Source organism: Monodelphis domestica, chromosome 1 (genome assembly GCF_027887165.1).
Source record: "Monodelphis domestica isolate mMonDom1 chromosome 1, mMonDom1.pri, whole genome shotgun sequence".
In the NCBI taxonomy this organism is placed as follows: Eukaryota; Metazoa; Chordata; class Mammalia; order Didelphimorphia; family Didelphidae; genus Monodelphis; species Monodelphis domestica.
In genome coordinates this window covers 404,852,915-404,980,635 of record NC_077227.1, presented here as the reverse complement: position 1 = coordinate 404,980,635, position 127,721 = coordinate 404,852,915, and the positions used below count along the sequence as shown (strand labels likewise).

Genomic DNA, 127,721 nt, shown 5'->3' with positions numbered 1-127,721 from the left:
GTTTGAGGGGAACCTAAACAATAAAAGCTCCATGTTAAAAGTGGTGGTACATACCTATAATCCCAGCTATCAGGGAGGCGGAGGCTGGCGAGTCTTGAGTTGAGGAGTTCTGAACTCTAGAGGGCTGTGCTGGTCAGGTCTTTACATTGTTTGGCATTAATGTCATTAGCTCCATGGATGTGGGGCCACCACATTTTCTAACAAGGGTCAAACTTGTTCAGGTCAGAAAGGATCAAGTCAAAGCTCACATGTTAATTAGGATCAAGAAGCAAGATTAGGGCCATGAGTATACCCTGCACTTTCAATCTAAATGAATGAAGTTAGGAGACCCAGGCTTAAAAAATTCAAAACAACAAAAGATCCCAAAGTGAAGGAAGTGGGTTCTTCAACCACTGAAATTCTTAAAGAGGAGGCTGAACAACTACTTTTTCTTTGAAACCCTAATTTTCTGTCTTAGAATCCATATTAATATCAGTTCCAAGGCAGAATAATGGTAAGGTCTAGGCCAGTGGTGGTGAACCTTTTTATTTATTTAAAAAATATGTTTCCATGTTTCCATGATTCATTTTCTTTCCCTCCCCTCTTTAAATATCATTGTCTTAGCTTATAAGGAAGGATAGTACTGGTTCTGAGAACGAAGGGAGGGAAGGAAGGAGGGAGGGAAGGAAGGAAAGAAAGAAGGAAGGAAGGAAAGAAGGAAGGAGGGAAGGAAGAAGGAAGGAGGGAAGGAAGAAGGAAGGAGGGAAGGAAGAAGGAAGGAGGGAAAGAAGGAAGGAGGGAAGGAAGAAGGAAGGAGGGAAAGAAGGAAGGAGGGAAGGAAGAAGGAAGGAAGGAGGGAAGGAAGAAGGAAGGAAGGAAGGAAAGAAGGAAGGCCAAAATGTCTAACATATTTCAACCAATGAAAATGTTTATTTCAAATACCTAGGACCACTAAGTTGTAAGATACTACAGAATCTTTCAAGAGACTGCTGAGTCTTAGAGACCACTGAATTCAAATTCCCTTATTTCACAAAGGAGGAAATTGAGTCCTGGAAGGTGAAGTGACCCCACTGGAACAGTGGTAATCAAGACTAGCACCAAGAGGCAGTTGGGTAGCACAATGGATTGAGAGCTAGGCCTAGAGATGGGAGGTCCTAGGTTCAAATCTGGCCTCAGACACTTCCCAGCTGTGTGATCCTGGGCAAGTCACTTAACCCTCATTGCCTAGCCCTTACCACTCTTCTGCCTTGGAACCAATATATAGTATTGATTCCAAGATGGAAGTTAAGGGTTTTATAGATAGAAAGAAAGAAAGAAAGAAGGAAAGAAAGAAAGAAAGAAAGAAAGAAGGAAAGAAAGAAAGAAAGAAAGAAAGAAAGAAAGAAAGAAAGAAAGAAAGAAAGAAAGAAAGAAAGAAAGAAAGAAAGAAAGAGACTAGAACCAAGATATCCTGACTCCCAGAACCACTAGTTTTTTTTTTCTTTTTCCTACTTCCTCAGATAATAATAGACTATAGCAAAGTAATTTTAAGCAGTATTCCACCCATAGAAACTCCCCAATGTCATACTCCCTGCAAATCTCCTCTGACCTTTTTAGAGAAAGTTCAAATTGGTCCAATGATCTATTGGCCATAATCAATCTACATTTAAATTAAGAATCATGATGCAAAAATAAGGTTATTTAGAAACTTTGTTTTGGCCTGACATTTTCCATTTCACTTACACCCCCATACTCAATCTTTTTCCAAATCTGATACCTTGCCTAAGAAATACAGAATTAAGCCATAGATTCTCCAAGTGTGGTCTTGAAGAATAGGAGTCAAATTACATTTGGAAGTTGAATTCATGTGGCTGACAAAGAATTTTTTTTTAAAGAACCACTCAAAGGATCAAACTGGAAAGACCAATGACATGACATTAAAAACACCTTAATGTTCCACTTTTGGAAAGACATAAAGTTAAGAATTATAGGAGCAATAATGCTTTAGGTCACTCAGCAGTATCTTATGCCCAGGCCCTCCATGGCAACAGTGAAAACAAAAAGGGAGAACAATCATGAGATTGCACAAAATATATTGAAAGTAGTAGTCAATACATTTCTGGTTACTGAGCAAGAGAATTTTTTTTCATTTTTTAATTGTCATGCAAAACACATTTCCATATTGGTCATTATTGTAAAAGCAAACTTGCATATAACCAAACCCCAAATAAAACCAAAGATATACCAATGTGAAAGATGACTCCAACAGTTCCTTCTCTGTAGGTGAATAGTATTCCCTGTCATAAGTCTTTCAGGATTGTCCCACATTGTTGCATTGCTAAGAGTAGCCAAGTTTTCACAGATAGTCATTGTCCAATATTGTTATTGAGTACAATGTTCTCCTGGTTCTACTTATTTTGCTCTGCATCAGTTCCTGCACATCTTTCCAACTTTTTCTGAAATTATCTTACTTGTAGTTTCTGCATTAATCAAGCATGAATTGTAGATTGTTCAATTATCTACTCTGTGTGCTGAATCTGTAACATTCTATACTAGGCATTTGTGCCCATTCTGTTTTTTTAATTGCTTATATTGTCCTTAGAAATAATTAATTACCTTTAGTGGTCCTCCAATATACCATATCCCCTCCCGATGTTCCCACTCTGGAAGAGGAGCAAGGCCTCTCTCTGACAAATGATGACAAGGAATATGGAACCTGTGCACTGGGGACTCTGGCATTCCAGAAGAATCCCCCAATCTTGGACATGTTCCTTATTCCCTATGGCAACAAACCTGAAACATACCTCCACCCAAGTTTGGAAGGGGAGATGCTAAGCTACCAGACCCCAATAAATATGCCAACCCTGATCCATGGAGTGTGGTAGTGCTTCCCCTTGGAGGAAACTGTCACCCTATAATGGAGCTGCTACTCCATACTACCAACACCAAAGAGGCTACTCTACTAACCCCTGGGCTTATCCATTGGCTACCTGATTAAACACTAGCTATTGAACTATTATACTACCAAAAACCACCTCTACTTCAAATTAAATTCTTTTCTTCTGGATTGAATGGAGTTTCTCTGCTACAAACTTGGGTGTGTTTCTCCCACATCAAAACCATGAATTTATGTCTATAGTTTGTTTTTTGGGGGGTCTATATTAACACAGGAGTAACAAAATTGCCCAGCTTGTCAGGTCTCCTGTGTAAATATAATTTAAAATGTTCTCACTTTTCCAGTTTGAAAACCAGATTCTTGATACCAGACTCCTCCTTTGACTGGCCATGTTTTTTGTGTCTACCTGGCTTTCTGGTAGAGGGTGAGAATGGTGAAAGTCTGAGAGCTAAGGATAAGGAAATGCCTGTGGGTGACCTGTCTAGACTCAAAAACAGGGGATCCCACTAAGTTAAGCCTAGCCAATTAGAGATACAGGAGAAGTAATGCCATGGGCCTTATAAGAGAGGAGACTGAGATTAGCAGCACTGTCTTCCTTTTCTTCTGAGATCAGACCTTTCAGTAAAAACTGCCATCCTTATTTTATCTGGTCTAGCAATCTTTCCTGGCTTGGCGCAGGTTTTGGCCTATTTGGTAGCACAATCTCTAAGAATTGGCCACTTAGAGTTGAGCCAGGTCCTCACACCTAGAGCACCTGGTGCTTGACTGGGAAACTAGAGTTAAAGAGATGTAGCACAGCTTGGAGATTTTTTGTTACAGACTGCTCAGTTCCAAGGCAGAAGAGCAATAAGGGATAGGCAATTGGGGTTAAGTGACTCACCCAGGGTAATACAGGTAGGAAGTGTCTAGACCAAATTTGAACCCAGGACCAGTAATCTGCAGGTCTGGTTCTCAATCCACTACACCACCTAGCTGCCCCTCTTTCTTTTCTCTCTATTTTTTGCATCATTCTCACTATCCACCAACTGCCTTTCTCCCCAAAAACCCTTCCCTTCATAAGTATAGTGAAGAAAAACAAATTTGCAACTCTAGACTATCACCTCTCTACCAAGAAGTGGAGGAATGCTTCATCATTAGCCTAAGAAAATTTAAAGGGAAAAGCAAAGGAAATTGTAATGAAAAAAGGATAGTGATTTGGCATAACAATAATAAAGGAAGATCAATTTTCAGGAAAGTGTAACCTCAAGACCCAAGAAAATAGATTTCTAAGTTTACCTGCAAGTGTGTCCTTTTCCAGCTTACCATGGAATATCCATGCTTCCCTAATCCCCACACTCCACCATCCTACCCAGGTCTGCCATTCTCTAGTATTTCAAGTTTCAAAATACCTTTCATTAATCTCCTAAATCAAAATTTCCACTCTCAATATAATTGCTCTCAGTAGATGTTACGATGAAAGAGTTAATTACTGAAAAAAATTCACCGTTATGAATGACTTAATAGTCCAATTAATCCAAAGTTATTTGCCTTTTAAAAAATGACTCATTGAGTTAACTCATACAAATTCATTTAGGGAAGGATTCTTTTCTATTTTTAAAAAAAAAGAAACATATCTCATTTTTATTCTCTCTTTCTTTCTAAACATATCCCTCTATACCCCAAAGAGATAATAAGGAAAGACTTTTAACAAAATATTTATAGTCACACTCTTTGTGGTAGCAAAAAACTGGAAAATGAGGGGCTGCTCTTTGATTGGCGAATAGCTGAATAAATTGTGGTATATGTTGGTGAAGGAATACTATTGTGCTCAAAGAAACAATGAACTGGAGGAATTCCATGTGAACTTGAATGACCTCCAGGAATTGATGCAGAGTGAAAGGAGCAGAACCAGGAGAACATTGTACACAGAGACTGACACATGGTGGTACAATCGAAGGTAATGGACTTCTCTACTAGTAGCAATGCAATGATCCAGGACAATTCTGAGGGACTTATGAGAAAGAACACTATCCACATCCAGAGGAAGAACTGTGGGAGCAGAAACGCAGAAGAAAAACAACTGCTTGATCACATGGGTCTATGGGGATATGATTGGGGATATAGACTCTAAATGATCACACTAATGCAAATATTAATAATATGGAAGTAGGTCTTGATCAATGACACATGTAAAACGCAATGGAAATATGCATTGACTATGGGAGTGGGGATGGGAGGAGGGGACAGAAAGAACATGAATCATGTAATCATGGAAAAATACTCTAAATTAATTAATTAAACAAAAATCTTTGACCAAAAATAAACACACAAACATATCCCTCCCCCCTACTCAGCAAGTCATCCTTTAAAATCAAGGTTTTATAAGGTAGTTCAGCAAAAAAGACAACATAACAACTATGTCTGTCAGAAGATGCAGTATTCCATACCCATGATCTCCTACCTTTGTAGAAAGAGGACCTCAGTATACCTTTCTCAATTCAGCATTCAGTTTTTTTTAATATAATTTTATTTTAAAAATATTTTTCCATGGTTACATGATTCATGTTATCTCCCTCCCCTCTTCTGTCACCTCTTCCAGAGCTGACAAGCAATTCCACTGATAATACAGGTATTATCAATCAAAACTTATTTCCATATTACTTGTTTTTGTAATAATCTTTTAAAACCAAAACCCCAAATCATATATCCATATAAACAAATGATAAATCATGTTTTCCTTCTGCATTTCTATTCCCACAGTTCTTTCTCTAGATGTGAACGGCATTCTTTTCCCCCAAGTTTCTCCGAACTGTCCTGGACCAATGCATTGCTATTAGTAGCACAGTCTATTACATTTGATTGTCCCACAACGTTTCAGTTACTGTGTAGAATGTTCTCCTGATTCTGCTCATTTCTTGCCACATCAGTTCATGGAGGTCTTTCCAGTTCTTATAGAAATCAAGTGATTTACCAGTCCTAATAGCACAATAGTATTCTGTCACCATCACATGCAACAATTTGTTCAGCCATTCCCCAAATCAAGGCATATCCTCTCATTTTCCAATTTTTTGACACCACAAAAAGCATTGCCATAAATATTTTTGTATGAAGTAGTTTCTTTTTTATTGTTTCTATTGGTACTTTTGTGGTGTAGATTGTTTTGTTGTTTGTATCAGTTGTATCAGTTGATATAAGTCATAGGACAGCAGATTTTGAATTGGGAGGGTCTTTACAGGGCATCAAATTCAATCTTAAAACTTTCCAGAGAAGACACCCGAGGCACAAAGATTAAGTGACTTACTCAAGATCATAAAGCTATGATAAAGCCATCATACTGCACTGTCTTCCTTTACTTCTCTGATTTTTCCAAATTGTTTATTATAATAACCACAATTTGTTTAGCCATTCCCAAATCAATGGGCATTTCTTTAAATTCCAATTCTTTGCTATCACAAAGAAGTAAAATCCCATCAATATTTTAATGTAGCAGTGGTATCTCTGCATGAGCGGTTAGCATCTTAAGTCACTTTTAAACCATAATTCTAAGTTGCCTTTCAAAATGCATTAACTATGAATATTTAAATGTTGGAATTTCAGTAAAGATAACAGTGAAGAATTTTATGTCTTATGAAAGGGATGCTTTTTGGACAAAAGGGGTCTTGTCCAATACATATGAAATCACATCATATAGGAAGGAACCTACTCTGTTTACAGAGATGAAGCCAACCTTGCCCATAACTTCAAAATACCTATTCTTAGGAAACTGAATGCAATTGCAAAGTGTGGTCCAGTAGAAAGATCTTGAGATTTGGAATCAGTGATTGTAAATTCAAATTCTGTTACTCACCATCTATGTGACCTTGGCCAAAGGACAAGCCACATCCATTCCAGGCCTTTTGTTCTTTCTGTTGTAAAATGAAGAAGTTGGACTAGATGACTACTAAAGCCCTTTAAAACTCCAAATCCATGAGCCTGTGATGTCACTTCTAGCCATTAGAGCAGAAGTAGACCAAATTCATATAACTTTTCAGGACCCTGGACAGTACCTGCCCCATACATCTACTCACCCACCAATTAAACCATGCTAAAGAAAGTTATATACTAGACGCCCAGATACAGCCAACTTTCACTGAAAGAGGAGGACCACATTGAGTAAAAACAAAGGAAGGAAATTCTCTACTCAAGTATAAATGAGGGTTTATACGAGATTAAAAAAAGAATTCCCAAAATAATGCTCCAGAAAACTTACTTAGTTTTTCTGCCAAGGAAACAGACTTACATAACTATGTGATAGGTAGACTCTACCACACAAGAAATATGTGAATAAAACTCTCAGAGGTCTCTATTCCTCTCATCAGATTCTTTATTACAAATCACAATAATTATAGATTTCAAACATTCAAAAACTTAACGTCTGGGATTTTTAAGAAATCCATCACAGCCTCTTGATTGTTGATGGCCACAATTCCAAAGGAACTGAATATCCGGGCTCACAGAAAGTTGCTCAACAGGAGAGTGAAAAAACAAAAGACAAGCAAAAGTAAAACCATAAGATTCTGGACTTTTTGTTTGTTTTAAACAAAAATTGGTTCCATGTTCCACTCTCCAGGATGTAAATTGTTCCTTGGCTTCTATTCCAGGGAACATTCTTTTAAGTTTTTAGATTTTCCTTCTTCCTTCTGGTACTACTACTGTGTTGCTCTGAAAGAAAGAGAATTGCAAAAATTACCCCAGGTTTTAATTTGCAGGTCCAATTCCTACCTAACAACAACCAGGCGATCAAGTATCTCTGACACTGAAAGATCCTGGTTCTTAAGGTCATAAACACAGAAGATGAACAAATATGAAGAATGAGATGTGGAAATATGAAGAGACAAGATGCTGCTGGTGACACTACAACCAAAACAACCCCAAATACAGGGTGAATCTCAACCAAGGAAAAGTAAAATAGATGAAAAGGTTAAAGAAATTTGGCCTGGATCTTGCTGACTCCATTTACCAAACAATCTTACTTATGAAAAGTGTGAGGGTGTCAAAAACCCCTGCGAGTTGCCACTGGACCAACTATGCTTCCAAGCCGAGGAAAGCCTGGCTTATAGGAAGGGCAGCTGGCTCACTGGAATAAAAAGCTCATGGGAAAAACATTCAAAGTTTCATTATGAAATCACAATCCCTCTATCCCTGTGGGCACTTTTTCCAGTTTGCAAAAAGTTAACAGGAAAGTACAACAGGCAACAATTATAGTTCTGGCTATGGCCACATTACCAGTGGGGTATATAATCAGGTGATTAAATCAGTCCAGCTGTCAGGGGAGAAAGGAAAGCTCAGAAGAATGCTATCCTCCACTCTGTAGTTCTACAGAGCACTGAGGATTTGATGTTGTGAAGATTCATTGGAATCTAATGAAGGAACTAACTCCACAGGCAGGCACGAACACTTGGCAGTTTTTCCTTAGGATACCACAAGCAACCAAAGGGACAGCCAAATCCAACAGATCAGAGGACCCTCCAGTTTTGGTTTGGCTTCTAATCCATCTCTCCTGCCTAAGACAGAAGTACCAGAAGAGACAGAATGGATTCATGTGGAAACTGACATGCAGACAAAGAGCGGCATGAGCATGCAATGAAAGCACTTTTATTCAACCAAGCATTCTGTAAGCCCAATGTTTCTACCCAATTTATGGGAAAGTGGGGAGAGAATAGGATAGGCAATGAAGAAGGAGATCAATGAGAAGTGTGGGCATCAACAAAATGATTTCTTAGCTAAGAAGTTCTGCCTAGAAACTGCTGATGTCTCAAACTCAAATCAACATTTGCCCAAGAATCAAGGATTGATTTTCTACAGAATAACTGAGAAATGTGGCTGAGAGGGAGGGAGGGGAATAGAGAAAGGGAAAGGGGGAAGAAGGAAATGGAAGAAGAAAGGGAGAGCCCAAGGGGACAAAAAGTTAATATTCTTGAATCCTAGGCAGTTTCTTCCTCCTATTACCTCTCAGTGCATGTTAAAAGCCCTAGGGGAAGCAAATAGACCAAGAATACAGAGATGAGCTTTTTGAGCCAGGGTGAAGTAGAGAAGGCACCACTAGGTTCAGCCAGGTATTGAGGGCCTCTAGATACTCTCTATTTTGCTGATGAACTGAATTTCCCCCAACCCACAATCTGCAAGTTAAAATTCTACCCCTATGCTTCCCCTACCCCTCCTGACTATGATATCTGTTCCTAACCTTGGCTTAGCAACCTGACTCCGCTCTCCAGTGTTCCTGATGTTGCCTTGGCGACCTGATCCTGATCTCCTGTGCTCCTGTCCTCGCTTCCTGTTTGCTGCCTCTGCTTCACTCCAGATCCTGCTCTCCGGATCTCCGACCCCGGGCTGGTTACCTGACCCCGACTCCTGATTGTTCCCTTGGATTGACGATTTGCTTTGACGTTCTCGACCCTAACTCCAATCAATTAATTAACCAAGAAACATTTATTGAATGCCTACTATGTACAAAGCACTATAACCCTCCCAAAGTGGTTCAGCAGCCCCTCACCCTTTCAGTACATGAGGGGCAGTAAAGACAGGAAATGCACTGCCAATGCAGATTCAATATGACATAGACATAAAGAGAGGGGTTTTGCTTAAAATCCCAACCTCAGAAAATCCCCCAAGTTGAAATGATCAAGTTAACTTCTCTTTCCCTAAAGCTACCTGGGCTTAAATCTAAGTAATAGGTGAGAACTTAAAACTGATGCTTCATTTTAGAATTAAATATAATCAGTAGGTAGCAGGAAGAACAACAGTGACTTCAATACCAGTATTTTCCCAAGTAGGCCTCAGATAGAGAAAGCAGACTTTATGATAAAACCAAGAGTTCTGTCTTTTCTGCAGGGAGGGTGGAGGAAAAGTAGGTTAGGTTCATAAGTTAGCATGACATAAAATTCTATGTTGATTTCTCCTCTTTGGAGAGAATGATCAAAAACCATTTAGCTTGAGTCTGGCTGGGAGAACGGCTTTCAATACAAGCAACAATCAGAGACAGGCCTCAGGTCATTATCACTTTACGTCTAGCTACAAGACCTTTAGAACTGACTGATTTAGTGTCAAACAATCACTCCCAACACCTGGAAAGGGATCTCTTTAACAATCACCCAAAAATAAGGAAAGGATTTTAACTGGCTCTTTTAGAGCCATGGGAGGGCAAAGTAAAGTAGGCTACTCCTAGCTACTTTCTGAACTATAGGAACCTATTTTCTGATTCCAGTTTTGCTATCTAGTCAGTCACCTTGCTTTTGTGGTCATCAGTCCTTCTGGTGTCCACCTCATCTTATAATTTACTCAGACTCATGATCTAAGTCTGTAAAGTGGCCAAAAATCTATAACAAAGATGAAAGGCACTGCTTGGAGAAGGCCACCACAGCAGGTCCCACTAACTATATCTGGCCCTAATTAGCACTGACTGCTCTTTCTCATAAATGCTAGGCACAGAAAAGATTCATCTCAAATACCCTGGTTTCTCATTCTAACACAATCCTTGGGATTTACGAGAATAACTTTTGCTATTAAAGTGGTCTTAATACCACCTGTGGAAGTGGTCAAAGCTTGACCCTACTTATATTAAGCTGAATCCCACTATACTGTGATTAGTAAGGAACCCCTTAATAGGCACTGAACACCTCATAAAAATGAAAAGTGGGAGAGTCTTAGCATTCTTCACATAAGACAGGAGACATCTGGACCATTTTGGTATGGGTAATGTGGTGACCTCCAAAGAACAGGCATATTTGGGGTAGGGGTGAGGGTTATGTTCCAGAGTCCTAGACTTAACCAGCAGATTGGAAAGAAATTTCATACAATACTGCTTGGGCCCGGGGAGTGAGGGAGGTGAGAATTAGATGGAACAACCAACATGCGTGAGGCAGGTAAATTCAGAAAGGGCCCTTACTTCTGGGAAGAGCTGGTCATTAGTAAGACCCCCCCTTTGGGTTTACCGTAGTGTCCTATATTTTGCCAATCTACTGCTCTGTTCTGCAGCGATCCTGCCAAAGGAAAGAGGGTTTGAGAATCAAGAAAGGATAGTGAGGGGAGGAGAATTAAGCAGAAGAAAGAAAAGACACACACACCACCAGGGCTTCCATTAGTTTCACTCATTTTTCAGAGTCAGATTGTCTCTCCCAAGTCAGTATGGCAGCCCTCTCCCAAGATCAATCAGCAAGGGCAGGATGTGTAAATCCAAGTCAAGCACGTCTCTTCACATTCTTGCTCAATTTGCCAGAGTACCTTCAGAAGAGTGGTATTTTCACATAACAAAGCATCTCAGCTATCTCTGGGATTCTACACAGTAAGTCACAAGAGAATGTTAGACTGTTTCAAAAATTGCTTGGAGCACTTGGTTCCCATCAAAAGGCAATGCAAAGGTTAAGTGAAGATATTTGAAGGAGCTGGGAAGGTGAAAGAAAATGATCTTGCTGGAGTGTGGGAGCTAAGGGAAGCCCTGGTGGAGCTTGGACTACCATAGGAAGTAAAGATATATTTCTTTGCCCAGTGCTCCATAGTAAGACAATTGGAAGACTTACAACTTTCTGTTCTGTGTCCCACTGTTAGAGTCTGAGAGAGTGCCTTTGATTTGCTAAATTAGTGGCCAAATTAGATAAGATACTACTAAATCTAAGTATCAACCCTTCTCAGACCTACATGTATACAAACATACATCTAAGAATGCAAAGGGAAAGGGCACTCTATTGTACCCACAAAACACAATTTTTACCTTTATTTGACAGCCTTTGGTTGGCTGAAATAATCCAAGTTCTAACAGAGACAAAATATATAGAAAGAACTCTATGTAGTTATGTTTGCTTCTAATTCAATTTGGAAATCCAAGCTGTCATCTATCTGGAGTTACCATAAAAGTTGAATTTGAGTCTGGAATGCCCTTTTCCCCTTCTGGCAAAGAGATGGCATCCCCATGGTAGGAGGGAAGACCTAGAGTCAGTACTGTGGGGGGTTCCTGGGGATGAGGAACAGCTGGCTACTTCTGGGAAAGGGGCTTAATGAGGAAGTAATGAATATGGCCCTTATTTGGGAGAGGAAAAGTAATTTTCTATCACTTGTTTCAAGTTCTGAAGGGGCATTCTTACAAGGTTCCCTTGAGGTGAGGGTGGGTACATGGCCTATTGTAATTCAGTTGTATGCAGGATGGCCAAGAGGTCAGAGTAACTGGCATTAGACATACAAAGTTTCAGCAGAGGAAGGGAAGAGAATGTTTATATGTTGTAAATTAAAGCAAATCTCATGCCAGATGTTCTAAACCCTCTTAATCATCATAATTATTCCCCAATCTCATTCTAATCAGTAGAGGCTTAAAGTGTTGAGGCTTCAATATACTTAGTGCTGCTGATCATTAAATGACCCCTTTCTGACATAAAGCAATTATAGTCTCTATTTGCAGGTTAAAGCCAAGTGACAAGTACTCCCTAATGTATGGATAGATATATTTCTTTTTAGAATACATAGCACCTTTATACATCAAGCCACGAGATCAAAGCTAATTTTATTATGCCAATCTGAGGAGCAAATTACCACTAGTCATTTGTTTCACAACTGAATATTTCATCTTTTTTGTTTGCTGCTACCTTCTTCCTGCTCCCCACCTCCCAACCTGCAATGATACCAACAGTGATTCATCCTGATAATAGCTGACTGACTAGCTTCCTTTTTGGTCATAGAAAACAGAAGGCAAACTACTCTCTGCCTGAGATGTCAAAAGATATTGTACAGGTCCCAGTGGAAACCCCAAGTGCAAATGGACACTAAAGAGCCAAAGTAACTAAGAGTGTAAAACAAGATTATTTTCTAAAGAGATACCAATCCCCATTGTGGCCCTCATCCTCCTCAGAATGCTCCCAACTCCCCCCACTTTACCTCTTCACTGCTTTGTAGGCCAGCATTCTGTTGCCTGCCAGGAATGTGATGGTTCCCAAGATGGCCAAGTACTTCAGGGTCTGGAACATGTTGAGCTGAGTCCAGTAGACGTACATGAGACCAAGCATAGCTAAGAGAAGGGATAGGAATATCAGACACCAGAGGAAATCAAGAACTTGTTATGGTGATCATGGCTTTAAGAACAACACCCTCACCTGGACTGTAGCTGAAAAAGACCTGGAAAGAACAAAGGGCTTGGCAGCAGCCACCTGGGATCCACCACTTAGCAGTGTGACTTCAGACAACTCATTTAGCCTGTCTATACCTTAGTTCCCTCTGATGCAAAAAGAAGATAATTATCATAGCATTAACTAACCACCAGGAGACTTGTCAGAATCAAATGAAAAAATGAATGTGAAAGTGTTTTTAAAAGTCCAGAATATCTTATACAGATGAAAGGTTATTAACATATTTGGGCTCCTCACAGCCTGATATGGCATGGCTAAAGGTCTCTATTTTTTAAACATAGGTTAGACAATGATAATCTAGTCATTCTAGTCATTGGCCAGAAGGAAAAAGTATGTTGGATCCACTAAAGGACCACAATGACAGAGGGCATTAAGATGGAAGTGTGCATGGAGTTCTACAAGGGGCACAAAGAAAAAATCATAAAATTGGCTTTAAAATCCTTATAAGATAAAATGGGATTTTTATACTTGGTTTGGATGCCAAATTCCCACTGGAGAATCAGCTCATTTGGCTCTGAAATGGAGTTCTTTTGAATAAGTGGGCAGATACTACCTTCAGCAAATGTGCAGATTAGTGCAGTGTGGAGAGCCCCGGGGAACTCCATCAACACTCTTCATCCAAGAAGGTGGTTCAGTATAAAGATATAAAGTAATCTCTAGAAATGAGCATGGCTATTAAATGAAGGTAAATGGGCTGCCTGGAGAAGCCCACTATAGAATGATCGCTGCTATAAACTGACAGACCAAACAAGTTTATCACCATATTAACCATTCTAAAAGGCCAGGAGGAAGAAAGAAATGTTATCCTATTAAGTCATTATAGTTAATAGGTTGTGAGTTCATTTAACAGGGCTTTTGCAGTCTGAATGTCAGAAAGGTGAAGAAGAATTATCTGTCTGGGGCACTTACCAGCATGTCCCAGGTGAAAGATAATAGTGCTGGGAGCAAAGGTGAAGTTGGAAATGTTGGCCCCAAGCCGAATCCACTGTGAGATGGGAAAACACACATTAAAAAGACATTAAAATATAGGTAACACACAGTCAGTGCCATTACTAACGCATTCAACAACCTAATGGGCTTAAAAATCTGTGATCAATCTGGAAACAATGGTAGTTTCTTTCAGTGACAAAAAATGGTCATATAGTTAACATAACATAGACATGTCACGAGTTCTCTACATTTACTGGCATGACATCCTAATTTTCAGACAAAATTACTTGAGTTAAAAAGTTACTAAATTACAAAACCAAGAAGGCTAGAGCAGTAATTTACCACAGACATTGATTACAGCCTCTGTATTCTTCCAAATATTGATTAAAGGCAAATTCAGTATTGGGATTATTTGCTTAAAACCAAAACTGTTCTATTTGCTCCCCAGGATGTACAAGGTGGGCCATTAGTAAGTCTTTCACACTCAGGTTCAAGTTTCTGGAAATGCATAGAAGTATGTTATTTAGATTTTCCTTAACTATCTAGACTACATAATTTTGTAGAATGTAATGAACGTTAAATTACTTACAACTCTTCAAATTCTCTTGTAATCCATATCAGTGTAAATCAGTTTGATGTAGTTGTGATCAGTTTCTATGTATTACTTGGAATTCTGGGTTTTTTTTTATCTTTTATATAACTATTCAACCCATCAATATAGTTCACCTGCTATACTAAATAATTATACATTATTTCCCAATTTGCTTAGCTAATCTTTTTCAGCTGAATATTTGTTTTATTCTCCCCTAAACTAAAACCCAATCCAAATCTTTGTTCAAGTCTGTTAACCCCCAAAGCCAGTTATATTTTATTCTTTCATCAATCTCTCTGATTACTCATTCACTCGTAACCTCCTTTAATCACCAAATTCAATGGTCTTTCTTCATTTCTCATTTTCCTCAATTGTGCATTAGACCCTAACTTGGTTTCTAAAATCTCACACCTACCTGGCTCACTTAAGCTATTTTTATTTCTCTCACTTCCATTTTCTAAGTACTGGATTTGTCCCCAAAGCTCTACCTATGCTTGCCTCTCTCTCCCCACACTCCTTCCTTCTATCTATGGTACCACCCAGTCACTAAGGTTCAAAATTTAAGTCATCTTTGGTTCCTTTCTCTTGCCTTCAAGCTAACTGGTATTGTTGATTTTATTTCTGCACATCTCTTTCATCTACCCTCTACCTTCTTACTGTCAATATCCTCATCGATAACCTCATTATTTCTTGCTCAGACTATCATACTAGCTTCCTAATTAATCTACTTGGCTTCCTCTACTTAACCTTTCACACTGAAAGGAAGTAAGCCACACTCTGATCATGCCTCTCCTCTATTCAGAAACCTTTATGAATTCTCCTAGTACCTATTATATTTTTAAAAATCTCAATTCTCTACTCTTACATTTAAAGCCTGCATTAATCTCACTCTAACCTACCATTCCAACCATATGTCTTACCATATGTAGCATGGTCCATCTCTTGTCTCCTTACCTTCTCTTGTGTTTTCCTATCTACTGTGACAGAATTCACACCACTCTACCTCTTCCTACCACTGATGACATCACACAACTAGAATGGATCCCACTCTATACCCCTGCATAAAGTGTGGTATGTAAGCATGGATTATTTTGGTCTCTAATTACCCTCACTGGAAAGTGATTTCTCCCTCACAGCATTCCATACCTCCATTACCTCTTTACAACGGTCACATCCTATTTTGGGTTGGCCACAGTCATCTGTGTATGTCACATACATCCTATTATATTAAAAAAGCTCATTGAGGGCAGGAATTGAGTCATATTTCATCTCTATATGAATGGTACCCCACGAAGTAAATGTTTATTACAGACCTTATACTATATTCAGGATGCTATTTCTTAATGAGTCTGGATGTTTTCTCATTTATAAGTCACTGCTGCTGCCTTTAAACTATACCTTAAAAGAACACCAAGAACACCCTGGCAGACTGGCTGCTTTTGAGTCATCCTCTAAGCCCAAAGTGCTCTGTTAATGGTGTCTACTCACCAAAATGAAGAGCAAAAGTAAAGGAGAAAGGATCAAGGCAGTGAAAGTATTGGACACCACCGTGGGCGGTCTCTTCTCTGGCTCTCGAAACAAGTGCTGAGACAAGAAGACAGGAAAAACACTTCAGAACATACCCTTTCCCACAGTCATGGCTGCCTGACAATGCTTCTTGACTCCTTATTATAAGGGTCATATTAAGGAAGTAAATTCCCTTTTTCTAGGCCTCAGTTTATTCCTCTGGAAAATAAAGGGTTTGTGCTGGAAGACCTATGGGTCCCTATAATGTCACTATATATGGTCCTGAAGATGGTTATGGTTGTGCCAGGTCAGTGCTATGACAGTTAGGTGTCAAGCTACTGTGTAACTACAAAACAACCAGGCCCTGATTTCACTTAAGTTAAATTTCTAATAATATATCACCTTCTTCCTTAAGGAATTAAAAGTTCCTAAGCCACAATTCAGTATATCCCCTTCTCAGTGATCCTGCCAGAGGAAGCAAATAATCAATAGGACAGACATCTACAAACTGTGCAAAGCATGTGAGATGAGCACTCCTGGATCTCCAAGATGTGCTAGAACCTGCTGTGGCCAAATTTCTACTTGAGTGCCACTATTCCCTTTTCCTTTTTTCTGACTAAACTGGTCCTAAATGGTTCCATTAATATTAGTGAAGTTTCTAATCACAGCTGATTTCTTTGTTATGCCATGATATAAATCTGAGAAGACCTTTACCGTTAGTCTTAGCATCACCTTTAGACAAAAGAAAGGCATGGGTTAGGCAATTGGAGTTAAGTGATATGCCCAGGGTCATACGGCTAGGTAATGTCAGAGATCAAATTTGAAACCAGGGCTCCTGACTTAAACTTGCTGCTGTGAATTTCAAAACTATTCCACCCTAATCAGACCATTCTTTAGAAGATGTGATTTAGCTATTTCCTGATCAGTAACAATGGAGATACTTGGAATAACAGAATCAGATCTTGGAAACTCTGCATTTTCTACCCCCTACTCAGTTTAATAAGATTTTGAAGGTCTGCAGCAAACTCAAGATTTAATTATCTGAGGAGATGGCCTTCAACAGACATGTGCAAAAAAAAAAAGGACAGACCTCTAGGCTGTCCTAAGTCAAGCTAAATCCTCATTGGTACAGATGAGACGCAGAAAAGTGATGTAAAAACATCCACATAAGGCATGTCAGTTCCTGACCTTTTCCCTCTTTCCCTTGAGAGTCTACTCTAGCTGGCAGCGTGCTAAGCGTTCTGACATCTTGGAGTGTTGGGTGGTGAGTTTTGCCCTAGAGTTGATTTCAGGTTCGGGCATCTTAGCTGAGTCCCTTTGGAGGTCAGGCTGATTCCTTCCTCCTTCATACTCCAAACCCTTACTCCCTTATCTCCTGATCTCCCCGCCAGATACTAATCAGGCGGGGGGAGAGGGAGAGAAAAAAACCTTCTTCTTCTTCTTCCTTCTTCTTAATCTTCTCCACTGTCAATTAAATCACCATAAAATTTGGCAGCTGACTTGGGTATTTTATTATTTGGGATTTCCCTCAGAGACCACTTAAATTTAGATCTTTTCAGTCTCAACCATAATTTCACCCGTTACACTGTTATATTTCTATCTTTCCAGGCAACCCAGCTAAGGCTGCTATTGCTTATTTGTACCCCAAACCTTTCTTCTATTACATTCTGCTAAGGATCCTCTGCCTGTGCCACCATTAATGTTCATGGTTTTAATCTTTCCCCCATGTCTCAGCATCAATGTGAGATCTTATACTTATAAAGTGATTTTAACTTTTAAAAACATTGATATTCAATGTCTCATTTGATAATGAAAAGTAAACAGGGTGGGTGATATTCACTCCTATTTGATAGACGAGAAAACTGAGGCCCAAAGTTGTTAACTGAGTTGCAGGAAGTCACAGAGCTAGACATTAAGACCTCAGTCTCCTGACTTTTGTGCTACTAATGTATGCTTGTCTCCATTTGTAAGCCATTCCAACATTTCAATATAAGGGTATAAAAGGAGAACATCAAAAGCAGATCAACAGCATACAAGTACCACATGGTATTCTTAGGGATAGGGCTAGGATCTCTATAATAGTACCAATGTCTTACCAGCAAGGTCAGCCCCTAACTCAGTATTTCATTGCTTTTCTGCTCCTCAATCCCACTGACTAGAATTGGTTCTCTTCCTCAATGCTTGTTTAACAAGTTTAAGCCTTTTCTCTTTTAACACATACCTGAATTTCCTGTTTAGGAGTGAAAAGATTCTTGGAAAGGATAGTAGAGGGAGCGTCTTCCTCAGGGAATTTAATAATTACGTCAGCCTACAAATGAAATGCAGGAGATTACAAACAGACATAGGGATGAAGAAGAGAAGTTTTGCTAAAATTATCCTTACAGTTTGGGCATTTACAAGAGGGGCCTGGCCCTTTTGCCTGCTGAGGAACCCAAGATCACCTGACTTCCATTGGCCTAGTAGCTTATTTGGTAATGTAAATAGGATAGGTGATATTCATCCCTGTTTGACAGAAGAGAAAACCAAGGCCCAAAGTTTCCCCACCTCCTATAGGTACCATCAAGTTTCATTAGCATGGGAGGGCACCAGTACAAGGACAAGACTGATTTCTGTATTGTACCTCTAGCATTTAGCCTAGGCCATAGCATATTGCAAACCCTTCAAAAATTTTTTCCTATTTCATGAAACTTTCCCAGACAGCTTCCAATTAAAAAAAAGATATCTCTCCTCTGAATTCCTTGAAGAATTTGCACCACTTGGTACTTGCCATGTAATATTACCTAGTATTAAATAATTATTCATATTATTTTTGTTCCTCCTTCCCTAACCCCTAACTCATACAGCAAGTTCCTTAAGGACAAGTACTCTCTTATACATTTTTATATCCCCTAAAGTGCCTAGGCACAGTGCTTTATACAGAATTGGCCTCCAAAAAATACCTGTTGAGCAAATGAATGAATTTAACGAAAGTATTTGACTTAAAAGTCATCTGCTTTTTGGGCACACTGCAGGATAAAAATTCCTCTGCAGTCCTGTTCTTATCTACAGCCCAGGAGAGGACAAACTGATCTACCCAGAGTGATAACATCTGATTCTGTTAAAATGGTCTCATTGTAATTTCCTTGTGGCTGGGTCATCAGTATTGGATCTGTGGATACTGAGGTACATACCACATTCCAGAGGATTGGGTTCTCCAGGGTGGCATCTCCAATGATCAAGTAGAGGGTGTAAGTACCAGAGGCAGAGTCAAACTCATTCTTTCTTTCAGAGGTATCCAGTTCAAACTTGTAAATGTTCTTGCTATCTGGCTCAGCAACAAACACCACTTCTTGACCAGTTTTTTGGTTGTGGAGACGGACAAATGTCTGGGGAGAAAAACAAAGCCACCTTTTGTCAAGATTTTCCAAAATGCCCTTTAGTTTGACATCTAGTCAACAAGACTGAATTGTTGGCTCTGTTATCACAGGACGTGTGTCACAGACACTAACAGACTGGAGCAAGTGGGCAAATCATCTTGGTGCTGGTCTCACAGAGATTTGAAATATAATTATTATTCAAGCTCTTGACTACTACAGTTTTTCCTTCTAATTTTTTGGTTATTTTGTTGCACAATAAATTTCTCCACTGAGGGAAAGAAAAGGAAGGGAAACGAGGCAAGACTCACTAAGTTCATGTCCAATTATCTGGATTTGCTAGATTTAAAATGAATGTTTTTTACTGCTAGACACAATCATAATGTCACATTATTTTACTAATTTTTTTTTGTTCTAAGACCTCCACAAGAAGTAATATTTCATAAAATAAATAATTTTGAATATATTAAATTAAAAAAGGTTTTGTATAAATAAAACCAATGCAACCAAGATTAGAAGGGAAGCAACAAACTGGGAAAAAAGATTTATAAAAAATTTTATTTATAAAATTTATAAAAAATTTCTCCGTCAAATTTAAGAGAATTTGAGTCAAATTTTTCATAAATTTAAGTCAAATTTATGAGAATCCAAGTTATTCCCCAACTGATAAATGGTCCAAAAATATGAATAGGTAGTTTTTCAGATGAAGAAATCAAAGCTATTGAAAATCATATAAAAAATATTCTAAATCCCTCCTGATTAGAGAAATGCAAATTAAGACAACTCTGAGGTACCACCTTATACCTATCAGATTGACCAATATGACAATAAAGGAAAATAATACATGTTGGGAATGTGGCAAAATTGGGACACTAATGCATTGCTGATGGAGCTGTGAATTGATTCAACCATTCTGGAGGACAATTTGGAATTATGCCCAAAGGGCTATAAAAGAATATAGTCATCCCTCGCTATATCAAGGTTCACTTATCACAGCTTCACTGTATCAAGGGTTTAAAAAAAAATCTAATTCTGTACCACATAGTTACACTTATCAAGGCAAACAAGTGGTTGATGGAATTAAAAAACTACAGCACTGTGTTCTATATCCTGGGTACTGACTAGCTCAATGACTAGGTTAATAAGAGCGTGGAAAAGGTTTATAGGACAGTGGGAAGGGTTTATAAAGTCTTAAAAAATTTATAAATAATATAATAAATATAATGTCGATACTTCATGTATTTTCACCTTTCGCAGGGGTCTTTGGAACATAACTCCCAGGATAGGTCACTATAAACCTTTTGATCCAGCAATACCATTACTAGTCTATTCCAAAGAGAGGAAAAAATGGTAAAGGATTTGACTGTACAAAAATACTTATAGCTGTGCATTTTGTGACAAAGAATTGGAAATTAAAGGGATGTCCCTCAATCGGGGAATGACTGAACAAATTTGATGGGATATGATGGTGATGGAATGCTATTGTGTTATAAGAATTGATGAACAGGATGATTTTGGAAAGAGCTGGAAAGTAAAATTGTGCAGAATGAGATAAACTGGAATGTAAACTGGTGCAGAATGAGATAAGCAGAATCAAGAGAACATTATACTCAGGAACTGAAATATTGTGGAATGATGAAATGTGATATGCAGTGGGTTTTAAAGTGTTGGGGCATAGAGGCAGCAAAAGTTCATACCTCTGAAAACCCTTCCTTACTGATTAAAAACTAAATGCTCCTAGGGTACTGAAAAACCAAACATAACAACAGGACAAAGATAAGGAACCTTCCTGCTGGACTCAACTTAAAAGGCACAACTTCCAAATCCAAAATTTGAGAATACTCTGGTTTAAGGGGAAAGAGGAAGTAAGATCCCAATATCCCTCCCCAACCTAGAGCATTGAGCCTCCAGCGGGGGCTGGAACCTCTGGGCAGGCAAGGGTGCTAGTCTGGAGAAAGTACCTTGCGGACAAAGCTGTGCCAGGCTCAGAGCTTTGAACACAGGTGGTGGGGAATCAGATGGAGAAGAAGCACAGAATTGGCAACCCAGTCCCAGCAGAGGAGACAGTCCCTATTGCCCCCCACCCCCTTCCTGAAGTCTTGGCCAAGGGCACATCCAGCTCTGCAGGTTCAAAGCAACTGAGTGTAATCTCATCAAGCCTTCAGAGGGCAGGGAAACTCAAGCTCCAATATCCCTCCCCTACACACTGCTCTGAGGGATTTGCTGACTAAGCTCCAAGGGTGAAGGCTGATAGAAAAGCCCCAAACCACAGACCCAGCACATAATGACAGGAGCAAGAGAGCAGGCAACTACAGGGGGAAAAGAAGGGGCAAATATGAGCAAACAACAGAAAAAGAAAAAATAAATTACAAATTGACAGCTTCTATCTAGGCAATGAACAAAGAGCAAATGTAACAGAGGAGGAACAAGGAACACCAAGCAAAAACAAAGAAACTCCAGAGAACTGGACACAGACATTGGAAGAACTCAAAATACAATTCAAAACACAATTAAGAGAGGTTGAAGACAAATGGGAAAAGAACTTAAAAAACAAGATAAGTCAGCTGGAAACAGAAAATACTGTCTTAAAAGCCAAAATTAATTGGCTTGAAAATGAGGCAAAGGAGATGAAAGATGACGTCCAAAGAAAATCAGACCAGAAGGAAAAGGATGACCAAAAAGCCAGGAATGAAATCCAGTCTTTAAAAACCAGAATACAACAATTAGAAGCAAGTGACTTCATAAGGCAGCAGGAAACTATGAAACAAAATCAAAAGAATGAAAAAATTGAGGAAAATATGAAACACCTCATACACAAAACAGAAGACTTAGAAAATCATTCCAGGAGAGACAACTTAAGAATCATGGGTCTACCAGACATGACAAAAGAAAAAGCCTGGACATCATTATACAGGAAATTATCCAAGAAAACTGTCCCAACATTCTAGAACAAGAGGGAAAAGTAGAGATTGAAAGAACCCACAGATCACCTCCTGTACTTAATCCCCAACTGACAACACCCAGGAACGTTATAACCAAATTCAAGAACTATCATACCAAGGAAAAAATATTATAGGCTGCTAAGAAGAAGTCATTCAGATACCATGGAACTACAGAGAAGATAACACAGGATTCGGGCTGCATCTACACTGAAGGACCTAAAGGCATAGGATATGATATTCTGGAAAGCAAGGGAACTAGGTCTACAACCAAGAATCAACTACCCAGGAAAACTGACTATATTCTTACAGGGGAAAGTATGGTCATTTAACAAAATAGAGGAATTCCAAGAATTTGTAAAGAAAAGACCAGACCTGAACAGAAAATCTGATGTTCAAGCACAGAACTCAAGAAAACCATCAAAAAGTAATTTAAAAAGAGGGAAAAAAGAAACACAAAACCAAAAATCCCACAACTTTTTTTAAGAGACTCAATAAGTTCAAATGATATGTATCCCTATAAGAAAAGAGGTCATTGGTAACTCTTAAAAACGCTTGTTATCACCTGGGCAGCTAGAAGACTTACACTTAGAGGGAACAGTAACAAACTGTATAGGATGAAATAACAAGACATAAATAAGTATATAGATATATGTATGCATAAATACATATGCGTATATACACACACACACACACACACACACAACTAGAGCTAAAAAAAAAGAGGTTGATACTAAAAGAAAAGGGAAAAGAAACAAAAGGGGATAAATTTATATGTCACAAAGAAGCTCATGGAGGGAGGGAGAACATCAATACACTGGAAGGGTAAGAGGTTGGAGACAGGAAATACTCAACTCTTACGTGCATTGAAATTGACCGAAAGAGGGAAGAACAATCCACTCCATTGGGGCAGAGTATAGATTTGCGCCCTATAGGGGAGTAGAAGGGTAACAAATGGACTGGTGGGGAGGGAAGCAATATAAGGGAGGGAGAGGGTGGGGGGTAGATTTAAAAAGAATGCAAAGAAAATAAGGGGGGAAATAAGAAAGGAGGGGGGTAGAAAGGGAAGTAAAATAAGGGAGGGAACTAGGGGGACTGATTAAAAACAAACATTGGTGTAGAAAGAAATACTGAAAGAAGAAAAGGCAGGACTAGGAGTAGAAATCAAAATACTGAGAAATACACAGCAGGTAAATCCTAACTCTGAATGTGAATGGAATGAACTCATCCATAAAACGCAAGCAAATAGCAGAGTGGATTAGAATCCAAAACCCTACCATATGCTGTCTACAAGAAACACACATGAGGAAGGTAGACATGCATAGGGTCAAAGTAAAAGAATGGAGCCAAATCTACTGGTCATCAACTGATAAAGAAGGTAGGAGTCGCAATCATAATATCTGACAAAGCCAAAAAAAGACAAAGTAAAAATAGATCTAGTTAAAATAGATAGGGAAGGTAACTACAGTCTCATAAAAGGCAGCATAAACAATGAGGAAATATCAGTACTCAACATGTATGCACCAAATGGCATAGCATCCAAATTTCTAAAGGAGAAACTAGTGGAGCTCAAGGATGAAATAGATGAGAAAAAATATACTAATGGGAGACCTGAACCTTTCTCTATCAGAACTAGATAAATCAAACCAAAAAATAAATAAGAGGTAAGAGAAGTGAATGAAATCTTATAAAAATTAGTTAGTAGATATGTGGAGAAAAATACATAGGGACAAAAAGGAATACACCTTCTTTTCAGCAGAACATGGTACATTTACAAAAACTGACCATGTATTAGGGCATAAAAACATTGCAAACAAGCAAAAATAATAAATGCAAAAACACTAATTATAATTAGTAAGGGTACATGGAGAGGTAAAACAAAAATAAATTGGAAATTAAACAATACAATCCTCCAAAACCCGTTAGTCAAAGAACAAATCATAAAAACAATAATTTCATTGAAGAAAATGACAATGATGAGACATCCTTTCAAAACCTATGGGATGCAGTCAAAGCAGTACTCAGGGGGAAAGCAGAGGTCAATGAATTGGGCATGCAAATTAAAAAAATAGAAAGTGAACAAATTAAAAATCCTCAGATGAAGACTAAATTAGAGATCCTAAAAATCAATGGAGAAAATAATAAAATTGAAAGTCAAAGAACTATTGATTTAATAAAAATAACTAGAAGCTGGTACTTTGAAAAAACAAATAAAATAGACAATGTACTGGTCAGTCTAATTAAAAAAAGGAAAGAAGAAAACTTAATTGACTGTATCCAAGATGAAAAGGGAGACCTCACCTCTAATGAAGAGGAAATTAAGGCAATCATTAAAAACTATTATGCCCAACTACATGGCAACAAATATGGCAATCCAAGTGATATGGACGATTACTTACAAAAATATAAATTGCGTAGACTAATAGAGGAAGAAATAGATTACCTAAACAACCCCATATCAGAAAAAGAAATGTAACAAGCCATCAAAGAACTCCCTAAGAAAAAATCCCCAGGTCCAGATGGATTCACAAGTGAATTCTATCAAACATTCAAAGAACAACTAATCCCAATATTATACAAACTATTTGACAGAATAAGCAAAGAAGGAGTTCTACCAAATCCTTTTTAAGACACAAATATGGTACTGATCCTAAAAACAGACAGGTCAAAAACAGAGAAAGAAAGCTATAGACCAATATCCCTAATGAATATAGATGCAAAAATCTTAAATAGGATACTAGCAAATCCAGCAAGTCATCACAAGGGTTATTCACTATGATCAGGTGGGATTTATACCAGGAATGCAAGGACAATTCATTATTAGGAAAACCATTTGTAGCATACCAGGCATGTTAGCCCAAGATGCTAACATGCCTGGTAAGATACAACATTCACATAATTGACCATATTAACAAACTAACTAGCAAAAATCACATGATTATTTCAATAGATGTAGAAAAAGCCTTTGACAAAATACAACACTCATTCCTATTGAAAACACTAGAAAGTATAGGAATAGAAGGGCCTTTCCTAAAAATAATAAACAGTATATATCTAAAACCATCAGCAAACATCATATGCAATGGGGATAAACTAGAAGCCTTCCCAATATGATCAGGAGTGAAACAAGGATGCCCATTATCACCTCTATTATTGAACACTGTACTAGAACATTGTACTAGAAACACTAGCTGTAACAATTAGAGAAGAAAAAGAAATTGAAGGTATTAAAATAGGCAATGAAGAGACCTAACTATCACTCTTTGCAGATGATATGATGGTCTACACTAGAGAATCAACTAAAAAGCTAGTAGAAATGATCAACAACTTTAGCGAAGTTGCAGGATACAAAATAAACCCACATAAGTCATCAGCATTTCTATATATCTCCAACACATCTCAGCAGCAAGAATTAGAGAAATTCCATTTAAAATCACCCGAGACAATATAAAATATTTAGGAATCTATCTGCCGAGACAAAGACAGGAACTATATGAACAGAACTACAAAAAAAAAAAACTCTCGACACAATTAAAACTAGATATAAATGACTGGAAAAACATTGGCTTCTAATGGGTAGGCTGAGCTAACATAATAAAAATGACAATCCTGCCCAAATTAATTTACTTATTTAGGGCCATATCCATTGAACTACCAAAAAACTTTTTTACTGAATTAGAAAAAACATTACAAAGTTCATTTGAATAAACAAAAGATCAAGGATATCCAGGGAAATCATGGAAAAAAAAATGCGAAGGAAGGTGGCCTTCCAGTCACAGATCTCAAACTATACTATAAAGCAGTGGTCATCAAAACAATTTGTTACTGGCTAGGAGACAGAAAAAATAGACTTGGGGTAAGTGACCTCAGCAAGACAGTCTATGATAAGCCCAAAGAGCCCAGCTTTTGGGACCAAATTCACTATTTGACAAAAACTGCTGGGAAAATTGGAAGACAGTGTGGGAGAGATTAGGTTTGGATCAACACCTCACACCCGACACCAAGATAAATTCAGAATGGGTGAATGACTTGAATATAAAGGAGGAAACTATAAGTAAATTAGGTGAACGAAGAATAATATACATGTCAGATCCTTGGGAAAGGAAAGATTTTAAAACCAAGCAAGAGCTAGAAAAAAATCACAAAATGTAAAATAAATAATTTGTATTACATCAAATTAAAAAGTTTTTGTATAAACAAAACCAATACAACCAGAATTTGAAGGGAAGCAACAAATTGGGAAAATCTTCATAACAAATACCTCTGACAAAGGTCTAATTACTAAAATTTATAGAGCTAAATCAATTATACAAAAAAAAAATCAAGCCATTCTACAATTCATAAACGGGCAAGGGATATGAATAGGCAATTTTCAGTTAAAGAAATCAAAACTATTAATAAGCACATGAAAAAGTGTTCTAAATCTCTTATAATCAGAGAGATGCAAATCAAAACAACTCTGAGGTATCACCTCACACCTAGCAGATTGGCTAACATGACAGCAATAGAAAGTAATGAATGCTGAAGGGCATGTAGCAAAGTTGGGACATTAATGCATTGCTGATGGAATTGTGAACTGATCCAACCATTCTGGAGGGCAATTTGGAACTATGCCTAAAGGGTATTAAAAGACTGTTTGTCCTTTGATCCAGCCATAGCACTGTTGGGTTTGTACCCCAAAGAGATAATAAGGAAAAAGACTTGTACAAGAATATTCATAGCTGCGCTCTTTGTGGTGGCAAAAAATTGGAAAATGAGGGGATGCCCTTCAATCGGTGAATGGTTAAACAAACTGTGGTATATGTTGGTGATGGAATACTATTGTGCTGAAAGAAATAATAAAGTGGAAGAATTCCATGTGAACTGGAATGACGTCCAGAAATTGATGCAGAGTGAAAGGAGCAGAACCAGGAGAGCATTGTACACAGAGACTGATACAATATGGCACAACCGAATGTAATGGACTTCTCCATTAGTGGCAATGCAGTGATCCTGCACAACCCGGAGGGATTTATGTGAAAGAATACTATCCACATTCAGAGGAAAAACTGTGGGAGTAGAATGAACATCCTAGTGCAAACATCAACAACATGGAAATAGGTTCTGATCAAGGACACGAGTAACACCCAATGTAATTGCACCTTGGCTACAGGAAGGGGAGGGGGAGGGAAGAGAGGGAAAGAATATCATTCTTGTAACCAAGGAATAATGTTCTAAATTGACTAAAAAATAAATTAAAACTAAAATTAAATTTAAAAAAATAAAGCATTGTGGTGGGGAACTATATATTCTCCAGTGTGCCCTAGGGGTTCCTCCCTCCTACTTCCAGGTGTGGGATTGGTCTTGAATTGGACCAATCCCATGCTAAGGAGGGGTATCCCCCCCCCCTTCTGGGTGCTGGACTGGTCTCTATATAAGGACCAATCCTCCATCTAAGAGTTTAGCAGTTATATAGTTAATTTCAGCTGGGGGAAACTCCAGTTTTTCTTCTCATTAAAGTTAATCAAATAAAAGTTTTTATTTTAATGATTTTAATACTAACAGAAATATAAGGATCCAGGAAAATTCTGAGGGACTCAAGTAAAAGAATGCTATCCACTATGAATTTTAGATTCACTCCACCCTGCTTAGTCTTTAGAATTTTAGCAACCAGGAATGTATACACCCCCACTTAAGGATTAAGTGTGGGGGAGGAAGGTCTATGACAAAGGTATGCTAGTAAGTGACAAATTAGAAACAAGTGACTGATCCCCTGGATTGTCCAAAGCAAAGTTTAAACTACCATTGGTACATGTGAGACACAGGAAGTGATGTAAAGAACTGCCTTTATATTTCGAGTCACTTCCTGTGAGAGGGCTGGGCGGTGGAACTTGACAGTGGAGGAGCTCGAGTGTGAGACGTCAGACTGATTCCCTTAGACTGTCACAGGATGAGTGCAAGGCTTACTCCCCTTTCCTTGGCTTTTCTGGAGGCCCCAGCCTCCGAGAGGCCCCTCATCTTGAAGGAGCCCTGGTGGCTGGAAGGCGTGCTAGATTTAATGCTCTGATCCTTCTCCCCCCCCTTCCCCCCTGGCTTCTGAACTCCTGCCTGATATCCCTCTCCTTTTCCTCTCTTTCTTCCTTAGTATCTTTACTGTATTATAAATAAACCACCATAAAATTCCATTCTGACTTAAGTATTTCATTGGGATTTAGAATTTAAATCCCTGGTGACCAACTAAAAATACATTCAGTCCAACCATAAATTTTACCCCAACACCACCTCTAGAGAAAGAATTGTTAAAATATAAATGTGAATGAAAACATAAGATTTATCACTTGTTTATTTAGATATATGATTTGGAATTTTGGTTTTATGATTATTCACTTAAAAAAATGAATAATATGGAAACGTTTTGAGTGCTAATACATCAGATTGAATTGCTTGTCAACTGTGGTATGGGGAAGGAAAAAGGGAGGGAGACAACATGAATCATATATCTTGGGAAAACTTGTATGAAAATTTGTTATTAAAATAAAAGATAAAACTAAAAAAAGTAATTTCAGGAAATGATAATGATATAAAAATAAAAAGCATCAGTGACTTATTTTAAAACATAATATTTATCTAGGCTAATCCTGTTCTCTAATATTATGGAGAACTACATATGGTCACTGTAACCAATGTTCTTTCATAGAAACAGTAAATATTACCGATTAAAGGCATTTAAAGTTGAATCTTTCACAAAAATACATAATTTTATTACTTTTTACATCATATCCTTTTCCAAATAGTATCTTCCCCTTCTATTCAGTAAGTTATCCTTTGTTACAAATATTTTCAAGGAAAGAGAAAAATTTAGTACCAAAAAACTAAACAATACATCAACTATATTGCCGTAATGAAAGGGGAGAAGTGCATTTTTTTTTTAACCCTTACCTTCCGTAGCAATACTGTGTATTGGTTCCAAGACAGAAGAGTGGTTAAGGCTAGGCCATGGAGGTTAAGTGACTTGCCCAGGATCACATAGCTGAGAAGTGTCTGAGGCCAGATTTGAACCTAGGACCTCCCATCTCTAGGCCTGGCTCTCAATCCACTGAGCTACCCAGATACCCCCAAGAAGTGCATTTTCTTAGCTCTTCTCAATGCTTAACTTTGATGTTATAATTCCAGAACGTTTAATTTAATTTTGGTTCTTCCTATTTATATTAATTTCATCATCATATGTACTATTTCCCCAGTTCTGCTTATTTTATTCTGTATCAGTTTATGTAACTATTCCCATGCTTCTCTGAATTCTTGTCACTTCTTATGACCCAGTAATATTCCATTTCACTTCATGTAACAATTGTTTACTCTTATTTCAATTAATGGCTATCTACTTTTGCTTCTGGTTCTTTGCTACCATAGAAGTACTATAAATATTTTGATGTATGTGGGACCTTTCTCTCTTACCTGAGGTAAATGTTTATCAAAACTTATATTCTCTACAATTCTGAGTTAAGTGCAAAAAGGTTAAGATTGTAGTTCACTGTTGAATATTAATTACTATAGCATGCTTATTCCCTACTAAAACTGTCTTCAAGGATAAGCTTGATTCATGTAGAGGTGATTCAAAGAGATTCTATTTGGTTTGGAAATTAGGCAAAATGGTGTGTAGTTGCTAATGTTCTCTCAGTTGTCCTTTCTGGGTATTAATGAGGCTTATATTTTTTCAATGCCTTTGGCACCTGCACCAACTTAAGATACCTTAAATACCTACCCCTTGAACAATCTCAACACAACTGGTTGTGCTGCCCACTACTAACACAGATCTCATCAGTGTACATTCTTCTATTCTGTTCATACTCATAAGTATTTGCAAAAAGACCACCATGACAATAATTGCAATTTAGGCCCCATTCTCAGCTATAGCATATAAAGAGGTAAAGAAAGTCTGGGAACAACTTGATAAAATCCTCCAAATTAAATTAACTTACACTCTGATACTCAATGACCTTTGATGAAAAAAAAATGGGAAAAAGGTAGAAGTAGTGAGAAATACAAGGGAAAGCATGGTCCAGGACAAAGAAATAAGAAAAGACAAAGGCTTGTAAAATACACAAAAGTCTCATGTCTTTATATCACAAAATAACTTGATAAAGTAATTGATAGGTACTAGCTTTGATGAACACCAAATATCACCACAAAGAACAAAACTGAAATCTATTTTGACAGGAAAAGATTTTTTATTGATGTAGTTAGCAATTATTGCTGAATCATCTTTGCAAAGTCAGACCAATACTATTTAGAGCAAAGATTAGAATAAGTAAAAAGCAAGATGAATACATAGAAAAAGATATGGTACACAATAGAAACAACTCACTTCTTAACTATTCAAAGAGGTAATCATAAATTATGAAAAAATTTTCCTAGTTCTATAAAAAAAAATTATTTGGTAGTTGATTAGTATGGCACAGAATAAGTAAATTAATTTAAATAGGATTATAATTTTTATTATATCAGCTTGGCCCAACACTCCTGAGCAATATTTTTATTTTTATTTTATTTTTTATTTATATTTATTTATATTTATTTTTAATTTAAAAAATTAATATTTTTCTCAATTGCTTAGATCTGACTTTGTGTGAAAAATGTCTTGTAATTATGTTAAAAAAAATTCCTGGGTTTATTTGGCAAGAAGAATAATTATGAAAAACTGATCATGAGAAATAATACTACCAATAATTATATCAATTTTATATGGAAGTTTGGCCAATGTAAATCAAAAAGGTGACCAAGCAGAGCCCAAAACTACATGGGTCAACAAACACTTAACTCACCTTTTAAGTGGAAAGAATCTAAAATATACACATTAAAATTTTTAAGTCTTATATAAAGAAGAATGATTGATGATTATCAGTAAGACCATCTTATTAAGTAGAAAGAAGTAAAAAATAGTAAAGCCAATTTAAAGAAAGTTTGGCAAGAGATCCAACTAAGGAAAGCCACCCTAAGGACATTTTAAAACTTTATTTTTATGTAAAGTTTTAAAAATCATTTAAGAAACTAACCTTGAATAAAAGTATTTAAGTGGCTTCTTCCATGTTTTCTCCTCTATCTTGCCATATAAAATATTGTTTATAATGGTTCCTAAGAAGATACTTTTCCCTCTAGAGATCCCCAATGACAATTAAATCTCTTCTGCTCTTGACAGCTTGAAATATATCCAACAACTGACTCATTTTTCTGTTTTCAATTCTCTGTCAAATTTTCTGACTTCACCAAGGAGACAGACTCAATTAGGTGCTACTCTCTTTAATACCTAACAGTTTCCCCTTTAACAAGACAAGTATGTCCGAAGCAAAAGGTTTGATAGTTTTAGTAGAGAAAGTAATAACATAATACTGAGGAAAAAACAGTTCAATTCATAGTGGACTTTCAAGGATACTTAGTAAATATTTGAAACTAGGAAGCCTGAATCTTTGGATCTAAAGGAATTTTTTTTTTTTAATATTTTGTCAGATCTGATTTGCTCAAATTTAAACCTAAGAGTATTTTTCATGAATTTAAGCTGGAAAGTGACATCAGAAGAGTCAGTATGGGTTTTTACTGACCTGATGAGGGGTGAGCTCAGCACCAGTGTTTACATCAACCAGCTGGAAGGACAAAGCAAAGTTCTGGTGGCTATCAACGGTGAATGAGCCCTTTCCTTTAGCTGGGTAGGTCACCCTAAAAAAGAGAAAGACAAGGAATGAGTTTTCAGGGAATCTCTATCAAATATCTAAAGTGAGTACTAATACCTATTATTCACCTGGCAAAAAAATTCTGTAATAGAACTCACCAGGTCTTATAGTCCAGGGGTTCTTAATTTTGGGTTTGTGGGCTTGGGTTTTTTGTTTTGTTTTAAAAACCCTTACCTTCTGTCACAGAATTAATACCAAGTATTGGTTCCAAGACAGAAGGGTAGTAAGGGCAAGGCAATAGAGATTAAGTGACTTACCCAGGGTCACACAGCAAGAATATGTCTAAGGCCAAGACTGAACCCAGGACCTTCCATTTCTAGGCCTCTTTCTCTATCTGCTGAGCTACCTAGTTGCCTCTGATAGACTTGTTTTTAAAAAATTTTTTTGAAAATCACTTCAATATAATTTTGTACCCCCATTATTTTAGATCATGCTTTAAAAAACATTTATCTGAGAGCGAGGGCCTGTCCTTTTAACAGAAGTCAACCCTTTGATTTAGTTCAACTCTAATTTCTCAGACAAGGAATTTGGGGCCCAGAGAGGCAGCAGGAGGTGATAGAAATGAGTGCAGAGTCTAAGAAATAACAATCAAGTCTCACCTCAGAAATTTATTAAATTTGTAACTCTGCTTAAGACACTTAAACTTCTCAATGCCTTGTAAGATGAAGATAATAACACTTGTCCTATCTAACTTACAAATGAGGAGAAGAAACTGGTAAAAAGTGCCTATGGATATACTTGCCCGTTTCCTCCTGTGATGATGAAGTGCCTCACTAGATTTTCCATACTCTTGAATATGACCAGTGGAACTGTCATAAGCATAGATCCAAACTGGATCAAATCTGGAAAAATTTTATTTCTGCCCATCTGTCTCTTCAGGCAGGCCTTAGAGGCATTCTGTTATAGACCTAGAAGGTAGTCACAGTGCCATTTCCTACTTAGAAAAAATGACCACAGGACTTAACTTCAGAGCTATGTTGTGCTTGGTATATTTTCCTCCTTTCCTGGGCAAATTTTCCATTTTTTAATTATTTAATATTGGACTTAAAAATAATTTGTTCAGAAGTTGAAGTCAAATAGGAAAATTTATTCTTTTCACAACAAAGTTCATGGATTTCAGACTAATATCATTGAGCAATAAGTGTCAAATGCCAGCAGAGACTATTCTGGTTTTTACTTATAATTTTTACTTGCAAAAATAAGAACCTCTTACCCTAGTAAATAGCATTTTACTTTTCAGAGTGCTATGATGACATTCATTTGATCCTCAAACAATGTAATTATATCTTTAATGTCACAAAAAAGTAGCTCATTTGCAAGCCCAGAGATAAACTTTACTACTTACAACCCTTGTTGGGCTACTAGATTACAAAGCTTGACTCCAAAATGGCTTTGAGGATAACCAGAATAGCTAAATGGTCTCTGGAGCTACCTCTAGCAAACAGAAACTAGGCTTGAATTTAACTTAAAGACTGAAAATTCTCAATAGGATAGTTTCAGGGCCTCTTGCGGATTTTAAATTACTTGTGTAGACTATAGGGGCAACCAGACCAGAATGGAAACAGAAAACCAATTCAGCCCATCAAAAATGTGTCTCAGGCTGCCAGGAGGCCAGGACCCATAGGGCAGAGGTGTGGCATGTTCTGTGATGCAGGATGGAACTGAATGCAATCAACTATATTTTATAAGACTAATAATGCAGCAATGAAATCATGAGGGGTAGGATGATGACCCCCTCTGGATACTACCATGCAAGTTCAGCTCTGAGGGCCTTGTATATATCCCCATTGCATTTACCGTGTGGTTTTGGGTGCAATGCTCTGATCCTTATCCACAGTTGAGAGATCCACATTTGTGATGCCAACTTCAGTAGAGACCTTAACTTTGAGCTATATTGGAACATAAGAAATAAACAAAGTCTACCATTAGTTCAAATCTAGCACTTACAAGACATTTACTAGATGTGTGACCTTGGACAAGTCACTTAATCCTATTTGCCTCAGTTCCTCATCTAGAAAATGAGCTGAAGAAAGAAATGGCAAATCACTCAAGTATCTTTGCCAAGAAAATTCCAAAAGGGGCCATGAAGAGTTGGACATAACTGAAACCACTGAACAATAACTATTAGGTGTATCAGAAAGAACATTAATTTCTAAATTCTCACCCTTCTAATGGAAAAGAAAGCCACAAAATAGACTCCCACTGATTAGTTATCATAGCTGAGGTGATTAAATAAAGGGAACTTTCACCAGACCTCCTACCCAAACCAGGCAACAAACACTCTTTCCTAATCAAAGAATTTCTCAAACCCCAAAGAGAAAAACATGAAAACTGCATTACAAGCTTCTTAACCTCAATGTCATCTCCTCAACCAGAATACAAAGGAGACTATATCCTCAGAAGGCCAGGTCACTGGGGCTAAGGGAAACATTTTAGTAAAATCTTTGCAGAAAGTACAATGTAGGGATAATCCTTAAATCTCTATAGATAGAAATAAATATTTTTCTCACCACTGCTGTGGCAGAGAAATGGCAATTGTAAAAATACTCTTAAAAATCAAAGTCCTTTTTTGAAGTTTCTTGGGAGATTCCTCCCCAAAATGAGCAAGTTCTTCATGGTTAGAAATCTACCATTGCTTGTCAGCTCTGGGAGAGGGGAGGGAAGGGGGGAGGGAAATAATAAATCATGTAGCTGTGGAAAAATGTTCTAAATAAATATCTCCTAGGAAAAAAAAAATCCTAGCCCTTTTTAACCAAAGGAACACAGACTAATTTAATGATTTTCTCAACAAACATGTAGCATATAAAGGTGGGTTGGGGAGGGTGAGTTAGTTCTCTAGATTTCTACTTATCAATCTGATCTCATTCTCTTTTAAAAAAAACTTTTTTCCCATTGTTACCTTGATTTCAAATTCCCTAGAATTTCCTTTATACTAACCCCGCCACCTACAGTTATCCCTTATAACAAGGATTTTTTTTAAAGAGAAAAAAATTAGTAAAACAAATCATCACATTAAAGAAATCCGAACATTGTATGCAATGTTCCACACTTGCGAACTCCCAACCTCTGCAAAGGATGGAGAAGTCTTTTCATTTCTCTTCTTTGCTTTTTATGAACCTGGATACATTATAATGGAATACAATATCCATATATTATTTTTGTGGTACGAAGGAGAAATAATTCTAAATAAAAGTCACCCCCAACCACAACAAACTCAGTCTATCCTTTAAATACCATTAGGCTTTATTTAAAGATATTTCTAGTGTAGCCACCATTGCCAATAGAAAATGCTGATTTATATTAGAATTAGTACCAAATGAAGACTCCTAGCTATGTTTCTAAAACTTATCTAAACAGTTAACTGCAAATGCATTATGAATGTCACATTAACTCTAGCCTTACCACCAAAAAAAAAATCTCAAAAATTAAAAATCATCAAAATCATCTGTTGAAACTCATTTTAAGAAGAAATAAAAGCAGGTTTTCTGAATGTTAACTGCATCTTTTAAACAAACTCTATAAATATGTCCTTTCACAGTTTTAACAAGGAAAGAGGGATTTTTTTTTTCTCATTCAATAGGTGGTTAGGGGGTTGGTCCATGCTGGCCCTTTCTTTGACTATAGTGTATGTCATAAACATCACAAAAATATCTTAATGCCAGGAAATGTAGGCTTTCTGCTGGGAGTAATAACCATCCTGTTTAGTTCATTACTGTCAAAAATGATGGTACATTAGGGGCAATTAATGTTAATGACAGCTTCCAAAACCCATGGCTCCCCTGACAACTTGCCCAATAACAATGAGTACTATTAGGGGCCCTTCACGCAAAGCTGCCAGTGTTAATGCACTCCAGCCAGCTCAGGGCACCTCTGGAGAGATTATACAGAACCAGCCTGCTGGTTTTGATGCTCTAAGTACGATTATTATTGTAATTAGAAAGCAAATTTGACACGTGCAGTGGAGGTCAGCTCTTATAAAAAAGAATTAGCTCCACTCTGATGAATATAGCAGGCAGGACTCTCATATTAAATCCATCAGGTTAAAAAAGTGATGGCAATGATTTAAATGGAAGTCATTAGTATTTACATTAATAACAGCTATTGGCAATTATTGTTACTGTGCATTTATTTCTCAGTTTTTTAAACTACTACAAAAGCATTTTACAAATACTAGGCTTGATTCAACAATGAATAAACTATTCTCTGGAGAGACAAATACTCACCATTAGCAATTACAGAGGAATTTTGAGAGTGCTAAGGACTAGGTAAATGTCCTTGAAACAATTTTCTAAGTGATATTAAATGCAAGTTTCACTAAAGAAGAGAAACTGGGACAATGGAAACATGACATGCCTAAATCATACATAAAAAGAGAAACAGCATTGAGGGATTATCATTAAGACTCATTCTTCTTAAAATGGAAATGGTCACCTATCCTGACCACCAACCCCATCAGCTAGTAAAGACCTTAAGAAATCATTTGGTTTTCAACTTGAGGCAAGACAACCACTGTTTAATTCACTACTTCAAGAATTCAAGATTTCATTGCAAATCATGGCCTTAGTGTACCTTAATAGATGATCTTGGTGAATTGCTGTGGCAAAGCCCTCAGTATTGTATGTCAACTTTCTGATGATAGCCCTGACTATTCTGAAGTAGGCTGATCTTCAAGCAACAAACATATATAGTAATCTTCTTTCACATTTCCTTATTATTTAACCTTTATATCAGGGGTTTTAGTCAGAGATCTCAACTTTGAAAATATTTTGATAGCCATATTAATATTCCCAGCACTTGCGGGCAATATACTGGCAAACATCCAGAAAAAAGAATTTATTCAGGGTTTACTATTTATCATAATGATGGCACTGAGTATATGCACTGATAATAAAAAGCAAATAAAGGATTTTTATAAATAAACAAAATAAAGTGTTGATGCTTACTTAAATAAGGCATAAATTTCAGTTATCATCAAAATTCACAGATGGACTTCATATGATATGCCAAGATAAGATTAGAATGGGTACATGATTTACACAGAGGGTGCTATTATAAGCAAATTAGAGGAGCATGAAAAAGCTGCTTATTTCTGATTTATGAATTAGAGGGAGAGTTTATGGCTAAACAAGAGATAGAGGTTCACAGGAGATAAAATTGATAATTTTGATCACATAAAATGAAAATGTTTTTGCAGAAACAAAACCAATGCAGCCAAAATAAGAAGGAAAATAGGAAATTGAGAAAAACATTTTAAAATAAGTTTGTTTGATCAAAATTTTATTTCTCAAATAAATAGGAAATAGAGCCAAATTTATAAAAATAAGAGCTTTTTCCCAATTGACAAATGGTCAGGGGATATGAACAAGTTTTTTCAGAGCAAGAAATCAAAGCTATCAATAATAAAGTGGAAAAATGCTCTAAAATCATTAATAATTAGAGAAATGCAAAATAAAACAATCCTTAGGTACCACTTCATCAGCTAAGATGACAGAAAAGGACAATGACAAATGCTGGATGGGATATGGAAAAACAGGCAGACTGACTCACTGTGAACTAGTCCAACTTTTCTGGAGAACGACTGAAACTATGCCTAAAGGATGATAAAACTGTGTATAACCTTCTGACCAGTATTAGTGCAAAAATTTCAAAGAAAAAGGAGCCATATGTACAAAAATATTTATAGTAGCTCTTTTTTTGGTGGCAAAGAATTGAAAACTGAGGGATGTCTATCCATCGGGGAATGGCTGAACAAGCTGTGATATGTGATATGTGATAGTGATGGAATGCTACTGTGCTGTAAGAAAACAACAAGGGATGATTTCAGAAGTACCTATGAAGACTTAAATGAGCTGACAGCAAAATTAAGTAAGCAAAACTAGGGGATCATCAAACACTGACACCAATATTTTAATAATAACCAACTATAAAATGCAATGATTTGCCACAACATCAAAAGACTCATGATAAAAATACTATCCAATTCCAGAGATAACTGATGAATTCTGACCACAGATCAAAGCATATTTTTTCACTTTCTTAATTTTTTCCTGATAACCCCCCCACCCCCAAACATGGCTAATGGTGAAATACGCTTTGCATGACTTCATAGGTATAATAGGTATGGTATTTCTTTCCTTTTCAATGGAAAGGGGAAAGAGGCAGATCTGGGGGGAGAAAATAAGAATTTGGAACTGAAACAAATTAAAAATTTCAAAAATAAACCTTAAAAATTTTTTCCCTTCATATATCCTTGCAAAAGGATGGATTGTTAAATGAAAAGTTGACCAAAAAAATAAAATGAAATCAACCTCTACTCCCATTCACATAATGTATAGAGGACAGTTCATTACCCAATATCACCAGATAAATGAGATAATTTTTGCTTTTATAGCTCTAAATAAGAGTCTAACATATTTTCATCATAAAAGACTATAAGTTGCTTGTTATATGCAAATTCTCAATGTCTATCATATCATTTAGTACTTTCCTTGTTTAGCTAACAACAAGCATATAATCTGATATAAAAAGGCCCCTTCACCCACAACACTTTCCCCCCCTTTTTAAAAAATTTATTTATTTTTATTTGGAAATTTTTATTTAATGAATCAATTTAGAACATTATTCCTTGGTTACAAGAATCATATTCTTTTCCCCCCCTCCCCCCACCTCACCCCTTAACTGAAGCACCCACAACATCTGTAAAAGACATACCACTCAATTCTTTTACATAAAACAACAATGGCACAGACTGCCAAATGACAGTCCAAATATTTAATTTTCTTTAATAGGCTAGTTTTAGCTTGGTCAAAGGATGCAGTCAAATTGCCTAGATGAAAAATGATTTATTCCTGCTTACACATTGTTTCCAACACTGCATGGCAACAGAGATGACAAGAAAAGGACCTACCTCCACAACATTTGCAATGTAACGGCTATCACCTTCAATGTTGATAGAGAAGTCATAGTAGCCACTGGCAGGCTTGGCATTCATGAAGTTTAGATCAAAATGATCTCTGTGTGAATTGGAGCATGGTTGTTATTAAGGCTTTATTTAAGAGGGTCATTAATAATAACTTATAAACCTGGCTTGGTTATTTACAATTTTAAAATGCTTTATAATTATTTCTTAATCCCCTCAAAAAGTCTATAATAAGGTGAACAAAATAGATTTTTACCTCAATTATACAGAAGAGGAAATTTAGGTTTAGAGAGAGACTAAATTACTTTCCATAGAAAGCAGTAGAGCCAGAGATACCACTAAACCTTCTGATTTTGAGTCCCTCGTTCTTTCTACTACCTTATATTTCTTCATACAATAGTCAAGAATTTTAATAAGCAGAATGAGGGCCTTACTCTGATTTTTGGGCAACCCAAGTTAATCTCACTTCTTTTAACTACTTTCTATCCCATCTCCTCTATTCTTCTCAAATTTGCTTTTTCCAAATCTTCCAGGTTACACTCTATCTGGAATACACTATGCCCCTAGCTTGTGAAACATAATTTCTTTTTTCATAACATTCTTAAAAAGTTTACTTCCATGACTATGTAAAAAAAAACAAAAACCAATTCCTGAATCTATCAAAACATGTAACTCCTGTGAGCCTCTTTACTTTTGGGGACAGGCTATGTACTTTTCCTATATACAAATCAATTTGTCTTTCAAATCGGTCTATTTGTTTAATGTGTTTTCTGTTACCTATGCACATTTAATGTCTGTCTAATGAATACACTTAAACTTCATCTTAGATTCTAAACTCCTCAGGATGTGGGGAATGACTGCATGGTACTTAACATAATGCAAAGGCACAAATCTGATAATGATAAAGCTGGTTAGGGTTTTTTCTTTGTTCAGCCAATTGTATCATGTGTGTCATAGTCTGATGTTTTTCCTGTGGAGGTAGGCAAGTTTAACTTTTTTTTAAACCCCTACCTTCTATCTTAGAATCAATATTGCGTTCCAAAGCAGAAGAGTTAAAAGGGCTAGGCAATGGGGGTTACGTGACCTGCCCAAGGTCACACAGCTAGGAAGTATCTTGAGGCCAGGTTTGAACCCAGGACCTCCCATCTCTGAGCCTGGTTCTCAATCCACTGAGCCACACAGCTGCCTAAGATTAGGGTTTTAAAAGCTATTAGAACAATGTGGCCAAATGTAAATGAAACTAGCATTGGAAGGCAATGTAGTGTAGCAGAGAGAAATCTGGATTTGGAGTTAAAGGACCTGGATTCAAATTCTAGTTTTGCCACTTATTTCCTATGTGATATTGGTCAAGTAATTTAAACACTTTAGGCCTTGGTTACATCATCTGCAAAATGAAAGGTTTGAACTAGAGATCCCTCCCAGCTCTAAATACTATGATAAATATTTTTAATTTTGTAAGAAAATTAAAAAAAAATAATAAAGCCCAAGATTTCTACTTATAAACCAAGGATGAAAATAAGTCAGAATGAAGGCTTATTCAAAGAATTTCTATAGCCAAAAATAAGCCTGGATTTGGTTTTATGATCATATTAATAAAATTTATTTTATGTATTATATTTTATTAATAAAATTTTATTTATTAGTAAAATGGCTATGTTCATTAACCACAGCAATTCTCCACCTCCCAAGTTTTTGCTCAGATTCTTCTCTCTCCATGGACTGCAATACTCAGCTATTTATCATTACCAGACTTAAGAGTTTTTGTCCTACAATACATACCACATCCCAAGTAGCTTAGAATCTAAGACGGAACAGCATATTCATCAGATAGATGTAAAATGTACACATGTAATGGAAGAAAATATCAGTCATTGAAATCTTTTGCATTCTTCAATATCGTACTAAAAAATGCCCTATCCTCAAGTTAGTCCTGCCAACCAGGAAGCTATGGAAAGAGCAGGCCTGACAAATTGAGATGACTTATCTGCCCAGTAGAATGAGCAGTTTGTAGGCAAAGGAAGCAGTGTGATGCCAACAGAAGGGAAAGGATATTAAGACCCTGAAGAACTGTCAGCATGTTTTCACTGTGTATGTATTTCACTATCAATGAGTTTTATGTATATTCTTCCCACTGAAGCTTTGTGTATTTGTGGGAGAATGTATCCTAGGTTTAGAGAAGGGCTTATAGCTATTGTTCTTAGTACATCAGTGAGCACCTCTGCCTTTAGCTAAATGTGACTTCCAGCTATTATTAAAGGTAAGCACACCAATAAAATAAAATATAAAATGCCCTCTTCTCCCTGAATCATCCCCCATTCCCTAAACTCTCAGAAAAGAAACTAATATAATGAACAAATCTAAAGCACTTATATGGTAAGGACTAAAGTATTTTTTATTTCCCTCATATTCTATCACTATTTTCTATTGTAATTATTATGCAAATATCTTAGGTCTAGTAGACTATAGGATTCTTAAAAGCTGAGATCATGTCTTAGACTTTTATGTGCCTAGTGCTCATTATCAAACGCTGCACACAATGGATGCTCAACAATAAATGACAGAATTAAATTAAATTCGCCCCCACTCTCCCCTTTTTAAAGATGTGCTAAAAGGCCAGCAGAATGGTCTGGAGACTTACCCTGAAGGAGTGAATGCAGTCTGCTGTAGGACTGTATTTTTAGTAGAAGAAGATTTAGCACGTTCTAGCATGACAGAAGCCTGAGCCAGTGGCTGTGACATAACATTAGAAACTTGCAACTGGAAAATACAAAATTTTATGTAGTAGTAAAGAAAATGAACTAATAAAAAATGATTGCTTTTTATTGCTCATTCATACTAGTTGTGTGATACTGGGCAAGTCATTTAATTAACCTGTCTGCCCCAGTTTCCTCAACTAAAAAATGGGGATCATAAGGTTGTTGTGAGGATCTATGAGATAATATTTGTAAAGAACCTGGTATAGTGCCTGGCACACAGCCAATATTCAATAAAAATTTTTCCCTTTTCCTCTTCCAAATAATTATAGGAGAGATCTATTTAGGTAAATTTACTTGAAAAAAATCTTGACTATAGGTAGATATCAGAAATAAAATATAATCAATTTGGCCTGGATGATAAAATTTTATAATAAAAAGTGAACTGGATCACAGGATTTTGGAACTGGAAGGAACCTTTGAGACCACATAGTTCAACCCCTTCATCATATAGATGTGAGAAATGAGACCTAATGATCTGTCAAAAGACATCCAACAGATGGCAGAGCAAGGACCAGAAGACAGAATTTTTTACTCTGATAAACTAAGGCAGAAGCTAAATGACTTCTCTAGAATAGCAGAGCTAGTATCTAAGATTATATTTGAAATGAAAACTTCCTGATTCCAGACCTAGTGCTAGATCCATGGAACCAACTGTCACAATTTCTACCTGGCAAAGTTAACTTTTAGGATTATTCAATGATAGAATGCTGCAGGATCTCTTCGTGAATGAAAACTGAGGTTATGCAATGGATATGGAAGGGGAAAATGACCAGAATACCCTTACTACCCTGAATGAAAAGGACCCAATTATTTTAGCTCCAATAAATTCTGAATTCATATAAGAATTAACCTCGGAATAAAATTTCAAAGTAGAATATTTTACAATAGTTGTTGGAAAATACATTTTTTCCTCTTAAAATTAAAAAAAATTATGACTGAATATCAATCATGAACATTTCAATACATAAACCATATATATGAAACCATGAACTTTGATAGCATACACATTTTCAAAGTACACAGTAAATTTAACATGGCAGTAAAAAACTGCCCTGCTAGTCTATATTCTCCCTAGCATTTCCTTCTGCTTTTGAAGAGTGTATTCTTATAGATGGAAACTTCTTGGGCTATCATGGACATAGAAATGAAATGTATAAATGCTTAACTTACACAATTCTTTTTTAACATCCTTTGAAACTCAACCTTAACTACAAAGATTAAGCAGTTCTGTAGAGAAAGCAAGTCAAGGCATCATGTCTGTCCTTAATGAAATGAGTGGTCCTAAATAATATGTATGCCTTCATGAGGTAGTTTTTATAAAATAATCTAAGAATGTGCTACTGAAATAAAACTCAATGTGGACTCTAAATAAATTTGTGGAAATCATACCCGGAGAACAGGCTGCTGGTGAGACACTGAAGCTGAACCCTCAGCAACAATGACAAGAGGCAGATGATAGCGATTTTGAGAAAATGCAGCAGCAGCAGCAGCAACACTGAAGGCTTCAGAGAGAGAGTTAAAGTTCTTTTTGCTGAAAACTGCATTTACCAGCTGGATAACTTGATCCTGAAGGAAAAGGAGAACATCCCAAGATAATCAGTAGGAAAGAAAGAATATCTGAAATATACTTCCTTTGTTTTTGTCAGCTTCAAAGGAGGATTAGGTCAACTCCTTTTAAAGTCACTTTTCGAATTTCTAGGTAGTAGCATAAAAGTCTTTTGTTCATAAACTGAAATTTATAAATGTAGGGAAAAAAGTAGAAATTCTAGATCTATGTATGATGGCTTTGGTCCTATTTCTATCATGTACAAACTGAAATATTTCTGCAAATTTTTACTGTGATGACATGGGATTTAATTTGTGCTAGTGATGTGGATCTACTTATTAAACGCTTTGAAACCGACTCCCTAAAATTAAACATATCTATGTATAAACATATGATTGATAAAATGCCTGTTCTCCATGCCTGAAATTCTTTCCCTCCTCCTCTCCACTTTCATGGCTTCCTTTCAAGTTTTAGCTAAAATCTAGCCTTCTACAAAAGTCATTCTTGGTCTCCCTCAATGCTAGTGCTTTCCTTCTAAAATTAACTCCAATTTAGCCTTACACATACTTGTTTGCATATTATTTCCTCCATTAGACTATGAGCAGGGACTGTTTTGGCCTTTCTTGGTATCCCCAGTGCTCAGTATAGAATCAGACATATAGGAGATGCTTAACAAATGCTTGTTGACTTGAGTTATCATGCACAGTAGTACCATTTACAATGAAATGTATTGCTTACTAAATATTTATCCTATCAATTCCTATTTCTCCTATCTTTCTTCCCATTCCATCCTTTTAAGATGAACTAGGGTTAAATTTTTGTTTAAAAGAACTTTGGAAACTAGAGATTTATATTGGAAAGAAACCCAAAATGTTATCAATTAGAACAAATATGAAATGTAAAATCAATGCCAGATTGCTTACCATCTTAGCTGGTAGAAGGGCGGGGAGGAAGAGAATTTGAGACTCAAATTCTTTTTATAAATGTTAGAAAAGGCTTTTACATGTAATTGGGAGAAAATAAAGTCAAATAAAAAAAATTTAAAGAAATAATATGTAAGCCTACCAACAACAAAAAAACATTCCTGGAAATGATTTTCAAAAAGAAGCTTACGAAAGATATTTATAAAAATTATGGAGCTGGCCTGCTTAAGAATAAATTTATTCCCTTCCAGTGAACTGTAACATACACGCACACCTCACTAACAAAAGCCTTTTGTTCCTAAGAGTGAAATTCAGTCAACATTAAACCATGATCTGAATTTTACCAATTATATTTTTGTAGTACTTGCCCAGTGACACCTTAAAGTCTATGACTTCACTAAAGTTGCCCTATACAAAGTAATGACAGGATTGATTCCTCTAGTTATACACCTGTTTTGGAAAAACCAAGAAGTAAAAGTTGAATTATTGCAGATCTAATACATAGGCTATCTTCAATTCATTCTTTTTTTTCCATCCCAGCCAGTATTAAGTATTCTGAATTACCTCCATCACAGAAGCATATTTTCCTCCATTAATACTCATAGAAAAAAAATTTTTTTTAAATCTTTAAAGAGGATGGATACTTTAGCTTATTAATTTTTTCAGGAGGGGGAAAGCCCCATATAAATGAAACCATTATGACATAAGGCAGAAGCCTCAAACTGGAAGCAATGTGGAGAAATTTTACTAGTAGGGCTACGATCCAAATATCCTGGATATCTTATTGTTTACTATTTCCTAAAAAATCTCCAGAGAAAATCCCAATGTTTAACAATGCATCACAACAGGAAGTTTCATTATTTAATTCAATTCCCTCATCCAAAACACTGAACAACAGAAGCTTACTTTTACAAATACTCTAAGGCAGAGGTTGGCAAGCTTTCAAAGGTGAGGCTGGTTATAGATTCTTGCCCTGAGGGAGGAGACAAACTAAAATAGGCAAGAAGCACAAGGGCAGCCCAGCTCAAAAGTATCTCCTAAATATTGTCTACCAATGATAAGAAGCATCTAAATTATAATGTCCTTTTTAAAAAATGAAACATACCACCCCATCCCGCCCCCAGTAGGATTAAGACCATCTGTCATTTAGAGAAACTTTAAGAGGAACAATGGCAAGCTAGAATACATGAGATAAAAAAAAAAATTATATCATACAAGAATCTGTGGGAAGAATTTGATTTATATAGCAAGGAGAAAAGACCTATGAAAAGAATCTATGAGGTGATGATAGGAAGGGGGCAAGACTGAGGACAGGGAAATGGATAAACTCATATGAAATATGTCTACAAATAATGTTTGGTTTTTATCTTAACTACTTAATAGGCTGTCATATAGAAAAACTTCTGCACTTATTTTGAGTGGCTCCAGAAATCAAAACTAGGACTAATGCAAATTTGAGGTCAGGATAAGGAAGAAATATGTAAAAATTACAACTGCATGACAATAACTTTGTGATATAGTTTTTCTCCTTAATGGATATGTCCAAGTAGGGGCTGACTTCACTAGAACATTGCATTAGAGCAGGAGTCCCCAAACTTTTTATACAGAGGGCCAGTTCACTGTCCCTCAGACCATTGGAGGGCCGGATTATAAAAATCTAACCTAACCTTAACCAGGCAGCAATATATACAGTGCAGAATCCCCATGCTGACGTTGTCCATTGTGCAGCCAGATAATCCTTTGCATGGCACCTCCTTCTAAGCGCCACACAAAAGATTATGTCACCAGAAGTAGTACTGTAGGTGACACCACGCTTTGTGGTGCCACCACATACAGTGCTCCTCTCACCAATGAAAGAGGTGCCCCTTCCACAAGTGCAGTGGGGGCCAGATACATGGCCTTAGGGGGCAGCATGTGGCCTGTGGGCTATAGTTTGGGGACCCCTGCATTAGAGATTCATGCTTTTTGTAATGGTTATACTAAATGACATCTGAAATCCCATGTAACTAAAGAATTGTATGATTATCAGGAATTATTTTAACCAGATTGTCTTCTAACAGCTAACTCATATCCAAATCACGGGAAAGGGAATTTTACCAGGAAAGAGAAGTAATTCTGAAGCATGAGAAAGTTCCATGGAGGAGAGCAAAAGGAAGATCACAGAGTGATATGAATTAAGTAGGGATAGGGGAAATGAAGAAGATAAGCAAGTATGAACTTCATCTACTTCACAATTCTGACAAGAGTTCAAATGAATACATGTATTAGATTACTAACATGTGCTTGAAGTAACCACGTTTTTCTACTAGCTAGTTAACCTTTATTTGTAAAAAGTCTACCTAGCTCCAGTAGATAAAAGATTCTTTGTCTATACACTATTAACTATCTAATTAATACCTCCTTAAAGGGTGGCTCTGTTCCCACATGGTCTGAGAGCTGGTAGGTAGCAGCAACGAATAATGCTGTGGGCTCTAAGCCTTCTTCAAACTGCAGATACACTCCACCCAGGTCATCTAAACGAGCAACGAGGTCCTGCCATAAGACACAATCAAAATACAAGTCAAATAAAAACAGAGAAACTATCTGTGTAATGAAAACAGAAATGCTTTATCATCATTCTGGTACAACTATGGGATTGGCATATTTAATTCTAAGGATTCTCAGAGAAAGTTTCTGGTAAGTAGTGTGCTCCTTAAAAAAGAAAGCAATCATAAGATCATATGACATCTATCTGTTAATAAAGGCAGTCCCCACTCTTCACTGCAAGGCACATCTTAAAAGCAGCATCAGGAAACTGCGAGAGGCAATCTCTCTTGCGTTCATGCCCAGGCTTTTGCAAAGATATCCTCATAACCAAAGTGCTTTCCTTCTCTCTCCTCTAACTTCTCCCAAGGCTCAACATTGATGGCTTGATCCCCTCATTTGTTAGTATCCCTTTCTTTCTCAAACTAACTCATATTTCCTTGGGATGACAGATTAAATACAGAAAGGAGTTTAGGAGGTAATCTAGCCCAGTTCCCTCATTTTACAAATTAAGAAACTGAGGCCAGAGAAGTTACTATTGTCACAGAGGCAGTGGCATAAACAGAATTTGAACCCAGATCCACCGCCACTGGTTTTTCTTCTATTCCAGGTGTTATTTTTTTCTAACCACAGGTCCACAAATGATAAGCAAAATATCTAAGCCATAAAGAAAGAAGTTTATTATGGGAGGGTTGATCCCATAACAAAGCCGGGCCCCTGGTCATGACCAGATGACCCCAAGCACTGTGAGGGACCTTCCTTTATACTCCAAAAAATTAGACAACTTTTCTACCAGTACAAAAATAGTACAAAATAGTCATACCCCTCAAAGAATAGAGACACCCAGAAGCCATATTCATTGGTTAATAAATTAGATCTAGGAAGCACCCCTTATTTTATGAAAGAAATCTTTTGACCATGACTTAAGAATCACTTGATGGAAAGGGGGAAGCAGTGATGCCTGGGCTAGGTGGAGATGACTGGTACCAGGTTCTGAACTAAAGGTCAGGCTTCCTGACCTAAAATGGATCACAAGTTAGGGTGCCTGATATAGCAACATTGAAGGGTGGGGTTGGTACTAAGGCCTTGCAAAAGCAGTTATTCCCTTAATCAAAAACCTTAATACTTATACCAGAATATTCACCAAAGCCTGCTAAAATCATGACTTATGCTATCTTAGAATTACAATTATGATTATCTCAAGACTACTACTAACATTAAAAACTAATCTTCATAAGGAGCTAGGGAGATTTTTCTCTCACACATGTGTTTTCTGTCTCTGCCCAGTAGAATGCAAACTTATGGGCAGAAATTGTTTAGTTTTTGTCTTTGTGTCCCCAGCACCTAGTAGTGCCTTGTACACAGGAAGTACTGCATAAATGTTATTGAATATTGAGGGGGCATCTAGGTGGTTCAGCAGATTGAGAATTGGGACTAGAAATGGGAGGCCCCCAGGTCAAATCTGGCCTTAGACACTTTCTAGCTGTTTAACCCTGAGGCAACCCTCACTGCCTAGTTTTCACTACTCTTCTGCCTTGGAACCAATACATAGTATTGCTTCTAAGATGGAAAGTAAGGATTAAAAAAAAAGTAGCAGAGGGTAATAAAATAAATGTCTAAACCAAATAATTCTTTATACTAGGCTGGCTATCTGGAGAATTTTCAACAGGATTAGCCCTTTATTTCAGATGGAATGCTAATTTCTTACCTCAATCTCCTCTACAATGCCTCTTAGATCAGCTTGCTGAGATAAGTATGATGCTGTCTGTAAAGCTTGAATAGTTCTGTAAGAATGAAAAAAAAAAGACAAATCTGGAGTGAGCAAGTCTATTTTTATATATACTTATATTTTTGCTAGAAACAATTTTTCTAGACAAAGGCCAAATAGTAGTTGTGAATCTAATTAGAAAACAAAAGCTAGTATTTAGTTCATAATCACAAAATACTGAAGGAGACCCAGAGACCAAATGGTACAATTAAATAAGGAAACTAAGACTCAGAGAGGGGATGGTCACATAGCTAGTTGGTTCATGATGAGAGTCAGGACCAGAACTCCAGTTTCTTGACCCTAGTTCAGTGCTATTTCCAGTAAATCACATTGTTTCTCCATGTGAGAAGTCTAGTTTCAACATCTGTTATATTTTAGATAATCCTAGGTAAATATTTTCAAAATCATTCATCCAAAATGCAAACTAACAAATTGTTTTTCTGATGCCTGCTACCCTTGCACTCTTTCCCTTTCCTGACTGTAGTCAGTGATAGTCCTCTACTTTAGATATATTTGGTGTCACTATCTCCATCTGTTCCACTCTGTGATTAAGCAGAACAAGCCATAAGGGCAGTAGAAATGGCACCAAAAGGAAGCAGGAGACAGGAGAGCTCATCACAGATGGACTCATATAATAGTGGCTTCACTTCTTGGTGCCCGAGTCTCCTAAACAGTCAAACAAAGACAATGCCATTTGGATGATCCCAAACCCAGAGGTATTTTCTGATACCAAAGGAGCTACTAGTTATATGTAGCCAAAGGGAATATAAAATATCTGGAGGTATTTGGAAAAAAAGAGTAAAAACTGAAGAGCACTTTATCTTCCACTTCCTTTCCAATAGTGTACTTAAATCTTCCAGGCCATTAGGTGGATTCTCTAGGAAGAATTTAGATGGCAAGTGCAGCTCTGACCACATCACTCTTGCTCAAGAAGCATCAGGGGCTCTCAACCACCTTCATAGTATAAAGTATGAACTCTTCTATTTGGCATTTAAAGAATATCACAACCTAGTTCCAGGCTCTTTCTAGGCTGATCACACTTACCCCTGCCTCTTTGTTCAGGCTGTCTTTTTGGCCTGGAATGCCTTCTCTCCTCACCTTTTTCTCTTGGAACTAGCTCCTCATAGGTATATGAAAGTGCCAGTTCCTGCAAGGGACCTTTTTTCAGTTCCCCTAGTTGTTAGCAGCTTCCCTGTCAAATCACTTTGTATTTATTTTGCATATTTCTTGTATTTACTTATCTTCTATTTACTTTATCTTGTATTACTTATAATGCAGAATGTAAGTCTCCTGAAATCAGGGGCTCTACACTTTTAAACTTGTGACCCCATTGCCTACACATAGCAGGTACAATAAATGCTTGCTGACTGACTGAATTTAAGCAGTCAAACCAATGAAATCATGTATCTAATGTTAGATTCAATCCCTCCAGTTCATCTTCAATTATCCAAGTGAAATGGAGAGCCAGAGCATGTGCTAACAAACTGCAGACAATGCAAACTTTTCTTCTAATAATTCTTATCAGAGCTATCTATGAGAAGAGCATATGAAGGTTATATTTAAACTTGTTGTCTTTCCCCTTTGCCCTCAGAATATGCTAGAAAGGATAAAGTGGTGAACAGGCTAAAGGCAAGTTATAAATTTATTATATATAATAGTACATATTTTGTAATATATAAAATTCTATTCTTGGTAACAATATTCACACAGATCACTAGTTAGAAAACCTTCTATGGAAGAGATAGAGAACTCCCCCCAAATTTGGATAACTGTAAATGACCCCCAAATCACAGTAACTTCTCTTTCCCCTGAATTCACAGCATTGAGTCTTAATGGCATAGTATCTTAAGACCTCTCTAGTATGTTGTTTAAGTTTTCACATGTATGTCAAGCATCTTTAATTAGACTGCAAACTGACTGTGTCTTCTATTTTTCAATGCCACATAAATCCAAGCATGATGCTATGCCCAGAGTATGAACTCAATAAATATTTATTGCCTTTGTGAAGCAACCCAATGGATTACACTGACAGGAGACATGGTCCTAATCTTGGTTCTGTCATTCATTTGGGCAATTAGGTTATAATCTTCATGAACCTCAGTTTTCTCTTCTATAAAATAAAAAATTTGGATTAGATGTTCCCTAAGACAACCTACCTCTAAATGTCCATTTGTCTACTCTGAGAAGGCATAAACATTGAAAAATCTAAATGGTATTTCTCTGGATGAAACAGGAAAACTGGCCATCTGGTGGTTGAGTGAGCTTACTGTTTTCAGTTCATCAGTGATTGGAGATGGTACAGTCTGGCCTAGGGCTCAATCACCATTTATAAAATCAATATGCTAGAGAATGCAAAATAGATATTTTCTGTGTACGATGATGTCTATTAACTTCAGAGCAATTCCAACCTACTCCCTGAAAAACTTATTTCTCTGAAATGTTGTATTATAAAACAAGGAAGTGGTTCAGTAGATTTGAGAGCCAGGTCTGGAGATAGGAGATCCTGGGTTCAAATTTGGCCACAGACACATACTACCTGTGTGACCCTGGGCAAGTTACTTTATTCCCATTAACCCTTACCACTTCTGCCTCGGAACCAATACAAAGTATTGATTCTAAGATGGAAGTTAAGGGTTAAAAAAAAAAAGCATGAGAGTTCATGTGAAGTATGGTCCTTAAGGATCACTGTTACAGTGCAGTTGGAAAACAAAACTGAATTTTAAACATGACTAAGATCCTAGTGTTTGCCAGGAATAGATGCAAAACTAGGGAAAAATTAGAAAAGGTGAGAGAAAAGGATTTTCCAATTAAAATATGATTTCCCTCTTCTTAAGAACATATCATGCTGGTAAAGTTCTCAAAGGAAGTTCAAGAATGAAAATAAATCTGCTTAGCCACAGGGTGGCAGCTTTATCATAAGCCTTAAATACTTACTCCCCAGCCACCAATATCCTTCCCTTTTGAGAGCATTAAATAAATTAATACTAAACAATTCAATCCCCTTTAAACATACATCCCACTACTACTGAAGATACTCTCCCACCCCCACCCCCCAAGGTAGTAGCCTATTTGGTATAGGAAACCCCTCTCTCACTTCAGCCTTTCTTTCTCACCTGACCCTCACCGCTAACCATTTTTCTCTCTTTTGAAGAATTCCTATAACCTTGCCTTATTTCTTTTTGACATGTCCCCACTACAGCCATTTTAGACAAAGAACTAACTTCTACAGCAATCAGAGAGGCAATGTGATATTAGAAAGAATACTGGTCCTAAAGTAGGAAACCTGGGTTCAAAACCAAGTTTTAATACTTTGTGGCTGTGTGGTTTTGGATAAATTGATCTAACTCTCTGAGGCTCTTCTATAAAATGAAGATGATAACTGTTAACTTGTTTTACACCTAGCTCATGGGATTACTTTGAGGAAAACACTTTGTAAAACCTTAAAGTGCTCTAGAAATATGAATTACAATTATTTCATACTTGCTTTTATTTTTATTCTTTACTCCTAAGACTCAATTTTCCTTCTTTTCTATGTCCCTGACTCTATACCATACACCATACTGCCCAATCACGCTTTAGTTTAGTTTTTTTCTTCATCCAAAAAGGTAAAACGTGTCTAGAAACTCTCTAAGCACAGTGACAGTATTGAAGGTTATCAGGAGCTGAATAAATGCTTCTTAACAATGACTCACGCAAGTACAGTTTCCTCCTTACTAAGACGGGCAGTGAGAGCACCAAGTGCTTCTTGAGATGCCAAAGGGAGGCCAAAACCATTGAGGGCTCCAACTGCATGGTAGATCTGAGAGACTGACGAATCTTCACTCACAGCTGCATGGAGCAGATCTTTGGTCTCATTTGAAATAGAAATCTGTGAAAAAATTAGTAAAAACACAGAGGATTTCATATCAAGTGTTGGTAAGTAGCCAATCTAATGGCTTTTCCCTACGGCTGATGCAAAGTGATGATCGGAAGTCATCAAACTTGCCAGCACTTCCACACCAATGTTTTAATATTTCTGATCCCTAGTTTGGATAGTCATTTTTCTTTGCACAATGTTCTCATGCTTTCAAGAATATAAACATTCTAGCAATTTGGTGAGAAGGGAGTTTTCATATATATTATCCTTTCCTTTTGTTTCAAGAAAAAAATGCTAGGATAGAAAAAGAAATCAAAATTTCCCCCCAAAGCAGGGGGGAAATTGTTACAAAAAGGGCCATTCACTTTTCTAAAAAAAAAAAAAGACAAAATTAAAAAAAATTAAGCTTCATATTAAGAAAAAAGCAAAAACTAGACAGAATTGAACTCTCATCTATGCTATAAAAAAGAACTTCCAGGAAACAATGATACTTTTACTAAACCCAAACAACCCCCCCCCCCCATTCCCGGTAATACGAAAGATGACAAAAGAAGTTTTCATGCTAGGTCACAGACTGTAACATTAGATTCAGGCGATCTGACTTACCTCACACCCTGAAAGGACCTGGCTAGACTGTGCAGCATAGAAAAGGGAGTCAAGACTGTTGGGATCTAGGTTGGATTTGATGAAGGTACAGGCTTGCTAGAGAAAAAAAAAATCAAAATTAAGTCATGACTTTAAGAGAGATGGAAAAAATCTCAAGTACCTCATACAAAACATTCTCGCTATAATTGAAATCTAATATACGAATGCAACAGGACAGTTGTTAACCCCCATGACCCATACTAAGATGAAACTAGAAATATTAAGGTGGTGCTCTCGCCCAGAGATAACATCACTGAATATTTTGGTTTGTGGAGTTATAATATACATTCCAGTTATTTAAAAAAAAAATCTTAAAAATAGCTTAGCATTTAACAAGAGTAAAAAAAATCCTGAATTTCCATTAACATTCTCAATGAAGTATCTAGAAAGAATGCCACTTGTGGAAAAGAAGGGGAAAATTTTTTCAAAAGATTGTAAATTAAGCATTGGGAGAAAGAAACAAATTGCTTAATCCAACATGCAAATTTTTATATGCACAAGGTTTGCTATAAAAATGTAGGCTTTGTCTCCATCTTGTGGAAAAGCTGTAGCATAACACCTAGCTATTAAGAATAAAATGGATGAATGGGAGAAATACAATGCAATTTTTATGTGTAAATGGCAACACAAACAAGTACACGTTTTTGAGTCCTTTTCCCAAAGTTTAAGATACTATAGTTTGAACTGTTACTTATTGTGTCGTAAAAGAAACAGAAACCTGGAAGGAGGGCACAGAACAGATTTTACAAAAAAAACTTTGAAGTCCCAGTCAACTGATAGACAAGCAGTGAACTTAGTCTTCTTACATTGTGCTTTGAGTGAATTCTATAGGGCTCTTTACTCCCACAATGTCATTCCATTTTAATTCTTGTATCTGAGTCTTCTACCTAGCAATATTGCTAAAAACATCATTCAATAAATTTACTTCAAACTCTTGTGGTAGACATTTTTGTTGGAGCAGCATTTTCAAATTTTCAAAAAGCAAACAATATTCTGCTTGGGAATCTTCTCACCAGTTGAAAGAGCAAGAGATAAAAAAATGAGGCACATGACCCCCACACAATGAAGTAGAGGTAAACAGGATATAATCCTCAATTTGATGAATCCAGTCAAACAACCACCTAAACAGTAAATTCAATAACTTTAAGGCCTTGGTACTATTCCCTTTTATCATATTCATATACTTAGCATATGAAATTCAGGAAAGAACATTTTATTATAATCAGTTAAATCTCAAAAAAAATTTTAGGCTATTTTTTTAAGCCAACCTATAAATTCCGTAAGGACAATGAATAAAATATGAATGTCAAGAGCCTGAGGCGAAAGGTCTAACTCCATTTGTAAAATAGTGGCAATGTTTACTAGCACATGCAATTCTTTGTCCAGAACCAAACACAAGTATCCTGTATATATGCAACCAACTTAATCCTACTTTTTTTTTTTAAATAAAAACCCTTACCTTCCATCTTGGAGTATTGGCTCCAAGGCAGAGGAATGGTAAGGGCTAGGCAATGGGGGTCAAGTGACTTGCCCTGGGTCACACAGCTGGGAAGTGTCTGAGGCCAAATTTGAACCTAGGACCTCCCCTCTCTAGGCCTGACTCTCAATCCACTGAGCTACCCAGCTGCCCCATATCCTACATTTTCATATTGAATGCTGACTGCTCTCCTCCGCAACTCCCGAATCTCCATTTCAATATTTTGCCATCAAATTTAATTTAAAATGTCTAAAGTCAAACTTGTTTTTCAAAAAAAAATTCCTTATTTCTGACAATATTCTCTAAGTCACGTAGGTTTAAAATTTTGGATACATATTTTTATTTTCCCTCTCCCTTGAACAAAGAAGTAATTTCTCAAATCCCTATAAAATTCATCTTTTTTAACGTTTCTTGCTTCCATTTCTTCTTTTCTATTATCGTTTTTGCCATCAAGTGCTAAGAATACTAGTATAAAGAATGAAAGATTTTCACTGTCTAGATGAGTCCCTCTCATGTAGACACATGAAAACAGTATGCCTTGATTAGTTAGCAGAGGATTGGTGGGTTTTCTCCTATAGTTCTGAGGCTAAAATTCAATGCTATAGTTGTTCTCTGAATACAATATCCTGGCTTTGGAGCATGGCCATGGCAGCTATTGGCCCTCCATGATTCTTCTTCAGGCTCACTCTAAGTAAGAAATTTAATCTCTTAGAGGGACTGAGTATTACATCAATGGCTCAGACTACATGGCTTAACCGACCACATATTTCTGAGAAGGAATCCTCCCAGATGGTATGTGTTTGTCTGATGGGTTGAAGGCTGGACCTTGGTGGAGACATCACCCCAGTCTTAGAGATGACTTTGGGCTGGACTAGTTTTTACTCTCTGTACCCGATCTGCTGTATTTCTGGCTCAAAGGGATTTTGTTATTCTTATTGTAACTGTTAGAGCCTTGCCAGACTCTATGGGTATAACTGAGGTCCTCTACTCTTATGGTTCTGGTTCTATTAGACCGGTGAAGAAAACACAGGCTACCCCAGGAAAAGTTTCTATTGTCTGTTGATTTTTTTTAAAGTTAAGTTGTTTTAACTCCACAGGGTCCTTGTTGTCAAAATTTTGTCTACCTGTTTGGTTACTGCTGATTCATTCAAGTTATTGTAAGGCAGTTATGGGAAAGAGGACACAGGGTCCTGATGGTTGTCTTTCTTGACTGCAAGCCCTAACCCTTCCTGCCAACAACCCAATAGTATCTATTTTGTATGTGTTTTCCTATATGATCAAACTACAGTGCTATTGTTGACACTGCCTGCCTTCATTTTCACTATACGTTCAGGTTAAATGTGAGGTGAATAGGATCCAGTACAAAAGTAGGAAAGTTATTTAAATCCACTCTACCTCCCCTAGAAGCACCCCGACTTCCTGTCTGTATATACTGTAGAAGCCAGTTCTAGAAAAGTCTAAGTTTTATATCTGGGTTTAATCAAAGAAGAAAAAAATAGAAAGTTTAAACTGTAACAAAAAAACCCAAACCCTAATGATTAGGTTTATATTGAGAGCCTGACAAAGCAAAGCTGGAATAGTTTCTAGAAAAGGATGATATTATTTTTATGGTTGAATAACAGCCAAGAAATTGTTGGAGTTTTTTAAAACTTCTTTCAAGTCTACAAGGTTGAGCCTCATAGTGAAAAGAGATAAAAATTAAGACTAAGTTTAAAAAGAAAATGAGAATTTCCCCAATTTGAGTTGAGGTCTCTACCCTTCCTATGATCTGGTCAATCAAGTGGCACAGCATAAGAGATAACTTAGTTAAGTTATTGATACATTCATTGTTTTATATGTTATGTATGTATAATTTATGCATGTAATAATAATGTTGTAATCATAATAGAATTAATGATGAGGAATGGCATGAGAATCAGTCATCAATAATCATATTGTGAGTAAAAATCACAAAGAAAATCCTCTGAAATGATCTAGCAAGATATCCTTGCCAAAGGGAGCTATGCACATGTGTCCAGTATCCCAGAAGGTATCCAGATGGTATGAGATCTCAGTTGGCTTTAAAGCTACAAGGATGACCTTGACATTTACCATATACGGTATTGATCATTACTTTATAGAATATACCTTCTTAAAAAGTGACCCTCTCAGATCACCCCCTCTGAAAAGAGGTATTCAGAAGACCTCACCCTACTCAATAAACTCTTGAGAGTTCCTAAAAACCTTCACTGACTATGGTCTCAAGGAACAAACTTTATTTCAGTCAAATTTATTTACTTACTGTACCTCAGACATGTTTGTGGAAGTTTCCTTTGCTTACATCATCTCACTTGACTGGAATGCTCTCCCTCCAAAACCTCTGAATCTTATGTATCCTTCCAAGGCCAGTTCCAATCCCACCTCTTCTGTGAAGCCTTCCTATACCAGTTCTGCTATGACTTCTCTTCCTTCTCTCAGAACACTGAATCAAAAGCATTTACTTACCTGCTCATTTGGTAATTATCACATGTTGCCTTCTATTATATTAATTGTCTTAGCATTTTGTGTCTTGATTCTCCAACCATACTATAAGCTTTTAGAGGTATAACACCTAATATTTTTCATGTCTCACAGTGCATAATACCAAATAGGTAGTAGGCATTTAATATTTAACTATACTGAAAACAAAAAACAAATCTGTATTGAAAGAAATATTTGAACTGAATTGGTTCTTGCTGTCCTATGTAAAGGAAAAAGAAAACTCCAGTGAAAGAAATGGAGATGCCAATGAAGGCACTTTTAAAAACTGGTAGGAAACAGGGAAGCTAGGTAACTCAGTAGATAGAACGCCAGATCTGCAGATGGGAGGTCCTGGGTTCAAATTTGACCTCAGATACTTCCTGGCTGTATAACCCTAAGCAAGTCACTGAACCCCAACTGCCTAGGCCAGTGATAGTGAACTTTTTAGAAACCAAATGCCCAAACTGCAACTCTCATGTCAAATGTGAGCCCCACACCTTACCCCAGACAGGGGAGGGAGGAAGTGCTCCCACTGGGCTGCTGGACAGAGGGACAGGTGATAAAATGTCCTCAGGTCTGTGTGGAGAAGGGGAAGGGAACAGCCCACTCTGGCACACCACAGCACACATACCATAGGTTCACCAACACAGACCTAGCTCTTATTGTTCTTTTGCCTTGGAACTAAAGACTTAGTAGAAAAACCAAAGTCTTAACCTCACCTTTACATCAGGCACTTGTGCACCAAGTTTGCTGAGTCCCAAGATGGAGTAGAAAGCAGTTTCCAAATTTGAGAAGGGCTGATTCAAAGAAGATTTTAGTCGTTCAACATCACGCTGAGTGAGGTAATGGCTGGGTGTTAGGGCCTGGATGACTGTGATTGTTAGGGCCAAGAGTAAGATGGTGTTGGAACCTGGGGGAAAATGTGTTTATTTTAATAATGACTATTAAATAAATTTTATCCCATCCCAATGCCATTTAAAGTTACTAGTAACCCAGAAAGAGCTTCTTACATTTAGACTACTATGATTATAGATGACAAGAATGGGAAAACGTGTTGAGAGTATCTGTTTTTGTAGGGAAGGAAGTAACTTTTCCCAAATTTTTCACAGATTTTCCTAATGCTCTCTGATCATGTCAATTTCTGGTCAAAAATATTTAGGGCTTTTAAATGCCAGACTGGTATTCAAAGTCCTCCAGTGTGTTTCCATCTTAGATTTTCAGCATCATCTCTCACAAACTCCTTTTCCATATATCCTGAAGCTGGAACTAGTATGGCACCACGAAGTTTATCTGAGGGGTCTCTCACCTCCCTCCTGGCCTGGAGCTGCTAACAACTAGGGTCTCATAGCCATCACACCCTACTCTTAAGCTGCCTTCCCAATGGGGGAGAAAAAAGGCCCCAAAAAAATGCCCCTGTCATAACAGGAGAATTTAGCAATATAAGACACCTAGAGAATTATTAGAATCAACTAAAAAAGCATAGCCTCAGTCGGGATCTGAAGTGGCATAAGAACAACATTTAAATTACAGCTTTGAGATCAATCTATACTTGGTCTCACTGTGCACCACAGCTAGTAAATTCTTGCCTCCTGTTTCTTTCAGATCTCTGATTCAAAAATACCTTTTGTCTGGGTGAAATTCTTCTTTCTCCTAATATCTCTCAATCAACAAACACATTAAAGCTACTAATTATCTGCCATGAATAGTTACCATTCCCTTCCAGTTCAGCTCTCACCCTCCCTTTCCATTGTGTCCCATGGAAGTCTCCTCCATTGTTAAACTTTTTTCATGCTAGATCTCTTCCTCTCTTATCTTCCCATCTCAATTAAAGCTAGTTTTCTTCTAAAGATAGCACATCCTTTGGCAACCATCCAAGGCTGGCTGCTCCATTCTTATTTGAACATATCACATATTCAGGAGGCTTGGCATACACTCTCATTCCCTACTGCCACATTCAAATTCTTCCTCTGTTACTCTAACTCAGTAACCATCTCTCCTTTAAAATTCCCTTCATCCTGTCCAGATTCTTGTTATCCATGAACAGAAATGGAGGTTCTTCTCCCCAATAAGTGGAATATCTTATTCAGTTTCCCTTCTTCCTCCCAATCCCTGACTCCTCCTACTCTTCACTTTGGCCTCTCAACCTATTTCTAGACTACTTCAACTACTCCAAAAGTAGTTATGTCCTAGAACCCACTCCCAAAACAATTTGCCTTGGTTGTTAAAATTCCTAGTTCATCCACCTTGCACTAAGCACCATTCTTTGATTATGCCTGACTTCCTCATCTCTGTTCCTTTGCTTATGCTGATTCCTCTGGAATGTGGAATGTGGAAAAGGAATACCCTTTTCCACAGCTTCTTCCCCACCTCCTCCTGGCAGGCTGGAGTCCTGGCCCCATGATTTACTAGCTTTGTGATGTTAGGGAAGTTACTCAAACTCCCTGAGCCCTTTCCTTATCTGTAAAGCAGGGATAAAACTTACACCAATACCTACTACATGGAGTTGTGGAAAAAGTCAAATAAGATCAGAAGTGTAAAGTGTTTACAGATATAAAGTATAATTACTTTTGAAATTCTACAGATCCTTCAGGAATTAGCTTAACTGTTAGACTATCCTCCATAATTTCTCTACCAGAAAATACCATCTCCCTCTTTCCCCAACCAATTATTATCACCTATAGTATTGTTTGTTTCTCTCTCTGTTATTGGTATTCTTGTCTTCTCCCCATTACTAGATCATAAGTGCCCAAAGTGCAGGCATCAAGGCCTTACTCATCTCTGCTTTCCCCACAGCACCTACCACTAAGTCTTGCCCCTTGGATGGCCCGGAATAAATATTTGCTGAGCAAATTAAATGAAATAAAAATGGATTCAACAAATACCTGTAGAATATGTGCTATGTAGAAGATATTGTGCTAGTCATTTCACAAATGAACAAGTGAAAGGGAGTTATAGCCAGAACTACCTAACCTATTCCTTTTTTTTTTTTAAACTTTTACCTTCCATCTTGGAATCAACACTGTGTATTGGTTCCAAAGCAGAAGAGCTTGTAAGGGCTAGGCAATGAGGGTTAAGTGACTTGCCCAGGGTCACATACACATAGATAGGAAGTATCTGAGGCCAAATTTTAACTCCTATCTCTAGGGCTGGCTTTCAATCCATGGAGCCAACTAGTTGTCCCCCAAACCTATTACTATAAAGATCCCCTCTCTCATTTTTTCCCATCTAATTTATCCTATCACACTGCTACCAGACTAATTTTCTATGTTCACCTACCTACTTATAACCCATCCCTAATTCTATCTGCTTAGCAAATAAAACTGAAATTCCTTTGCCTGAAGTATAAGGCTCTCTAGAATCTGGTATTATTTTTATAGTACTCTCTTTTGAGTATTCTAGCATTAGCCAAAATGGACTATTCACTATCCCTATGCATTCCAGTCTCCATAATTTTTCCCTATGCCTGATATACCAACCTTCACTAAATTCCTACTCATCATTTAAAGTACAATTTAAATAATTAACCTACCAGGAGACTTTTCCTGACATTCCACTCCTCAGGGGTGAACAATTCCCTTCCCCATACCAAAATCTTCATTTAAGACTTTGCGTTATAATAGTGTGTATATTATCTGTGTATGAATCATATCCTAATAATAAACTAAGCTGCCAGGGATGAGGCTACATCATATACCTTTCCTAACTCCTAACATAGCGTTCTATATAGGGTAGCTGCTTAATAGATATTAATTTAAATTAAATTAAAATGAAGGCTTGGCTATGGAGCCATGTCAACATATATTTAAGATGAAAAGGTTTGCAATTTGCAAAGCTGTGCAAAAACTGAAAAATGCAAACTTGGGAATGATTGGCAGTGGCATGTCACCAAGGGTCACATGGGCATCTGAGCTGGAGGATCTGGGAAGTTCAGTGGACTGACCATAATGGGGTGATGCTGCAAGCAGACTAACCAGAAAGCTCCAGGTGTGAGATGATAAAAAGTGCACAAGTATCAGGAAACAAGGGATCATGTATGTATAGATGTTTTATAAAGAGAGAAATGATAAGCTTAGGCAATGGATTGGATATGGGAACTAAGAGACTTGCATTGAAGGTAATGGTTTGATTGTGAGCCTAGATGATTTGTAAAGACAGTTGTACCCTTGAAAGAAATAGGGAATTTGGAAGGGGGGGGGGGGTGGATTTGGAGAGAAAAATAAAGAGTTCAGTTTGTCTTCAGGGCATCAAGTTCCAAGATGTCCAATAAGCAGCTGGAGATGTGTCTGGAGGGTGGCAGGGAGAGTAGGCTGCCTGAGCCCTGGGTCCTCTCTCTCTCCTGGGGCCTAAGATTGAAGCCTGGCAGTATAGCAGGCCCTGAATTCTTCCTATTAGACTGTAAGCTCCTTGAGAGCAGAGTCTGTCATTTGAATCTTTTTTTTGTATCCTCAACCGCTTAGCACTGTGCCAGGTCCATTATAAATGTCGAACAAATGAATGAATGGAAAGGCGGCCTGTTGATGGAATGAATGAACTCACTCTTTTTAAGACAATCACCTCCTGGACACCTGAGCCTCCTACACTTCCTACTGGGCAAGTCACTTCACCTCCTTGGGTCTTAGTATCCTCAAACCGGGATAGCACTACTAACACTCCCTGTTCTCCACACTTGGCTACTGCGAGGAAGACCTTCTGCTAACCTTAGAAACTTGAATTCCCATACCTGCCAGTACCACGATACTACCTGAGGCCCTAAACACGTTTGCTAAACACGTCCCAAAAGCCAAAGCGTTCCCCTCTCTAACACCCCCAACCAGCCCAGCCTCGCAGCCGGGTCCTCCCCACCCCCACGCCCACGCGCACCCCCAGGCACAAGTCCCGCTGGGGATGGGCCGCTTGGGGACCCGTAAATTCCTCGCGAATCTTTCTCTCCCCTCCCCCGCGAAACCCGAACGTGCAGATGAGCCTGTTCTGCAGAGGAAGAACACGCCTCTCCAGCTCAAGAGCAGGGCGCATTCGGCTTTCGCCGTCTTCCTCTTGGGACCCAAGAATCTTGCGGGTGCCCTCCCCAAAACCAAGGCAGGCCCATGCCCAACGCCTCACCCGGGACCGCCATTTCTCCTAGCTCCTGCCCAGCTCCCGGCGCGCCACAGACTTCCGCCCAAGAAACTGGTTCCAAATAAACAGCGGTGGCGGACAGGCTATGCAAAAGTGTCTTCTCCCGAGAATGGACACCAACAGGTTGTTTATTCTAAATCAAAATCTCTTATCCACCTCCGCAAAGCTGTTGTGTGAATATTTCGAATAGAGTCCTGAAATTTCTGCACCGTCTGTGCGTAGAGGCCCGTCCACCCCTATGAACAGAACCTGCATGGAACAATCCGCGTAGCAACCGTTAAGCTCCTGGTGGTTCAGGAAAACGGCTAAAGGAGGAGGGGACCCGGCCCAGAAACGGGGCTTCTGCTGATTGGCCAATGGCCTTGTCATTCATTCGCCTCCTCCACCCCCACCCAGATGATTTTAAAGGGACAGTAGGCTTTGGGTGAGGAGAAATGAGGAGAGGAAAGAAGGAAGTATAGGTTATGGCATACTTATTTGCAAACATTAATTTGGGATAGGAGCTAAACCTTAACTCCTTTGTTCCTCAATCCTTGCAAACCTTAAATCTGTACAGACATGGAAACCATTATATAAGCTCTTCCCCTAGGACTCCACCTACTGGGAGGTAGCCAGTACAAAAACGAATCCATTTTATAGGTGAGAAAACTGAGTCTTTCAGGCCACGCAGCTAGTAAAAGCTCTTAGCAACTGCTGCTTCCAGCCTGCAAGATTTTTCCTATTGCATCGCACTGCTTGAAGAGAGCAGTCCTACGGAAAAGAGGGTTCTTTGGAAGACAATGGGATAAATAAATACTTGATTATTTGATCATACGTTTGGTGCTTTGTGGGATATTTGAGGGTAAATGTTAATTGCAGAATGAGTACATTACTTTGTCGCTTAGAAGGCTCCTAACTTGCTTTCTACCTCCAATTCCTTAAGATGTTTACAAATTAGTCCCAATTTAAAATAAGGAAAATGTGCTTTTAAAAGGCTTTCCTTGTGGAATACTTTTTTTCAGGCAACGTGCCCCAATTTTAAGATCGGGAAATATAGGAATTGATTTCTTTATCCAGGGTTTAAGCTAATCTCTTTGGATGCTTATTGAATATTGAACTTAGATTTAGAAAGATCTCCATATAAATCCCTTCCTCTAACATTTATTGGCTGTGCGACCCTGAGCAAATCACTTAACCTCTTTGAGGCTCAGTTTTCCCATTTCTAAAATGGGGAAAATTGATTTTCCTGGGTTATTTTGAAGCTTAAATAAATTATGTATATAAAATGCTTTGCAAAAAAAAGTGCTACAATAAACATCAGTTTTATACATATTAACATTTGTATACATTTATGAATGTATATATAATATTCAAATTTCCTTTTCACTGTATTTTTGAAATAATCCTAATCTATTGCAGAACTTTTTGTTTCTGAACTGAATTGTACAATTTAACAGCTCTGTGTCTTGGGAGTTTGAGTTATTGGGGTTTCTCTTCTGGAGGTGATCTATAAATTCTTTGAATTGGTATTTCATTTTCTCTGTTCAGAAGTTCTGGGCAATTTTCTTGTATTATTTCTTGCCATATGTTCTTTTGGGAGTACTATAATACTTAGGTTGTCTCTGGATCCTGTCTTCAGGATCAGCATGTTTGGGTTGAATAGAGAGCACATTTTCTTTTAATGTCTTTTTTCCTTCTAGATTGTCTTTCATTTCTGTATATTTGTATTCTCTATTGAATGGCTATCTCTTAGGTGAGTCTTGCTATCCCAGATTCAAATGTTTCTTTTCTGTCAATTATTTTTGCTATGCAGGCCATAATTTCTGCTCTCACAATTCTTATTTCTCTTTTAAACCTCTCAAGAACAGCATTTTCTGGTTGCATGTTCTCTTCAAATTCTACAGGGTCTTCTGCCTCTTCAAGTGTTGGCTAATTCCTTGGTTTTGCAATAGTATCCATATATGTCTGAACTGTTTTATTAGATCTGGAGCAAAGTTCCCAATTAGTTTACAAGGGTACACCTCTATCCAGTGGCTGATTTGCTCTTGCACACACTAAAATTTTCTTTTCAAAACATTACTGATTCTGTGTCACTATTTACATGTTTTTTGTTTTCCTTTCTGTGACACCCTGTGTCTTCTAAAAGACTTATCAACTGCCATTGGATTGGTTCAGTGTGATCTTGGCTGGCTAGTAGGCTTTTAAGAATAAAATGGTCAGACTTCTTTTTTTCAAAGAGATGGGAAAGTGATGATTGACTGGAATAATTACTTTACTGTCAAGAGCTAGTGGCAGAAACCTGAAGTTATGCAAGATATAGTCAAAACCATCAGATGTGATCATCGAGAAAGGAAAAAAAAAACATTCTACCATTTAATTGATAAATAAAATCAAAAGTACACAGATTTTCCATTTTCAGTAGAAATATTCATATGATATATATTACAAAACAAAACTTTTAAAAGTGATGCAGTCATCAAGTTGTACAATAATTTTCTAATCAGAATAATAGCATTATATGTAAAAAAAATAGAGAGAATGTTGATCTGGAGGCAATATTTCCATCTGCTTTTAATGTTCTCCCAATTGCTTTATCTGCTTATGTTTAAAATCTTTTGAGTTCTCTTCCTGAGATCTCCCTCCCCCTTTATTTTCCCCTGTTGCTCACTTTCTGATTCTTTCCACTCTAAGGTGATTTTCCTGAGAGTGAGATCTCAGAGCTTTCCTACCTCTTCCCATGCTGGGCAATTCTCCATTCACCAGCCTAGTTCTTTGCCTTAAGTGACTTTTAAAGTACAGAGACCCTATCTGGATGCTGGGCTCTTTCCTGCAGTCTTTGGGGAGTACATGGCATCCTGTCCCATTTCCTCTCTTCCTCTTCTCCCTGGCCCAACAGGTCAGAGTGTTGCCACCCTGGTGCTACTGTTACAGCAAGGGAGATTTCTCTTATTTCAGAGTTTAGATCTCTTGGGCTCTGGGAGTTCTTTTCAAGCCCAGATAAGTGTTTTGATGCTTTCCCAGTGTTTCTCCATTCTTCTTCAAAAATTTTTTGCAGTACAGAATGTTGCCATGGTGCTGGCTACTGAGGTCCCAGCAAATGAATTGCCACTGCACTAGAAAAAGGGAGGGGTGGGGGAGTATTGGGGAATAAGTTTGGGTTTTGTGTATGGCCATACATAGGTCTTTGGGTTGGTTTCTACAGCCTCATAGCTAGTAGTGTAGTAGATGGTAGGGAAGGGGTTATAAGTGAGTTCAAGGTTGTGATCAGTTTGTGGAGTTTGTTTTGTTTCTTAACCTTCTTTTGGGTTCCAGGTGACATAGAGTATGGAGATAGCTGAAATTGCTTCATCTTTGGCACATAAATTATGTTTTGGAGAGGTTTGAGAAATCATGAGGATCAGAGAAACTATCTAGTCCCTCATCTTGACACTTATGTGATGGAGAAGTCACCCATATGTATAATAAACATTTATTAAGCACTCACTATTCTAAGGCCCTAGGGGAAAAAAGGAACTATAATAAAATCCATATCCAACTGACTCTTTTTACAGATGAAGAAAATGAGGTCCAAGGTGGGGGGAAAAAGTATCTTAGGATGCCTAGAGCTAAAAGGATCCAACAAGATCATTTAATCTAACACCTTCATTTTTATAGATAAGGAAACTGAGACTAAAAGATGTTAAGGGACCTGTCCAAGGTCACAGAGGCAGAAAGTATCAGAGCTAGAATTTAAAGCAAGATCCTTTGGCTTGGAACAAGATTTGCCCACAATCATAAAGCCATTTTAGGTGCCTTTTCCACTATATCATGCAAAGATTGTTCCTGTTCACTCAAAAGGATATACCTATTCTCAGAATGTTATTTAAGGATGAATCAGACATGGATTTAGATCTGAATGGACATGAGATTATCTAGAAATTCGAGATCAACTCCACTGATCCCAGAAAAATGACTAATATTGGTATTAAAAAGCAGGATATGTTTTTCTGACTCTATACCCAAGATAAAAAAGGAATCAAAGTGCCCTGGAGCAGCTTTAAGCAGTCTCATAGGTCAGGAAAGGGAATTAAAAATTCCCAAAAGAAAGCCAACACCTTTCCCCCCCCCTTGATCACTGTATCTCTTTATCCAATTTGTTTATATCTTTCCACCAGCACAATGTTACTTAAGACAGGTAAATTCACTTCTGTGTTAACCAAATGATTTTTAAAAGTTAAGAAAGTAGATCTAGTGCTTAAAATGTAAGACCATTACAAAAATAATTATAATAATTTGAGGGTTTTCTGCCTTTTTCATATTACCTACTCTCTGTTGTAGTAATTAGTCAGGAATTATAGATGTATCTATGTTGAGCACAGACACTAAATAATTTTTAAAAATTAATAGTTTAAATTTTTTCAATTACATGTAAAAACAATTTTTAACAATTGCTTTCTGACATTTTCCAATTCAGATTCTCTCCTCACCACCCTTCTCCCCCAGGAGGTAAATAGTCCAGTTTAGGTTATATCAGTAGTGTGTTTGTTGATTTTTTAATGAGACGGGTAATGTAATGAAAAGTATCATAGGTGTTGAATGTGGTATCATGGACTGATGTTGGAGGCCTTACTTGCTATTGCTGACCTGTATATTCTTGGGTAGCCGCTTTACCTCTGATGGTTTCACCTTTCTTTATCTCTAAAATCTGAGATGAAGGAAACATTGGACTACATGATAGATAAGCTCTTTTCCAGGTCTGAATCTCTGGTTTTATGTTATAAACTCTTCAGAAAAGTGGTCTTAGCACAGCTGGACAGCTGTTAATTTGTTTAGACTTTATAAAGCAACAGGTACTTAAACATTTTTTTTAGCATGTGAATTCAAACAACAATATAGAAATTTCTTTTGTCAAGGGGAGAATGATTAAGATATCCTTTACTCACTGTAAAGTCAATAATTCTAAGACTTTGCCATGTCAATTAATTGCTAAAAGAACCAAAATACATCATTGTCCCAAACCATTTCAGCAGTTCTGTGCCATATGTACATCTTGCTTTCTTTTCATTAAAATAGAAGTTTATTACAAGCAAACCTTATGGATATCAGAGACCCCCCAAAACAGAGAGGCTTTTTTGACATACTCAGCCCAAGTGATCACTTCTCTCTACTAGTATTGTACCCTGAACTTCACTTCGTTTAGTATAGAAATTCCTTTTTCAGACTAACACTAGACAGGAACTTTAGTAGGGAATAAATAGTTCCTACCTCATTTTATTTCCTTTATGTTTACCAAATATTTATGTGTCTTTCCCTTGAAAGTGAGAGAGAAATGAATTAAGGGAAAGAGTTTTTGCTTATTAAATCCCTACTGTATGTGACTTGGCTACACAATTATTTTAGAAGCTTGATGGGAAATTAGAGAATCAATAAGAATCTGCTTGTTGTGTAGATGAAAAAGGCAGATAATTAGGATCATAGACTTAGTTTAAAGAGATTGTAGAGATCAGGTCTTTCCCTCTCCTTTTTCAATGAGGAAACTAAAGACAGCCCAAAGTCACACAGGTAATGACAGTATTTTTATAGCTCTTTAGGGTTTGCAAAGTAGATTACAACAATCATTTTATTCTCACAACAACCCTGGAAGATAGGTATTATTATTGTTATCCCTATTTTATAGATGAGAAAATTGAGGCAGAGTTAAGTGATTTGCCCAGGGTCAGATAGCTAGTAAGTTCCAGAGGGAAGATTTAAATCCAGGTTTTTCTGGCTCCAAGTCCAGAACTCTAACTAAAGTATCATCCTAAGATTTGACCCCATGTCTTCTACCTGTTTTGTTATATTCTGTTGCCTCTTTTCTCTGAGTTAATAGGAACAGATTTCATTATTTGGTTGGATGAATAACTCAGACTTGGCAAATCATTGATTTTTATTGAAGGGCTTGACTATCCTATGGAGGATAGTAAACTGCTCATTTTTAATACTATGTTAATTTCTAGATTCAGCCCTCTTGAAGAGATGGTATTTCCTTTTGTTCCAGAGAATGATTCGGGAAGTGTGGATTTACAGCTAAGCAAATTGGAGGGGATTAAGAAAGATGCAAATTCAATCGATTTCACAGGTAAAGAGGGGGTAAGGGAGGAGAACTCTTCAAAGCCAAGTTAAGAATTGCCTAAATGGGCATGAACACTATGTTAAACGCTTTAGAGATTGCAAATCTGGTCCCTGTCCTTTAGGATCTTATAACCAAGTTAGGTATACAAGAATGATATTCAGGAGTATAAAATTAAAATTTAGAGTTCCTTAAGCCTATGACATTCATCTTGTCCAGTCTCGTCATTTTCTAGCTAAGGAAACCAAGGTCCAGAGAAGTTGTGTCTTTCATGATGTCATATAGATAGTAAGTGACAGAAGCAGGATTAAAACTCAAGCCTTCAATTCAATGTTCTTGTGGTTCTGTTGCTAGATATAAATAAAAGAAAGAATGAAATATAATATATCTAGTATGTTTGATGATCATTCTTCAGACTAGAAAAGAACTGAATCTAGCCAGTGAAAGTTGTTAGTGATATAGTTTTCTGTGCTTAGATTGAAAAGGCCATTTGCAGAAACACAAAGCCAGGTACAAGACATGGGTTGGAAGCAATTTGTGTGAAGATTTTCATTAAATTCCCCTAACACTATTTGAATGACTACTACTTCCTATGATAGTCACCAGTGGAAAAAGTGAAAGAAAATGTAGTAGACTGTACACAGTCTTAATAGCGACAATTAACTGCAGACTTAAAATGATTCAGTAATGTGGTAAAAAAAAAAATCTAATGCAGCCCACTGTGTTCGGAGGCATTTCTGATCTCTGGTGTAGGTTCTTCCTGTTCTGTTTCAGACTATGACTGACCCATGGCTCCACTTTTGCATATGCTTCTTATCTATGTCCTTGCTTTAACTCTTCCAATAAATAGTACCATGCACCATGATGCCTTCCTCCATGTGCTTTAATATATTGTGGATCCCACTGCAGTGCAAAAACTTTTATCCCTTGCTTGTGTCAATGTGAAACTCTAGAAATCCCCAGTTTATTTAATTGGGAGGTAGAAACCTCCTTGTCACAGGAGAGTTTTCCCCCTGAGGGAAGTTCCCACTTCACCAGACACTCTTAATACATAATCCACCTGTCTCTTGTTGGCCTTCCATCTCTTGGATGTTATCTCTAATTCTATTTCATGTGTGCCAGTCAACATCAGCGATATGCATGTCTATTAATTCACCGTGTCTCTATTGCCCTATATTAGTAACCAACAGTTTTAATTCTTATAAAATTATGGTTTTCTCTTATTCTTGACCCTAGAGAATTCCTGAAACAAATTGGCATTAAGAAGATGGGCTAAAGGGGGCAGCTGAGTGACTCAGTAGATTGAGAGCCAGGTCTAGAGCTCAGACACTTCCCAGCTGTGTGACCCTGGGCAAGTCACCTAACCCCCATTGCCTAGCCTTTACCACTCTTCTGCCTTGGAACAAATATACAATATTGATTCTAAGACAGAAGATAAGGGTTTAAATAAAAAAAAAGAAGATGGGCTTAGATGGCACATTAGGCTGATAGAAGTTAAGCATCCAGGAAAAAAAGTGTGGAGGGGACTACATCTGTCTACTACTATCACTGTTAACACAAACCAGTCAAACCTTATCTGGAATATCTTGTTGAGTTCTAAGCACTGTGTTTAAGAGCAACATTGTCATGCTGAAGCAAATCTGGAAGAGGAAGAGGTTCTATGGTAAATGGACTCAAAATCCTGCCATATGAGAATTTGTTAAAGGAACTAACTAAGAATGTTTAGTCTATATAAAAAAGAAAGGTTTATAGGGGATATGACCACTGACTTGAGATATATGGAAGGCAATTGGCGAATAAGTATTAATGGATAGAAGAAGTAAAGTTCAATATAAAGCAGAATTTTTAAAGAGTGCTACAGCCCTCTCATATTTCCATCTACCATCTGGATGTCCTACTGGCTCCTCAAACCCTCAAAACCTCAAACCTCAAAAAAAAAATATGTTTAGAGCCGAGCTCATTTCCTTACCACCAAATTCTGTTTCCATTAATAATACCATCACTTTTTTTTAGACCCCTACCTTCCTTCTTAGAATCAGTGCTCTGTGTTGGTTCCAAGGCAGAAGAGCAGTAAGGGCTAGGCCATGAGGGTTGAGTGACTTGCCCAGAGTCAACAGCTAGAAAATGAAATGTCTGAGGCCAAATTTGAACCAAGGACATCCCATCTCTAGCCCTGACTTTCAATCCACTGAGATACCTAGCTGCACCCCCCCCCCCCATCATTCTTATAATCACCCAGACTTAAAACTTTGGAGTCATCCTTTAATTTTCTCTCTTCCTCATATTCCACCTCCAGTTAATAGGCATTGCTTATTTTTTTTAAACATTATTTTATTCGATCATTTCCAAACATTATTCACTGGAGACAAAGATCATTTTCTTTTCCTCCCTCCTTCCCCCACCTCTCCCATAGCCCACGCACAATTCCACTGGGTATCACATGTGTTCTTGATTCGAACCCATTTCCATGTTGTTGGTATTTGCATTAGAGTGTTCATTTAGAGTCTCTCCTCAGTCATATCCTCTCCACCCCTGTAGTCAAGCAGTTGCTTTTCATCGGTGTTTTTACTCCCACAGTTTATCCTCTGCTTGTGGATAGTGTTTTTTAGATCCCTGCAGATTGTTCAGAGACATTGCATTGTCCCTAGTGGAGAAGTCCATCACCTTCGATTGTACCACAGTGTATCAGTCTCTGTACAAAGTTTTTCCTGGTTCTGCTCCTTTCGCTCTGCATCACTTCCTGGAGGTTATTCCAGTCTCCATGGAATTCTTCCACTTTATTATTCCTTTTAGCACAATAGTATTCCATCACCAACATATACCACAATTTGCTCAGCCATTCCCCAATTGAAGGGCAGCCCCTCATTTTCCAGTTTTTGGCCACCACAAAGAGCGCAGCTATGAATATTCTTGTACATGTCTTTTTCCTTATTATCTCTTTGGGGTACAAACCCAGCAGTGCTATGGCTGGATAAAGGGCAGACAGTCTTTTAGTGCCCTTTGGGCATAGTTCCAAATTGCCCTCCAGAATGGTTGGATCAATTCACAACTGCACCAGCAATAAATTAGTGTCCCTACTTTGCCACATCCCCTCCAGCATTCACTGCTTTCCTCTGCTATCATGTTAGCCAATCTGATAGGTGTGAGGTGATACCTCAGAATTGTTTTGATTTGCATCTCTCTGATTATAAGAAATGTAGAACACTTTTTCATGTGTTTATTAATAGTTTTGATTTCTTTGGCTGAGAACTGCCTGTTCATGTCCCTTGCCCATTTAACAATTGGAGAATGGCTTGATTTTTTGTACAATTGATTTAGCTCTTTGTAAATTTGAGTAATTAAACTTTTGTCAGAGGATTTTATGAAGATTGTTTCCCAGTTTGTTGCTTCCCTTCTGATTTTAGTTACATTGGTTTTGTTTGTACAAAAACTTTTTAATTTGATGTAGTCAAAATTATTTATTTTACATTTTGTGACTATTTCTAAGTCTTGCTTGGTTTTAAAATCTTTCCCTTCCCAAAGGTCTGACATGTATACTATTCTGTGTTCGCCTAATTTTCTTATAGTTTCCTTCTTTATGTTCAAGTCATTCACCCATTCTGAATTTATCTTGGTGTAGGGTATGAGGTGTTGATCCAAACCTAATCTCTCCCATACTGTCTTCCAATTTTCCCAGCAATTTTTATCAAATAATGGATTTTTGTCCGAAAAGCTGGGATCTTTGGGTTTGTCATAAACTGTCTTGCTGAGATCATTTACGCCAAGTCTATTCCACTGATCCTCCTTTCTGTCTCTTAGTCAGTACCAAATTGTTTTGATGACCACTGCTTTAGAGTATAGTTTGAGATCTGGGACTGCAAGTCCTCCTTCCTTTGCATTTATTTTTCATGATTTCCCTGGCTAGCCTTGATCTTTTGTTCTTCCAAATGAACTTAGTTATGGTTTTTTTCTAATTCAGTAAAGTAGTTTTTTGGTAGTTCAATGGGTATGGCACTAAATAAATAAATTAATTTGGGTAGGATTGTCATTTTTATTATGTTAGCTCGTCCCACCCATGAGCAATCAATGTTTTTCCAATTGTTTAGATCTAGTTTTAACTGTGTGGAAAGTGTTTTGTAGTTGTGTTCATATAGTTCCTGTGTTTGTCTCGGCAGATAGATTCCTAAGTATTTTATATTGTCTAGGGTGATTTTAAATGGTATTTCTCTTTCTAATTCTTGCTGCTGAAATGGGTTAGAGATATATAGAAATGCTGATGACTTATACGGTTTATTTTGTACCCTGCAACTTTGCTAAAGTTGTTGATTATTTCGAGTAACTTTTTGGTTGATTCTCTGGGATTCCTTAAGTAAACCATCATATCATCTGCAAAGAGTGACAGCTTGGTCTCCTCATTGCCAATTTTAATAACTTCAATTTCTTTTTCTTCTCTAATTGCTACTGCTAGTGTTTCTAGTACAATGTTAAATAACAGAGGTGATAATGGGCATCCTTGTTTTACTCCTGATCTTATTGAGAAGGCTTCTAGTTTATCACCATTGCAGATAATGTTTGCTGATGGTTTTAGAAATAGCCATTGCTTATTGATTCTACCTCCACAATATATTTTGAACCTGCTCCCTCATTTCTATTTTTCTTATTATTCCTCAAGTTCAGGCTTTTATAGGTGTTAATAGCTTCCTATTATTTCTGCCTCTAGTCTCTTCCTTCTTCAACTCACACAACTTCATACAACTACCTCTTGTAATTTTAATCCATCATTCAAATTAAATCAAGACCTTTAATGGCCACTGAAACATAAGCTTTTATGTCTGGCATCCAGAGCTGTTCATGATTGAACTCCAGCCTGTTCTTCCAGCATTTTTAACTTTATCCCTCTTCCTGATCCATTCCTTTTTGTTTGTTTTTGTAGGCAAATGGGATTAAATGACTTGCCCGGGGTCACATAGTTAGAAAATTTTAGGTCAGTTTTGAACTCAGGTCACCCTGACTCCACTGAGCCACCTAGCCACCCCTCTCTTTTCCTTATGTTACAGCTAACCAGTCATAGCCAGCTTAATTTTCATCATCCTGTCCTTCCCATCTCTTTACCTTTACTTTGTACCCATATCTGCTGAAATCCTTTTCTCACCTCAACTCCAACCAGGAGCCATCTTATCTATGAAGCCTCTTCCTGGATCTCCAAGCTACAAGGGAACTTTCTCTTCAAATGTGTCTTGTCCTTTATATCTTTCTTTTGCACTTCTTGAATTTCTAACCATAGGAAAGTTATTTGTGTATGAAAGGCAGCTGGCAGAGTAGAAGAGCCAAGAAGACCTGGCTGGGTTCAAGGCCTCCTCTGACACAGACTGGCTAGCCATGGGGCCCTGGAAAAGTCACTTAACTGCTCAGTCTTCTAGGCTCCAAGACTGAATGGCATTGGCAGAAGGAGATTCTTTCCCTGAGAGTTCCTTAAACCTATGAAATAACATGTCCAGTTCCTGTCTCTATGCCTGTATATGGAGTTTGCTTATTTCATCATCATGTAGTATATCCCCTTGGGCTATCCCACATACTTATTTTGTGCTTTCACACTCCTAAAATAAGGCAGCGAGGTGGCCTAGTGAATCTCTGAGCCCTGGGTCTGGAGTCAGGAAGTCTTGAGTTCAAATCCCCCCTCAGATACTTACTAGCTGTGGGTCCCAGGGCAAATCACTTAACCTCCGTTTACCCCAGGATATATAAATGAGGCTATCAACAGCACTTTCCTCCCAGGGTTATTGTGAGGATCAAATGAAATGATATTTATAAAGTGCTTAGCACATGGTAGGCCCTTAATAAATGCTTATTCTCTTCCCAATTCCACTTTCCCCCTAGAATCATAATTCATGAACTCCTACCTGAGTACACTTATTTTCAGTGGTCAAGCCGTTGACACAGTTACTTCAGAAAAAAGTCAATTACTGACACGGCGCAGAATGAACAGTAGTAACAACACTGCCCATAAACCTGGGATGTACTTTCCCCTACGGACACATTGTCCATTGGAAGAGTGTATACACACACACAAAGAATACCAGTAGGGAATCAAGCATGTAGAGAACGCGCATGGTCAGGACAAATCCCTTTTGCCCCACAGGACCTGTTGTATTTTTTCTTCTCATAGCGCACCCATGATGTTCCTCTCGGGCCTGCCATCTTTGCTGGGTTTCTCAGTCCGCTAGGCTCCCTGGGTCTGCTCCTCTCTATAGCTCAGTCTGACTCAGTCCGGATTCTCCAGGCCTGTTGTATGTTAGTCTACTATTAGGAGGATTGTTCTGCTTCCAGACACTATTGGAATTGGGGTAGAAAGGATAGCGAAACGTCCTCCCTCCCCCTCAGGACTCTAGGTAAGGCAGGAAGGAAAAGGCAAAGAGCACTTTCTTCTCAAGAATTAGGGCCTTCTTCCAGAGCTGGCTGTGTCGTGAGTGTCAGACGCGACTCCCTCCCTGAGGAGACGGCTCTTCTTGCCTCTTGACTTAGAAAGTGTTGCTTTTCCAAGAATGCCAGGGTGGCAACTAATTCATCAGCCAGCCAACAGCTTACTGCTCCCAAATGCTATCAATTTTGAATGAAGCGCATCTTCCCATTTCCGAAAAGAGTAAAGAAGTATAAACATTTCCTTACACCTTCTTTGTACACCTTTTTTACTTTTGTATCCTCACACTCAGCACAGTACTTTTCTTACACGTAATAATGACTTTTAGTTTAAATGAACAACTAGAGCCATCCAAATATCAAAAATACTGCCTATTTCAAGTGCTGTAAGAATCCAGAGAAGGGACAGATCCAAATGGGACAGATCCAATAGAAAAGGAAGATTTTATGAAAGAAATAGAAATTCAAATGGACTCTAAAACTACAGGATTTTGCAAGATGGAAAAAATCATTAGTGAGGAGTAAAAAAATTTCAAAAAAAAAATGAAAGTAGGAACAGATCTGCAAATGTGTTTGGGACCTGGGGGGGGGGGGGAGGGGAGTAATGAGGAAGCTAACTGGACTGAGGTAGAGAATGTACCCTGGGAGATGTAGAAAGCAAGGATGAATAGATGTAAGAAAAGAAACAGTTAATGGGGCTATGGTCACCATCACTTACCTAAGGAAAAGATAATGAAGGCGAAATCTAGTCTTTATTATTATAGTCCAGTAATACTGAACCGCATGGAACATGGAAAGACAGTATAGAGTAATGGTTAAAGGGCCAGCCTTGGGATCAAGAAGACCCATGATCAAATCATGCTTCTGATTACCAGACTCTGTGGTCTTAGGCTAGTCACTGACCCCCCAGCACTCTAGGCAACTCTCTAATATAAAATATGGGCAGATGCCGGTCAGCATCAGTGGAAGGAATTTCTATGTTGGGAGTTTCCTGCATGCATGAAATCATAGGAAACCAAAAGAAAATGCTATGTAGCATTATGATTTTTTCAGACTATTGAATATATATGGTTTAGTCTTATGATTTCGTTGGGATAAGAAATTCCTGTAAGATCCACCAATGCAAATGCAAACTATTGTGCAACTTATACTCTCGCCCCCCCCCCTCCCCCTTATCTTCTATCTTGGAATTGATACTATGTATTGATTCCAAGGCAGAAGAGCAGTAAGGGCTGGGCAATGAGGGTGAAGTGACTTGCCCAGGGTCTCACAGCTAGGAGGTTTCTGAGGCTAGATTTGAACCCAGGACTTCACATGTCTAAGCCTGGCTCTCTATCAGCTGAGCCATCTAGCTGCCCTGCAACTTATACTCTTAGAGAGTCTTGTCCAGAATCACACAGCCGGGATATATCCAAGGTGGAACTTGAACCTTAGTCTTCTGACTATATATATACATACCATAAATTCAGCCATTGTAATTACAGAAATTGAGAATTATCAGCATGGATAGAAAGCATCTTAAACATCCAATTCAATCCCTTCATGATGCAGATATGGAAACAGGTTAAATTATTTGCCTAAAGCCATTCAATGTTCTGCAAACATTTATTAAGCATGTGTAATGCATTGCATTAAGTGCTGGAAGATATACTGAGATAAATAAGACCTGGTCCCTGCACTCAAGGAATTTATGATTTAGTAGAGATATGTATAGAAATAAACTACAAATCAAAACATATGTATATAAGAGAAGTACCTACATGAGATCAGATGGCAAATCCCCCCAATACAGAATACTTTGCATGCAAACCTTATAAATAAGAAGAGTGCTAATTTGTTTCATTCTAATTTTAGTTTATATATGTTAATGGAAGAGCCAGGACTAGGACACAAGCGTCACTGCTTTGCAGGGGGCACTTAATACATATTTGTTGTGGGGCAGCTAAGTGGCTCAGTGGATAGAATCGGCCCGGAGATGGGAGGTCCTGGTTTCAAATGTGACCTCAGACACTTCCTAGCTGTGTTATCCTGAGCAAGTCACTCAACTCCAATTGCCCAGCCCTTACAGCCTTGGAACCAATCGGTACTCAGTTTCAATTCTAAGATGGAATGTTGGGGTTAAAAAAAAATGATATACTTGTTACAAGTGTTCTTTTTACTATACCATGCTAGTCCACCGTGGCATAGGAGTTTTTAACTTTTGCCTTTCTCTCTCTTTTTTAAAAGTAGACTCGGACTTTGAACTCCCTGGAACTTCTAAAAAAAATGCTTCAGAAGACGTCACACCTTTGCTAATTGAAGGGCCTCCAGGTTTGATTATAGTAGAAAACCTGATAGATTCTGTTCAGGACTTCCTTAATGGTGATCGAAAGGTATGAGCAGACTTCATATCTATCATCTCTGATTGGTACTTCTACACTTTCACAGTCTTCCTTTCATGGATACTTAATTTTCCAGGACCTGGTCCATGTTCATAAGCACTCACCACCTTTCACTTAATTCACTCTTAAATATATTTGTTCTTCTCCTTTTAGGCTGAAAGTGATTTGCAGAGAACACAAACAGGAGAGGTAGCATAGTTCTGCTTTTCCTGTTTTTGTCTTCTGTAGCATTTTTCTTAAGCCTGTCATTCTGAATGTGGTCCTTCTGATGCTCATCCCACAGGCTGGCTGGGAAGAACTCCTTTAGGTTTTGTTTTCTTTGTGTTTGCCTCCTATAATATTTTGCATGAGGCCCTGGGAAAATCTGAGCACTTCCACAGGCTTCTTGTGAGTCACATTTCCTTTTCTTGTGCTTCCTTCTACTTTTCTTTCTAATTGGGATCATTTATAATTACATCATCAGAATTTGATTTTGGAAACTTCTCCTTGAGCTGTGTTCATTTTTTTTAAACCCTCACCTTCCATTTTAGAATCAACACTCTGTCTTGGTTCCAAGGCAGAAGAGTGCAAAGGGCTAAGCGATGGGAATTAAGTGACTTGTCCAGGGTCACACAACTAGGAAGTGTCTGAGGCCAAATTTGAACCCAGGACCTCCCATCTTCAGGCCTGGCTCTTAATCCATGGAGCTGCCCAGCTGCCCCCAGAGTCATCTTAATTTTAAGAGTATCTATGTCTACTGTTTCTCTTATTTTTTTCAATGACATTTTATTTTTCTTCCCTATTACATGTAAAAACAAATCTTAGCATGTATTTTAAGTTTTGAGTTCCAGATTCTCTTCTTCCTTTACATCCTTCCTTCCTGAGATAGTAAGCAATCTGATTTTACATGTGCCATCATGTAATTATTTTTCCATAGAAGTCATTTTGTGGAAGAAATCTCAAATGAAAAAAGAAAAAAAGTAGAAAGTAAAATATAGTATGTTTCAGTCTTCATTTAGACTTTAGTTCTTTCTTGGAAGGCAGATGTTATTTTTCATCATGAGTCTCTGGGATTATTTTGGATCACTACATTACTGAGAGTTACTAGGGAAGTGATGGCAAACCTATGGCATGGGTGCCAAAGATGAGATGCAGAGCACTCTCTGTGGGCACTTGGCTGGCCCCCCACCCCAGTTCATTACTAGAAAGGCCCGATGTCATTTCTTTTTCAGATCACCTGCCCCTCTGCCCAGCAGACACTTTCTCCCTCCCCTGTGTGGACTAGGAGGTGGGGGATGCAGGGCACTTGGTCTCTGGAGGAGGTGGGCACAGCCCTCAGCCTGGGGGGGAGGGGGTAGGGTTTCGGGGGAGGCTGGTATTCCATTTCTAAGAAGTTCACCATCACTGAACTAGGTCATTCACAGTTGTTTGCCAAAAAATTTTGTTGTCACTGTGTATAATGTTCTTTTAGTTCTGTTCACTTCACTTTGCATGAATTCATTCATGTTCTTTCCAGATTTTTCTGAAATCATCCTGCTTGTCACTTTTAATTGCACAATAGAATTCCATCATAATCATATTCCATAACTTGTTCAGCCATTCCCCAATTAATGTACAACCCTTCAATTTCTAATTCTTTGCCACCACACAAAGAGCTTCAATGAATATTTTCATACAAATAGGTCCTTTTTCTTTTCTTCTATCTCCTTGGGATACAGATTCAATAATGGTATTGATAGATCAAGAGATATGCACAGTTTTAGAGTCCTTTGAGCATAATTCCAATTATTCTCTAGGATGGTTGGATCAGATCACAACTCCACCAACAGTGCATTGTGTTTCAATTTTTCCAACATCCTTTCTAACATTTATCATTTTCCTTTTCTGTCATATTAGTCAATTTGCAGAATTGCTTTAATTTCCATTTTTCTAATCAAGAGTGATTTAGAACTTTTTTATATGACTTGATAGCTTTGATTTCTGTCTATAGATGGCTTTGATTTCTCTGAATTTTTAAAAATTTGCTTTTCTGATGTTTGGTTCCATATCAAACTATTCCTTATACTCCCCCTTCTTAGCCATTATAGATTCTAACATACCAAAGTTAACAATGGTGGTTTTATCCTGAGGTTCTCATTGTTTCTAATTTAACATTCAAATCCTTTTTGATGGGCAAATTGAATTTGGTTAGTAGAAGCAGTTCTCCTCATTACTTTCTGTACCTTCTGAGAGAATTGAAGAGTATATATTTGTTTATTCTTAGGCTTATGAAATTATAGTTTAGGACGAAACAGAATATACATACAATTACTAATTAATATAACAATATCAAATCAAATAAAAAAACAAATATTAAAACATTAGGAAAAGTTTCTTCACCATGCTATATACAGATGAGGGAAGAGTTTATGACCAAACAAGAAATAGACAGGAATACAAGAAGTAAAACTGATCATTTTGATTACATGGAATTAAAAAGGTTTTACACAAAAAAACTAGTGATAAAAATTAGAAGGAAAGCAGAAAACTCAGGGGAGAAATTTTTTACATCACATTTTTCTGATAAAAACTTTATTTCTCAAATATATAGGGAATTCAGGCAAGTTTATAAAAATAAAAGCCAATAATAAAGAATAAGGAGTTTCAGAAGAAGAAATCAAAGGTATCAATGCTTTAAATCACTAATAACTAGGGAAATGCAAAATAAAATGACTCTGAGGTACCACCTCATATCTATCAGATTGGCTAACATTGCAGAAAAGGAAAATGACAAATGCTGGAAGGAATGTGGAAAAATAGGGACACTAATACCCTGTTGGTGGAGTTGTACAATAGTCCAGTCAATCGGGAGAACAATTTGGAACTATGCCCAAAGTGCTATAAAACTGTGTATTATATTTGATCCAGCAAAACCACTACTAGGATTACACATACAAGAGATCAGATTTTTAAAAAGATCCTATACATAAAAAATATTTATAGCAGCTCTTTTTGTAGTAGCCAAGGATTAGAAACCAGGAGGGTGCCCATCAATTGGAGAATGGCTAAACAATTAGTGATATATAATTGTGATGGAATATTCTTATAGCTATAAGAAATACAGGGGAGATGGGTTCAGAAAAATCTTGGAAGATATAAATGAACTGAAACAAAGGGAGGTAAGTAGAACCAGGAGAACACCATACACAGTAACAGAATATTGTAAGATGGTCATCTGTGAACGACTTAGCTATTTTCATCAATATAAAGATCCAAAACAATTCCAAAAGACTTACAATAAAAAAATGTTATCCACCTCCAGAAAGAGAACTGATGAGCTCTGTGTGCAGACTGAAGCATACTTTTTGTCACTTTATCTTGCCTTTTTTTTTTGCAACTTAGCTAATATGGAAATAAGTTTTGCATGACTTCATATGTATGACTGGTATTATAATGCTTGACTTCTCAGTGGGTGAAAGAGGTATTGGAGGAAGGAATTAGGAACTCAAAATTTAAAAAAAAAAGCAATTTTAAAGTAACCTAGGAAAAAACGTGCAATGTGCATGTAAAGCATTAAAGGCAGCATAGTATAATAGAAAGGACAATGTGTTATATTCCAAGTTTCTAGTCCTAGCCTTGTTACCTCAAGAAAATCACCTATGCATGTACATTCTGGGCATTTGAGCCCCACAAAAAAGGGGCTACAGTTAAGTTCTCTGGGCCTTGGTTTTTCCACATTTGTAAAAAGCATGTGAGGTGTGATTATCTCTGGGGTCCCTTCCAGCTATAATATTCTATATTTTTAAAACCTTAAATACAATGAGCATTTATTAAGTATTAAATATTCTTTTTTTCCCCATGAATTCAGGGTGATGCTGAAAAGCTGACATTCTTGCGATGTTTGTCTTCTCTCAGCCAAACTTTACCCTATGATGAAACTGCTGAATCATTCATTCATGATCGCATAGAACAAATCGTGAATGCGCTAAATGTAAGTAGTTTAACCTTATCACGTTTTCATAAATTATCAAGGATTCATTTTTTGCCAGTAAAATTCTCAATCACTCATCATTATTTACTAATGCTTTCATCCTTCCTCCCCGACCTACGAATGGATTTTTAATGACATGATAACTATACATGATATCAGACTCTGCCTTGGGCAAAACTAAGAAGCTAAGTTTATATTTGGTGCCCTTTTGCCTACATTCCAACAATGGACCAACTTCCTTTATCCTAGTTTCTGGAATAAGAATGGGAATTCATGTCTATTCTGCCAAAGTATTAGCTGATAACTAATATGTTAGCTGTGACCTCCACTTAATACTCTTAAGGATAGACTTTAAGCTTTTTGCAACAATCCAGTTGTGAGCATCATATAGAGAACAGGATATTGTGATGTCCAGAGGTATGAGAGAGTATGAATAGCCCTTTCATGTAGTGTGTGGAAGATTCCTCTGGGATCTTGTAGTGGCATAGAGATAAGCTGAGGTGAGCACAGGCTGGTTGCACTGGCACTTCTGCTGGAGTATTTAGGTGAGCCAAATAAGAGGAATAGGATTGTTTATCTTTGAATAGGGTAACATAGATGAGGTGGTCAAAAAATTATGAAAAGGAATGGAATAAGCACAAAAGCATGATTCATTTCCAGTATTGGAGCTCGTGTCTATCTCCCCTTGTTTCTTCTTAATGATGAATAAGGGTGTTTGTGAGTATTTGTCCCTGTCTAGAATCTCAATTCTTAATGCCTCAGATCTTACAATGTATACCAGAATTGGAAAAGTGTCTGATGATAAAACTATAAGGCAAATCTGAAGAACATAACAAAGGAAAAATGATCAAAACTCAGTGACTAATTGGGTGTGGGAAGTAAAGGTGAAAGAAAGGAGAAAAATAATTTGAAGATTATGATCTAGTGCAAGAGTTCTTAACTGAAGTCCATGATAGATTTGGGGAGCCTATAAACTTGGATGGGGAAAAAAATTACATCTTTATTTTCACTAACCACCAACTAACATTTATCATTTTCTTTCATTATTTAAAAGCATTATTCTAAGAAGGAATCTATGAGACTACTAAAACTACTAATTTAGACTACTAAAGGGGTCCATAACATACAAAAAAATGAAGAATTCCTGGCCTCGTAAAAGGGAAAATGGTGTCTCTGTCGAGAATAGGGACCAGACAAACAATGAGGAACTTGGAAAAGGATGTTGCTTTTCAGAGGGAAATGATGATGCAAGTTATCAATACAGTGACTTCAGGTGCTAACCTGCAATCCAAATGAAGATACAGACCTGTAAAGAGGGTAAGATATTGAGGCCAAAGATGTAAAGTTTCAAATAATCCTCTCTATATGGCAAAATTTGGGGATACAGAGATAGAAATTTTCCCCATACTAAAAACATTCATAGGGCAACTTTCTCTTACCAATTTATAATTTCCTTTTCAAATATATGTAACTCATAATAAAAACCAAGTGTTCTAGTGGAAATGGATGATTGATAAAGGATTGATTAGGAGAAGAAGTTAGGAAGACTGGTTGATTAATTGGGGAGAGAGTAAGAGGATCTACTCTAACAGAACCAGGAAGTTATTCATGGCACAGGTGATTTTAAAAAAGTACTTTGATTAGGATTCATAGACTTAAGAGTTATAATAGTCAATTTGCCAAAGAATTGTACAAATATTTTTGGAAGAATAAAAGTTTACAAATATTAAGGGATATAATGAAAAATTAAAAATATTGGGAAGGTTTGGAGAATTGAAAGATTTCAAACTATTCTATGGTGCAGTCATTATCAAATCTATCTAGTACTGAATTTAAAAAACCTGAAAAGTAGATCAGAGAAATAGACTAGAAAAATCAGACTGTTCAAAAAATATGCACAGTAGACTGGCATTTGATGAATATAAGAACATAAATGCAACATTCGTTATTCAGCAATCAAACAGCACTTTTTAATTTTGAAAATGTAATTTTAATAGATAATTCTTCATTTTACATAAGAGCCCAATAAAATATACCACATTCTGTAGAAACTCCAGATGATAGAGAGAAGAGTGGGAAAAATTCAGATGGGCTACATAACCATCACCTTGAACAGCAAGAGACGAAGGTTCCACTTGCAAATTAACATGAACATAACTTGGACTGACTGGCCATATGATTGGCTTAATAAAAATAAATCAGATTTGCAGAGTGAGAAAAAAATGCAGAGACAAGGGTAGGACAACTACAAAAAATCATGGGAAATCAAATAAAAGAAGGAAAAAAAAAGGACTCCTTTAAGGAAGACCTAGAAGGACCACCAGGAAATGGTCATACAGGAATTCCAAAGATTAATTATATTTTGCTAAAAATGGGGTTTTCAAATGAAGAAACCTTTCTAATAGTCAATTTAGCTGGCCAAAATTTTGTTCAACTGGTTTGTAGGTAAAGATTGTAATAAATGGCTTAGTAGATATTGAATAATTAATAAATCTATAATCGTTTTCCTATAAAATAGAAAAGGTCATGTGTTAAATTCAGACAAATTGGGAATAAAGAAAATAATAATATCAATATCGATGCCGAGCATGATGTGGCATAGAAGTTACCCATGTGCCAGTCACAACTGCTGCTTGTCTTTCCCTGAATAGTAATTTTCTAACATTCTAGGTCTAGATACCTATTGTCATCTAACTGACCAGAGAGTGATAATTTTATACTTTTTAAGCTTATTTTAATTAACTTGTCACTGAAGAGATTTCTGTATTCTCAGGGTCAATTTATGAGAGCTCGTTTAGCAGTGTTTTATCACTTATCTGCATCAATGAAAAGAAATTGGCAAAGTCCATGTCTTACTAACTACCTAATATCAGATGGTAAAGACCTAAAACATAAAACATCCTAGACTAGCTTTAATCTTCAAATACGACTGTCACATCAGGGAAACAAAATAAACTGTAGAAAGGCAAAGTAGAATACCAAAAAATATTTTACTAAAACATAAGATTTATAGAAGTTTCCAGACAAAAAGGGGTCGACTTGGTGGCTTAGTGGATTGAGAGCCAGGCCTAGAGACAGGAGGTCCTGGGTTGAAATTTGACCTCATATACTTCCCAGCTGTGAGACCCTGGGCAAGTTCCTTAACCCCCATTGCCTAGCCCTTATGGCTCTTCTTGCCTTAGAACCAATACCCAGTATTGATTCTAAGACCTAGGGTAAGAGATTAAAAAAAAAAAGTTTCCAGACAAGCCATGCAAAATGTTCCCAAGCTTTTCTGAAGGGAGGTTTATACACTTGACAACAGAATCATGATATTAGTGAGGGCTGTGAGGTTTAATGTTGCCATTTTTGTTCGAGACCAAGCTTGACGGAGGCGTCAAAGGAGTTAGACTTGGTTAGGGAGTATATTCTAAAGTTCAGCTGGTTAGCTGCTTTAACCAACAGCTACCTTCATACTCAGTGCTTATATTTAAACCACGATGGGAGAAAAGAATAAAAGCAGAGCTGGGCCGCAGCCACCACTTTTAAACAATCCACAACAATCCAGATGATACGTCCAGCCTCTGCTCTTGGATTACAACAGACAATCAGGATCAGACAGATTTGCTAATGTGCATTTCCTCACCAAAGGACTGAAGGTTGGTTTTCTGGGGTTTTATTCTGTAGTGTTTCTAAGACTGCCCTTTAAACGCAAGCAAAAAAGGAAGAGGGCTTGGCAGGACAGAAGTAATGTGCACTTGATGTTGAGATGATTGAATTTCAATATTATTCATGGCACATAGCCTAGTTCTATGGCTTGGGCGTCATTGGTCCTCTACTGCTCAGCTACAGCGTTTGCTAATGGATCGTCTGGATTGGGAGCATTTAAGGAAGCTTGGACTGAGAGCAGCACTGTAGGGATCTGCAACGCTGGAGACCTTGTGTCTTCCAAAATATCTAACCTATTTTTCCCAACTTGACTACATTAAGGTGATAAATTTTGGTCTCTTTCGGAAATGCCATTGGATATTCTTCTGGAAGAAATTGTTCAAGTTTAAAAGTCACCCCTCCCTCAAAGGGGGGAATCCTGTGGGCCTGCAATGACCGCATGAAAATAACAAGCATTGCTTTCATCTGATTCTGCTTTTATCCCAGGAACTGGTTCTACCAGCAAATGCTGGGTTCCCTTCATAATCCTAGGGAGGTGGTGTGGGGGGGGGGGGGGAGGTGGGAGTGGTTGTGGGGGGGAAGGCAGCCCAGCCATCTTGTCTGATATGCAATTCAGCTCAATCAATCAAACAGTATTTTAAAGGGGCAGCTAGGTGACTACACTTCCTACCTTTGTAGGACCCTGTAAGACCCTGGCTAAGTCACTTAACTCCAATAGCATGGACCTTTTAGCTCTTCTGCCTTGGAATCAATACTTAGGATTGATTCTAAGATGGAAAGTAAAGGTTAAAACAAAACAAAGCAAAAAACAAGGGGGCAGCTGACTAGCTCAGTGGATTGAGAGTCAGGGATCACCCGGGTTCATATCTGGTCTCAGACATGTCCTAGCTGTGTGACCCTGGGCAAGTCACTTCACCCCCATTGCCTAGCTTTTACTACTCTTCTGCCTTGGAACCAATACATAGTATTTATTCTAAGGTGGAAGGTAAGGGCTTAAAAAACAAGCAAAAATATTTGAGTAGCTAAATGCCTGCTATGTGCCAGACATTGTGCCAGAAGATAAGATAGTCGCTGTCCTAAAGAATTTCTGGGAAGAGTAGAGGGCTGTCCGGTGAAAAATAGGTTCAAGAAGATCAGTATCTTCTGCATTCTTCTATATTCAGATAACATCTGAATATAAAAATTAGAGGAGACTGGAAGGATCTATCTTTCTTAATTATAGATAGGTGAAAAATTCCCTGCCCAGACATCAGGTAGATCATAAAGGGCAAAATAGACAATCTTGTTTCTAGAAAAATTTAAAGTTCTTACAGAAAAATGATCAATGCAACTAGAATTAGTCAAATATTAAGTGCCTACTGTGTGTACCAGGTACTATACTAAGTTCTAGGGCTACAAACAAGGGCAAAAGGCAATCCCTAATCTCAAGGAGCACATGAGTCTAATTTTCATTAATGTGGATGAGAAGACAAGCTATAGATGGGGGGAAATCTTTGTATTAACTATTTCTAATAAAAGTCTGACATAAGGAGCTGCTCTAAAATTAATAATCATTCCCAATAGATGAATTGTCAAAAAATATGAACAAAAAAATACAAACTATAACTGCCTAAAAATGTTCAAAATCACTACAGTCAAAAGAGAAACATAAATTACAATAAACATGAAATATTGCTTCATATCTATCAAGATAGTAAAGATTGGAAAAAGATGAGAAAATGGTGGAGCTATGCATTTTGGAAAGCATTTTGGAATTATGCAAGCAAGAAAAGTTACAGAATATCCTCCAGCCTAGAGATTCCTCTACTTTGACTACATAACCATTTTTGACAGTAAGGAAATACTCACATGTCCCCCCAATTTTTTTTTGTAATACTAAAACATTCACTTATTTTTGATGGCAGAAACCATAAACAATACTTGTGACCAGCTGGGAAAGGTTTAATAAATTATGGTATATGAATGTAATGAAGTATTACTGTGTACTGTAAGGGATTATAAATATGAGGAATTCAGGAGCTCAGAGGACTATATCAACAGAGGCAATAGTATAAGAAGTGCATACATGAAAGAACAAAACCCTGGTCAAATACCGTCATTGTTAAAAACCAAACTATCAGTTGAAGGACACATCTCTCTTTTATGTTGTTTATAAACTAACTTTTACAATGTGTTCTTGGGTAGAAAGAGAGGAGAAAGTGTGGTTTGGAGGGGTTTGTTGAGAAGTATCTCATGTCAAAACAAAATTAACAGTAAATTTGAAATTTTTGTTTAACTACCTATTCTTTATCTCTCCCCCTCTTAGCCTCTGATTTTACACTTAGTATGACTTCTGACAAACTGAAGATGTGATTATCCGGTTGTTTCACTCTCATTGCAGATGATCATTCAACAGGAACCCCTCCACTCTCTCTTCACTCCTACTCGCCAGGAAGTCTTCACTGCCATCACTGACCTGAGGTGACTCAGCAAAACATCTCCTTCATTGTGTATTTTTGTTTGGGATCAAGACTGATTTGAACTAATAGTTTTAAAACTAGGTGCAATTTGTGGAAAAAAGAGGAAGAAAAATTCATTCTTTTGGTAATAGGTTTTTTTATTTCATTTGAGGTATCATCATCAATTTGTGGGAATTGGGGGCTTTAAAGGACCTTCAGATAGGGTGGAGCTCCAAAGCCACTGGAAACATACATCCTTTTATTATGGGCCCAGCCAGTGTGTTAACTTGTTTACTACCAGTGTTAGTGACATCCAACATACATATAGAACAGTTAGGCACTGTGGAAAATGGGATGAACTGGAGAGCCACTCTACTCTTTTTTCAGAAAGGCAGAGTTGGAACCCATTTGACCTTTTTAATAGATCTGTTTAGAAGGACCAAGACAAACTATTCCACTTCCTTATTTCTTCCATTATAGAATAATGGACAAATTACTCCACTTTTTGTCATTTTGATTACTGCTTATATTTATACATTCTCTTACCTTTCCTACTCCTGATCTGGTATTTCTCTCTTCCTAGTTCCCAGGAAATCAATTTACTGTTTGGGTCCAAAGAGAAACTTGATTTATTCCGTAATCTCATTAGAAGTATGATAGCCCTGCCTTCCACAAAGATTTTAAATATACTTCAAACAGTCATGCCAACTGGACAATACAACACAGAGGTTTGTCTTAATAATCTGTAAAACCCTTCTGAATCTCAGTAGTGGTATCTCCTGGCTCTGATTTTTTAGCAATAACTGATTTAGAGTCAAATCTGTTGAATGAGTGATTAAACTGAAGAATATGAATGTTGAGCAAGAGTGAGGTGTGTTTATAAATTAATGATGAAATAACACTTGTATATTGGATATTCAGAAAGCTGGAAATCTCTTCAGTCTGGTGTAATACTTACCTTGTGGCTTTTTCAGTCTCTCTACAGGCAGACCTTTCAGGCATTCTGTGAAATGCTTCAATCTTTGGTGATACAAGATCCACATTTAGAAAATCTTGATCAAATTTTGGAGGTAAAAAAGATTTTGGGGGAGTGGTAGAAAATTGTTCTTATTTGTTGGAAGAGTAAGATGAAAGATGAAGGATAAAGGATCTTCTCACTAGGATGGTTAGGGTTTAATGAGGAGTAGAATAGCAAAGTCACCTTGATGAGTAAACAGAAAAGATAGTTCCAAAAATGTGACTGAAAAGAGTGCTAAAAGATTGCCCTCCCCAAAACATTTCTTATACCTACCTGCTGAAAGCCTGGAATTCCAGGTTTTTAAGGATTTGTTTAATTAGGTTAAGGCTTTTGCCTCCAGAGCCCTTTTTCTAAAATGGAATCTGCCCGAGTGGATTATTTCACACATAGCAAATGTCTGCATCTAACTATAATTGCCTTCTAGTTGAGAGCAGGTCTAGGACCTCAAATTGTGGCCCAAACACCTTATTCCTATTTTCTCCTATACAGATATGCTGTGCTGCAACCAAATTAGATGACTTATGTGTTCCTCTGACTCCTTCCTTCCACTTAGAATCTGCAGTAATATCACCCCTTAATCCCACATTTACTGAAATTTTAACTCTCAAATACCTATGTCAAGTGCCACCTTTTCTAGGAACACTCTGTAACACACCTATATCAAATGATCCTTATTATAGGTATTTATGTCACTATAATCTTATCTTCTCTATGAAGTTATAAACTTTTGGAGATCAGAAACTAGACTTTATTCAACTTTGCATCCCTTACAGCACTTAACATATAGGATATGGCTGAAAAAATATTAATCGCCTGAATGAATGAATGAAAGACATTTTGAAGTATGGGGGAACTCCCCAAGAAAAACATACCTGATTGGGTATGCCAGGGTGTTGTACAAGGTAAATGGTTAGGTGGGAAGCAGAGACACAGAAAGGGGATGTGAGAGAGTGGCCACCAAAGACAAAACTCAGTTTTCAGCAACAATTTCTCTTTTCAAAGCTGTGGCAACCAAATGTATGTAGAAAAAAGTCCCTGCTTAATAGAAAATCTTTAGCCCTTTGAAGATAGAGAAAGGCCAATGCTTGCTTCTCCTTCATGGCAGCAGGGTTGGGGAGTGCAGAATGGTGGTGTGAGTCTTGTGGAGGGAACTGGGCTTCTTCTGTGACTGTCAAGAAACAACCAAGGGAAACAAAAAGGTGGCAAATATCTTTCAAAAATCTATCCACAAAAATAAATCTAAATTAAAAAATGAGTGAAGAGGAGTCTGAAAAAATAGCAAAATATGACAGCAACTTTTCATGAGCTCAAGTCAGATATAATGAAGGGAGAAAAAGAAATAAGGCAAAATACCTGCTGGATAACTTAAGTCAAATAAACAATATATCTGAAGAAATTAAGACAGAATTAACCCTGGTAAAGCTAAATCCAGACAAAATAGAATAATATGAAGAGGTAAACTTTAATTTCATGCTGTCTCCTATTCATAGAATTATAACATGACAGAATTTAGAGTTCGGATGTCAGGGGCCATTTGGTGTACCCCGTACCTCAAAAGGAATCCCCACAATATCTGACAAGTGGCTATCTAGTGTTCTGCTTGCAGACTACTAATGAATGAGAATCCTCTACCCGACCACTTTTGGATAGCTCTAATTGGTAGGAATTTTTTTTCCCCTGACCTCAGTGCAAAATTTACTTCTTTATAACTTCCATCCATTGTTCCTGCTTCTGCCCTGGGATCAAATAAAGTGAGCTAAATCCCTCTTCATTGTGACAGATCCTCCAGTGCTGGAAAATATGAATCATATTTCCCCTCCACCAACACCATCAGATTTCTCTTCTCAAGGATGTAGTCCATTTATAAGTCTCAGTTTCTTCAACTGCTCCTGTTGTGACATGGACTCAAGATTCTTCACTATCCTGGTTGCCCTTCTTTGGAGCAACTTATCAGATTATTTAAACTTTGGTGGCCACAGACTCTGGATGTGGTTTGACCAAGGCTGAGTGCAGTGACTATCTCGTCCTTATTACTAGAAACTATTCCTCTTTTAATGCAGCCGGATGTCACAGGAGATCTTGCTATATCATTAGAGCTGCTATATCACACTGCTGAGTTACCTTGAGCTTGCAGTCTACAAAAACCTTTAAATCTCTCTTCTCCCCCTCCTCCCACAGGTAAACTGCTATTAAACTATATCTTCATCACTCTGTACTTGTGAGGATGATTCTTTAAACCTAAAGTGTCAAACTTTCTATTTATCCTAGTTTAATTTTATCTTCCTAGTTAAGCCCAATGTTCTACCAAGCCTTTTAATGAAAAAAAAAATGTTTTTGAATCCTGATTGTCATTCAGTGTGTTAGCTATCCCTCCCAGTTTTGTGTCATTTGCCTTTGACAAATATGCCATCTATGACTTTTTCTAAATTGCTAATAAAAATTTGGGGCACAAAGCAGGCAAAGTTGATGTCCAGCCAAGTTAACATTGAATTGGTCTTTGATTTCACTCATTCAGCTCATTCTGAACCCATCTAATTGTATTATCATCTAGTCTACATCTCTCCCCATCTTCTCCACAAGTATAGGATGAGATTCTTTATCAAACGCTTTGTTGAAGCCTTAATAAACTTCAACTACTTTATTCCCTTGCTCTCCTAGTTTAGTAACCCTGTCAAAAAAGGAAATAAAGCTACTCTGTCATTTTCCACCTTCATACCTTTGTACTAGCTATACTAATATCTGCAATTCACTCCCTCATCATCTTATGGAATACTTAACTTGCTTTGAGGCACAACTCAGGCATCACTTTCTTAATCCTTCTTTCCCCTTCCCCAAAACACACAATTTCTAGTACTCTCTCTCCCACTTTACATTTTATTTAACTGCCCTGTATTTACCTTGTATTCTCTACATATTTAATCAGTACGTGGTTTTATATGTATGTTATTTTCCTCAATAGAAAATAAGTTCTTTGAAAGCAGGGGTTGTTTCCATTTTTTATCTTTGTGTTTTCAGCACCTAACATAGTGCCTGGCCTATGGAAAGTGCCTAAATGTTTGTTGATTGATTGACCTGTTCTTGATGAAGCCATGTAATCATTTCTTTCTTTTCTGTTTTTTCACTAACATTTCATTAATGATCCCTTCTAGAATTTTCCAAGGAATCAGTCAAAAAATCAAGCTCACTGACTAGCAGTTGGTAGATTGTTCTCTTCCCTTTTAAAAAAATTGTGCTATTTGCTCTACTCCAGCCTTCCAATGTCCCTTTGTTTTCCCAATCTTTTTTTTTTTTTTAAACCCTTACCTTCCGTCTTGGAGTCAATACTGTGTATTGGCTCCAAGGCAGAAGAGTGGTAAGGGCTAGGCAATGGGGGTCAAGTGACTTGCCCAGGGTCACACAGCTAGGAAGTGGCTGAGGCCAGTGTTTTCCCAATCTTATAAATATCACTAACTAACTCAGCATGATTATATCCATCAGTTCTTACTGTACCTGACAATGTAATTCATCTAGCCTGGATAGCTTGTGCTCATCAAAGACAACCTCCTTAAAAAGGTTTCTTAAAAAATTATCATTAATTTGGCAAATGTTAATAAACATGAACATTTCCCTAAGAATGGAAAAAAGAACATAATATGAAACTGAATCTCCACTATATACCAGCTTATTTTAAATATATATATATATATATATATATTTCAAATTTAACATGTTGATTCCAACACCAATCTTCTTGCCTGTGTCCCTTTCTGAGCTTTCTTCTACTCTTTTCTGAGTATTTTTTTAAACCTTTACCTTCTTTCTATACCAAGTATTGGTTCTAAGACAGAAAAAGCCATAAGGGCTAGCCAATTGGGGATAAGTGACTTGCCTAGAGTCACACAGCTAGGAAGTATCTGAGGACAAATTTAAATCCAGGACCTCCTGTCTCCAGGCCTGACTATCTACTTAGCCATCTAGCTCCCTCCTCCTATGTATTTTTAAAATAATTCTGATTCAATGACACTCTTTTCTTCCTTTTGGTATGTTATTATCACTATCTTCTCTGCCCCCCTTCTCCATATCCCCTCTACCCCTCAAAATAAAAGCCCATAGTCAATTAGAACTAATCCACATGGATTGGATGTGCCTAAAGAAGAACATCTTATTCAACTAAGCACTTTCTTATTCACTCCTTACTTTCCTTGGGTATCAGTGCTCTGTAAGCTATTTTTTGGTTTATCACTTCAAGTGCAAAAAGTATTCTTGGCAGATAAGGCAGGAGCATAATAAAAACTGGATGGGCCTGTCTTCTTTTGGTTGACCATTTTCCTCATTGTATCTACTCTAAGTATCAATCCTATTCTTTGATCTTCCTTTGCCCCCTCATGTCACTTAAAAAAGAACTACTTGTTTTGTCCTTGGCTTTCTTTTTCAGACTTGACTCATTCTTAATTTTAACATTCCTAATACTATTTGTACAGGATTGTGTTCATCCTCTGATACTTGCCATTGATTTTGTCATCTATATATTTCTCTTTTAAGTCTAAACTGGTTGATGAATTCCCTTTTCATCTGCATTCATCTTTTTTAGACAATTCCTATTTTCCCTCTTTGAAATTCTGTTCTGGCTTCAGAATTTCATTCTTGAGTTTCTTACTTTCCCATCCCTACTAGGTTGAGGTGCCCTTGAACAGTTTTAATTCATGGAATCCTAACCTCTCTTTAAATCATTGAAATGTTTCTTAAAAAATCTAGGTATACATCAGACTATGCCAAATTTTCCTGTGCTCCTCTGTTACAAACTCTAGGAGAGAGTTATTACTACTCCATAATGTTCTAGTCTTTGCTACATTACCAGGTAGTTCATCCATATTAGTGAGAATCAGATCCAGGAAAGAATTTCTTAGTTTGCTCAGTCTTTTGAAACATGAAATTATCATTAAGGGAAAGCAGGAAAACGATTAGTTACTCTGCTAGAGAATACTCTAATCTGGGTGACTAAAGACTCTTGTCCCTACCGTATGGGGACCATTTCCAGATTTCTCCCCCATCTTTTCCTCTTTCTGCTCATGTGATCACAGTATACTGTACTGGCAAAATCACTTCTGTTCCTCTTTATCCAAATGCTCCCTACTTTTAGGTCTTGGATTTCTTAAATATACCTTCTTAATACACAATGCTATCTCACCACTTTTACCTCTTCTAATTTTTTTTAATAAGGTATACCCATCCAGAACCATATTTCAGGAATGGGTTTCATTCTGTCAAGTTTCATTGATATTTACTTATTAGAAAACACTTCTTTATTTTTTGAAATAACATTTCACTTTTTTCCTCAATTACATAAAAACAATTTTTAACCTTCATTTTTTCAAGTTTGAGCCAAATTCTCACCCTCCCTCCTTCCTTCCCCTCCTCACTCTGAGATAGTAAGAAATCTGATATAGATTTCACATATGTAATAGTGAAACATCTTTCCATATTAGTCATTTTATGAAAGAGAACTCAAACAAACAAAAGTGAAGAAATCAACTAAAATATGTCTCAGTCTATATTCAGACTCCATCCATTCTTTCATCCTCTGGAGGTGGATGATGTTTTTCATCATGAGAACTTGAGGATTATCTTAGATCATTGTTTTGCTAAGAATAGCCAAGTCATTCATGAATATTCATCATATAATATTGCTGTTACTGTGTACAATATTCTCCTGGTTCTGCCACTGGTACTTATGACATTAAATTTGACTCTTTGCATTAAGAACTCTAGTTCTTACTTTTAATATTTTTGTATAAAGATTTGAGTCTATGGATTTTACACTGGTCACTTTCTTGGCTTTTGTTTCCTGTGATTTTTTGGGTATCTCAACTTTTGTTCTACTTGTCATAGGTATTATACAGATACTATTGTATCTAGTTTGGAATATATACTTAGGGAGGTTTTTATCTTTTAATATTTTTTAAAATTTATATCCTCTTTAATTAGATTTATAAGATTTAAAACTAAATCCTTATCAAAGTTTGTTAGATACACTCTGTTATTGGTCAAGATTCTTTTTTCCCCCAATTTGAACATTATTTTATTTGGTCATTTTCAAACAATATTCCTTGGAAACAAAGATCCTTTTCCTCCCCCCCGCCCCCCTTCCACCATCCCTCCCCTAGCCAACGAATGATTCCACTGGGTATCACATGTGTCCTTGATTCAAACCCATTTCCATGTTGTTGGTATTTGTATTAGGGTGTTCATTTAGTGTCTCTCCTCATTCATGTCCCTTCCACCCCTGTAGTCAAGCAATTGCTTATCTTCGGTGTTTTTACCCCCACCATTTGTCCTTTGTCAAGTCATTCACCCATTTATCTTGGTATAGAGTGTGAGGTGTTGATTCAAACCTAATCTCTCCCACACTGTCTTCCAGTTTTCCCAGCAGTTTTTGTCGAATAGTGAGTTTTTGTCCCAGAAGCTGGGATCTTTGGGTTTATCGTATACTGTCTTACTGGGGTCACTTACCCCAACTCTATTCCACTGTTCCTCCTTTCTCTCTCTTAGCCAGTACCAAATTGTGTTGATGACCACTGCTTTATAGTATAGTTTGAGATCTGGGACTGCAAGTCCTCCTTCCTTTGCATTTTTTTCATTATTTCCCTGAATATCCTTGATCCTTTGTTCTTCCAAATGAACTTTGTTATGGTTTTTTCTAAATCAGTAAAAAAAAAAATTTTGGAACTTCAATGGGTATAGCACTAAATAGATAAATAAGCTTGGGTAGGATGGTAATTTTTTATTATATTGGCTCATCCTATCCACAAGCAGTTAATATTTTTCCAATTGCTCAAGTCTAGTTTTAGTTCTGTGGAGAGTGTTTTGTAGTTGTGTTCATATAGTTCCTGTGTTTGTCTCAGCAGATAAGATTCCTAAGTATTTTATTTTGTCTAAGGTGATTTTGAATGGGAATTCTCTAATTCTTGCTGCTGAGCTCTGTTGGAAATATATAGAAATGCTGATGACTTATGTGGGTTTATTTTGTATCCTGTAACTTTGCTAAAGTTGTTGATTATTTCAATTAGCTTTTTGGTTGAATCTCTAGGATTCTTTAAGTAGACCATCATGTCATCTGCAAAGAGTGATAACTTGGTCTCCTCCTTGCCTATTTTGATGCCTTCAATTTCTTTTTCTTCTCTAATTGCTACAGCTAGTGTTTCTAGTACAATGTTAAATAATAGAGGTGATAATGGGCATCCTTGTTTCACTCCTGATCTTATTGGGAATGCATCTAGTTTATCCCCATTGCAGATGATGTGTTGATGGTTTTAGATATATACTGTTTATTATTTTTAGGAACGACCCTTCAATTCCTATGCTTTCCAGTGTTTTTAATAGGAATGGGTGTTGTATTTTATCAAAGGCTTTTTCTGCGTCTATTGAGATAATCATGTGATTTTTGTCTGTTTGTTGATATGGTCAATTATGTGGATGGTTTTCTTAATATTGAACCAGCCCTACATTCATGGTATGAATCCTACTTGATCATAGTGAGTGATCCTCCTGATCACTTGCTGGAGTCTTTTTGCTAGTATATCCTATTTAAGATTTTTGCATCTATATTCATTAGGGAGATTGTTCTATAGTTTTCTTTCTCCGTGTTTGACCTGCCTGGCTTTGGAATCAGTAACATGTTTGTGTCATAAAAGGAATTTGGTAGAACTCCCTCCCTCTTTGCTTATTATGTCAGATAGTTTGTATAGTATTGGGATTAGCTGTTCTATGAATGTTTGATAGAATTCACTTGTGAATCCATCAGGTCCTGGGGACTTTTTCTTAGGGAGTTCTTTGATGGCCTGTTGGATTTCTTTTTCTGATATGGGATTATTTAAGAATTCTATTTCTTTTTTTGTAAATATTCATCCATATCACCTAGGTTGGTATATTTATTGCCATATAGTTGGGCAAAGTAGTTTTTAATGATTGCCTTAATTTCCTCTTCATTGGAGGTGAGGTCCCCCTTTTCACCTTTGATGCTATTAATTTGCCTTTCTTCTTTCCTTTTTTTAATTAGATTGACCAGTACTTTGTCTATTTTGTCTGTTTTTTCAAAGTACCAGCTTCTAGTCTTGTTTATTAGCTCAATAGTTCTATCACTTTCGATTTTATTAATTTCTCCCTTAATTTTTAGGATCTCTAGTTTGGTTTTCTTCTGGGGGGTTTTAATTTGTTCACTTTCAAGTTTTTTTATTTGCATTTCCAATTCATTGATCTCTGCCCTCCCTAATTTGTTAAAGGGAAATTCATATCCTTGAGTGCATATATTGAGTACTGGTTTGGCTGCATCCCATAAGGTTTGAAAGGATGTCTCACCATTGTCATTTTCCTCAATGAAATTATTGTTTCTATGATTTCTTCTCCAACTAACCAATTTTGGAGTATCATATTATTTAATTTCCAATTAATTTTTGATTTGGCTCTCCATGTACCCTTACTGATCATTATTTTTATTGCCTTATGATCTGAAAAGGTTGCATTTATTATTTCTGCTTTTCTGCATTTGTGTGCCATGTTTCTGTGACCTAGTGTATGATCTATTTTTGTGAATGTGCCATGTGGCGCTGAGAAGGTGTATTCCTTTTTGTCTCTATTTATTTTTCTCCATATGTCTATTAACTCTAATTTTTCTAAGATTTCATTCACATCTTTTACCTCTTTCTTATTTTTTTAACATTGTTTTATTTGATCATTTCCAAACATTATTCATTGGAAACAAAGATCATTTTCTTTTCTTCCCTCCCCCCCCACCTCTCCCATAGCCGACACGCGATTCCACTGGGTTTCACATGTGTTCTTGATTCAAACCCATTTCCATGTTGTTGGTATCTGCATTAGTGTTCATTTAGTCTCTCCTCAGTCATATCCCCTCCACCCCTGCAGTCAAGCAGTTGCTTTTCATTGGTCTTTTTACTCCCACAGTTTATTCTCTTTTTATGGATAGTGTTTTTAGATCCCTGCAGATTGTTCAGGGACATTGCATTGACACCAATGGAGAAGTCCATTACCTTCGATTGTACCACAATGTATCAGTCTCTGTGTACAATGTTTTCCTGGTGCTGCTCCTTTCGCTCTGATTTTACCTCTTGTTTATTTTTTGGTTTGATTTATCTAAATTTGATAGTGGTTGGTTCAAGTCTCCCACTAATATGGTTTTACTGTCTATTTCCTCCTTCAATTCTCCTAGTTTTTCCATTAGAAATTTGGATGCTATGCCATTTGGTGCATACATGTTGATTAGTGATAATTCCTCATTGTCTATACTCCCTTTTAACAGAATATATTTACCTTCCCTATCCCTTTTGATCTGGTCTATTTTTGCTTTGGCTTTGTCAGATATCATGATTGCAACTCCTGCCTTCTTTCTATCAGTTGAGGCCCAGAAGGTCTTACTCCATCCTTTAATTCTAACCTTGTGAGTATCAACCCGCCTCATATGTGTTTCTTGAAGACAACATATGGTAGAATTTTGGATTCTAATCCATTCTGGTATTCGTCTACGTTTTATGGGTGAGTTCATCCCATTCATGTTCAAAGTTACGATTGTCACTTGTGGATTTCCTGGCATTTTGATATCTTCCCCTAATTCTGACCTTTCTTCTTTAGCTATAACCTTTTAAACCAGTAATTTACTTTAGATTAGTCCCCCTAGTCCCCTCCCTTGATATGCTTCCCTTTCTAGCCCCTCCCTTTTTATGCTCCCTTCCCCTCCCCCCTCTCCTTCCCTCCCTTTTTATACTCCCTCCCCCCACCCCTCCTTAATTTCCCCTTCTCTCTTACCCTTTTGGATAAGATAAAGTTCAAGATCCCAATGGATCTAGATGTTCTAAGCTCTCAGAGTTGATTCCACTGAGAGTAAGGTTTGAGTAATACCAATTAGCACTTTCTTCCTCTCCTCCATATAGGAAATTTCTTCCCCTCCCCTTCCCATGTGTATCTTTGTGTGAGAAAGATTATTCTATTTAGTTTTTTCTCTATTTCTTGAAGTATATCTCAGTACCATCAACAATTCACCCCCTCCCTTTTTCTTTCTTTCACCCCCCCTTTCTCCATATTGTCTTAATGCCCCAAGCATTCCCTATGTGTGATTCTTCTAACTACTCTAATGATGCATACAATTTTTGAGAGTTACACATTACAATTTCCCCACATATTAATATATATATAATTTGATATAAATGTAGTCCTTATAGAAGAGAGTTTGAATAAAAGAAAAAGATAACATTTTTCTCCTTTTCCCTTTCCTTCATATTTACCTTTTCAAGTTTTCTTTGCTCTTTGTGTTTGGATATCGAACTTTCCACAGAGCTCTGGTCTTTTCTTTACAAAAACTTGGAAATCTTGTGTTTTGTTGAATGCCCATACTTTCCCCTGGAAGTATATAGTCAGTTTTGATGGATAGCTGATTCTTGGTTGAAGACCCAGCTCTCTTGCCTTTCTGAAAATCATGTTCCATGCCTTACGGTTGCTCAGAGTGGAAATTACAAGGTCTTGTGTGACCCTGATTGACATTCCTTTATATCTAAATTGTCTTTTTCTGGCTTCTTGTAAGATTTTTTTCTTTTGCTTGAAAGCTTTGGAAATTGGCAATTACATTCCTGGGAGTTGTCTTTTGGGGATTTAGTGTAGAGGGTGTTCTGTGAACTCTTTCAATGCCTGTATTTTCCCCTTGTTCTAGAATCTCTGGGCAGTTTTCTTTGATGATGTCTTGTATTATGATGTCGAGATTACTATTTATTTCTGGCTTTTTTGGTAGGCCAATTATTCTCAAATTGTCTCTCCTTCCTCTATTTTCCAGGTCTGTCACCTTGTCATTGAGATATTTTGTGTTATCTTCTAATTTCTTAGTCTTTTGGCTTTGCTTCATTAATTCTTGCTCTTTTGCAAGATCATTGTCTTCCAGTTGCCTGATTCTGACCCTTAAAGCCTGGTTTTCCTTTTCAGTTTGGTCTATCCTGGTATTTGAGGCTTCAAGCTATTTCTGTAGTTGCGTTTTTTCGTGTTTCAGATTGCTGAGTTCCTTTTGCATTATTTCCCATTTTTACTGCCAGAAGGCTTCCATCTTTTTGATAACTTCCAATTTAAATTCTTCAAGAGCTTGTGGTCAATTTCCATTTCTTTTGGAAGGTTTTGGAGCATTTGTTTGCGCTTCCTCTTCTGCTATTTCCTCTGTTTTTTGTGTTTTCCCTCCACAAAATGTATCCAAAGTCACCCCCTTCTTCTTGCTTTTCTTGGTGTTGGGGTGTTGGTGTTCTTCAGTACAGTTTGCCATCTCTGTGTTTTGTTTATTTGTTTTTTTTCTTCCTCCCCTTTCCAGTCAGAAATCTGAATGAGTAATACTTGCTCTCAGTATAAGGGTCTAATGGTCAAGGCTTTAATCTCAGGCTAATTCTAGGTTCTCTGCAGCTGCGCTGTCTTCCTGGGGAGGCCCAGGGACTGCCCTCCCCTGTCTGCCGGCATTTTGGGAGTTAGTGCTCTCAGGTGAAAGTCTTTGGTGGTCTTAGCTAACTCCCAAAACCTGTATGTTCCCCTTGCTCACCTCAGGGGGTCCCTTCGCGCACTCTGTGATTATAGAGTGCTAGTTCTGGGCGTCCGAGATCTGTGCTCCCCTAGCCTGCCTGCCGGGGTTTGGGGTGTTAGTAATCTCAGGAGAAGGACCTTGGTGATCTTATTCAGGTCCCGAGACCTGGGGCTGCCCATTGTTCAGTCCTGGGGTGCCCCTCTCTCACTTGTTGATTCTGGCCAGTGCTGACTTTAACTCTGGTTCCAGCTGTTTGGTGGGGGAGGGGAGGGTCGGTCAGCTTTTCATTCCCTTATATTGTGAAGATGCCAGAATCCCACCTACCTTCAGAGCTTTGCCTTGTTGTGGGGTCTTTCCATTCTTCTGAGGAGGGTTGTTTATTTTGGGAGGGTCTTTTGAAGTCATCTGTGTCGTTGGGTCTGAGGAGAGGAAGCAAGCCATGTCTACTCTGCAGCCATGCTTACCCGGAAGTCTTGGTCAAGATTCTTATCATGTGGGGGCAGCTAAGTGGCTCAATGGATAGAGAGCCAGGCCTACAGACAGGAGGTCCTGGGTTCAAATCTGGCATCTGCACTTCCTAGCAGTGTGACCCTGGGCAAGTCCCTTAACCCCCATTGCCTAACCCTTACCACTCTTCTGCCTTAGAATCAATATCGATTCTAAGACAGAAGGTAAGGGTTTGAAAAAAAAAAGAGTCTTATCATTCCTATTAGTTGTGGTCTGGGATATACACATTTGATTCTCAGACACTATGTTATTCATGACATCTGAAATCAGTTTTTCACTTCTAAATCCCTTGCTTTCATAGGACAGGATTAAGAAGAACAATATCCATGCCCCTTTGGTCTTTTCTTTCCTGTCCAGCACTTCATATTCTTTGGCCATCCATTTTAAATTTCTTCAGGCAGTATCATTTTTGTTCATAGCAATCATCAGAAGTGGTCAGTAGTCATCTGATTCAATTTGGCTTGGGAAGCTGTCTTTTATGTCTTGGATACATGGCCCAGGAAGACGACAGATCTCTATTGTTGTTATAAGACTGCAAATAACTATCTTGGTATTCTTAAGCACATAGTCACCAACCACCATTACCCTTCACTTTTTCTTGTGATCTTTAGCATTATTTTGGAAGATATGTCCTCCTTTTTCAGAAGAACTTCACTTTTATTTTTTTCCTTTGGCATAAGTGTTTGGAGTGAGTAAATATAATTTCTGAGTCAGCTACCAGGTGACACTTTGTTTATACATTTCCTTTCAGGGATGTCTAGTTTACTTCCCCTTTCATTTTGTCCTCTAAAAATGAGTTTCTCCCCTACATGTGTCACAACTTATGTATCTGCATACTTAAAATAACAAAATGGCAATTATCTTGGCTCTAATTCCACTCCTTCAAATGATTATCTCCTACTTTTTTTTTTACTTCCCTGTGTCCAACCAATTCAGACTGGCAACATATACATAATTGCAATTTAGTATGAGTACAGTTAAAAATGAAAATAAAAGACATACTCTGCTACCCCCTCATATAAGGACCACCTTCTCCATTACCTTTTTCAGTCTAATATGTGACCACTACCCTCTCCCCACCCATTCTTCTATATTAGGGATCCCCCAACATTTTACTACCTCAGTTCATGGAATATAGGAGAGAAGAAGGACATGGATACTATCCCTCAAGATCAAAGGGGAGTAGAGAAGCAAAGCTTCTCAAAGATCACCCAGTCAGAGCCTAGCTAAATTCTAGGAAAGACACAGCATAGCCATTCTCAGTTCTCAATGAGTTCTGGACAACAAATGATTTTATGACACCTTCTCCTCAGGTCACCTTGATATCATCTCAGATCCACTAGGAGGTCTCAAATGGAATAAATGATAGTCATTGTCTTTTAGAGTATCCTCTGTAATAGGTGGGGGAGAGGGAAACTGCTCTGATACAGATCAGTTCCTCACTGGGAAGTTCTAAAAACCACCTCACCTAGTATCTTACCCTCTCTGAATTAATTACCTGGGCCTTTGGGAAATCCAGAGAGGGCAAAATAATGCAACAATTCCCTTGGATTAAGTTTTTAAATCTTGCAAAATAAATCAAGCTAGAAATAAAAGTTGCTAAAACAAGTTCAGAAAGAAGTAATGGAGAAAAGGATTGATATGGGGAATGTAATATAAATGAATATAAGTAGAATGAACCCACAACAGAATACTTTAGTGGAAAATAGAGGTATCAGATTAAATGGAGGAAATAACAGGAATTGGGTTATCCAAAGAATTGGAAAACATGTGGAATTAAGTGATGGACCTGGAAGACATCATGTATCTCAGGGTTTCCAATCTGTTCTTCAACATTGAATATTTATTCAAAACAATAATGAGCTGAGAAGGAACTGGCTGCTAGAACATCATACAATTTTTTTAGTATATGTGCTGCTGAAGCAAGTACTACCAGACAATTTTTATATCCTATATTGAAAAAGGGATTAAGAAATAGTCATAGTCCAACTTCCTGGTGAGTGCTGTTATTTTTCTGCTAAAATGGTTTGTTCTTAGTCTCTGCTAAAGCTTTATGGTCACAACATCAAGGAAAGTCATGATATCATTGGATTGATGGAGATCTCATTGAAGGATTGAGTTAGTGTCTAGTGTTTTCTTGCTTTCCTTGCAATCTGCTCACTTCCCTCCCTGCTGCTAGCATCATGACTTCCATTGATCTATCTCTCTCAGATCTCTTCTCAGACCTCTTCTCAGACCTGGTAGATGATGACAACTTTTGCAATGTCCTTATTTATCCCTTAGTTCTTGTCTGAAAACAGAGACTGCCTTTATTGTCTTTGAAGGGGCTCTGGAGGAGAGTAACTTTTACTTTCATCTTTGTAACACCAGTCTTTAGGATGGTGCCTGGCACAAAGTGAGCAATAAATGCTTTTTAAGTTGAATTAAGTTGCCCAAGAAGGGTTTTCTTTCCCATAAGCAGCTCAACATCACTTGCTCTCTTGCACTGAATGCTCTGCTGTTACTTTTTCCTACTCTCACCTCCATGCACTCCAGGAGCTCTTTGAAAAATGTTCTTTGGATGCTTTTTGTTTTTCACACTGCTATTGTGTCCCAATAACCCATCCCCTCACAACATTCCCTTTTATGCCAAAAAGAACTGTGAAACAAAATAAACCAATGTATCAAACACATGTGCAATAGTTTGTACCTATATAGTCTATGATACTTTTTCAAGAAGAAATATGTTGATTCCATCATAAGTTCTCAAAAATGAAGAATAAACATTGTTTTCATCTTTTGTCTTTCTTCTGGAAGGCAGAAGAGTGGTAAGGGCTAGGCAAGTGGGGTTAGGTGACTTGTCTGGGTCTCACAGCTAGGAAGTATTTGAGGCTGGATTTGAATCCAAGACCTCCTGTTCTCTATCCACTGAGCCACCCAGCTGTTCTCATTATATATCTTTAAAATTGTTGTTTAAAACTCCATAATGGAGCAAGGGTCAATGGAAATTAAGGGAGAGTTTTCAATGGAAAAAATACAAACTGTAGAACCACATGGAGAGGATGCTCAGATTCCCTAATAACCAAAAAATTCAAATCAAGGAAACTTTATACTCAACTAGAATAAAAAAATAGCAAACAATTATGGAATTTAATGTTTATATTTCTATGCTGTAGCACGTGTTTGAAAACATTGTTAGTTTGGACAAAGGCTAGTGCAGTCTGATAATATATAATGAGTATAATGAAGGTCACAAAAAAGATTGTATCTTTTAACCCTTAGTAGATCACTCACTACCTTTAAATATTAAAAATTTTAACAGAACCTATTTAGAGATAAAAAGGAGATAGTACCTAAGGTTTGACCATAGCCTGGTGACAGCTTTAGTGAGGCTCTACAACTACAGTATAGTGGGCCCTAGGATCTGAAAGAAAGGTCAAAGACAACCCTCCCCCAAAATGAGCTTGTGTACAGACCACACGATACAGTGGAAAGAGCCTTGCACATGAAATCAAAAGAGCTGTATTTGTGGCTTAGTCACGTACCAGCTCTGTGCTGCTGGACAAGTCACTCAGTTTTAGGTTCCTCATCAGTCAATGGGGCTGCTGTAGTGTTGGAAGACTCAGATAATGATGGAACTCTTTATAAACATTAAGATAGAACTGGAGAAGTTAAGTCTGGTGACAGAAAGATTTTAGGGGCTTAGGATAACTGTCTTCAAGTATTCGAAGAACTGTCAAATGAAAGGGATTAGATTTGTTTGACCTCAAAGCACAAAACTAGAAACAATGAGGGAAAAGCAGCAAAAAGAGCAAATTTTGGATTGATAGTAAGGGGAAAAAATCCTAACATAGAAATCTTCCAGAGTGGAATGACTTGCCTTGGAGGTAGTGAGCTATCCATCACTTGAGGATTCAAATAGAACGACCCCTTGTTGGGCATGTTGTAGTTGGGATTCATTTGCACATGTGGATTAAACCAGATGGTTGCTGAAGTCCCTTCCAATTCTTAAATTATGTGATTCTGCAGTATTTTCAATGACTCAGAGTTGTACAGAAGTTGTGGCAAGTGTGGACATAGTTCCAAATGAAGATGCCTTAGGTACTTATTTAAATGGTGGTAAGTTGCTCCTAGCATGAAAGGAAGTCAAAGGAATATATAATATATCACAGGCTCAAGAACCTCATAACAGTCATGATATCAGTTGTTAGGCATTTGGAGACTAGATCTGTTCAAATGAAAGAGAAAACATTTGATATTTCAGGTGGAAAAAAACTTTTTTTTCAAGGTAATTAGGGTAGAAGTGAGTTTAAAGTGTTAATTTTGTAGTTAAATGAAGTGGAAAATGAAGTGATCATTGGTGCAAGGGAAAGGCAATGGGAGTAGTTTTGGTCCTGTAACCTGGACACCAAAGATCCTATGAATACGCAGACTTCCGGTATGTGAAAGATAATCTCACCTCAGAGAAAGCAATAATGCTAACCTATTTTATATTTTAAAAAAGAAGTTTCACATCTTTCGTCTCAGCTAATCTTTACAATAACCCTCCAAAATAAATGAGGTTATTTATCCCCATTTTATAGATAATACAATTGAGACTCTAAAATATTAAGTTATTTTTCCAAAATGATCTTGCTAGTCAGCTGCAAAGTTCAGGCCTCCTGACTCCTGACCTATGTTTTATTGCATGACTTCTTTATTCAAAAAATAACACATTTACAGAAGAGTATTAGGGAGCTCCTGATTCTCATATGAATTGAGTAAATGTAATATGGGGAATTCCCTACATCTCATTTCATTTAATATACTTTATTGCCCCTGTTTTCCTGCAGTACATGGAGCCGTGGTTACAGTCAGCAAAAGACCAAGAACGTGAGAGGGCTGCTGCCAGCATGGCTCAAATGCTGAGATCTTTATCCAGACATGTCAACTTGCAAGTAAGCAACCCTTGAATTAAGGAAGTAAAATAAGTCAGAAACTTTTTTTTTTCCTTTGAGAAAATTTGCTTAATGGGATTATAGTGACTCCTTTGTTTCTCCACTGAGAAGATAAATGAAATATTCTACATCCTTACTTGTCTACTGAAATGATACACAGACCATACCACATCCTTTTTTCCTCTTATTCCAAGGCTTTAACGGTAAGTGGCTGGGGACAGCTAGGTGACTAGAAGGCTTGTCCTGGAGATGGAATGTCCTGGGTTCAAATGTGGCCTCAGACATTCCTATCTGGGTAACCCTGGGTAAATCACTGAACCCCAGTTACCCAGCCCTTAATCTTCTTCTGCCTTGGAACCGATTCTATGACAGAAGGTAAAGGTTAAAAAAAAAAAAAAGTAAGTGACCCTTTGGACTTAAGTGATTAGACTATTTCTTCCCCAATAATTAAGCTCCTTTCTTAAATGTATGTATATATTTACATGTATTTAAATAAATATATATGTATATGTATATACATATTATCTATCTGTGCTGAATAGAGTTGCCTTTTCTACTTTTCATCTTGGTTGCAGTTTAGGGATGATAACTCTGTTTTGTGACTCTCACTTCCATTCAAGTCCTTTCCATTCCGTAAAATCTTCAGTTTCCATGTTGAGGAAGTAGTTTGGAAACAGAACACAACTCAGTTCCTTAGCCTCAAAGGTACTAGAGTAAAATGTAGATTAAACATTTTCTTTAAAAGAAGCCTTAGATTCTTTCCACCAATAGGGCTACCAATAGAGCTATGCTCCCCACTTTTCTGTGATCACCCAAACTAAATGTAAGCCCCATGAGGAAGTATTGCCTTGCCTGGGGGCTGAGAGGCAATGACATGGGAGTGACCCATAGGGATCACAGCCCTTGAAGTCATCACATCTGGCAGATGTGAGGGATGGTATAGTAAAAAGGAAAGAACACTGACTGAGAATCTGTATTCAAATCCCATATCTGCTGCTTCCTAGCTGTGTGACCTAAGTTATTCATCTTCTCTGGGTTTTAAATTACCTTTTCTGGAAAAGGGGGAGATTGGATTCAGTGATCCCTAAGGTCCTTTCTAGCCCTAAATCCTCTGGGTATTCTCAGAAACAAAATTCTACCATTCAAGGAAAGCAGGAGGTCAAGCCCAGGAAAGGTAGCTCAGGAGCAGGTTAGTAATATAGGTCTGAACCAGAAAACAGGGTCCAAGAGTGATGTTAATAAGAGAGGGAAGTGCTTTTCCCTGGTCAGGAGTACCTTGTTTTCCTACTGTCTTCTGGGTGTGGGTAGCTCTGGGCCCTTAGGTATTCATCATAATGAAACAGAGGTCAGAGGGCTACAGACAGAACATGCCTTTTATTCAGATGTTGGCATATCAACTCTGCTGTAAAGCTTTTAGTAGAATACCAGGAGAACAAATCCAAAGAGAGCCTGTGGGGCTAACCTATGCCTTTTTTCCCCTCCTCTCTAGCCTCCTCTGCATTTTCAAAATCTAGGGAAACTGGTGGCTCTAATGTCCTTGCTTTGTGGGGACCCAGTGGAGGAGGTGACCCAAGAGGCTGCAGAGGGCACCCACCATCTGCTTCGCATCACCCTGAGGATCAAGTGTAAGAAAATACCCAAACCCAACAGGACTTCAATGTTTCATCTCTCTAGGCACTAATAAGCAACTTCTCGCCTCCCTCATTCTTTCCATTGCAGAAAGCTAATTTTTTATAAACAAATAGAAAACTTAAAGAGAAGGGACAGGCAAGTCAAACAGCAACTGGGCAGAGAGTGAGCCATGCAGTCATAGGCTGAGAAAGTCTAGGCCACCAGAGTCTACTGTCTTTATTTAATAGCAGCATGGTCAAATCTTTATATGACAGTTATGTTACAGTGGAAAGAATGCTAGAATCAGTGTCAGAAAACCTGTATTTGAGTCCCAGCTCTGACACTGATTTAGTGACCCTAGGCAAAAATCACCTCATCTTTCTGAGCCTCAGTTTCTTCATCTGTAAAATGGAGATAATATTTTCTTTACCTGCCTCACAGGGCTATTATAAGGAAAGTTTTATTTACCTTAGAGGGCTCTAGAAATATGGGTTATTGTTAATCAATTCAATAGGCATTTATTAACCAACTACTATTAATAAACTCCTTTAAAATAGTTTCATTCTTTATAGCTAAGTACTCTAGCTAAGCTACATCTAGCATGTAGATGCTTAATAAAAGCTTATCATTGTCAGGCTCTTTGGTAGACAATGGGGATAAAAAGGAAAATATCAACAGTCCCTGCCCTTAAGGAGGAGCTTGTTTGTTTTGGGAAAGGAAGACTCACACATACACAGAAAAGTAAATAAATATTACATACAAAAGATATACAAAGTCCCGTGTGGGCAGGGGAGAATTGCTAGTGTAAGGAAAGGATCCAGAAGTACACAGAGTAGAAGGTAGCACTTGAACTGGGCCTTAAGGAAGTGAAGGCTCCCAAGCAGCACCAGGGAGAGTACACCAAGCATGGAACCTATACAAAGGAACAGATTCAGGAAGTAGAATTGTGAGACCTGAAAATGAACAAGTGTATCCATTTGGCTGGGATGAAGAATACTTGAAACGGAGTAAAATGTGAGATCAGTGTAGACGTACAGGGTGGAACTAGATTGTAGAGGATTTTTAAATGCTAAACAGAGTAGTTTGCAATCCAGAGGCAATTAGAACCACCACTGGAATGTATGTAGTGACAGCAGTGCAACAGGAACCACTGCATCCTAGGGATCTCTGATAGTCAATAGGGTACTGACTGGGATGATTGCATTGGCCAAACTTGGGATAGAAGTAAGTAGAAGAGACTGTAGCCACTCTTTATTATTTAGAGCCAGGTTCGAGTCTACAATCCCTCCTTCTCCCATGTATTGTTATCTTATATCTCTCCTGCCCCCAAATCCCCAAGCCCATCTTCTTCTGCCCCATGTACATACAACCTTCCATCTTTCCTATTGATAATTTGCTTTTTAGGACTTCCTGTTAGATAGCTTAGCTCTTAGCCTACCAGTAATGACTAATAGCCCAATTATCTGTGTACAACCCAATCTGTGGCTACCTAAGGGAAGCGGACAAACAATTGTATGTATTTTCAGAAATAGTTTTCAGAAAATGAAATAATAGTTTTTGAAATGCTATAAATTGAGCATGGAGATAGTAATCTTCATTTGTGGATTAGATGAAGATTCTCAGACTCTGGATACTAATTTATGAAATCCTGAGAAAAGAAGCAAAGAGAAAAACGCCCAGTGTTTTCCATGTACTTTTCAGGTCTCACTTATGATAAGAAGAGTCATCAGAATTTTAAGGGAGCTGTGAAGAAATGTAAGGAGCTCTTAGAAATCTACAACATCAGACAGTTCTACAGCAATCCTTTCAAAATTGCTCAGGTAACTGACATGATTCTGGAGGGGAGGTGGTTGGTCTTTCTCAATACTCCTTATGTATCTGGGCTGGTTACCTTGGTTGGTTAGAACATGATGCCAAGGAGGCCAAGATCTCAGGTTAGATCCCTGCTCAGGTATAACTTTTTATAGAAATGAACCACTTGGTTCTTCTGCCATAGACTATACCCCTAAATCCGGGCAAGTATTTACAAAAGCATGCCCTGGTCACTAGGAGAATGGATGAAATCACAGAATCAGAAAATCACCAAGTCTCAGCTGATGTAGGTCAACTTGTAATTAAGCAAAAAACCCTCCACAGCATTCCCAAATATCTAGCCCTTTGCTACTCTAAAAATCTAATAACATGTTGTACTGAAAACAGATAAAGGATCATATTTCTTTATAGAGATCAGTAATTTCTCTTTGTTCAGTCCTATGTGCAATTATGAAATGTTTAATGAAATAAATGTTATATAATTAGGATATTGAGCCCAACAAATAGATTACAGATATTACCCTATGCAAAGTCATGATTTGTTAATTCCTAAAAAACATGTATGTATTGTTGAAGGTCTTAGAAATGTTTACTTCCTAAATAATAACAAAGATTTAACAGGTGAGTCTAAAGCAGAGATTCTTAACCTAGGATCCATGGACCTTGAAGGAATACATGGATAGATTCAGAGGGACTGAGAACTTGTATGAGAAAAAAAAATCTTTATTTTTATGATTCTCTAACTGAAATTTAGTACTTCATCCAGTTATTTAAAAACATCATTTTGAGAAGGCTTCATAGATTTCACCAAATTGCCAGGGGTCCATGACACAAAAAAAGATTAAGAACCCCTGGTCTTCAGGTTTTTTTTAAAAATAATATGAAGTTCTTTTCCCTCTTCTTACTGGTAAAATATTCTCAACTTTCTCAAGATCAGGGATTCAGAGTTTTTTAATTGACTTGATATTACATGAGTTGAATGACTTAATAAGGCAGGGAGGTGGTACAAGAAGGATTTGAATACAGCACTTTGTCTAAATCTGAGCCCTCTTTTTTTTTTTTTAATCCCCTGAGCCCTCTGATTGGCTGTTGGGCAGAGGAGCAGGGATGTGAAAAAATGTCATCAGTAGAGGGGGGAGAAGAGCAGCTCCTCTGCCTTTCTAGTAAGGAGCTCTGGGAGCAAGGGGAAAGGTAGTGGACCTTTCTAGTAAGGAACTCTGGGGGCAGGTGGAGAGCAGAGAGTGCTCTGCATGCCACCTTTGGCACCTGTGCCATCACTGAGAGCTAAGTGACTTGCCCAGAGTCACATAGCTAGGAAGTGTCTGAGGTCAGATATGAATCCAGGAGCTCCAGTCTCCAGGTCTGGCTCTCTAATGCTTTTGAGTCAACTAACTGACCCTCAAGATGCTTTCTATGCATATCATCATCTCATTTGATCCACACAACAAGCCTGGGAGGTAAGGAGAGCAGATTTTCTACCCCTCAATCCTTTGAAGGTCCATGGATCCTAGGTTAATTTATTACTGAGACCTTTAACAATTTTTAACAGATGAAGAATCTGAAGTTCAGAAAGTGTAAGTGATTTGCCCAACTTTGTGTAGCTTGTTAATGGCAGAGACAGGCAGGGCTAGAAGCTCAGGCTACTGACTCTTGACTCTTATATCAGATCTTACTTTAGAAAGTTCATTTCTCTTAATGCATTTCAGGTCTTTGAAGTTTTTCTCAGTCCAAATGAACTTTCCCAATATATAATAACTACCTTGGATGGACTGAAAAATCCAAAACATCCTTGTATCCAACAATCAGCAGGGATATTGCTGGTGACAATGGTTAAATGTGCTGAAACACGATTTGAGAAGGTAAGAGATTCATGGGAACTAAGCTCCTGTGTTAGAAGCAAGTTTGAGGAACCCATCACCTAGAGTTGCCTAGGTGGTCATTTTAAAGCTTTTGGTTCCTTTTTGAAGGTAGGCTATTACGCCTTAACTCAGAGGATAGAGCACAACTTCTAAAGGGACCCTGACCCAGAACTTTACTTGGGCTTTTACCAGTGTCCAAGTTTTCTTCACTTCATTTATTAAGTAGCCATTTATTGAACTGACTATTTACTATATGCATAGTGAAAGGCAAAAGAGATTTAAAACAAGAGATTTAAGACATGCCCTTCAGTAATTTATAGCTTCATTGGGAGAAAAATAGATGAATTCACGTTTATGGAATCATGTGCCTGTATAAAAGATAGGATAAAGAAATATCCCACTTTTTCTGGCTTCTGTCACCTTAGAGTCACTCTCATAGTTGTAGAGGTCACAAGAACAGCCCTAAATCCAGTCATACACAGTAGCAAGGTTTTAGGTTACTTGCTCTTTTCATCCCAGGTATCAGACATCATCAGAGCAATTTGTGGCCGACTGCCCATAATCGGTCAGTTTATTGCTCGTCAGCATGCTATGAACATTGTGAGCCTGCTCATTTCTAAGCCCACGTATACGGATATAGTGCTTGACCAACTTTTGCTTCATCCGATTCCATTTGACAGGTAAGTGAGCTCTTCAAGGACTTTCATTGGATCCTGAGGATCACCTAAGGACATTGAAGCAGTGGTAGAAGTAGAAATGATTTGTTAAATTCAGCCACCTATATTCTTGGTATATTTTATATATACATATATATATTTATATATATTATATAGTACAGTATGTGAATACAACATATACTATTACATCATTTGTATGTTGATAGTTATGGAATTCTGCTCCTCTATTTTCTCACCCATTTTCAATATTAACAGTTTCTATGTATTGAATGCTATATTTTCAGGGAGAAATATTCTATTCTTATGAGAAGCAGCATTGTGTAGTAGATAAAAGAACTAGCTTTGGAGCCAGGAAGACCAGTGCTCAAATCTTGCCTCATACATCCTGGTCATGTGATCCTAGCTAATTACTTAATTTAAAAATAATTTTCAGCCACTCTCCAGGATCATAAATTCATTAGAGTAAGTTTCCTCATCCATAAGTTCTTTATATTCCTTATAAACCAATGAAATAAAAAGTCTAGTACTTATCCCTAATTATACCCTTTGGGAATGTCAAAGCCCAAGGAAGCTCAAGTCACCAATATGGGCCCAGAGTACTGGCTAAGTTTTAAAAGTCTTCACATTATTTAAATTTTTTTTTAGAATATTTTTCCGTGGTTACATGATTTGTGTTCTTTCCCTCCCTTTTCCCTTTTTCCCATCCCCTCTAAGAGCTGACAAACAAATCCACTGGTTTATACATATCTTACTATTTAAAACCTATTTCCATATTATTCATATTTTTAATAAAGTAATTTTTTAAAAACCACAACCCCAAATCATATACCCATATAACCAAGTGATAAATCATGTGTTTTTCTTCTGTGTTTCTAATCTCATAGTTCTTTCTCTAGATGTGGACAATATTCTTTTTCATAAGTTTCATGGGATTGTTCTTGATCATTACATTGCTATTAGTAGCAGAGCCTATTACATTTGATGGCCCCACAATGTTACAGTTTCTGTGTACAATGTTCTGGTTCTGCTCATTTCACTCTGCATTAGTTCATGGAGGTCTTTAGTCCTGGGTAATCTGTACACAGTATGGCACTTCATTCCTCTGCTAGTGGCCAGTTTCTCCTAATAGGGCTGTTGGTTCTAAGCTCTATCGCTAGCCCTTTTAGCAGTTGCAGTTCTATCTGTGGTATTTTGTGTTTTTTTTAAGTTTTTTAAATTTTCTTTATTTTATTCCAGTAACAAATCTACACATACGTTTTCCAAGGTTACACAATTCATGGTGTCTCCTTCCTTTCCCTCTCCCATAGTTGACAAGCAGTTCCACTGGGTTTTACATGTATTAGCTATCTTGTATTTTTAAAAGGTCTGTGCTTCCCTAAGTCCCTAAGGGATTTCCTGCTTTAGTAGATTTTCCCCCCTCCCCCCTTCTCTTCTTCAAGCACTCTCATCCCATTGACAAGCATGTTACAGACTAAAAAATAGGGTATTTCTTCTTGGCTTGAATGAATCCATTTTCCAAGAGCAACTCATCTATTCTCTGTAGAACTAATTCTAGAAGTTAGAGAAACTGGCTTATTGAGAGCACTTAATAATGATGAATAGACAGATCTCTTAGTTTTATTCTGCCATAGTTACCTTCCCCAACCATGTACACTTTCAGATATGTGTTCCATATTTTCCCATTAGTAGTCAGGCTTAGCATATACTAGTTTTTAAACTAATCAAGTTTGCCAAGTGAATGACATAATTTGGGAATGGCAGGGGGCCTAGGAAACCAAAGATGACCAAATATTTATAGAAAAATATTTTGAGATGACTATAAATGGCTCTCCCACTTTCTCCTTTGCTCTTCCCAATGTCTTCCTAGCCACGATTCCTTCTCCCTCACCCCCTACCACTTTCGAATTAATAGTGCTGGAACTTAAAAGAGAAATAAACAATAACAAAAAAAGATATCAGTCCACAAGAGGTGGGAAAGCTCAGCCCATATGACTCATTATTAAGAAAATCTACTGAGATCCTTCTAAGGATGAAGAGATTAATTCCATCATTATGCCTAATGAGGTAGCTCATGGATGCTATAACAAGGTGGGCTTTTCATATCCCAGGGAACTGAACAGAGACCAATGACCTTTGCCATAATGAAGCTTCCCCAGCAGACAACATGATGGAATTTAGCCCCTTGGATCATTCCATTCCCTCTATCTCAATGCTTTGGGATATTTTCAGGCATTTGGCTGAGTTGTGGAGGACTCTTGATGTCGACTTGCCCAACACTACTTGGATTCTGTGGAGACTGCTGCGGAAGCTACAGAAATGTCACAGTATGGTTGAGGACAAGATGGCATTTATGGCTGTGGCGGTAACCCATGTTCTCTCCTATCTCTTCTATCTGTTACAGTTATGGATGCCTGGCAGTCAGGGCACAAAGACTGAAAGAATGCTTCCTTTCATAGCTCCCATCTACTTTTATATCTTATGGATTGAGCCCACTGTGCTGTACTGGGGGCTTAAAGTATATGGGAGAAAGGGGTCAGGGGAACAGGGAGGGAAGTGGAGAGAGGAAGGTAAATGGTTTGGAAAAAGACTCATCAATTTATTACAACTCTCTCCTTGACCTGTCATCATTCCTAGCCTGCTTCTAATCCTCACACCACATGTACCTGTTGCCATGAGGTTGCAGAAAGAGAAATCTGATCTGGGAGGGAAGAGACCTTGGTTTAGGCCCAGCTCTTCTATCTTTGAGCTGGGTGACCTGTGCAGTCCTTATCTTCTCCATGGGCTTCAGACTCCTCTGCAATGAGGGGTCAGACTAGAGCATATTGACTTCATGGCCCTCTCGTCTCTGACATTGAACAGTTCTATCATCAAGAAAGCACAGCATGAACTCAAGAGCACCTCCCCAAGGAGCAGTTCTCTCTTTTCTTTTGCTTATATTGTTGAGGTGCTCTTATGCCAGTAAGACAAGGTGCTAAGGTAACGTATTAGTATGAAGAAAGATGAAATGGGAAACCAGCATTGGGGTAGGCTGGTGTTATGTTCAACTCTATGTCCTTTCTGTTTCCTTCAGGCCACTGATGCTCTTTATGAGATATTTGTGGGAAATAAGCTTCAAGCAGCAACGTATCGACTTTTCCCTCAACTCCTCATGACTCTCCTCATTCAGATGCATCATAGCATTGGCCTTACAATGTCAGATGTCGTTTTCCCAAGTGGGATGTACATTGAGGAAGAAGTAGTTATCACCTGTACTCCTTTGAGGTACTGCCAGTTAAAATACCCATGCTTATCATTAATGAGACAAAGATAAAATGATGGGGTCACTAGACATATTCATTGGCTTTCAATAGCATTTTATTGCTAGCTGGGCCTGATCAAGGGGCTCCAAGCTGTCTGTAACAGAGTGGGACAAAGGAGAGTAGCATGATAATAGGTAAAGCAGGCTGCCTGTGATAATCTCATTAGGTAAAAAGGAGGGCCTAGGTCTCGCAAAGCATCCTACAAACTTCCTAAGGATAATATAGAAACATAGACAATAACATCTCAGGGGTACTGTTATTTTACTTTTGTCTCATGGCTTTTCAGTCTCCTTCATATAGAACTAGTGGAAATTGCTTTGTGTCTCCAAATCACTTTGCTTTCTTTTCAGGAAAGTTCACGCTTGGCCAAGAAAGTCTCAGAAGACATGGCTTCTAGTCCTGATCTCTCAATTTTTGGGTCAATTCCCTTTGTTGGACCTCAGTTACCTCTTCTATAAAATAAGAGGGTTGGACTAGATAATTTCTCGTGTTTCTCAAATATGATATATTTTTATTTTATTTCCAACCAATTTTCTTTTTTTGGAGGGGGGAGGTATGGGGAGAAGAATTGATTGGTTGAATTTCCAAATGCTAGGCAGTAGGAATGTAAGGTCTTCATTAAGGCAAAGTTAGAGTGGCTGGTATGAAAAGTACTTATCTCTCAGTGGTAAGAACAAAGTATGGTTGTATATATGATCTTTTTCCATGAGGAAAATGTTTCATCTGTTTATTCTGTTATTGCTTCCATTTAGCTTTGCTATACAAGCTACCAAGGCCCTCCTTCTAAGAACAACATGTTGGTTTGAATTTTATACCATGGAAAAGAAAAAAGGATGGAACCTACTGGAATTAGAAAGTGATCATATTCAAGGAGTGTCTCTTCTTGCCAAGTATGACATTAGTGTTTCATTATTTTTCATGGGATTTTTATTAACCTAGCCTCTTAAAAAATAATGGTGTATGGCCAATGGGAAGACTCCCACAAAGCAATCAGAGCAAGTACTGATAATTCTAAACCACCAGGCATATTTTATAAGGACTCAGGCTACTGTCACTCCCTCCTTGACCCTTTATCCTATAGAGAAAGTTCAGATTATCTGACAGGCCCCTGTGCAATGGTTCTAATTATCTACTGGGCAAGCCCAATTATGACATATGGTTATCATACTTGTGCTCTTCTTTACAGTGTTTTATTGGAAAAACATGTTGTCCTTGCTCAAAGGATCTTATACTTGCTAATCCCTTTACTTAATCGAGGGAATGAGAAACATAGACTTACATCTGCAGCCTTCTTTGTTGAGGTAAGAATTGTTCTTTAGAAGTAGGGTAAAGAAAGGATGGAAGACAGTAAATTCCCTCCCAGATTATGCCTCAGAAATAATACTAGATGAGCTTTCCCTCCCAAGTTGTATATTCTGGGGTGGGATGAAAAACATTTGTCATTTGCTGATAGAAACTTCATAAACTTCGTACAGATTTGTAATCTCAAAGAATATGAAAATGAAGGGGCTGGGGAGCATTTCTTTCCAATGAATAGCAAGTTTTCCAATCAATTTGCTATAATCACTAAACATGTAGCTTCTTCGGAGTCCACTGGCCAGGAGAATTCCTAAAAGATACACCATTGTTCGGTTAGAGGAATGGCTACATCATGAAAATTACCAATTCAGAGTTCTCAGCCTGAAAGGAATAGACAACCTTCTCTGTTATCATCAAGGAATGGTGAGAGCAAGGTCCCAGAACTAATAATTAACTTAAAAAAAAAAGTGTTTTATCACTCTCATTTCCTGTTATCTCCCCAATAGAACTGTCCCTTGTAACAAAGAAGTATAGAATTGTTGCTTTTAAAACATACAAAGCAGAACCTAAATTTCTTAATACTAGGTACAGTAAATAGCCTTTAAATACTTCCAAGTACCTACATTATCATCATCATCTTCATCCTCATCATCATAAGCTCATAAAACAAAACTAAACAGACACTCTTCCTACCCTCCAAGAGCTTACAATTTAAGACAGAAGTTACTGAGATGTGTATACCAAAACACTTTCTATCCTAATCCGAATTGGCCATAAACAATGGATTGGATTAGGAATGGCTTTAGGGGTGCATTGAAGAATGTTCTGCTAACCTGGTCTCTATCCCTTTCTCTCTGCCTGGGATTGTTTCCTTTGGAGAATCAAATTACTAGGCACTAAAGGATTGAATGAATGACTTTTGCCAAACCAATCTGGGATGAAATAGGTATTAAATTGATCATTGCAGGTAAGGTTCTAATGGACTTCTTTTGGGATTTGCAGGAGGAAATTGATGGCATGATACCAGCCATCTTAAGCAATTTAAGTGAAGCAAATGAAAGGATTGTTTTATTATCCATCAGTATACTTCGAAATCTCCTTAATACCATGGACTTTACTACACTCAAGAACACCATGCATGCCCTGTTCTCCCTATTTAGTGATGTAAGACAAAGAGGGGAAGGAAAATTTTTCTAAGTATGAAATGCTTATAGGCATATATGAATATATATACATATATTTATTTACAAGTCGTTATTAATACTAATTTGTTACATTTGTGTGCTGTTTTATATTTTCAGAGCATTCTCACATTCCTGTCTAGTTTGATGCTAAAGAAATACATATAAGCTAGCTAGTATGAACATTATTATCTTTATTTTAAATATGAGAAAATTGAGACACAGCAAGGTCAAGTGACTTGCCTAGGGACACAGAGTAAGTTGGAGGCAGAACCAGAACGAGAAACTCTTTCTTTCTCTACAACAGGTTGGAAGGAGGATATGTTGAAATGAAGATTGAATTGCTTTCAGAAACTAATCAGTGAACTTGAATATGCTGAATTTGAGTGCTTGGCTTACAAAAAGATAACATGAACAGGGAATACTTATATAATGTTTCCTGTCAGGTATAAATTGGCAAGTAAAGATAGAAAGGGGCCCGTAGCTCATATGTAGACAGATGGCCAAACATTTCCAAATCCTGTGTGGCTTACTGATTCAACATTTCTTAGACTTCTCTTCTTCTGCTTAGTAACTTAAGGGTGATGATTATGCAGAATTATTGAATGACTTGTCTAGGTAAGCAGTTTTTCTGTGTTCAATTTAGTCCAATTCAATTCAATTAACATTTAATAATGGTTTAGTAGTGTATGGTACTAGGAGACACACAAAATTTAGATAGGATAGGATCCCTACTCTTATAGAGTTTACTGCCAGTAGGAGAATAAAGCATACATATAAATAATGCAGATTAATTCATGACAAGTGCATTAGAGAGACACAAAGCAATACTATGTGAGGTTTAAAGGGAGAGGTAATGAACCAATAAGTGTAGGTGGAGAAGAATTTAGGGAAGGCTTCAGAAAGGAGGTGACATTATAAAGGATGGGGGGAGGGAGAAATTCAGTAGAGGAATAGGAGGAAGAAGGACATTCTGGATATAAGGAATTATATAAGTAAAGGTACAAAGTCAGGAAAATGTGATGCTTTTAGAGGACAGAGAGTAGAATAGTTTAGTTGGAATGTAGAGTGCACAATAAGTATTATAAAATAAGGCCAAGAGTTTAAAATGACATAAGATTATGGAGGTCTTTGAATATAAGAAAATAGCTTTAGTTTTACTCAGTAAAGAATAGGGAGCCATTGAAAATATTTGCACAGGAGAGTAGATTATTGCTATAATACAAGGACGAATATATTTCATCAAGTCTCCTTTTGGGTCTTTCCTAGGTTAGACCAAAAATTCATCTTTTGGCTGTGACCCTCTTTGGAGACTCCATTAAGATGGTGAAAAGCAAGGATAAGAAAGAAATAGAGGGCCGAATTCTAGAGAGCTTGATTCCATTACTACTCCATTTGCAGGATGAAGATGATGATGTAGCTAAGGTAAGACCCACTGCCATTTCTCCCATTCATTTGGTAAGCCAATCATAAAGAGGTTTCTTGGGGATTTCATCCTAAAGTCAGGCTGTCAATTTGGAAATTTATTTTAAAATATGGAGTTAGATCTGCCATTTCTCTCACCTCCTGCCACTAATTCATCACCAAATCAAGGATTAAGGAAGAAACATTTTGGGTGAGGAGAGCTATTTGCCAAAAATGGGAGGAGGGCTAAAGGCAGAGATATGAGCATCTGCACTTGGAGAAGAGATGAACTGGAGCTTGGGGGGGGGGGGGGGTGGATTATTAGTCAAAATGAGGAATGATTAACAAGATGGATAATGAGATAAAATGAAAGTCAAAAACTCCAATTGACAAAAGATGTTAGAGGTGAAATCCTGAAGGGCAGTATGCATAATGAAGACATTTCAGGATCCATTGGGCTAGTAAGGAGGACCATTTGCCTAGTTTTATTGCAGGGACCATATTTAGGCAATTAGGGCTGGAAGAAATGGAGAATGGTAAGCAGATTGACTACTCAGAGCATATGCTTGTCTAGAATAATAAGCATGTCACCTAAGTGTGCTAAGAAACAGATCGACTAAGGCATTTATTTTCTGCCCAAGGTATGCATTTTAACTTAGGGTGTAGCTCTTGAGAACATCAACTTTTGGAGCACCTTTAAGAAAAGGATCTTCCCATCCAGAACTAATAGTAGAACCTCCACTTATAGTAACTTCAGTAGGGTTGCCAAATCCAGTTCCTGTTTATTTTGTAATATATGCTTATTCCTAATTTCAACCCTTCACAGGAGAGCAGTAGGGTTCTTAGTATAATTTGCCATTTCTTAAAGTGGAAGATTCCACGAGAAGTGTACCATAAAGATCTTTGGCATGGCCGTTCTGGAATAGAAGCCATCTGCAAATTCTTTGTAAGTGAACATCAGTGCTGTGAATGTTTTGGTGTGATGTCTTTTCTTAATGGAGAATTAAGTAAAACATTTCCTGTTCCTTTCTTTTTCATTGATTGTTATCATTGTCTCTCTGTTCTCTCTGGTGTAACTAAATTCAATTCCACTTTCCATTTCCCCCTCTCCCTAGACAGTGACTGTGGAACAGATTCCTAATTCTACTAGTTTATTTCAGTGGCTACAGCATTAAGCTCGTAATAGGCTCTGTTTGTTGAAGTTAATATGTTAGTTTTGAAACATCTCTAACCTGGTCCCTGATCTAAAGAAATAGATTGTTTCACCTGCTGACAAGGTGCTATAACAATATGGCACACTGAGATAGTGTGAGACGATTAAGTACCCTATTTAGCCAGACATGAGCATCACTGTTACTGCCAAGAACTCTCCAGCCCTGATTCTTGGACATGTATGTTTTCATAAACTTAAGAAAATTTCTGGGGATAGCTGTAAGATCTAGGTTTGGACCCAGGACAGCTTCAGGAAACCTAGAATCAAAGCTATAATTGGGGTAGGATGATCTGGGCTGTCCCCTTGGGAAAATTTAAAGGGTGCCAACTATACTATGCCAGAGATATGTTTTCTTCTCCTGTAGCATGGCCTTCTCTGGGGGTTCTTTCCCTTTTCAGCAGCTTAGAACCTTCACATTTTGTTTTTCTTCCTGTTCCCTCATTTTCTGCTCTAGATATAGAAATTAATACCAAGAGTTATTCTAGGAGTTCTGATTCTGGAGCTAATTTTTCACTGCTAATGCCTTCAACTAAACCAGCCTCCTCCAGGGATCCTCTAGATGATTGCCTGATATAGGCCCAGAGTAGTCTACTTGGAATAATTAGACACTAGGGGGAGTCCATAGGGCATATCCCAAGACAAATTCAGAAGAAGTTAGGGTGAGCCTATAACTTGGCTTGGTTACTTTGGTTGGATGTTGTACCTTTAACCTATTGCTAAGTCAATATGATAATCTATGAATATAGTGGAAGCAAATTTTTTGTAGCACGTGCAAGACATTTGGTTTGAATATCTTATCTGAGTTGACTTTTTTAAAGAAAATTATTCATTTATTTAGAATATTTTTCCATGGTTACATGATTCATGCTCTTTCCCTTCCCTCTTCCTTCCCCGCTTCTGGAGCTCACAAGCAATTCCTTTGGGCTATGTGTGTATCAGTTCAAAACCTGTTTCTGTATTATTATTTGAATGATCATTCAAAGCCAAAATCCTCAATCATATATATCTGGGTTGATTTATAAGCTCCATGAGGACAGTTATGTCTTCTATGTATTATCTACTTTGTATTATATATTTCTAACTCTTATCATAAATCAGCTAGTATTTTTTTCTATTTAAGTAGAATGTAGCTTTTTACACATCATATATTTCTAAATTATACCCTAACTTTGCAAGTGAGCTGGAAAATAAACCCTTATATATATTCCCAGATGTATGACAAAGCTACAATACCCCTAAGCAAAAGAGTTTTCAAGGATACCACCTTTAGCAGAGAGGTAGCTTGGGAAGTCTAAGAGGGGGAACATTTTTTTCAGAAAAAAGCAATGTGTGTGTGCTCAATAAATATAATGAATAATTATATTTTAATATATTTTAAATAAATAAATAAATAAATAAAATAATATATTTTAATAAAAAAATAAATGAATCAATGATATCCTTGAGGTAATCTCAAAGTATATAAAAGATTTGCCTTGTTCATACTTATCTTCATGCTATAGCTAAGAAATGCAAAAAGCCCTTTCTATATCTCTTATATAGGATGGCATTTGGATAGACTGAGGTTTGTTTACTCATTTATAGTCATTCATTAGTTCATTCAAATGTGTATGTTATGGTATCCTGCTAGCAGCTATGAAGGATACAAAGGAGTACAAGATACAAATTCTGCCTATACTCACAAAAAGTTAAATATGAATGTCAAATAGTAAATGATGAAGTGCCAAATAAGTGGAATAGATAAAAATTGCTACAGGGGTTCAGAGAAAGGACAGATCAGTGGGATCATAGCCATCAGGGAAAGGCATTGTGGGGTAAGCAAGGAAGGACTTAGCTGGGCTTTCAAGGATAGATTGACAAAAATGGAGAGCATATTCCAGAGCATCATAAATAAAAGACAGGGAGATCTGTTATTTTGCGTTTAAGGATATGCTATTGTTGGTCAAATACTGTCATATTAACCACATATGTGATATAGTCTGTGCCCCTGCGAAGCAGTAATAAGGTTTATAAAGATTGCATCTGTATTGACACTGCTTATTTTACCATTTCTTCCTTTTTGCCTCCATCCCCCCAGGAACAGAAGTGTAGGGGTAAATGTGACATGTTGATACAGGCCGCAAAGTATATCCAAAGTGATCAAGTCAATTTAAGAAGGGAAGCAATATTCATAACAGGTAATAAAAAATCCTTTTATTCCTATTTTAATTTAATTTATTGATTCATTCTACAGGCATTTCTTAAGTGCCCATTCTATACAAAGACAAATGAGGTAGCCCCTTCTTTCAAGAAGCTTGCATTCTATTTGGGGGAGGGTGCTGACAAATAAGTAGGTATAAATATATCCAAAGTGATTTGAGGGAGGAGGGCACTAAGGATCAGGATGCTAAGGGTCAAGAGAGGCCACATGTAGGAAATGGCACTTGAGCAAAGTCTTGAAGGGAACTAGGCATTGTATGAAGCAGAGAGGAGTGCATGCATCATCCCAAACTTTCTCTGTGTTTTCTTTATCCTCATCTCCCCATCCCTGAAGATAATTACTGTGGAAAAGATTTCTGCAATAAAAGAAGCTGAGGCTTTTTTGTGGGTAACTGCTAGACCCCAAGATGAGGGTAACTGCTAGACCCCAAGATGTCAATTCTAAGAATCTGCCTAGTTATACCAAACCATTTAGTTTTATTATCTATGAACTAAGATTTCCAAAAGGAAGAAATATTTATCATTTATTTCCAAGAGCACAAAGCCAAATAAATGATTCTTCAGGGTTTTTTGTTTATTTTTCTCCCACATCTAGGAGCCTTGGCAAAGTTCATGGACCGCAATGAGCTCCGGACAAAGGGGACTGAATGGTTAGAGGAAAGTAGGTGATATTTCTTGAGTTTGGAGCGTACAAATATATATTTTTTCTGTCTTAAAATCAGTACTAAGTATGGGTTCCAAGGCAGAAGAATGGTAAGAACCAGGCAACTGAGGTTAAGTGACTTGTCCAGAGTAACATAACTAGAGAAGTATCTGAGGCCAAATTTGAACCCAAGACCTCCCATATCCAGGCCTGGCTATCTGTCCACTGAGCCACCTACTTGCCCTCACTTATATTTTGAAGACAACTGAAGCAATATTGGGAAAACTGAACTGGGTGGATACATATAGTTGGTTTAATTTACTGCAGATCTTCTGCAAAGTAATGCTGAGAAACTTTGATCCCCAAGGCATGTGTCTCACCATGTTTGCAGCATTTTGATGGCCTCTAATTCAATCCAATAAACAGTTATTGAGTACTCTCTTGTAAGGCATTGTGCTAAGTACTGGTGATATAGATATGCCATAAGCCCTGCTCTTAGGGGTTTATAGCCTAATATGGGAGAAAAAGCATATACACAAATATGTCATATAAGACACTGTGTTCAATGAAAGGGAAAAGACCAAGCAATGCTGTATGAGCTGGGAGCATGGGAAAGATTTTTTAGAGAAGATTGCACCTTAATTGGTCCTCAAAGGGCCCTCAAAGGGTCCTCAAAGGGATTTTAATAGATAAAAATGGAGGCAGGGAAAGGGAACCCATTCCAGAAATAAGGAATGGGAAAGAATGAAGGAATAGACACAAGAGAGGAGAGGACCAAAATGGAGAGCAGAGAAGAGTCCATTTTGGCTACAACATACGATATATCTATGTGTAGGGGAGGATGACAGAAGACTGAAAAGGCAAGGTGGAACTGGATTATGAAGGTCCTTGGATGTCAGGCTCAAGAGTTTATAGTTTGATAGTCAATAAGGAGCCCCTGAAAGTTTTTGAGTAGAGGAGGAATGTAATGTAGTCAGAACAAGCTGGGTCAGGCAGGTTTGTTTGTGGGAACAGAGGGGCTTATGAGAGCAATTCAGGATTAGGTCAGTGCCATCAGAAACTACAGAAAGTTATCTTTAAGAAGCCCTGAATTATCAGTCAATTGAGAGTATGCAAGAGATTGGTGGAACTAGCTCAATATGGGCTGTAAAGATTTGGCACCTTATAAATATCTAGCAAGATAGAATTTGATGACTAGAACCAAAATCAGAAGCTCACTATTGTTCATGGACTGACAGATGACAAATCCCCATACTATAAATACAGATTTCAAAATAAACTATAGAACTCAACCAATAAACTATACTAGAATGGTGGGACCATAAAATGTTTATTGACTGACTGGCAGGACCATTATCATATATCATTATCATATAACTGTTGTCCATAATTTTCTGGACATAACATTGAGCCATAAAAGTTAAGAACAACCTTTTAAATAAATATTACCATACTAAATATCCCAAACCAAAAGCTTTCAAAATAAAGTCACCTAACAGACATATCAAAATCATATGGGAATAAAGTATATTATCCTGTTGCCATCAGCGAGCCCACAGAGGATGAGATAGCATCCTAATACTTTTATTATTCAACTACAAAATGTAGTTATTTTATCTCTCTATAGAACATTAAAGAATTATAAGCAAGATAGTGGCTTGCCCCTGGACCATTTCTATGTGAACCCTATCAAAAAAGATGAGAATAGGATGACATTAATAATAACAATGACAATATCTGACATTTATGTAGCACTTTAAGGTTTGAAAAGGATTTTACAAATTGTTTCCTATGAATATTATTTAGACAATGTTATTAAAAATGAATTGTAGAAATGATACATTAGAGGAAGGAACACCAATTAAAAGAATGTAATGGTCAAAATAAGAAGCGATGAGGCCTGAGCAGTTATAGTAAACCTTGATAGTACTGGACTGATTTAAGAACTATTGCAAAGGTAGAATTAATATGAGTTGGTAACTAATTAGATATGGGACATTGAAAGAAGGATAAAAGTTAAGATAATGCTGAGGTTATTAGTCTGAATGACAACAGAAATATAAAGCTAGAGAGGGAGAGATTTTGGGGGAAGATAAATTCAATTTTATATTTGTTGAGTTTGAGTTACTGGTGGTATACCTAGGCAAAAATATCTAGCAAGCAATTAGCTTGGTACTAGAGTTCTGGAGATTAGAGTGAAAATACAAATTTTGTGGGAGTGGCATCATTAGCAGAGGGGGATAATTGAAGTCAGGAGAGTAGATGAAATCTCCAAAGAATCACCCATCACTGTCTATTTTAGTGATTTAAAACTACCTTAGTCTTGGCACCATTCATCATTTAGTTATAATAGGCTGGTCTTTGTATACCTGGAAATTTATTCTGCTATCTTCCAGGATTTGCCTGGTAGGAGATGTGAGGCATTACTTACTTAACCCTATTGAATAAACTATGAGGCTTTCCCAAAAATGGATCTCAACCTAAATAGCTGCTTTATTATTTTGAATGAATTACTAATAATTTTCCAGATAGGGCAATGTATACCTGCAAAGGGCAGCTATACAGTTATTAGTGTGAAGTTTTGTTGTCATTTTATAACTTTGCAATTTCAGCAATCAAAGAGTCTGGGAATTTTGATCTTAGGTACCTTATTGCAATTAGAATATGCTGCCACCAGATATCTTGGTCACAGAGTCCAGCCTGTATGGTTTTAGCTTTATCTGAGAACCAAATTAGAACCATAAACATTGGGGAGAACAATTGAAAAACCCTTTTATTAAAATCCAGCCCTTTTATTAAAATACCTTAATATAACAAATATAGTAAAGTAAGTAATTTCTGTGAAAAAAAATTTCAAAAGTAAACATCTAGGCCCACTTAGGACCATTCTTAATCCATTAATTAATTCCATCAGTCAGCCTTGAGACCTAGAAAAATTTCAGATAAATAAGGGAGTTAAGATTTAAGAGAAGTCCTTAGACTTCTTAGACATGGACACAAAGAGGAGCAGTAAGGATATAATCTTTTAATTATTAAAATCTTAAAATTTGAATATTAATACAATTTCCTCAGAAATTTCTTCAGTAACTATTTACATTTAAATTAATGCATCATAACAGTTTTCAGGCACTTATTCTAAGTCCCAATCAGTATTCCTTGACCAGTCATTCTCATTTACTTTTCCCATTATTTGGTCAAGATTATTATGTAATTTCCTCCTATTATTTTTTCTTTGCAATATTTCATAGAGTTCTTGGGGATTTCTTTTAATTCCTCATACTTGTCATACATCAATCTATTCAATTATGTTAATATATCATATTAATTCAACTATTCCTCTATTATTGGACATTTGGGTTGTTTCCAATTGTTTTTTCATTTTTATTTCTATAATTACATGTAATGCTGCTATGAAAACCTTTGAACACATAGGTTTTTGTTTTTTGTAAAGTTTTCAAGATATATTCCCAGGGTATGATTATTTCTATAACTTTTACTATATATTGACAGATTGTTCTCCAAAAATATCCCATTAGTTGGCAATTTCACCAGCAGTACTACCCACACTGTTTCTAAATGAGGGAATATAATAATGAGACAGGCCATTCATAGAATATATTATTTAGAGATATAATTTGGTAATATCATTATTACTTTAAAATATATTACCTATGAGTAAAGTATTGAGTGGATGTTTGACACCTAAGGAGGATGCAAATAACTGGTTTGGGATTGACTAAGACATAGAGAGAGAGAGAGACAGACAGAGAAAAAGACAGAGAAACAGAAAGAAAGACAGGCAGACAGAGAGAGAGAGAGAAGTGGAGGCAGAAACATAAAACTTGTAGAAAGTGGAAGTTTATTTAAACCTATGTATTTCATGGATCAGAAAAATCTAAAGCTGTCTGGTAGGAAGTGAATTGAACCATGTGCTATGCTGCAAAGTTGGCAAGGCCCTGTCTTCTCTCCTACACTGTATTTATGGGAACAAGTACTCATTTCCATGTCTTAATCAAAGAATCTAAGTTTGCATTTCTCTGTGTGTGTGTGTGTGTCTCTCTCTCTCTCTCTTTCTCTCTCTCTCTCTCTCTCTCTCTCTCTCTCTCTCTCTCTTTCTCTCTCTCTCTCTTTTAGTTCTAAGACCTCAGCTGTATGATCCTGAGCCTTCTGTGCGCATCATTGCAGCCCAAGCTCTTATCAGAATCCAAAGAGCAGTTCTTGCACAACCAGAGCCCACACCTGTACTGTCCAGGCTCAGGAAGCTTTTCAACTTTATCTATCATTAGAAATGGTATGGACCCACAAATATCAGGTGAGAGCCAGCTCCATTTAAAAGAAAATAGATGGAAGTTTCTAACTCCCATCTTTTCCATATTTAATGCAAACACTGAATAATCTGAAAGGTTCACTACTTTACTTAAATTATAGGACATCTTTAGTGTAGAATAAAGCCAACTTTAGATTTTTGTTTAAGAAAGTAGTGAAAAAAAGTACATTTTTGACCCATGCTGAATTTGCTAGAAAATATAGACACACAATAGCAGATAAACATTGTTACCATAATGGGTGATCCCAATCTGGTTAACTCGAGTCCAGAGAGGAGAGGTAGGGGAGAGAGAAGGAATTTTTTATAGCACAAGAAAACCTATCTGTTCATATTTATGTGGTGCCATTTTGGAAGCCTCAAGACTTTTAATTGCCTTTTTTTCCCATAGGTAACAGGGAGGAAGGAACTTAGTGTAAGATTTCTGTGTGGTTGACTTGAGAGAAACTTTCACTGGGTCACTTAAAACCACCCTTTTCCAGCTACTTAGAAGGATTGAATACTTCCTCAGTAAAAATTACATCAGAGATTTGAGAAGGATCAAAATTTTTATTATTTTTATGGATGTTTTGTTTTTTCTTCTTCTACCAGAGTTGGGTTTATAATCCTTGTGGAATCTTTGTGTCCTAAACAGAAATTTCCAGAAGTTTCATTTTGTTCAGCTTCAGTGTGTCGAGCTAAACAAAACATTGTATTGCATATTGCTATTGTATACCATATTAAATATTTAAATATGAAATCATACCGATTATAAGTTCCTTGTGTATTCTTATTTTTCTTTTATGTTAGGCTTTCCCCTCCCTTTTATAATGTAATTTCTATATATAAGTAATAATTATTTTCATGTAATTGCAAGATAAAAGCAAGCAATAATCATTTATTAAGTACCCACCATGTACCAGGAAGCATGCCAAACATTTGGGCCACAAATGTAACACTAAGATAGAAATAGCAAAGAGCTCAAGTCGACTGGAGTACAAGGGGCATAAGGGTGATTTAGTGCTGGACAGATAGACTGAAACCAGACAGTCAAAGACTTTAAATGCCAAACAGAAGAGTTTGTGTTTTCTCCCAGAGGCAACAGCTATTGAGCAGGGTTTTTGGAATGATCAGACCCATACATTAGGAATATCATGTGTGGAAGATTTATTGGAGAAAGGAAACTGGAGGAGGGGGAGACAAATGAGGAGGCTGTTGCAATTGTGAGAGCTAGGAGAAAAGAGAAAGGAAAACTGAGATATATTGGACAATAACTGTATTGTTCTTTCCACTAACATTATCATGATGCTGACTGCCTCTCCTCATCACC

General features: G+C 37.4%; 2 protein-coding genes across 7 annotated transcripts; one reads left to right on the top strand and one right to left on the bottom strand.

The window, feature by feature from the left end:
• Nucleotides 1–7,178: 7,178 nt before the first annotated feature.
• Nucleotides 7,179–62,149, bottom strand: RPN2 (ribophorin II). 4 transcript variants are annotated; one of them, XM_007474346.3, is made up of 19 exons: nt 62,018–62,149; nt 57,637–57,827; nt 52,903–52,998; nt 52,133–52,308; nt 48,381–48,456; nt 46,547–46,681; nt 43,070–43,246; nt 41,563–41,681; nt 38,913–39,018; nt 33,803–33,894; nt 31,877–31,991; nt 19,180–19,374; nt 18,231–18,317; nt 15,992–16,087; nt 13,891–13,966; nt 12,734–12,863; nt 10,804–10,851; nt 9,057–9,268; nt 7,179–7,534 (listed from the first exon to the last, which is right to left on the bottom strand). In XM_007474346.3, exons 1-19 carry the CDS (start codon nt 62,028–62,030, stop codon nt 7,485–7,487), a joined length of 2,190 nt encoding a protein of 729 aa, XP_007474408.1. In that variant the 5' UTR covers nt 62,031–62,149; the 3' UTR covers nt 7,179–7,484. The 4 variants fall into 4 exon arrangements, with proteins under 4 accessions (XP_007474408.1, XP_007474409.1, XP_001381742.2 ...); XM_007474347.3 differs by lacking the exon at nt 9,057–9,268; XM_007474348.3 differs by lacking the exon at nt 9,057–9,268 and having other exon boundaries at nt 7,386–7,534; nt 10,758–10,851.
• MROH8 (maestro heat like repeat family member 8) lies at nt 62,026–127,161 on the top strand. 3 transcript variants are annotated; one of them, XM_007474442.3, is made up of 24 exons: nt 62,026–62,155; nt 67,987–68,108; nt 76,725–76,867; nt 80,703–80,825; nt 86,854–86,933; nt 87,495–87,639; nt 87,886–87,981; nt 104,787–104,891; nt 106,381–106,516; nt 108,204–108,322; nt 110,021–110,173; nt 110,693–110,853; nt 113,080–113,212; nt 113,921–114,111; nt 114,902–115,039; nt 115,336–115,450; nt 115,728–115,871; nt 116,451–116,612; nt 117,899–118,054; nt 118,860–118,979; nt 121,324–121,423; nt 122,041–122,106; nt 126,223–126,400; nt 126,804–127,161. In XM_007474442.3, exons 1-23 carry the CDS (start codon nt 62,118–62,120, stop codon nt 126,372–126,374), a joined length of 2,898 nt encoding a protein of 965 aa, XP_007474504.3. In that variant the 5' UTR covers nt 62,026–62,117; the 3' UTR covers nt 126,375–126,400; nt 126,804–127,161. The 3 variants fall into 3 exon arrangements, with proteins under 3 accessions (XP_007474504.3, XP_016283122.2, XP_016283124.2); XM_016427636.2 differs by having other exon boundaries at nt 76,722–76,867; XM_016427638.2 differs by lacking the exon at nt 67,987–68,108 and having other exon boundaries at nt 80,750–80,825.
• Nucleotides 127,162–127,721: the final 560 nt, after the last annotated feature.

What these genes read in the sequence shown, in the direction of transcription:
- RPN2 (XM_007474346.3), bottom strand. An exon ending in GCATTGTAGAGGAGATTGAG is followed by an intron (nt 46,682 to 48,380) that starts GTAAGAAATTAG and finishes GTCTTATGGCAG; the next exon opens with GACCTCGTTGCTCGTTTAGA. An exon ending in GCAAAATATAGGACACTACG is followed by an intron (nt 9,269 to 10,803) that starts GTAAACCCAAAG and finishes GATTGGAGTTAG; the next exon opens with GGTCGAGAACGTCAAAGCAA.
- MROH8 (XM_016427636.2), top strand. Translation starts at nt 62,118, where the DNA reads ATGCAAAAGTGTCTTCTCCCGAGAATGGACACCAACAG. An exon ending in CCGAGAATGGACACCAACAG is followed by an intron (nt 62,156 to 67,986) that starts GTTGTTTATTCT and finishes GTTAATTTCTAG; the next exon opens with ATTCAGCCCTCTTGAAGAGA. An exon ending in TCTGTTATCATCAAGGAATG is followed by an intron (nt 115,872 to 116,450) that starts GTGAGAGCAAGG and finishes TGGGATTTGCAG; the next exon opens with GAGGAAATTGATGGCATGAT.